At 46.7% G+C, this 144179-nt stretch overlaps 1 protein-coding gene across 1 annotated transcript; it reads left to right on the plus strand.

Moving 5' to 3' along the window:
• The first annotated feature begins 2053 nt into the window (after positions 1-2053).
• Positions 2054-84309, plus strand: LOC126531930 (uncharacterized). The gene is made up of 8 exons (XM_055070683.2): positions 2054-2240; positions 15086-15189; positions 22265-22467; positions 25249-25417; positions 37691-37966; positions 59577-59721; positions 79027-79296; positions 84140-84309. The coding sequence occupies exons 1-8, from the start codon at positions 2084-2086 to the stop codon at positions 84265-84267; spliced, it is 1452 nt and encodes a 483-aa protein (XP_054926658.2). The 5' UTR covers positions 2054-2083; the 3' UTR covers positions 84268-84309.
• Positions 84310-144179: the final 59870 nt, after the last annotated feature.

Here is a 144179-nt window from a genome sequence, read left to right on the forward strand (position 1 = left end):
GTCCATGTAGCCCCGGTGCTGCAAACTTCTGACGTTTCGCTGGAGCACCGGTCAGGTTCTAGAGGGAGTTTCATCATCATCATCAGCAGCCTGGTTATGCCCACTGCCGGGCAAAGGCCTCTCCTATACTTCTCCAACTACCCCGGTCATGTACTAATTGTGGCCATGTTGTCCCTGCAAACTTCTTAATCTCATCCGCCCACAGCTGTGTCTTACCAGTACTCACGTACGGGGCAGAAACCTGGAGGCTTACAAAAAGGGTTCTACTTAAGTTGAGGAAGACGCAACGAGCTATGGAAAGAAGAATCATTGGTATAACGTTAAGGGATAAGAAAAGACCAGATTGGGTGAGGGAACAAACGCGAGTTAATGATATCTTAGTTGAAATCAAGAAAAAGAAATGGGCATGGGCAGGACACGTAATGAGGAGGGAAGATAACCGATGGTCATTAAGAGTTACGGAATGGATTCTAAGGGAAGGAAAGCGTAACAGAGGGCGGCAGAAAGTTAGAGGGAGTTTGTGGGGAATCAATTTTGTGTAGCCTGTCTTGTGTGTGACCGCTTGTGGTTGTCGGGTCACCTCACAATTACTGCAGTTCGGGAGGTCGACCAACGCACGATCGCCTTCGCTACCGCTACGTTGAGGCAGTGTGTGCCCTCTAAGCGTGGGGAGGAGAGTGTCTGTGCTACGTGCCGGAATTCCTTAGCAAAAGGTGTCGTGCCGCGTTTGGCAACAATGCACGCGTACGGATACCCCCCCCATTGCCCCAACATCCTCCGAGGTTCAAGATCGTGGAGGAGCTGCGCTTCGCCTTCCATTTATGTGCGTACGACGTCTGAGGCACTGCAATGGACAGTTCGCCGTTAAGGGCCGCACATACACAGCTTCGCTGGTCATCCACCTTCACAGAGTGGAATGGCACTGCATATTTTTATGCGTGCGTGTCGGCCTACCTGGGCATAGCCTGAAACAATCTTGAAGGGGTAGGAATGTATGTAGAGAAAGCGATATTGTTGCATTTCTTTTTTTTTTTCTCCGTTGATAAAGCGCACGTTATTTCACCGTATGTCACGTGGACAGCAAGTGCGCAGTGGCATTATTGAGTGGTTAGGAATGAGTTTGGGAGTTTAACGGTTCAGGCTGTTGTAGTGGTTTGCAATCTTTCTCTGCATAGTCATGATCGAAACAGGCTCATCGTGCTGGATTCGGCTGCAGCAGTGCCAAAGTCATTAAGTTATGCGCACGAGGGTAATGAAAGAAATGACGTTGAATGGGGTAATGGCGCTCCATAATTGATTCCGCCAATCGATTACAAAATACGCTCGGGATCGTGCTTGGTAAAGGTAACCCGCCGCCATGGGATCTTGTTAAGGGAGAAAGTAATTCCCGGTGGGTGTGGCTTCTCGACTTGTGGCGCTAGGGAGGACCAGGGACTGATAATTGATTTCACTGGCGTGTGGTAACTGGCGGCTGCCGGCAGCAGGTAACTTAAAGTGCTTGCGTGGTTGGACGAAATATTGTGTCACTCCCGTTGGGACAGGAACGAAGCAAGCGCGGTTAGAGGTTGTGAGCAAACATTTTCTCTGCTTGTGGATATCTAACCCCTCTGAAGGGTGCGGAAAGTGACACAAAAGTGTTAGACCGAGCCTTTTCAAAAACCGGTGCTCGGAAAGAGAAGCGTCTAGGCGCAGCCCCTCCAGGCGCTGTTAGTGAAATAAACTATTTCCTCTAACAGACGTCGGCTCTTCCATCGCGCGGCCATCGTGCACTTGAGACATCGAGGGGCACTGTATCGGACGACCACCTCTCAACACCACATCTTTAAGTCCAGTATCTCATGCCAACTTTGTTCATTTCCACTGGACGCTTGTCGTCTGATTAACGAACCCTCTCGCATTCTCGATGATTAAAGTTTACATATCCCTTGTTTACAGTATACTAAGAATTTTATGCTGGTCTCGGCTTCATGAAATGAGAGCCGGTTCCCTTCAAGTTTATGTATGGTAGACGTTTATTAGAATTGTTCTTTTTTCGCAGGTGGAGGGTGCTGTACAAACCACGAGGGGCGACTTATTGGCGTTGATGGAGAGTTATGCCGCTGGCTTCCAGCGGCACGGTGTTGGTCCGGGGGACCGTGTGTGCACTCACTTGAAGAACAGCGTGGAAAATCTCGCTGCCATGTACGGTTGTATCTTCGCCGGGGCTACATTGGTATTTGCGAAGACTTCTCTCACAGAAAGTAAGTAGATCATTTCGCATTAAAAATCTACCGCTAAAAGAATAAAATTTAAAGTTATATTATCTCTTCTTCAAATATCAAAAGGTAAAATAACGATCTGTTGCCTGCAGATTATTGTTTTGTTACCGCAAGCTTGTGGGATCACGATATTCTGTTTATTTGTGAAACTGGTGAAAGCTTTTCTCAGCAAAAACGTGCAAGTCATTCGGGGCTGCAAAGATCTACCACTACAGCTAACTTGTAATATTGATTGCAAAATCAATTTTCAGGTGCCCTGTGCATTCCCTTGCGGTTACTACAGGAATGTGCTGTAGACTCTGTGTTCAAGCTTAAACCATGCACAATCTGCTGACGGGCCCGCCGCGGCGGCTTAGCGGCAATGGGGCTGCGCTGCTAAGCACGAGATCGCGGAATCAAATCCCGGCCGTGGCGGCCGCATTTCGGTCGAGGCGAAATGCGAGAACACCGGTGTCACGTGACTGGGAGCACGTTAAGATCCCCTGGTAGTCAAAATTATTCCGGAGTCGCTTACTATGGCTAAAGTTCCTAGATCGGCTTTTGCCAAGTAGCGACAAGTCCCTACTCTCCTGCCCCGGTTTCCCTTCCGGCTCGCGTCGGCCGCCATGTTCTTTCGAATGCGGTCCGGCGGCGAGATTGTAGGCGCAGTATATACATGAACAGTACTCATTTGCAGTCGTGGCTTTGCTGTGAGAGGCGCTAAAGAAACGTGGCAAGTGAGTTAGGCGTTGACAAGCAGAGAAACGTGCCAGTAGCACGTTCCAGCTGTTATTTACGTGTTTTTGGTCGCAGGCGGTGCGAGAGTGAAACTGCGTAGTCATAGGGCGGCTGCCTAGTTTGCGAGAGAACAGTGCACGCGCGCATTTTTGTATATGCAAAGCGTTACTGCAGATGTTTCGATCAGTCGCCCCTACGGGGTACAATTCAGAACTGTGCCTGCAGCTTTGCATGAGAAGTGTGTTATTGCAGAAACTTGCAACGGTCACTCGCCCATGGCACAATTCAGAACTCATCATCATCACTTATTGTCCCTTAAGGACGCCTTTCAGTGTATTACATAAGGGGGGTGGGGGCAACAGCATCAAGAAACACTATGCTCATTATTATGCAATGCTTGACTCATTTGTACAAAGGTAAACAAAACTTAGTATACATGCTAGTAGACGATGGGCAAGAAAAAATGTGCCTGAAACAACTGTGGCTGAAAACTGAAGTGCAAGCAGTGCAGTCTTATTTTCGTACTTATTAAACAGCGTGCACAACTCTTCCCTGTCCTTGCTCACCATGCTCAGTCCCTCGCCTTGCCTTCTTTTCCCTATCCCTCTTAATTTTGCCGGCCGCAGCTTGTGTACGAAAAACCTTATATATCAACTTCCGCGGCCGGCAGCGTCTTTTGCTTTCGTTTTGTACTGTAATAAAACCACTACCGAATCTCTTATATGTTGCTGTTTATATATGCAACAATAGCTGTTTAAACATTCAAGAATAGCTTAAGGAAGGGATTTTGAGTAGGATATAGCACTGCGCGGTTACGTGTCACTGGCGCTCAGTAACCAACCACAATCGCAAAACCAAATTTGCCGTTCGTTATCAAATCTGGTTAGCGCTAATCAGACTGATGCTGGGCTTTTTGAAACATGCATTGCGCACGCAGTTGTGCTATCTGCGCCTTTATTATGCATAAATCATTATCTCGAGGCTAACAATGAAACATTGCAGCAGCAGACAACAAGAAGCATCCGAAAGGTGCACTGACTTCCAGCAAACAGCGACAAACCTACAGATGTCACCTTCGCTGAAGATATGTAGCCGACACAACTGCACACGCAAGATACAAGCGCGTTGACGCCGTCGAGCTCATGAATGAATTATGGGGTTTAACGTGCCAAAACCACTTTCTGATTATGAGGCACGCCGCAGTGGAGGACTCCGGAAATTTCGACTACCTGGGGCTCTTTAACGTGCACCTAAATCTAAGGACATGGGTTTTTTCGCATTTCGCCCCCATCGAAATGCGGCCGCCGCGGCCGGGATTCGAACCCGCGACCTCGTGGACGCCGTCGAACTCAGCAGCTGGACTGGCCTAGGAAGAAAGTGGCGGTCTGAAGCACCTACCAGCCTGAATTGGCCGCTGTCCAAAGAAGTGCTTCAGTGGCGCCATAACCGTTTTCGGTAATTAGCTTTTAAAGCTCATAAAGGGACTTTAACTACGGCATGCCTCGTACTGAAGCTGTCGTTTTAGCACGTTAAACCCCAGAACTCAATGGGTTGACTTTTTTGCAAGGAAGTCCTTACGGAAGACCGGTTCGTAGAGTGAATAGCTAGATAGTCGCCATGTTCGAAATATTGTTTCCTAGTAGTTACGGTCATGGACACAGTAGCGAACTGTCAATGACAAAACGAGCTTTTTATAGGGTGAACCGGACCTCACAAAAACAGGCTACAGGCAAAGTACAATGATAGCGCGAAGCAGAGTCGGCGATTGTAGAAAATTTTATCTGCGGCACAAGCACGTTGGCTTTTGTACGCGAGTCGTCGAAAGTTCCAGAGTAATCGCTGGTGCCCGCGTGTCTTCCAGAAAGTACTACGCAATTCCTGTCTCACCTACAATGAGATTACACGTAGTTCGGTAACAAGAGACAACCGACAGAACCATCGATAACATTCGAGAAAAATCGCTTCTAATTATCTTATTTTTGTTTTGTTGACGTCATCACGCGTCACCACGGGAAGTTTGAAAAGTTTAAGGTCATACGCCACGTGGTAGCCCTCACACGAACTAAACCCTCGTGTCCAGAAAACCTGGTAAGTGGGTTTTAGGCAGGTGTCATAGCCTGGAGGACGCGGCAACCTTTGTTAGCCGGCCGGCTTGTTTGGCGCCAAAGCGGGCGCCTTTTTGCCTTGCATTGCGCGTCTCGTTCTGGACGCAGGTTTTGTCCGCGTTCCACTTTCTGTGAAGGGTAACCCAGCAGTTGGACTCGGCGTCCACTTTGGAGATTTGCTCGTCCTCTACTATTGCCTCGTAAAACATGGCCGAATGTTCTAGAACCTTCTTTGGGTTCGGCCAAAGGGGCGGCCGCGCCTTCCCAGCTTCCCGTACTACGGCGGAACCGATGTCGTGCTAAGCCAAAATAGGCTTAACCTTCGGTGTCGGAGAAAGGACCAACAAAAAAAGGTTTCAGTGGGTCTACCATTATAAATGCGGTATCGAACTGCTCCTTGTAACTTCCTGGAGTCGTTCCAGTAGAAATTGGAAGGAAAAAGTACATTGGACCAAGTAGGACAACTTTGGTTGGCGGAGCTGATCCAGACACATCCGCACGCCAATCCGCTACCCAGTGGGACCTCGGCGTTGAGAAGGGTCTTCTGAAAGAACGGCAGTATAGATTTCAATGCGATTAGCATCCATTGCGTAATTTGGCGTCTCGAGCCTATCTATTTATACTGAGGTTAGCATTATTTGCCTACTTCAGCTATTTCGAACCTATATATTTCTCTAGCCTCCTACACCGAACCAATGGGCCAAGTTGTGTACCAACTTGTGGCATTAGGTGTGTTGTGGTGCTACGGTCGCACACATTTCATCATCGTCATTCCTGCTTCGGCATCTCTTTCACGTCGTACCTTAATCATCAAGCCTTCTAACCCGACAGAGTGACCCAGGTTTCCTGATATATTGCGGCAATATGTATGCGTGTACTCCTGATGCCATCGTGGTCGTTCCATCGTAGTCATATTCCAGCTTTGTCATCCGACTCTATTCTTGTCATCGTTGTCATAGAGTTGTATTTTGTTCCTGCACCACCGTCACGATCACGTGGTCGTTACTTCATAGTCCTCATTCAAGATTCGTGATTTGGTTGTTGTCATGTTGTTATGCCGCCTTCTACTCCCACCTAGTGGTGCTTGTCTAACAGCTTGCGCCACTACGCATGTTCTCGTTGTGGTGATAGCCTCGATGTTGTTACATCATTGTTTTTTAAGCCTTTTCAGCTGACTATCGTCGCGCCGTCATTTTCACGCCATCTTCGTCATCCAGTGATCGTGCATTGGTCGTCACACCAAGGTCGCAATTTGGGAAGGTTTTTCCATTGCAGTCACTCCAGTTTTTGTCATCTGACTCTCAACAAGCCATCATCGTCAGGGCATCATCCTCACACAGTCATCGCCACACTAGTCATTATGCAGTCGCCCTCACATCGGCGGTTTGCCGCCGTCGTCGCTTCAGCAGCATCAGTCAATTGTCTTCATACTACCTTTGTCGTTTCATTGACATCAATCTTTCCATTGGTTAGCAATCATACTGTCGTCATTCAATTGTGATTATGTGGTCGTGATCATACCGTAGTCGTGAGACAGTAGCTATTATACATCGATTGTAAGGGCCACATCTTCAAGCCATTGAGTTTATATCATCGTCATCAGTCTAGCTTCGTCAAACCACTCTAGCCCCGCCGTCATTTTCACGCCATGGTCGTCACAAGAGCCTTATGATACAGCCATTGCCACGCCATTTTCATACTACGTTCGTCGTAATCCTGTTGTGCTAATGCTGTTGCCATTCACTCATCATGGTGTGGTCCCCATAGAGTCATCCTTATGCCTTCGTTGTTCCACCGTCGTCAGGCTGCCTTCGCGATCATTCTCCCATCGTCATTCAACAATTAGCCATCCAAATCTCGTTGTGCCATTGTCGTCATACCATTTGCACCATTCGCCATCGTTTCGCTATCGTTTACTATGGCCATCATTTCGATATTGGCTTCTCACTGCTCTCTTCGTCGATCGGTTGATGTCATTCCTTATTTGTGATTTTATCTTAAACATGCTGTCGTCTTGTAATTGTGAATATGCCGCCATTGTCATGCTAACTTCGTCATTACGTCACCGTCAGAAATTCGCTATCATGCATCCCTTTTCTTAAAATAAATTACGTGCCATTTCGATTACGCAATCGCCGTCATACCAGTTTCCTCGTCTGGTTACCATACCATCGCCGTCACGCCATCCTCGTCACACACTCGTGCACATCTCATTGCTCTAACGTCTTCGCCGTCACACTGTCGTCTTCATACCATCGCCATCACAAAAACATTCAAATCTTACTGTGATCATGCCGTTTCATCGATGTCATTCCATATTCAACATTCTACCATCATAATTGTGTCGGCGTCATGTAGTTCTAGCCAGTGACATAGTAAAATGAGGTGATATGAGAGTATTCTACTATAGGCGAAGCACCGCATGTTACAAAATTACTTATTTTATATAGCCGTTACTTCAAGAATACGGTGTGTCGCTACGTTTTTGAATTCTAATCAGGATACCGTCGACAGTCATAGCGAGATCAGTTCTGCCGTAATATCATCTATATAGCATCATACGGCCTAACTAGCGGCCCAAGTGCCCTGCCATCTACGGTGACTACAAATGTTTTCGTGGTCGTTGCATCTTCGGCATTCCAGATTCGTCACCCAAGTCTGGTCATTCCTTCATCACCGCGTTTAGGTCAACCCGTTCGCTCAAGCTATATAATAGCACATGACAATAGCAAAGCGCTTGTGGTCGTTCTGCCATCATGGCCTTTACATCATTGTCATTCCAGCTTCATTATTCATTTTCGTCATGCCATATTCGCGACACACTAACTCTTCAGACATTCGTCTTTATACCATTGTTGTGCTATCGTCCTTCTCATTCCATCATCGTAACTCCAGACCCGTCATCAGATTGTTGTCACGACATTGTCATACCATCATTACCAAATAGTCATCGTCATGCCATAGTCGTCATACCCACGTCATCATCCCACTGTATCTTCGCCGTTGTCGCGCATGCGATCGTCGTCATTGCATCGTCGTCTACAGTGGTCGTCATGCATTCATTGCCATACCTTTCTTGTGATGTCGTCGTGGTCTTTGCATCAGCGTAACTCTAAATTTGTTGCGTCACTCTCAGCATGCAGTCATCGTTACTCTGTCGTCTTTTCATCGTCATCACTATGCAGACATCTTTGTATTGTCTTCCTGGCATCATCGTCTTCGTGCTTTCGTCGTTCCACAACCATCATCATTTCTGCATTTTACCTCAATTATGACATCGCGATGCATGCGATGGCCTGCCATCGTGGTCGTTCTATTATCGTCATTATAGGTTCTTCATACCGTTGTCCTCAACGTCATCGTCACGCCTTCTTCTTCACAGAGGCGTCCTCATATACTTGTCGTCATTCTATTGCCTTCATGCCTTCAACGTTGTCACTATTTACTGATTATACTATCGGGATCATTTAGGGATTATCACCTCAATTTCGTCATGCCCTGATGGTCGTGGCCCCTTCACGGTTTCATCAACGCATCTCCTTCTTGGCGGTTTTATTATCGTCACTATCTCGTTCTCATGCAGCCGTCGTTATGCCTACATGCTCATCGTGACCTCGGCAAGCAATGTCAAGCAAAGTGGGCCAATGCTAGAGGCAGTCAATGTCGCATGCAGCCGAAACAAGGATTCCTCAGAATAAACCTGACAAATTGTCAATAAAGTTTTTCTGTCTTCAGCACCTTAGCGTGCCGTTATATTGCCTGACTGTTAATATTGTTACGCAGGAAGACGCAGCCGAAAAGCTATGTACAAGTATATTTACAAGAAAATACGCTGCGCTTGGCCAAGAGGCAACAGCCCGCGCTAGCTACTAATCGTCGTCGTCGTCTTCTTACTGCTCGGCTCTTCGTCATTGGAACTACTATCCCGTAACACTACCCCCGCCGGCAAAAGCGCCGTCCCGGAGCGACTAAAGGCTGGAGTCTGAAGCAGTGTAGTAGGTCTTGAGCCTACTGAGGTGCACGACATCACTAGAGGCCAGAGTCGATGACGAGGTTGAGCTCACAGGAGCAATTTCGTACGTCACAGGCGTCACCTGGCGCAGCACGCGGTAGGGCCCTGCGTATCGCGAAAGAAGTTTTTCTGAAAGTCCGACGTGACGAGAGGGCGACCACAGGAGCCCGAGTGCACCAGGCGAAAACTGTACATCACGGTGGCGGGCATTGTACCGACGCTGCTGCGTGGTTTGCGAGTCCGTCAGTCGAGCACGGGCACGCTGGCGTGCATGGTCGGCGAGGGCAATGGCGTCGCGCGCATACTCGGTTGTTGAGATCGCAGCAGGAGGAAGTACCGTGTCAAGGGGCAAGGTCGGTTCGCAACCGTAGAGTAGATAAAATGGAGAAAATCCAGCGGCGTCGTGCCGAGAAGAATTATAAGCAAATGTGACGTAAGTAAGGGCAACGTCCCAGTCGTGGTGGTCTTTCGAAACGTACTTGGACAGCATGTCGGTAAGAGTATGGTTTATCCGCTGTCAGGCCATTGGTTTGAGGATGGTATAAGGTAGTCAGCTTGTGTTGAATAGAGCAGGAACGCACAATGTCGGCGATAACTTTCGAGAGGAAGTTACGACCACGGTCAGTAAGCAGCTGTCGCGGGGCGCCATGCACTAAGATAATGTCACGCAAGAGAAAGTCCGCGACGTCAGTGGCGCAACTGGTAGGGAGAGCCCGCGTGATAGCGTATCGGGTGGCGTAATCAGTTGCGACGGCTACCCATTTGTTCCCAGAGGATGACGTGGGAAAGGGACCGAGGAGGTCTAATCCAACACGCAAGAACGGTTCCACAGGGACGGTGATCGGCTGGAGATGACCGGAAGGTAGCACCTGAGGTGTTTTCCGACGATGGCAGGGATCACAGGCAGCAACTTAGCGTCGGACGGAGCGAGCGAGACCAGGCCAACAGAAGCGGCGGCGGACGCGGTCGTACGTGCGGGTTAACCCAAGATGTCCTGCAGTGGGTGCGTCATGCATCTCAAAGAGCACAGTCTGTCGTAGATGTTTTGGCACGACAAGAAGAAGATCAGGGCCATCAGGGAGGGAGTTCCTTCGGTACAGAATGCCGCCGTGTAGGACATACCGGCGAACGGATGCGTCGGTAGGTGTATAGCGCAGACGCTCGATGAGTACTCGTAGCGATAGGTCTCGGTACTGCTCATCGGCGATGTTAGCGAAGGCAGACACAGAGAAAATGCCGTTGGCGGTACTACTGTCGGCGTTGTCAGGCTGGTCTACCGGGTAGCGAGACAGGCAGTCAGCGTCCTTGTGTAGTCGGCCAGATTTGTAGGTGACAGAGAACGAATATTCTTAGAGGCGTAAGGCCCAGCGACCAAGTCTTCCTGTAGGGTCTTTCAATGAGTATAACGAGCAAAGCGCGTTATGGTCTGTGACAACGGAAAAGGGTCGGCCATGTAAGTATGGGCGGAATTTCGCAACCGCCCAAACTAGGGCCAGACACTCACGCTCAGTGATGGAATAGCTGCGCTCCGCGGGCGAGAGGAGCCTGCTGGCCTAAGCGATAACAGGGTCGTGGCCACGCTGGCGTTGTGCCAGTACTGCGCCAATTCCGTGACCGCTGGCATCAGTAGGGACTTCGTTAGGCGCAGAATTATCGAAATGGGCCAGAACGGGAGGCGTTGTGAGATGGTCGATTAGAACAGAGAATGCAGAGGCCTCGTTATCGCCCCACTGGAAAGGGGCGTCTTTTTTCAAAAGCTCGGTTAGTGGTCGTGCTATGGCCGCGAAATTTTAACACGAAACGGCGGAAGTACGAGCAAAGGCCGGTGAAGCTGCGCACATCCTTGACACACTTTGGAACAGGGAAGTGCGTAACAACATGAATCTTGCCTGGGTCCGGTTGCACTCCGTTCGCGTCAACGAGATGTCCATGGACGGTAATCTGGCGACGGCCGAATTGGCACTTCGATGCGTTGAGTTGCAGACCGGCTCGCCGAAAAACGTCCAGGACTGCTGAGAGGCGCTCGAGGTGCGTAGCGAATGTTCGGGAGAATACTATAACCTGGTCCAAGTAGCACAGGCACGTGGACCATTTGAAACCATGAAGAAGGGAGTCCATCATGCGTTCAAAAGTGGCAGGAGCATTACATAGACCGAACAGCATCACTTTGAATTGATAAAGACCGTCGAGTGTTACAAAGGCAGTCTTCTCGCGGTCGAGATCGTACACGGCAATCTGCCAATAGCCGGAGCGAAGGTCAATAGAGTAGAAATAGCGAGCACCGTGGAGGCAGTCAAGGGCGTCATCAATTTGAGGTAGGGGATACACGTCCTTTTTGATAACCCTGTTAAGGTGCCGATAATCCACGCAAAACCACCGTGAGCCATTCTTCTTTTTTTTTTACCAGCACAACAGGTGACGCCCATGGACTACGTGACGGTTCAATAATGTTCTTGGCAAGCATTTTGCGAACTTCAGTGTGAATAACTTGACGCTCAGCCGGTGATGCTCGATACGGGCGGCGATGAATAGGAGGGGCATCGCCTGTATTCATGCGATGTTTGACAGCTGTTGTTTGGGACAAAGGACGATCGTTAAAGTCAAAAATATCTTGGTAGGAAATGAGAACGCGGTAGAGCGCACGAGCGTGCTCGGAAGGCATGTCGGGTGCAATCATTTTTTGTAAGTTGGCGATGGTACAAGTTGCCGACTGCGACGGTAGAGAAGGATCGGCTGAATTGTCATCTACTGAAATCGATGCTACAGAGTGATCCTCGAATGAGCAAAGTTGGGCCAGAGACATCCCGCGTGCGTGGCAGCACTTGTGTCGTCATGCCAAAATATACCACTGGCAGGCAGACGCAATTCGCCGTAATAGATGAAACTGTGTGAGGTACTGTGATCCCGTGTGTACGGAGGACGTCTTACATAGGAGCCGGGATGTAGTGACCGTCGGGGACTGGTGGGGATGACACGAAGTCAACGTAAGTCAGTGCCGAAGGTGGCAAGCGAACGAAGTCGATGGAACTGAGGCGTGTAGGGTGTTGTTCAGCGGGATCCAGAACAGGCAGGGCGAGGCGTAGAGTACTGGCAGAGCAATCGATGAGAGCAGAATGTGCGGAGAGGAAGTCTAAGCCGAGGATGATGTCGTGGGGACAGTGAGCGATGACTGTGAATAGCACGATTGTTGAGCGATCGGCGAAGGAGACGCGGGCGGCACACATACCAATTACGGGGGCTGTTCCGCCATCGGCGACACGGACAACAGGTGTCGTGGCGGCCGTGATAATTTTCTTGAGCCGGTTACGAAGGTCAGCGCTCATTACAGACAAATGCGCCCCAGTGTATATGAGTGCAGGCACAGAAACACCGTCGACTTGCACGTCAAGAAGGTTCAGATGAGTGGGCAACGTCAGTAGTGGATTTGGCAGCGTAGGGAGCAATGCAGCGTCACCTCGAGGCGCTGCAGCGTCTTGTTTTCCGGCTGGGAGCGGCGTCCGAAGGGAGTCGGCGAATAGGAGCGACGGGGCTGGGGAGAGCGAGACTGTCGTCGTTGGGGCGAAGGCGAACGAGAATAGGAGCGGTTCGGTGCAGGAGAATCAGCGGTGGCGTTATCGGAGCGTGCGGCATAGGGACGAGAAGGGCCACCTGGGGGGCGAGAGTAGGCAGTATAAGTAGGCCGGGTCGGGGAACTCCAGTGACTGCGACAGTGCCGAGAAATGTGCCCGATTCGATGGCAGTGGAAACAAATGGGCTTGTCGTCAGCAGTGCGCCATTCAGATGGGTTGCGGGAACGTGGTGGGTAAGAAGATGCGGGACGGGGCGGAATCGAAGAAGCCGGGCGGGTATCAGGACGATGGGCCGAGCAGATGGTGTGAAGATCCATGTTTTCGAACTCTTGGCGGACAACTGCCTGGATCAGTGAGACCGTGACTGCAGATGTGTTGGTGGGACTGGAGTCGAAGGCAGCCGGATAGGCGGCCTCGATCTCACGCCGGACAATCCTGGTAACATCGCCAGTGCTGTTGGGACGAGGAGCATCGGCACAGGAAGATGTCGCTGGGGTGTTGGGCAGACGGGCAAAATGCTGGTCAATACGTCGGCTTTTAGCGAGTTCCAGGCGGCGGCACTCTTCTATAAGTGCATCCACCGTCGCCACGTTGTTAAATACGAGCAAGTTGAAGGCGTCATCGGCAATGCCTTTGAGGATGTTGGCGACCTTGTCGGACTCAGTCATGTGTGCGTCAACGTTGCGGCACAGAGCCAAGACGTCCTGAATATACGTGACGTAGGGCTCCGTTGACGTCTGCACACGACCGGAAAGCGCCTTCTGCGCGGCAAGTTGGTGACCGTAGGGGTTGCCGAACAAGTCTCGAAGCTGTGCCTTAAGTGAATCCCAACTGGTGAGCTCATCTTCGTGCGTACGATACCAAACTCTAGGTGTGCCACCGAGGTAAAAGACTACGTTGGCGAGCATAATAGTAGGGTCCCACCGGTTATTGCGGCTGACGCGTTCATACAGGCTGATCCAGTCATCGACGTCTTCCCCATCTTTGCCCGAGAATACGCCAGGATCACGGGGAGCGGGGAGAGTGATGTAGGTCGTTGAGGTGGCAGCAGGTGTCGGAGCCGGCGGAGTCGGGTTGTCGTCGCCGGGAGCCATGAAGGAAGGCTCGACGTACCGTCCACTGCGAAGCTCCGTGACGAGGTACAGGGAACGTCCACCTCCACCAGATATGTTACGTAGGAAGACGCAGTTGAAAAGCTATGTACAAGTATATTTACAAGAAAATACGCTGCGCTTGGCCAAGAGGAAACAGCCCGCGCTAGCTACGAATCGTCGTCGTCGTCTTCTTACTGCTCGGCTCGTCGTCATTGGAAATACTATCCCGTAGCAATATTATTACCATCGACAGTCACCGTGGCGTGTGTTCTGCCACTACACTTTTCTTCGCAGAGGCTCGTTAACTGTTTTGTAACCCGCCGTGGCTGCTCGGTGGCTGTGGTGTTGGGCTGGCAAGCACGTAGTCGCGGGATAGAATCCCGGCCACGGCGGCTGCATTTCGACGGGGGCGAAATGCGAAAGCACACGTGTATATAGTTTAGGTGCACGTTAAAGAACCCCAGGTGGTCGAAATTTCCGGAGTCCTCCATTACGGCTGCCTCATAATCAGGAAGTGGTTTTGGCACCTGAAACACCATAATTTGATTAACTCTTCTATAGTTTAAAGAACGAACACCAGCTGGTTGCGGCAACAGAGAATGTGGTGTTTTCGCCAAATATATCCCTGCAGAAATAACACATTGGTTTGGGGTAGCCTCGCTAATGCGTTTATATTAAGCTATTGGTTTTTTGGATGTTGACAGTCCTGCAATTGTAGTCACAGTTGCGATACGGCTGCTGCAATCGCAGCTCACAATGTGGCGGATTCAACGGATAAGACATTATTCCGGGTCATCCCCTGTCTAGATTACAGCGAATGTGCTAACTCTTAGCGTTACTGAAACTACGGACACCATAATATCTTATGGCACAATGTTGCCATTACAGTAGGAAGATATTATTTTGATTGTTCATTGACAATAGAGAATTCTTTCGCAAAATGTTATCTCATCTGAAGCAGCCATGAATCCTTTTCATATGTGAAGAGACTAGCCAATATGAAATCGTCTTTAAAATACTTACAGCGTGAAGTAATAGAAAAATTTACAAATCGCACCAATCAACAACCAATTCCCAGCTATTCTTTTCTTTTTTGACACTGAAGCTGCATGCTTCCTGGTCTATGGTTGTTGGTCAAATATGTCGTAAAATATAGGCAACGCCACCATAAACCGTTGTTTGCTGAGGCTTTGGTTTGGTTTGGTGCCTGTCGATATAGCACAACCCACTACGGGGGATTGGCCATGAATCGGGTGGCAGTGGGTCAGCAAGGGTCTCGCACATACTTCTTCATTTCGGTTCATTTCTTGGGATCTATTCTTTTGCGCAGAGGAACTACGTGGTCAGATCATTGACAGCGACAGCACGCACGTTCTCACAGACGCTGAATTGACTGAAAAAGTGAAGAAGGCAACTTCGAACCTCGAACTTAAGGTATGTGGAAAGCAGACACATAATGCGGGAACAGTGTAAGAACAAGTCTTTCTTAGAGAGTTACCACCACTTCTCTGTATGTATGTATGTATGTATATATATATATATATATATATATATATATATATATATATATATATATTTATACATGTATATATATGACATGTGTTACGTTAAGGTTCACGTTATCAATGATAGTTGTAGCGTTAAGGGATAAGAAAAGAGCATATTTGGTGAGGGAACAAACGCGAATTAATGACATCTTAGTTGAAATCAAGAAAAAGAAATGGGCATGGACAGGACATGTAATGAGGAGGGAAGCTAACCGGTGTTCATTAAGGGTTACGGACTGGATTCCAAGGGAAGGGAAGCGTAGCAGGGGGCGGCATAAAGTTAGGTGGGTGGATGTGGATAAGAAGTTTGCAGGGACAACATGGCCACAATTAGTACTTGACCGGGGTAGTTGGAGAAGTATGGGATAGGTCTTTGCCCTGCAGTGGGCGTAACCAGGCTGATGATATATATATATATATATATATATATATATATATATATATATATATATATATATATATATATATATATATATAATAGTTTTTTTTAATTTACACTAAACTGCACGCCCATGCGGCCTCCAAGAGGTGCGCTAGAATTACAAAATATAATCACACATGCATTCAATGGCAGCAAACAAAACTCTGACATCCTTGTCGCAAAATTAACAGATCAAAAATTGATCACATCAGTTGAGACAGTGCTGTTTAAAAAAGATAATGGTAGGGCGTTTCATTCTTCAATACTACGAGCAAAAAACGAAACTTTAGTGCATTAGTTCTTGTTTCAAAGGGAGTTAAGGATCGAGAGTGGTGATGTCTGGTTTGTCTTTTGGTTAATGGTCGGGCATACGGAGCAGGGCGGATCGATAGTTTCTTACTTTTGAGTATAAAAGAAATTTATTATTAGAATTCTCCGCCGCAGTTGTAATTTCTCTGTACCATGATCGTGCATGATAGTTGTTGGAGAGTCAGTTATAGGGTAATTGGAGAAAATAAACCGGATTGCTTTCCGCTGAATCGTTTTAAGTGCATCAACAGTGTATTCATTATGTGGATCCCAGACGGTGCATGCGTATTCTATTTTCGTCCTAGTGAGTGATTTGTATGCATGAATTTTAGCTTCTGTGGACACTTCTTTTAGCTTATGATGAACAATAAAGAGTTTGCACAATGATGCTGCACATGTATTTGAGACATGAGAATTCGGAACTTGGGTTGTTATTGTCACACCGAAATAGTCATATTCATTTACTTCAACTGATGAGGATGAGTAGGAAGACTATAGGGAAACGCCCACCTACGCCTTCTTTTGGTCATCTGCGTATATACTTTCTCTTCTTCAATCAGCTTCATATCCCATTCTTCACGCCATGAATAAATGGTACGAAGGTTTGTAAAGGATGGTAACTACACACACTCTCTCTCACACACACACACATATAATATATATATATATATATCTATATATATCAAGAGACATTACAGTTCAATGGATCAAACACCCCGATAGCAGAGCACCGCAGCGAGAGGACACAGAGCCTCGGTAACACAGGCACAAGGCTTCCAACCACTCGTCGTCGTCGTCTTTTTCGAAGCAGTGCCTGCTGCTCGTTCTTCTCCAGTACAATTGCCTCCACGGAGAAGAGCCGTCTCGGCGACCTACGGGCAAGATAGCACAGGGGGATCAAAGTACGGCTTGAGCCGCTGAACGTGCACGATTTGGCGCCCTCGACGGCGTTTATCGGAAGGCGGCTCAAAGGGTTCTACCAAATAGTTCAAAGGAGACGTTTGACTGACGACACGGTAGGCACCCTGATACTTGTACACAAGCTTGGGTGAAAGTCCAGGGCTGGTAGCGGGAACCCAAAGCCAGACTAGTGAGTCAGGGGCATAGGGTGCCGGAGAAGAGGTAATATCCCAAAGGTGCTTCTGTCGCTGCTGATCATCAGAAGTAAATTTGCGGGCGAGCTTTCGGCACTCTTCCGCGTGTGCTGCAGCCTCGCACAGGGTAGTAGCCTCTGTTGGGTCAGGGCGATACGGAAGGATGGGGACCACTTTGCAGGAAGGCTCGCGTCCGTAAAGAAGAAAGAACGGGCGAAATCCTGTAATGGTTTGTGTGGCGGTATTATAAGCGTACGTCACGAAGGGTAGAATTCGGTGCCAATTTGTTTGGTCAGATGCCACGTACGTGGCTTACATATCGCCAAGAGTGCGGTTAAAGCGCTCAGTCATGCCATTAGTTTGCGGGTGGTATGCAGTAGTGGTACTGTGAATTACGCTGCATTCCTTGAGCAGGGCTTCTGTAACATCAGATAGCAAGACGCGGCCTCTGTCGCTCAGCAACTCTCGGGGGGCTCCATGGTAAAGTATCATGTTACGCAGAAGGAACCAGGGAACATCCCGCGCAGATGCGTTGGGCAGAGGCGAAGTTTCGGCGTAGCGTGTGATATGGTCTATCGCCACTATCAGCCAGCGGTCGCCATCTGAAGTAGTCGAAAGGGGCCCATAAAAATCAACTCCTACCCGGTCAAAGGCCCGTCCTGGACAAGGCACTTGTTGCGGTGGAGCAGGTAAAGGCATGGGGGGTATTCTTGAGGCGTTGGAAAGGGAGGCAGGAGTGGACATATTGACGGATTCGCAGGCGTGCGTATGTTTTTAGTACTCCTGAATGTGCGCATTGCGGGTCATCGTGAAACGCTGCAATTATGTCGGATCGTAGATGCCCACGAACCACGAGTAACCATTTGCGCCCGTCTGAGAGGTAGTTACGGCGGTATAGGAGCCCGTCACGAACAGCAAATTGGTGTGCTTGGCGACGCAATGTACGGCCACTAGAAGGCGCTGGTTGGTCTGACAGAAAAGCCAGCATAGCAAGAATCCACGGATCCTTCTGCTGCTCCGAAAACACATCCGCGGAGGTGAGGGAGGACTCGCATATTTGTACTTTCTGATGACTGGGCTGGCCTGACACTGGGGAGCGAGACAAGGCATCCGCGTCCGAATGTTTATGGCCAGAGCGGTACAGCACTCGAATATCATACACTTGGAGGCGAAGCGCCCATCGAGCGAGGCGGCCTGAAGGTTCTCTCAAGGACGACAGCAAGCAGAGTGCATGGTGGTCCGTGATGACCTCGAACGGGCGGCCGTAGAGGTAAGGACGAAACTTAGTTATGGCCCAACTGATAGCCAGGCATTCTTTTTCTGTAACGGAATAGTCTGCTTCCGCTTTCGTGAGTGCGCGGCTAGCGAAGGCCACAAGGTATTCATCGAAGCCAGTCTTTCGTTGTGCACGAACAGCGCCAATGCCGACGCCACTGGCATCCGTGTGTATTTCTGCCGGTGCGCTTAGGTCAAAATGTAGGAGTATGGGAGGTGAGGTTAGAAGACGACGCAGCCTCGTAATTGCGGTATCGCAAACTGGCGGCCAGGCCAAGAGGTCGTGGTTACCCACGAGAAGCTGCGTCAAAGGTGCTATTATGGTGGTGAAGTTGCGGATGAAACGACGAAAATAGGAGCATAATCCGATGAAACTGCGGAGTTCTTTTGTGGTCTTTGGTCGTGGGAATTCGGCAACGGCTTGGAGTTTGCTTGGATCTGGGAGCACGCCATATTTGGAAACAATGTGACCAAGGATGACTAGCTGCCGGGCGGCGAAGCGACACTTCTTTAAGTTTAGCTGGAGTCCAGCATCGGCAAGACAAGTGAGCACGCGTTTGAGTAGGAACAGGTGAGAAGAAAAGTCCGGGGAAAAGATGACGATGTCATCGAGATAACAAAGGCATGCCTGCCATTTGAGGCCCTGGAGGATATTATCCATCATTGTTTCAAACGTTGCAGACGCATTACAGAGGCCAAAGGGCATCACGGTAAATTCATATGAGCCGTCAGGCGTAACAAATGCTGTTTTCGGGCGATCTGCCTCAGCCACCGGGACCTGTCAATAATCGAATAGTAAGGCTAAGGACGAAAAGAATTCAGCGCCTTGGAGGCAGTCCAGTGCGTCGTCGATACGGGGAAGAGGATAGACATCTTTCCGGGTTATCTTGTTTAGTCGTCGGTAGTACAGACAAAAACGAAAAGTTCCATCCTTCTTTTTGACTATCACTACCGCAGAAGCCCAGGGACTGTGTGACGGCTGTATCATGCCGCGTCGAAGCATGTCTCCTATGTGCTCATCGAGGACACGGCGCTCCGTCGCGGACACACGCTATGGACGTTGGCGTAGAGGGGCGGGGCTGCCGATGTGGATGTGATGAACGACTGTGGAGGTACGTCCTAGACATTGTTTTTGGTGGTCGAAAGAAGTTCCAAATTGGTTAAGGAGGTCGACGATCTGCGTGCGCTGACTCGGATTGAGGTTAGTCTCAATAAATGGAGCAAACGTTCGGTCACATGCAGGTGCAGGCCCAGAGACAGGGAGAGCAATGGCGTCGACATGAAGAGTAGTCGAGTCATCAGGCACATCGTACACAGAGCTCGTGTCGAATTCATCAGCAAAACCGAGGCACTCGCCACGATGTAAGCTTGATGGACACGAAAACGAATTCGAAACGTAAAGTACGCTGGAGCCCTGGCAAAAGGGAAGGAGGGCAAAGGGAAGCAAGAAGGGATGACGGCGTGCAGCAAGTTGAGATGGCGTGAAAAGAACTGTGGAATCGGAGAAAGCAGCACAGGAAATGGGCAATCACGGACACTGGTCGGCAATCACGGACACTGCAGCACCCGTGTCGACAAGAGCGTGAACGGTGACACCTTTCGCAAAAACTTCAATGATGTTCATAGGGAATAAACGAAGGCTTGAGCAGTTCCAAGAGATCGCAGTTCTTGCCTCCGGAACTGCGGCATTTAGTTCTCCTCAAGAGCTGGAGGGCAGCGGACGATAGGGGAGAGGGAACGTCAACGGGGAGATGGAGACCGACGAGTGTTTAAGCTTCGGGGAACAGGAGATGAAGGAACGAAGTGCGGAGCTGGTGGCGAATAGCAGGATTGTGAGTCAGGAGCATTCCCTTGAAATCTCGTAGTATCGGGACTGACCAACCCCGGCGGCGGCAGAACCGTACCACGTGGCCAGCAAAACCACATGCAAAGCAGATCGGCCGGTTGTCTTGGGTACGCCACGGATTATCAACAGGGGGCCTAGGTAGCAGTGCACAGTTCTGGGCTGGGCGTAGGGGCTGTGGAGGCGCGCAGAAGCCGCTTCTGGGCAAGGAATTCGTAGCAGGAGAAGGTGAGGCATAGAAGCTGCTTGTGGGGGTCTAGTGCGCAACTTCAGGTGGTGGTCTTGGCCTGGAGGCGACAAGAGCGTACATGAGCGGAACCGGCGCTGAAGGTGGCTGATTACAAGAGGTAGCGCGTCGCTGACTTGTTCATGGATGACGCGTCGAAGTTCCGGGGGCAAAGAGGACTCAGGCGACTAGGTAGCAGGCAGCAATGACAGTTGTCGCGCGACTTCTTCGCGAACGAGTTGCTTGATTTGGTCGAGGAACGAAGAGTGGGCGGGAGCAGCACTAGAACTGTCGGCTAAAGACTAAATCGTGTCGTCGGGCGCGGCAGCTCGGCGCGTAGTAAGGCGTTGTTTGCGGAGCTCATCGTAGCTCTGGCACAGTGTAATGACCTCGTCAATCGTTTGAGGATTTTTCGCCAAGGGCATTTGGAAGGCGTCATCCTCTATGCCCTTTATAACATTCTTGATCTTTTCAGAATCGGGCATGGCGTGATTAATGCCCCAGCAAAGGTCAACTACGTCCACAATGTAGCTGGTGAAGCTATCACCCTTTTGCTGAGCGCGACCACGCAAGCGTTGTTCTGCTCGAAGCTTGCGCACAGCAGGGCGACCGAAGACTTCTGTGAAAGAATGGGTAAATGCATGCTGTCCATGTGGAGAGGTAGGATTCATGATTCCGGAACCAGACATTAGCGACTCCAGAAAGATTGAAGATGACGTTAGTCAGTTTAGCTTTGTCATCTGATTTGTTATGCGCACTCACGCGATCGTACAACGAGAGCCAATCCTCGACGTCATGGTCATCGTTGCCGCTGAAGACCGGAGGAACTCGTTGGCGTAGAGCATCGGAGCAGACTGCAGGCGATGCCATGGGAGGATCGGGCTGCGCGGCGTCCTCAGGCATGACCGAAACCGTAGGGAGCGTACGGCTGCGGAGTTCCAGTTTTGGGAAGGGCATTATAGTTCAATGGATAAAGAGGCGCTATAGTTCAATGGATAAAACGCTCAGATAGCCGAGCACCGCGGCGAGAGGACACACAGCTTCGGTAAAACAGGCACAAGGCTTCCGACCAATCGTCATCGTCGTCTTTTTCGAAGTGGTGCCTGCTGCTCGTTCTTCTCCAGTACCATATATATATACATATATATATATATATATATATATATATATATATATATATATATATATATATATATACAGGGTATCCCACATATCTTGAGCCAAAGTTTCAAAAATGAAAGGCACTCCGCATACGAGTTGAACAGAATGCATAATGTTGGCACTGGCGTAGGGTTACTCAGGCTATTTATTACTTTCCCGTTAACTAACGAATTAGTTATATTTATTTATTCAACTGTCTAAGTATTGGCTGCGCAACCCAAGTGTGATACGCAAAGCTGTTGAGCACCTTGAGGAACCTCTCAATAAATTGTTTCCGATACGATATATCTAATGTGGTTCTTTCTTCCGCATTCCAAAAAAATCCCTCTAAATATGAAAAGAAAACACAAGATGGGGTGCCTGCGCACTGTTATTGTGCTGCTGTCAAGCGTGCGATAAATGAACAAGGTCGGCGGCAGCGAGACTGGCCCGCGACAGGGCGTTACGGCTGGTGTAGGTATCGGGGCATGCGGCTCTTATCGCTAGACAGGCAAATGCATGCTGCTGGTCCAGCGTTGCCAATTCGATGAAGCGTCTGAGACCTTGCCCATGCATTCTTCCCTGATACTTATGCAATCACAGTCATTTGCAGTAATCTATCGAATGAGTAATTAAAACATGTAATTTATGCAGGTCTTATTCGCAATGGACTGTGTAAGCGGATTTGTTTCTACGGCTTCCTTCAAAGACTTGGACAAATCAGCCTTCAGAGGGTGTCCTATTGAAGATCCTCGTCAAGCGGTCATAGTCGTCGTCTACACGTCGGGCACCACGGGACTTCCGAAGGGAGTGGAGCACACGCACTACAGCTTCGTCGCAAACTACTTCATTTCTAAGTGCGCAGGTCTAGTGTCATAAGGGTTAAGGTTCTGGACGTTGCATGTGCGCGGCCGGCGATTGTATCGTTGCTGATAAAGTGCCGAGACGCCGTGCGTAAACATTGGTGTAGGAAGCATCTGGGCAGATAGACTAACGCATAATTTTTTTTTATTTGACAAAGCTTATGCGCATTTGTTATGCGGCACCCGCCACAGCAAAGTGCGCTAGCAATGGGCCGGCCTAACTCTGCCGCAGTATTCGTAGAAAGTGACGACGCATGAAACCAATGTGTGTATAGAAGAACTTGTTGTTGGGCGAGTTTCTGCATATTTGCAAACATTTTTAGAACAGCGTGTTCAAACGACCACCGAGAGAGCACAGAGGTATAGGCGCCTGTCCTTGTGTGCTCTCTGTGGGGCCACTTGTTCGCGCAGTTAAAAAACCGTTTGCAAATCAGTGCAAGTAAGGTCTAGTGGCAGCCCGCAGGAATGGTTCACATTGTGGTATAGCCTTTTTTTCGACGTGGGACTGACATAAAAAACAACAGTTACAGCCGTGCTTTGTTCGCTCTACGAAGAGTAATGGGCGCACTAACGGAAAGTGCCTAAGTCGTTGGTATTAGTGGGCGACTTTAGCCTGGCCCAGTGGACGATTGTAAAAGCTGCAGACCGTTTGGTTTTAGATCGGCAGGCGGCGAAGACCTTACTGCTCGTGTTGGGGACAGGCCCGGGCTATCATGTCTAATTTGTCGTTGTTTGATACGGCTAACAAATGGAAAGGAATGAGCCTAAAGAGGCGGTAAATTCGCACGCAGAAATACCGCTCTCGTCAAGTGGAGGGTGTGTCTATAGTGCAATTCTTGATGGGAGCGCCTGATTGGAGAAACGAAAGGTGGTGCTGCAAGAGAAACTTTGTTCTCGCAGAAGGTACCCATGATTTCGGAAAGGGTTACAGAGTGGTCGAAAACTGTGCGAAAAACTGGAGATAAGAAATTGTCGCCGTCTAGAACTTAAGGTGTCATAGCGAAAGCAGGAGTAGTATATAACTATCAGGATGTGGGGTACAAGAGAGAGAGATAATTTAATTGAAAGAAGGCAGAGAGGTCAGCCTCAGCTAAGGCCGTCTAGCCTGCTACTCTGCACAGGGGGAGGGGAAACGGAGACATAAAGGTGTGACGAGGGATGATGATGGCATAGAAAGAGGGATGCGCAACGGTGAAAGCAAGTATAACACTCTGATGATAAACATTTACAAATCTCATCCATGAAGCCACTATCAGGTTCCGTATCAAGTCTGTAGTCATAAAGTCAAGTGAACTTCAAAATAAAGGCGCTAGGACGAAGCTGGTGCGTGGGCCTCTCCTGCGTGATCAGCAGAAGCGCCAAACAAAAGCTTGATAGCATATAAAGAGCTGCGATAAGCGGCTCCAGCACGACGAGCACGGGGGACAAACTCTAGAAATCATAGCCGGCATGTTACATCGGAGACGTCAGCATCAATTCTAAGTGCAACCTGTAGGACACTGGTTGAGCACGCAAATAAAAGAGGGACGTGATAGTTGGCTACGCTTATATGGACGGTGGACAAAAACAAGAACTGCAGATGGTCTTCTGTCGATAGCACGTAGTGTGTGTTGTGCAGCCGGTGTAGGAGTTTTTGGGAGCTGATACCGCACATCAGCCCTCTTTACTCAGGCATAAATTGGGGTGTCCGCGAGTACCGTCAGCATTTCCATGAACGTTGAATCAGTCAAGTTAGGTAAGTTCAGTGAAGAGGAGATGAGCAGCCGTGTCCCTCACCTCCGGGAGCTGTATTTCGTAGTTGCACGAAAAGTAGCGGCGACGAAAGAACGTGGACAAGGACCTCGGGTTAGCGGCGAAGGAGACCGGCTTCTTTGCGATGATGCCGAATAGTTGGCTGCAGGGTAGTGGTTGCTGCAAGAGGGTGCATGTATTTCGGTTCAGGACGGCAACAAAAGTTATTAGATCTGTTTTGTTCACGAGGGTCAGTTTTTGAGCTCAAATGGGATGGTAACAGCCAGCTGCTGTGGCATTGGCACGCAATGTTACCAACACGAGAGTATAGGACACTTATAGGTCGGACGACAGCCGCTCGCCAGGAGTACGTAATGTGTTAACGGACTCGGAGTGTTCTTTGCATTGCATTCAAATACCGCTTTGCTATAGCTTCGCGTTTCATAAATCCCAAACATGCGTTCTATGTGCACAATTTTACCTCTTCCCCCGAGGGAGCCTTGCTTGTGTAGACAGTGTTGGCAAACTCTGAACTCCTACAAAAACAACATTGACATTCTCTTTGCTAGGAGGGCCAAGAAAGGCCAAGGTTCGATCTCGTCTGACTAACCGTTTTGTGATGTGACCCTTTATGTTGCTAGATGACACTCCTTATTTGGACAAACGCAGCCCGTTCTCATTTTTGATATATCAATTGGGTAATTTGGCGCGTAACAGCAGTATGCCATGAGATTTGGTGCGAAGGTACAGCAACCGGGAAGTTATTGCTGGAAAGTTGTATTTGTTTGCTAGCACTGTGATTTGTTTGCTGCTAAGTTGATCCTCCAAGGACGCGTGCCTTGGAATATCGGCTAGCATTGAGGAGTAAGGGAGCATGTTATGTGATTAGTAGGCAACATTGGTAGAGTCAAGCATATAAGGTCGAACGAGACTGTGTACCAAGGACGTCAAAAGAGCAAGCCTTGAATCATCTTCACATATATATATATTAAATTAGCGAGAATGTGCCGGAAAACTTAAGATACCAAACTTTCTTGCTTTCAGACCATGCACTTTATCCGACGAAAGAGATACTGTGCTCACTTTAGCCCCCATCACCCACCTATCTGGGTTGCTACTTCGTTTGATGCCCGTACTCGATGGATCAGTCGGTGTCCTGACGCAGCCAGGCCTCAACTCGCAGGAGATAGTTAAGCTTGTCAAGGAGCACAACGTAAGTACTTTGTCATGTGAAAAAAATATTCTTTAATCAACCTAAATAAAGTCACAGTTTAGCACGCAAGGCGAAGCACGGATTGCGATGGCACATTAGTAGACAGCTATACAAAGCAAGGATAGTAGTTTGATCGACCGCATCAACTTGTAAACATTCGCTGACACACTAAATTAACAAACATGGTGTCAAATCGAACAGGCAACCATGCTCACTTCTCATTCGATGATCACGGACACTCGCTGACAAAATGCTATCGTAAGGAAGCGCGACAGCAACAGCGAGCGAAGTGACCTTCGTGCTTCAATCGCTTCAGCGCAAACTGAGCGGCGAGAACGTAGCACACGCAAAGCTACGCGTCGTCGGCCCACCTAGACTCTGCCCCCAAAGAAAATCGCTTTCAAGATAGATCCTGCATGACTGTTTGTTGCTACCAAAGTACAGCGCCCTCCGCCCCTGCCTCCCTTGACGAAAGACGGCGCGCTTCCTCCCCAAATTCTTTCCTTGACTGCGCGAGAATGAGCCGCGATCGTTCACTCACCCTCACGCGCTTTCACTCGCACGTACAGCACATGGCGAGCGGCGACGTTTTGATTGCCTTTGGACTTTGTATGGAACGTCATGTGCACGGCGACGGGAAACATGTGCCTGGAGTGTCCATATGATTGCTATCGCAATAATAGAATGCGCGCATGCACCTGCCCTACTTTCCCAATAGTGCCAAGAATTTAAATATTAATTGCTTAAGCTATCTCTTTCACGCGATAAAAACCAGGCGAATGTAGCATTTTGGCCATCTCATATTGATGCATAAATGAATTAGCTGAAGGACAGCCTGCTTTTGTATTTACATCCTAAAGTAGTCGGTCGACGAGAGTTATTAACAGTAAAAATAAGCTTCCTCTGAAAGGAAGTAAAAGATATGGAGTAACACGCTGGCATGCTTGGACATTCTTCAGAGGACATGTAAAGCCAAATAAGTACTGTTAAATTGCAAACGTTTAAAATCTAATAAAATACACTGGGTCATACAACCAACATATGAAACAGGACCTCACGGTTATATCACAGAAAAGAAAAACGGTGTATGTTTCCGGAAAGAAAATTGGCTGGAATTTCCAATCGTGCTCGCTGATGACATAAGCAAGCATCAGCGCGAAAAAAGTCATAACGTGACTACTTTTCGAAGATGTTAAAACGCTGCAAACATCCACAACCTGCTTAATTACACCCAGTCTAGATGCAAAGCTACCTCTGGAAATTCCTAATGTTAAAAAAAATTCATTTCCTCAAATGTAAGGCGAACAAAAAAAGGCCTTCTATCGAGAAAAATGAGCGAAAATATGTCGAGATGTTGCACTTGTGCAAATCTACCATTATCAGGCAATCTTCAATTTCATCTCGTTCAACCGCAACCCAGTTCACATACTAAGCTAAATAGGCATGTCGCAACAAGCTGGTGTCTCAACTTGTTCTGAGCGGCGCCTCAAACGCTTAAGGCCTCCTTCGCGCTTGCTTGTGTGGTCACCGTAGTCTAGGACCTTCCCACTTCGCTTTGTCTCCTTAAAAAAAGCAACATCGTTCACTTCGTACCATCGATATTTTTGCAGTTAGAAGCGTCTATCAGTTGCGGCGAATACGCACCCCCAAATTCAAGCCTACCCCCAAGTTCTGTCCCGGGTTCTTTTTTTCTATAGAAGAGTGACCGTGACCGTCATCCACCATGTTTCTCTTTCTTTCCCGCTTACTCTTTCGTAGCGCCGAGTGGCTGAACAGAGGAATTTACCTGAGACGGACCTCTCTCTCTTCCTAAAATTTTGTTTTCTGCATCTGTATCTGACGACCAAAATTCGATGTAGGGTATTGTGGATTAGATTTGCCAGCATGAGCTGGCGCTCCGTTGTGTATCTATCTTCGCGGCCATCATAACAGCTCTGCTGTCACACTTATTATTTCTCTGTTGTTGCGGAGCTTTAAAGTACTTACAACGTTATGATGCTCCTTATGTTCACAAAGAAACTGATTCTACGACAAGTATTCTTTTATAATAAAAACATCTTCACCTGAAATATAAATTTTCGTAAACAGCGTTCAACAGCATTCCTTCGCAGACTGAAGCTTTCCTTCGGTTAATGCATAAACTGCACACATCATCGGCCTCTTTATGCTAAGGTTCTAGGTACACAAGTGAGAGAAACCGTCATCAATACATGCAACGGGTCTCTAGATTCAATGCATCTTGCTTTTGTTCCAGCGGTGTTCTGAATGGATTAAAAAGACTGAGAGAAAGTAGTGCGACAATCTCATGATTGTCACACTTAATGTAGAGGCGTTTCAATGCACAAGATCATGAGAAGTCATAACCTGTGCGCTCTTCTTTTGCGAAACATCACAAGATAAGGAAATTACATGTGAGTTTGAGCAGTTTTCTACTCAACAAGGGCTGTTTAAGAGTTGCTCTTCAGGTTTAGCGGACTTTAGCTCACAAAAGCACGTTAACTTGCGCAAATATTTTGCCATTATAGAGGAATATTCTTTCGCTGCACCATACTGTTAAAAATTGCCTGTGACAGCGCAGTTCTATCCCTTGAGCATAATTACTCGATGAGGCGGCTGTTACTTCTAGGAGAAATCCAGATCCCTAATTAGTGCCTAATAAAAAGATACTTAATAACCTAATTACAATAATTAACTCTATAAATAATTATTGATGGCACGTATTTAAATCTACTAATTCTAGCTAGAGAGTTTGAAAGAGATACTGACTTCGGACGAATTCTGATGATGAGACCTGTTTCAAAATGCGTGCTGCCAAACTTCCATCGGAATCATTGTTGTTCGACTTACTGTTAAACGAACACCCTGCTTTATACATCGCAGCACAAAATTACCTGGGACACGAGTAGATTTATTCAAACAGTTTGAAAATTAATGTCTCGACACTGGTGTAGCCCTGAGAATTCGTTCTTAGCGGAAGGCCTTGCGATCTTACCAGCTATATTTTGTAGATTGAAATAAGTGCCATAAAGTACTTAATCATAAGTAAATTTGTGAAATAAAATTTATTCCAATTAGCATTTTTATTTCCCTTAGTACTTACGGCCGCCTAATCGTGTATTTTAATCCAAGGTAAGAATTGCGCTATGTGCCACGGGAAATTTTCAAAACATTCGTTCAGAAATATATAAGAGATGGCATGTCGTAGCTGGTGAGAGAACGTTCACCGATTATCACTCATTCCTACGTACGCAGTTTAGCTGCATGCAAGCAGTAGGTTATATTGACAGTGTCTTTATACGGAGCATGCAATCTAAGAACGTCAGAACCCCCTCTGAAGATACACCTGAAAGATTACAAATTCAGGTCAATCGTTTAGTCGCAGAGCGCTTAAAAAGTTCCAATGAACCACGGCAGCAATTATACGAAGGAGGGCGCTTTCTGCAGAAGATAATTTCATTGTGGCAGCAGAGAAGTTCTCTTCTCCTATATTGATGTGGTCGTCGTGGTGCCGTCGTCTCGTGACCACCATCGCTTATGCGTCGCTTCTGCATGTCAGGCAATCAATTTTCGTTCAAATTAGCCACATTGCAACGAAACACAAATTGTTTGCCTTGCCCGTCGAAAGCAAAATCATCTGCAATTGGAGCTGCCACGAGCCCTGCGTATCGCGCGGCATTCGTGCTTCACAGTTTAGGCATTTCTTTGCGCTGCGCTGAATGGGAAATGGGCGACGTCGGCGCCTGCATTTCGGCGGCCTCAGCAGGCGGTGTCATTTCGAACTAAGGGGTCGTCGGCGCTTTGATGACGGCATAAAACTTTATAGCACGCTGAGCGCCGGCTGCTGTAGCAGTGCTTCTCGTAAAGCCGGATAATTCGCCAAGGTCTGCCAGCTTCTGCAGAAACATTTCTGAGAATAGCACACAGCCGGCGGAACAGAGATCAAACTTATACATGCTAGCATAGTTTTGCGATGTCAAAACCCATACTATTTGTTTCTTTTGATTCTCTGCTCTGGCACGCATGTTTGCCGCGGTCATAACTTTCTTACGACGATGAAAAAGGCTCCGGCATTGGTATTACCAACATTCATAGACATGCTGATATTAATGCGTTAGCATTCTTTGGGTACATCACACACTTTCCGTGGGCCACCTGTCTATGTGTCCATGTATCTAACCGGTTTCCTGCCTCCCTGGGATCACGAGTAGTGTGGTCAAATTGTTACCGCATGGGGCAGCTGTAGTGACGGAACACGGTTAGAAACAAACCACCTGGTCAAATTGTGTCAAAAAGATGTGCCAGTGTGTACACAGGTGCCCATTTTGTGTGTTCGGCTAGAGAGGGAACAATCCACCGCGTTCGCAGGCACCGGCATGCCATGCTCCTTGTCTAGGAGGCAACGTGCAGGCTTGTCGGCAGTGGCTAGAGCACTGTACGGGCCGGATTTTTCGGCCCGGGCCCGGCGCGGGCCCGCTTTATGAAGCCCGAGCCCAGCCAAGACCAGTGATATCAAGTCCGGGCCCTGCTTCAGCGTCAAAGCAGCATTTTGCGGCGAATACGACATTGCAGCACCACCTCGAGGTGCCGCATTGCCTAGTTTTTCTGCTGGAATGGTCCTGAGTAGGTCGGCGACGGCAAGCGATGAAGCTGGGGCGGACGTGGCTGGCGACGTTGAGGCGAGGGCGAGCGGGCATAGCGGCGAGTCGAGGTAGTGGTGTCGGAAGGGTTGTAGAAGCAACGGGGTGAGGAAATTCGGGGCGAACTTGAACTCAGGAAGGTGTTTCGAGGAGGGGATGGTCAGCGGCTCCGGCAGTGATGGGAAACGTGACCGATTCGGCCGCAGCAGAAACAAATCGGCCTGTCTTCAGGTGCACGTGAGTCCGATGAATACCTGGTATTGTAGGGATAACAAACACTGTGAGGTATACTGCGATAAGACGAAGGCATAAGCAGAGTGGGTGTCAGGGCAACTCAAGGAGTAGGTGCTGGGACGACCCATAATAACGATTTCCTGGCGAACCACGGACTGGACCAGCGATATCGTCACAGCAGAGTTTTGCCAAGACGTCTGTTGAGGCGAGGCAGGAAACGCTGCTTCGAGTTCGCGGCGTACAATTCGGGTCACGTTTTCGCTTGGTGGAGGCAAGCTAGATTGGTCGGTGGGTCTGTACAGGAAAAGGTCGCTGCCGTATTTCGAAGCCGTGTAAACTGATTGTATATGCGGCGACTCTTCGCCTGCTCGAAACGGCGGCATTCCTTTACGATGGCGTCGACAGTCGATAAATTTCTAAAGACCAGAAGGCTGAATGCGCCGTCCGCGATGCCTTTGATTATGTGCCCAACCTTGTCCGCCTCTGGAATGGACATGTAGATTTTACGACAGAGGGCTAGGAATTCCTGAATGTAGGAGACATACAACTCAGTATCAGTTTGGGCACGCGTGGCGAGTTCTTTCTTGGCGGCTGGTTGTCGACCGGTGGGATTGCCAAACACGTCGGACAGCTTTTCTTTGAACAAGTCCCAGCTGGTTAGCTCTTCTTCATGCCACTTCAAAACCACGTTCGCGGTGTTCCGTTGTGGTGAAACACGACATTGGCCAGCATTATCGTCGGATTAGACTTGCTCACCTTGCTGACGCGCTCATACATCTTCAACCATTCTTCTACGTCAGCAACATCGAGGCCGGTCAACATGCCGAGGTTTTGTGGCTGAGATAGAGCAACGTACATTTTGGCGGGCGTGCGGGGTTCGTGTCTTCGCAACGGAGCTCTGCAGCGGACGTCTCACCCATCCTGGGACCGTGCTTCCATTGGAGTGCACCGCGTGTGCAGCTGCAATGCCGCCTACGCATACCCAGCACCTCCACCAAAATGTCACGGGTATAAAACAATATATACGATGTATTTTCACAATGCGTATATAAACAGCAGCCGACAATCCCGAGAGGCTGTCGCCACCTCCTCGTCTTCACCATCGACAACCTTGTCCTCGTTTTCCACCGTAACAATATTGTGGATTCGGCACGTAATACCAAGGAAAGAAATAAAATGTGGTACATGTACATGTAGTACATGAAAATTCATTCCGACAAAAATATAGTGAAAACAAAACATAGCAACAATATTTATTTAAAAGGAGGGTACAACTAAAATGGAAAAACATAGAAGCGAACCCGGGACATTTTCTTGGGTGCTAATTTCTACACTCGCGTTGGAATCATTACTTATACAATTTTTTAAAAGAGGCTCTTTAATAATAATTTCTTGCATCCAGACAAAAAAGCTTTTTCATATCATCATCATCATCATCATCAGCCTGGTTACGCCCACTGCAGTGCAAAGGCCTCTCCCATACTTCTCCAACAACCCTGGTCATGTAATAATTGTGGCCATGTCGTCTCCGCAAACTTCTTAATCTCATCCGCCCACGTAACTTTCTGCCGCCACCTGCTGCGCTTCCTTCCTTTGGAATCCAGTCCGTAACCCTTAATGACCACCGGTTAACTTCCCTCCTCACTACATGTACTGCCCATGCCCATTTCTTTTTCTTTGATTTCAACTAAGATGTCATCACCTCGCGTTGGTTCCCTCACTCAATCTTCTCTTTTCTTATCCCTTAATGTTACACATATCATTCTTCTTTCCATAGCTCGTTGCGTCGTCCTCAATTTAAGTAGAACCCTTTTCGTAAGCCTCCAGGTTTCTGCCCCGTAGGTGAGTACTGGTAAGACAAAGCTATTTTACACTTTTCTCTTGAGGGATAATGGCAACCTGCTGTTCATGATCTGAGAATGCCTGCCAAGCGCACCCCAGCCCATTCTTATTCTTCTGATTGTTTGGGTCTCATGATTCGGATCCGCTGTCACTACCTGTCCTAAATAGATGTATTCCCTTACCACTTCCAGTATCTCGCTACCTATTGTAAACTGTTGTTCTCTTCCGAGACTGTCAAACATTACTTTAGTTTTCTGCAGATTAATTTTTAGACCCACTCTTCAGCTTTGCCTCTCCAGATCAGTGAGCATGCATTGCAATTGGTCCCCTGAGTTACTAAGCAAGGCAATATCATCAGCGAATCGCAAGTCGCTAAGATATTCTCCATTAACTTTTAACCCAATTCTTCCCAATCCAGGTCTCTGAATACCTCCTGTAAACAAGCTGTGAATAGCATTGGAGAGATCGTATCTCCCTCCATGACACTTTTCTTTATTGGGATTTAATCCTTTCTTTATGGAGGACTACGGTGGCTGTGGAGCCGCTATGGATATTTTTCAGTATTTTTACATACGGCTCGTCCACACCCTGATTCCGTAATGCCTCCATGACTGCTGAGGTTTCGACAGAATCAAACGCTGTCTCGTAATCAATGAAAGCTATATATAAGGGTTGGTTATATTCCGCACATTTCTCTATCACCGGATTGATATTGTGAATATGGTGTATTGTTGAGTAGCCTTTACGGAATCCTGCCTGGTCCTTTGCTTGACAGAAGTCTAAGTCGTTCCTGATATTATTTGAGATTACCTTAGTAAATAGTTTATAGGCAACTGACAGTAAGCTGATCGGTCTATAATGTTTTAAGTCCTTGGCGTCCCCTTTCTTATGGATTATGATTATGTTAGCGTTCTTCCAAGATTCCGGTACGCTCGAGGTCATGAAGCATTGCGTATACAGGGTGGCCAGTTTCTCTAGAACGATCTGCCCACTATCCTTCTAGAAATTTGCTGTTACCTGATCTTCCCCAGCAGTCTTCCCACTTTGCATAACTCCCAAGGCTTTCTTTACTTCTTCCGGCATTACCTGTGAGATTTCGATTTCCTCTAGACTATTCTCTCTTCCGTTATCGCCGTGGGTGCCACTGGTACTGGTACTGTATAAATCTCTATGGAACTCCTCAGCCAGTTGAACTGTCTCATACATATTAGTAATGATATTGCCGCCTTTGTCTCTTAACGCACACATCTGATTCTTGCCAATTCCTAGTTTCTTCTTCACTGCTTTTAGGCTTCATCCATTCCTGAGAGCATGTTCAATTCTATCCATATTATACTTCCTTGTTTCCGCTGTCTTACGTTTGTTGATTAACTTTGAAAGTTCTGGCAGTTCTATTGTCTCTGTAGGGTTAGAGACTTTCATACATTGGCGTTTCTTGATCAGATCTTTCGTCTCCTGCGATAGCTTACTGGTATCCGGTCTAACGGAGTTACCACCGACTTCTAATGAACACTCTTTAATGATGTCCACAAGATTGTCGTTCATTACTTCAACACTGAGGTCCTCTACCTGAGTTAGAACCGAATACCTGTTCTGTAGCTTTATCTTGAATTCTTCTATTTTACCTCTTACCGCTAACTCATTGATCGGCTTCTTATGTACCAGTTCCTTCCGTTCCCACCTCCGGTCTAGGCTAATTCGAGTTCTTACCATCCTATGGTCACTGCGGCGCACCTTGCTGAGCGCGTCCACATCTTGTATGGTGCCACACTCAAGGTATGTTTATGAAATTTTATCGACACGCGGATTTTCTTTCTTTTTTTTTAATCCGGTCGAAAATTGCGCCGCACCGGGATTCGAACTACGGACCTCTTGCACGCGAGGCGGGTGTTCTACCTCTACGCCACCGCTGCCCTCGTTTTCTTCTGTTTTCCTGATGGCCTTCATTTTCCATATATCATAATTTTTTTAGGTATTTCATCAGCAAAAGCAGATGCAATATGAATGGTTCATATTCTAACGTCCACACCGGAAACGTAATGGCCACGTACAATATGAGTATATAATTAACCTGTCCCGCACCATACTTGATGCTATTCCAGATAAAAGGTTTCTCCCTTTTTAATGAGATAAAGAAAGACAATACGCTTAAAATAACACCCAGTGACACAAACGCACCGCACACGATAACGATGCCACAGAAATAAGAGTCTGAAAGGGCCAGCAAAAGCCAAACATATTCATGTTCTTGTTCAAAAACAGCAGGTTGTCCAGGGTATTTATTTTTATTTGAAGAAATTCTAGCGTCCTCGACATGAGCTTGCATACTTTCGGTGAGTCTGTCGAAGCAGCAGTAACGTGCTTCTTGAGTTTTATGTACTACATCAATACAAGGGGCAGCGTTACAACGTTGTCCTGCTCAAGCTTCGCGATGGCCTCCTTGAAGCGCTCCAAAAGTTCGACGACCTCCATCAACGAGGCCTTACTGACGTCTTCCAAGAGTAGATTGCCATTTTAATCGAGGAGGTTCTCTAACGCATCGTACTGAATTAGCACGAACTTGATCATGGCGAGCGTCAAATTGCACCGCTAGCATACCTCCTGGCACATACCGCGTGGTAGATGGCTCGTCAGTCGGCTCTCTTTTAAAAAAAGTCACGACAGCCTTCACGTTTTGTAGTTGTTCCAAAAGGCCGGGTAGTTCCTGAGTGAGGTATCCGTACGAACGCGTTCAGAATAACGGTGTTCATAACGTGAGCACAGCAGTTCATTCGGGCATACGGATGCGGCACGTTAATAATGTTGGCACCCTGGTCTGTCACGAGCAACACATTGCTTAACATGCCTTCATCAATCCTCAACTTCGCGCTCCTTCATACAATCCCATTTACGGTTGTTCCCTCCCATTTTTCTCTCAGGGGAAGTCGCTAGTGAACAAAACAAGGCTCCTCAGTTCCCATTTCACACTCACGTAATGCGCCGTTGCCGTGATATAGGCCACTTTCTTGTAGTCGTCGGTACAGATGTCAAGGGTCATCGAGCAGCGACCTTCCTTCATCGCTGACTCGACTTCAGGCATCACCGTTTCTCGGAGTTCGTTTGCAACTTCGGACACCCTGCGAGACACCGTCGTAGGGTACGGAATCATGGTCTTCGCGGATATGCTCCCCTACTTGACACTGATAGCAATCAGTTCGTCGGCAACTTTTAGGAATCCCTTGTCGCAAACAGCGTCAAATGGCCGCATATCTTCTGCGAACCACTTGACGCAAGCAGTCGTCAGATTCCCCTTAACTATAGATGAAACCTGGGGTTGCTTCTCGGTGAAGAACGAAGTAATGGCAGTGGTATCATCTGCAGCGTTGCACTTGTGGCGGTTCATGTGCGACGTTCTGTCTTCCCGCTATCATATGCGAAGAAACCTTTGCATCTTTCGCACTGCACATACCCTACTGGTGATAGGGGGTGCACGTCAACAACTTTCAGGATAGGTTTACAAAACCTGGATTTTCTTAACTTGCTTGTAGACAAGCTTTATCTTCCCGGCAGAGAGCTGATCTCTTAGTACAGCTGCATTCATGGTGTCACATATACAGGAGACAAATTATGAACTATATAACGCCCGTAACCAACACAATAAAAGCATCAGCGCACTCTGACAAGCTACGTGTGAACAGCCAAAGCCTTTTTTCCCTCTCTTTTTCAGTAGATAGCGACGTTGGTCCTACGTTACGCACGACGCAGTTCCTCGCAGGAGGTTCCTTATGGGTGGGCCATGCTCTGCGTATCGCCCGCCTAGCCGGCTGTCGCCTCGCAAAAGAAGCCATCTCTTAGGCGCTTCTTCTTTCACGCTACTCTTATTTCTGCTCACGTGTGAGGAGTTAGCAAAATCTCCCAGTGGTCGCTGCAAGGCGGCAAGGCCTTCATTTCCCTGATGGTGCAAATTACACGCGCTTGCAGCTAGGGATAGTTCAGGTGTGCGCCTCGAGCAAGACAGTTCCGAACTTACGATGTCTATGACAAGGAATGTCCCTTTAGTTCTCTCACTGCCCAGGCAAAAAAAATAATATGATGCTTTGAAGGATGTTTAAAGCTTACACACACCTTAACATCAGCCCTTCGACCAGAAGGATAGTCATATACAGGGTGCTTCAGTTAACATGGGCCAAACTGCAAAAAATATGCAGGTGCTTCGTAGCTCGACAGAACCAAGGTAATGCTGTTTGCCGTAGCTTGTAGACAGTCACGATATTTTCCCCAATCCGCCTAATTCGATAACTTGTCCTAATTATTTAATCTACCTCTCAATTATCATAATTAGATGAAAAGTGTCAATGAGAAAGTCGTAGAGAAGCATTAGAAATGCCCAATACAGCGTTCTGTTGCTGAATACGTGCTACATATAAGTGTTTTTCCGGGCGTGAGGCAAGCTCGCGAATACACGCAAAATTGTCGCGCGACTGGCCACTCGAGGCACTTTGCGTGTATTCGCGGGCTTCTTTCACGTTCGAAAAAAACATTTTTCAAGGTCGCGCCCAGCGCGGACCCGCCGAAGAAGGCATCGGACGGCCCGGACCGGCCCGCGGTCCGGGTGGGACCGGGCTTTCAGGTCGGCCCTGGCCCGTGCAGTGCTCTAGGCAGTGCAACTAGTTGGCGCAGCGTGCCCAGAAACAAGCACGAGGCGGGACCCGGTTGACGTATGACGCGTTTCTGAGCGTTAGAACGCACCGGCGCGCCGTGAATTTTGGAGGCCGTGCGCAGGCTTCGCTGAGGTGGCGCTAGATGGCCCCGAGTGTCCTCGGCAATCCCGATAGGGGATTCCCGCTGCATTAAATTCCTCATACATACCTCGTTTGCATGGTGGCAATGTGTTGTGTCGCTATATTGATTCTACGCTAAGGAATTACCGCCGGCAGTCATCAGGAGATGAGTTCTGCTGGCATTGAGGCTCCACCATTGGTCTCTACAAGCTTGGCAGATATGCTGACATTTATTTTTCGATGATTCTTAGAGAAAAATAAAGGCGCAAGTCCTAACTGCAAGTCGTCCACCACCATTCATAATATGAATCTGCATCATACGGTATACATAAAGCTAAGGTGAGACTTGCGAGTTTTCTGCGGCAAATTAATAGCACGCGTTGCTAGAATAATGTTTTTCTACCTCGTTGTTCGTATCTACCTTGCACATAGTCAGCGATCTTTATGAGTTTCCGAAGATATTAAAAACATAAGGACCACCATTCAACGTGGTGGAACATTTAGTATACCATTCCAAAACCACGATTGCTAGTGATTCGTATTCTTGAAAAAATAACACTTTATTTCCTTTGGGGTCTTATTTTATCTAAACCTTAAGTTATTTCCTTGCACTGCAAATTCAGTGGTCTTCGGTTTCAAGCATAGTGTTCAAATGGCAAACACTCCACAGATAAATCACCGATTCGTTACTACAAGTTATGTCTTCGTGTTTCTAGTATCAGTCTAGATAAATAAGGCCCTGCAACAAATTGCGTGCCATTCCCTCACCTTCTGTCGTCACCGTGCACTTTTTCCTACAGATCAGTTCCATGTTTATATTCTCAACACGACTTCACGCTCTGATAGAGGAGATGCTGCGTACTGGAGAGCGGCTCAAGTGCATTCGTCGCATTCGAGTTGCTGGCGGCGCACTTCGGCAGGCAACGTATGACGCAGCTTTCGAAGCCTGCCCTAACCTCGAGTGCATGATCATCTCGTACGCAATGACGGAGAGCGGCGGCATCATCTGCTCACCTTCCATGCGGGGTGCCAAAGGAACCGACATAGGATTTCCCGCCGTGATGGTTGAAATCAAGGTATTTTGACATATTTTTGCGCTGCACTCTATAACATGAACGAAACTTACTGCCACTTGTCTAGACGAAATGAAGTGAGAATTTCATACGTTTGAAAAGGTGGCCCATGGAATGACGTTGTAAAGGAACACAATGCTTTGCTTTACCTTGGCAGGTTTGAGATTTTTAAACGAAGCTTACCTATTCTTATTTATCTTCGGTTTGGCATAAAATGATCGTCTGTCGCACCGATTAGATATCGGCCTGGCTGGGGTAGTTGGTTTCTCTCCTCGACTCGTCGGCGCATACTGAAACTAAATAATGAATACACGAACCAAATGATGGCTTTACATTATCGCCACTTTGTAGAGATGCTGAAGAAAGCCGCAGCAAACTGTCTGGTTGGTTAATGGCTATGGTTTCGGACTGCTAAGTGCGAGGTAGCGCGATCGCATTCTAGCAACGGCGGTCGCATTCTTATGGGGGCGAAATGCGAAAACACCGGCATACTTAGATTCAGGCGCACGTTAAAGAACTCAAGGTTGCCCAAATTTCACGAGTCCCCCTCCGACGGCGTGCGTCAAAATCGGATCGCAGTTCTGGCACGCAAAACACCATAAGATTTTTGAACCTGTGAATGACGAAACTTAGTTTTTCTGGGCATATTTGGGCCCCTAGAAGCAAGTGACATTTAATGCACAACGATAGCGGCGAACACAGTCACCGATCGTCAAAACTTTGATCTGCGGGTACGGCAGGTTAAAGACGCCGGCTTTTATACACGACTCTGCGAACGTTCCAACGTAATCACTGGCCCCAGCTGCCTTCCAAAAAGCGCATACAGTCCGAGAGCACGAAACTCAGCGAGAAATACACCACAACTAGAACCAACGATTACATCAGAGTAAGTACCAAATCATCCATGCGTGTCTTGGGCTGAGCGATAACCTTAAGTTAGGGGCTAAAATACAGTCCCAGGAAAAATTATCGATAAGTATACGTGACAGTATGGGTCCCCTTGTTCAGAAGGGTGATGATCTACTGATTAAGCTACCTGCGCATGCGTAAAACAATACACGCTTACCATCGTCATTGAGCAACCTTGTGCTATGAGAGACTTATTGCATAAGTTGTGTGCATTATGAAACACAAAATGCGAAAAGTGAGCGAATTCTAGTTTTAGTCGGCTACATTTGGGCCTCCGTTGCCTTGCCTTGTGCAAGGGTAGCAGTCTAGGGCGCGCGAGCTTCGACCGACCTCCTATACCTTCTTTTAAATAACTTGTCTCTCAGTGGGAGAAACCACGTTGCAGTAGAGTGGTCTTGTATGGTGAGGGTTTCTTTGTAGGGTTGAAAGGCTGAAAATTGTGTAGAGTTAGCGCTCACTCGGCCGCCTTGGGAGATGCTTTCGTTGCCGCCATGCGCTACCAATCACTTATGAATATGCCGAGTTTTATCTTGCCGGCTCACTATGACTTCGGCCAGACAATTTCCAGCACTGCCTGTTCGTATGTGCGAATCAGCATTATTTTTAGGGTTATATGAGGTAGTTATGTCTAAAGGTTGACTTCAGACTTGTAATGATCCTGTCGCACTTAAACTGCAATCATCCAGTACGCACCGAGCAATCACAAAGCGCGTTCTTATCTAATATCCCATCTACATCCACTTGGAGGCCCTTTATGTATACATGTTACACTTGTCAGATATTGAACCTTAAGTGCTGTACTAATTGAGATGAGGCTGAGTGACGTCTCGTATGCACGTGGTTCAATTGCTTTTCAAAGGCAGATCCAGAAAAGTACCACCATTTTAGCTTTCATACCATTAGATTGACGGTAAAGTGAAAAAAAAAATCATCCATGTTGCCTATGAAGGAATGTTAAATGGTACTTGATTTATTCTTTTCCGCGTTGAGCAGCAAAGGCTCCTCTGACTCAAAGTCGTTCATTAGAGACTAAGCAGCCACCGCCTAAACTCAAGTCTCGGCGACTACATTAAAATTTGTGCCTTAATACTGAAGCAAGTACCCTTTACCATATGTACATGGAAAACAGTATTTTCAAGACGTAATAGCCATTTTATTTGCGCATCGGGAAGAAAATGCTATTGTAGCCAATGAGAACTGAGTAATCTAAGATATGAAATGAAAAAGAAACACTCAGTTTGAGCTTAAATTTGTCGAAGGGTCCTAAGCAACGTCTCACGTATGTGCGAACAGTCCACTTCGTCCCCTTAAATATCGATGGAATGGTGGATCCATAAGGAGAGCGTTCTTCCTCCACCACATTCCGTGAAATTTCACTTTACTTTCAGATTAAATTGTTTAACATACGTACAAGTATCTTTGCCATACAGATACTTTCCCGTCATCACATGTATGAGCTAAGAGCATGGACAACTATGCGGGAGGAGTACGTGCCGTAGGGCATTTCAACAGCAATCAGTGCTAGCGTGGCAGATGTCACGCTACCCTAACGAAAGCTGTATTTAGAAGCGGCTCTTGGATATAAACGCGTTATAGGAAAAGAGGTCAGTGTAGAATGTACAAGAAGTGCACAAAAGTAGACGTTCGAAAAATGTTAATGAAAAAGAAACAGTGCTGGGATGGACCAAACGATTTTGTGACAGTGGTTATTATGCCGACTGGAAAACAAATTCAACAAGCTATAGCTAAGTTTTTTTAAATATCTACAGCGCTTTTTTCTCGAATGTTCTGCTGCCATGAAGATTAAAAAATCTGGGTGTGGCGCATCGGTAGCACCTGTGATAGCATCGTTGAAGACGCGCGAAGAAGTGCCCAGAGCTCACTGGTGCTCTGGGCCTGTCGTTGTTATGCAATTCTTTTTACGTTTTCGTCATTTACGTGAGACTCACTTCATGAAAGATGAGCCAGACGAAGTACCCACGACCACCTGAACAAGGTCAGTCGTCTGCTTCATCGTTAACTTTAGGACGACGTGCCTTTCGAAGCTCGGAGCAGCTCGATTCCTGGGAGAGCTCAACGCCAGAAGCCATGGACTCTGACAGCAGTGCGCCGTAGTCATGAGCCGCCACATGAAAAAGATGCGCCGTATATCGACTGAGATGGCTTCATCGAATCAGAGTGAGCAGGAATCCTTTATGGTTCCTTACGTGCAGCTCTCGACGTCACGCAGCATGAACTCCCTCACCAGGCAGTTTTTAACGGAATATATTCAAAGTGTGGGTCTGGACAAATCAACGAGATCAGGATCAACGCTCGCAAAAAAAATCCTCACAATAGATGTCAAAAACTCCGCAATACTGGAGAAGTGAAAAACCATTCCACAGTTAAGCGCAATCCCGGTCCGCTCCTTTATTACTTATGGGAAGGAGACAACGATTGGTGTGATTTCCGACTTGGAGCTCGATATCAAGCATGCACACCTCAAGAGTCTTTTGAGGTCATCGGTCCACATTCTAGAGATTCACCGCTTGGGGGAACTCCCGATGTGATCATCATCATCATCATCATCATCATCATCAGCCTGACTACGCCCACTGCAGGGCAAAGGCCTCTCCCATACTTCTCCAATTACCCTGGTCATGTGCTAATTGTGGCCATGTTGTCCCTACAAACTACTTAATCTCATACGCCCACCTAACTTTTTGCCACCCAATTCTACGCTTCCCTTCTCTTGGAATCCAGTCCGTAACCCTTAATGAACATCGGTTATCTTCCCTACACATTTTATGTCCTACCCATGCCCATTTCTCTTTCTTCATTTCAACTAAGATGTCGATAACTCGCATTTGTTCCCTCACCCAATCTGCTCTTTTCATATCCCTTCACGTTACACCCATCATTATTCTTTCCATAGCTCGATGCGTCGTCCTCAATTTAAGTACAACCCTTTTCGTAAGCCTCCGGGTTTCTGCCCCGTAGGTGAGTACTCGTAAGACACAGCTGCCATAAACTTTTCTTTTGAGGGATAATGGCAACCTGCTGTTCATGATGTGAGAATGCCTGCCAAACACACCCCAGCGTATTCTTATTCTTCTGATTATTTCATTCTCATGATCCGTATCCCCGGTCACTACCTGCCCTAAGTAGATGTATTCCTTTACCACTTCCAGTGCCTCGCTACCTATCGTAAATTGCTGTTCTTTTCGGAGCCTGTTAAACAATACTTTAGTTTTCTGCAGAATAATTTTTAGACCCACCGTTCTGCTTTGCCTCTCCAGGTCAGTGAGCATGCATTGCAATTTGTCCCCTCAGTTACTAAGGAAGGCAATATGAACTGCGGATCGCAAGTTACTAAGGTATTCTCCATTAATTCTTATCCCCAATTCTTCCTAATGCAGGTCTCTGAATACCTCCTGTAAGCACGCTGTGAATAGCATTGGAGAGATCGTATCTCCCTGCCTGTCGCCTTTCTTTATTGGGATTTTGTTGCTTTCTTTATGGAGGACTACGGTGGCTGTGGAGCCGCTATATATACATATATTTTTCCGTATTTTCACGAACGGCTATCTACACCCTGATTCCGTAATGCCTGCTTGACTGCTGAGGTTTCGACTGAGTCAAACGCTTTCTCGTAATCAATGAAAGCTATATATAAGGGTTGGTTATATTCCGCACATTTCTCTGTCGCCTGATTGATAGTGTGAATGTGGTATATTGTTAAGTAGCATTACCGAAATCCTGCCTTGTCCTATGGTTGACAGGAGTCTAAGGTGTTCCTGATTCGATGTGCGATTACCTTAGCAAATACTTTGTACGACACGGACAGTAAGCTGATTGGTCCATAATTTTTCAAGTCTTTGGCGTCTCCTTTTTTATGTATAATATTATTTTGGCGCACTTGCAAGATTCCGGTACGCTCAAGGTCACGAAGCATTGCGTATACAGGGTGGCCAGTTTTTCGAGAACAATCTGCCCACCATCCTTCAACATCTCTGCTGTTACCTGATCTTCGACAACTGCCTTCCCCTCTGCATAGCTCCCGAGGCTTTCTTTACTTCTTCCGGCGTTACTTGTGGGATGTCAAGTTCTGCAGCCTATTCCCTCTTCCATTATTGTCATGGGTGGCAATGATACTGTATAAATCTCTATAGAACTCCTCAGCCACTTGAACTATCTCATCCATATTAGTAATGAGATTACCGGCTTTGTTTCTTAACACATGCATCTGATTCTTGCCTATTCTTAGTTTCTTGTTCGCTGTTTTTAGGCTTCCTTCATTCCTGAGAGCATGTTCAATTCAATCCATGTTATACTTCCTTATGTCAGCTTTCCTACGCCTGTTGATTAGCTTGGAAAGTTCTGCCAGTTCTATTTAGATGAAGGGTTAGAGGCTTTCATACATCGGCGTTTCTTCATCAGATCTTTCGTCTCCTGAGATAGCTTGCTTGTTTCCTGTCTAACGAAGTTACCACCGACTCCTATTGCATACTCCTTAATGATGACCATAGGATTGTCGTTCATTGCTGCAATACTAAGGTCCTCTTCCTGAGTTAAAGCCGAATGCCTGTTCTGTAGGTTGATCCGGAATTTCTCTATTTTCCTTCTTACTGCTAACTCACTGATCGACTTCTTATGTACCAATTTACTCCTTTGCCTCTTCAAGTCTAGCGTAATTCTAATTCGTACCATCCTATGGTCACTGCAGCACACCTTGCCGAGCACGTCCACATCTTGTATGATGCCAATGTTAGCACTGAGTATGAAGTCCATTTCATTTCTAGTCTCGCTATTCGAGCTCCTCCATGTCCACTTTCAGCTATGGCGCTTGCGGAAGAAATTATTCATTATCCGCATATTATTCCGTTCTGCAAACTCTACTAATAACTTTTTCCTGCCATTCCTAGACCCTATGCCATATTCCCCCACTGATTTGTCTCCAGCCTGCTTCTCGCGTACCCTGGCATTGACGTCGCCCATCAGTATAGTGTATCTTGTTTTGACTTTACCCATGGTCGATTACACGTCTTCATAGAAGTTTTCGACTTCCAGGTCATCATGACTGGATGTAGGGACGTAGATCTGCACGACGTCAAATTTGTACCTCTTCATTAGTTTGACAACAAGCCCTGCCACCCTCTCGTTAATGCGATAAAACTCCTGTATATTACCAGAATATCCTCATTAATCAGGAATCCGACTCCTAGTTCTCGTCTCTCCGCTAAGCCCCGGTATCACAGGACGTGCCCGCTTTAGCACTGTATATGCTTTTTTTGTCCTCCCAGCCTCACCGAGCCGTATTGTATCCCATTTACTGCCCGCTAATTCCTCCAATAGCACTTCTAGACTCGCCTCACTAGATGAAGTTCTAGCGTTAAATGTTGCCAGGTTCCGATTCCAATGGCGGCCTGTGCGGACCCAGGGATTCTTAGCACCCTCTGCGGCGTCATAGGTCTGACCGCCGCCGTGGTCAGTTCCTTCGCAGGTGCTGGGGATTGAGGGGCGGGGTTTGTTTGTTGTATTCATATAATAGGTTGCTGCCAAGTGCTGCACGAGGGTGGTCAATCCTGCTCTGGTGAGGGAGCGCGTTACCGGTTGTGGTTACGGGGATGTGCTGGTCACTACCGATGTATCATGTTAATATTTTCTTCTTCGACATTACCAGTGTCGGCCAAAGTGGGCTACGTGATACACCACGTACAACCATTCTTTCCGAGGCCTATTCAGTGCCGGAAATGTCTAAAGATATGACTTGTGAGAGCTGTTTGTAGAAGTAAAGCCACCTGCTCGCGTTGCGGCTCAGAGCATAATACCACCGACTGTGATGCGTCTTCATTTAAATGTCCCATCTGTACTGGCTCTCACGAAGCGACTTTGAAGGAATGCCTAAAGATGAATCAAGAAGTTCGAAGTCTTCGAAAAATGGCAAGCGACCAATCTTCACGCAAAGAGGCTGCTCAGTCTGTTCGCCAAAGTGACCGGCGCTCGCGAAAGAAGCGCCACAAAGCCATTTCAGACAGAACTACATAGCGGGGCACAGGCACTACAACCACCTCTGCCGGTGTATGCATCGAGGATGGTAACAGCGCCTACTGCTAATTCAAGATAGATGACAGCACGTGGCACACATTCACCTCTAACGGCTGATACATACACGGAATTTCCTTTGCTGCCCTCTGGGCCCACGGCCATGCGAGCGGGCCCTATTTCTCCACTGCGCCATGAAGCCAAGAACGATGGGGACAATGAAACCGGTGGCAGTATGGGCAAGCAAGGAGATGGGCACAATGAGAAGTACAGCGTACAGGAAATGCTGAAGCACCTGGTGGAGTCAATGTACGTGATACTCGGTAGTCTCCAGAATTCGGCCGCTGAAACTGCCTTGCAGATGCTTGCCGTACTGGAGCCGTTTATCGCAGCTCTTAACATGCTATAAAGCATTTGTTTGTCGCTTGGGCTGCTCAAGCAGGGGGGGTCCACACGCTAGCTTCGTCCTAGCGCCTTTAAGTTCACTTGGATTGGTGACTATTGACTAAATAGGGAACCAGATAGTGGCTACATGAATGACCTTTCTGAATGTTTATTATCAGAATGTCTAACTTGCTTTCACCGTTGCGCATCCCTATTTCTATGTCATCATCCCTCATCACACCTTTATATCCTTGTTCCCACTCCCCCTGCGCAGAGCACCAGGCTAGAGCGCGTTAACTCAGGCTGACTTCACTGCCTTCATTCAAATAAATTATCTCTCTCCCGGTTCCTTTCGCCGACTCATTCTTTCTTTTTTGATTTATTTTTTGTTTCCATTTGCAGCACTTTCTCTGACATGGCGAATGCCTTTTCGCCAGGTTGACCTGATGGATTCAACGAGAGCAAGCAGCAGGTCCTCTCGCGCGCTTATTGCACCTTCGGGCTATGTGGATAAGCAGCTTAATTTCACCGTTTACACAATGCTTATTCAGCTGTTGTTACATGTGCTCTGTAGCCTAAGTAAGAATGGTGCAATAGACTCAAACGCGTGACCTAATGGTCCGATGCGTGTAGCTGACCGTCACCAGTGAGATCACCATGCTTCCTGTATTCTTGTCACATTTAGGGGGCAAAAAGGGTTGTCGCCACGTGAGGCAAACAGCTGCAGGCAAAAATTCACAGTTTTGCCCGAAAGGCAAATCATCGACTCCGATAGACAATTAGCAGCCAGCTATTCAATGTAAGGATAATTGCTTTATCCTCCGTTTATCTTGTGTGCATTCGCATATTAAGTAAATCAACAAGCATGGCTCATGGGCGCACAAGCGCTCATGAATAGATCTCGCTCGATGAACCCGGAGACGAACCTTCGTACTGCCTCTAGCTTCAGCGGGAACTAAGGTGCGAAACTACTGCGCACACGAAAGTATCAGCACTCGTTACACCACCCTTCGCAGCGACTGGCGGCTGCGCGGGATACGTCGCAGTCGCCCGAGTAAAACCACTCCTCCCCCTTTTTCCCCCTGTGGTCTGTACGCAATGTAATATCGTGCGCTTCCTCGCTGTTTTTCCCACTTGAGCGCGTGAGATTTAGCCGCCATCGTCGGGACTGCCTCGAAGGCTTTCGCTCGCAAATAGAGCATACGGCTTCCTCTGACGATGTTATCGCCCTTGGCCTTTATACATTATATCAGGAAGACGGCGACAGTGTACGTCCGCCTGTAGTGGCCATATAATTGCTATGACAATTAGGGAAATGAGAGCAAACTATAATTATTGAATTGGCAAGCAACCCAGTTAACGAACGCAGCATCCTGCATTGAAACACAATCCTAACGAAAAGGGCCACTTGCGATCATTTCTATATTTGTATTAACAGCATCATCATCAGGAGCAGCAGCCTGGTTACGCCCACTGCAGGGCAAAGGCCTCTCCCATACTTCACCAACTACCCCAGTCATGCACTAATTGTGGCCATGCTGTCCCTGCAAACTACTTAGTCTCATCCGCCCAACCAACTTTTTGCAGCCCCCTGCTATGCTTCCCTTCCCTTGGAATCCAGTCGAGATAGAAGACGGCGGAGGGAGCGAGCGGACGCTTCTCACCTGGGTTCCGTGTTTTTTCTTTGAACTGCCGGATTTTTGAGTCGCACCTTAATGAAAGTGCATCGACAGTAAAAGTGCATGAACTTGTGTGGACCACCGGGAACCCAAATTCCGAGGTAGTGGACTGCTTTTTCCGAACAGCGTTCGCCGCTGGGCCTAACGTAGACTTCGGCCTTGGCCGGGGGAGCGGTAGGCCCAGCCCGAGCCTCGGTGAAGCCGCCAGCGGAACATCGAACCATCGGTGATTACGCAAGTGAGCATTGACCTAAGATGATTACCGCTATGCGTGTAGAGATGGACGGCATCGAAATTTCGCCGGACCAGTGCACAAGATCGCAAGACTGGAAAACTGCCGGTGAGAGAGTCAGGCACAAAGGCATGGGCAAGATAGGCCTAAATCCCGTACTTCGAACGAGCCAAGATGGCGCCAAGGCCACGGCTGATGTCAACAACCGGAGTAACAACCTCGGCGGTGGCGCCACTGGCAGCGATACACGTCACTCAAGGGCGAAACGCATAAAGAATAGCAAATTATTGAAAGGCGCGCGCATGCCAAACTTGCCGCGCGGCGACATAAAAATCGAGTTACGACCGCGAGGCAGGCTCCACGTGAGTGACGTGACTCGTGTTGAACTAAGTCGTGCGATTGCGGCAGCGGCACAGATCCCCGCCAATGAAGCAAGTGAAGACGTCGTGTGCCCCAACCTACAGCAAAACATCGTAGTGGTGAGCACCTCCAAGAGAGAGCACGCCGACCGATACGCTACAGTAGGAAGGATCGACATACGCGGCACGGCGCACCAAATAAGTACCTACGAAACGGCCCCCCACGGCACGGTGAAGGGCGTCATAAGGGGCATCCCGCTCGAGGATACGACCCAGGAGATTCAGGACAATGTTGTGCACAAGAATAACCCAACGGCCCTACAGGCACACCGAATCGGTAAGACCCGATCAGTCGTCATTGCTTTCGAAGGGCACAAAGTACCCAATTACGTGAGATACGGTAATCTTCTCACGGAGTGCACATTGCACAGAAATCAAATCGACGTATGCTATGCGTGCGGAAGAGTGGGCCACAGAGTGGACGTGTGCCTGGATCCTTCGAAAACAATCTACCGAGGGTGCGGAATCTCCAACCCCGCCGAAGACCACAGATGTGTCCCGAAGTGTTGCCTGTGCGGAGGCAAACACCTGACCGCGGACAAGGCCTGCAAAGCCCGTTTCAAGACGCCCTACGTCGTCCGCCGGCGACGCTGGGAACGGCCCTGAGCAGAGGAAGAAGACGCCGGGAGAAGAAACCGAGACAAGAGAGGTCCTGCAGGCGGACCCCGGAGTAGCGCCTCCAAACAACGGGGCCGGTCACACACGCCAGACCACAGCAGCAATAACAGTGGCGGCGGAAACAGCCGCCGGAGTCGCTCCCGCTCGAAGACACCATCCGGTGGCAGCAACGGCGGCGGCAACCGCCGCTCGCGCTCCCGGACCATTTCGAGATCCAGGGCCAGTTCAAGGTCCCGGAGCGAGTCAACCGGACGCCGAGGAATCGCCGAGAAAAAGGTGGGCTGGACCAACAGGCCTCCCGTCGCTCGAACCAGCGACACCGAGTTCCCACCGCTCAGCCCCTCTCAACCCCTTAACTCGCAAGCGAGTCCGCAAAAGGATAATAGCGAAGTGTTAGATCTTAAGAGGATCATAGAGCGCCAAAATGCTCAGATTCAGGAGCAGAACGCCCAAATACGGGCGCTTATGAACAAGATCGAAGCGTTGGCGAATAACGGCATTTCGGCAAATGCTAGCCCCGAAAACAACATCATGGCGGCAAACAACGCCGCAGGCTTGCGCAGGTTGCCGCGGAGGGACCCCCCTTCGCCCTGCCTAGGGCGCGTGGCGGGAGAGGCTGGGGTTACGCAACGTGCATCAAGTAATCTAGAGGCGATGGACGCCGAAATGAGCCCCGCGAGCGGAGAGGAAGCGACGACCGTAGAGACCGCAACCACGGCAACGACACAGATCTCGCGAGAAGGAGAGCTGACGGCCATTTTGGCTGCAATTTCCCAAATTAATGGAAGGCTAAGCAAAATGGACGCCCGACTCGAGGCTGTCGAGGGTCAGCCTCAGATGCGATCGGTGAACCACAAGCGCCTAGCGCCAAAAGTAGCCTCAACAACGGTGACGAACTGCTTCACGTCCCTGAAAAAGGAGCGGTCCGAAAAAATCAAAGGCGCGATCGCGAAAAGGCGCAATCGACTCGAGACGTCTGGAAAGGATGATGCAGAAGCCAAGTAAGAAGCACAAGAAAACCGGGGGGTATACCACCGTAATTTACCAATGGAACTGCCGCGGGATTCGCAACAAAGAAGCGGAACTATTATTACACATTGACGGGCAAGAAAACAAGCCCGATGTAATTGCTTTACAAGAAACAAACGGGAAAGCAAGACTCCCGGGGTACGTCACTTACACGGACCCCACGGAGGGAGGAACGGCGGTGCTCGTCCGCAGCAACGTGGCGGCAACTCAACATGTCACGGCGCAGGGTGGGTGCGAGCACACGCTGGTCGAAATTCATGCGAGAGAAATAGCTCGGGCAATTTATTTGTAATGAGCGCGTACTGCCGGCCGTCACAACGGCAGTACGAATTTGACCGCATCGTGAGCCAGGCGAAAGGGTTGGCGGGGACCAGACCGCTCCTGATCCTCGGCGACTTTAACGCCCCTCACACAACGTGGGGCTATATGTTTCAGTCCAAGAGAGGAAAAGCATTGGCCAAAGCAATGGAGGATCACGAGATGGCCCTCCTGAACGAGCCGGACGTAACCACCAGAAGAGGCAACAGTGCCGCGAGGGACACCACGCCATACCTGTCGAGGTTATTAGGCACGCTAGACGTCTCCTGGAGAAGCGAAGAAGTGGACCTGGGGTCTGACCACAGCGTGATCGGCATCACGATCCGAGGCTCCCGATATCGGGCTGTGCTGGGGACGGCGCGGATCACGGATTGGGACAAGATGAGAAAGTTTACCCAAGAACATGAAGAGGCGTCCGAGGAAGAATCGGGACAAGCTGAAACACAAAGGACCTACACCGAATGGGTGAGGAGGGACCAGAAGAAGGCCCTCGATAAATTTACCCAAGAAATCGCAACGACGTCGCAGACACCGTACGTGGACGCCAGACTGACCCACATGTGGGCGGGCCGACACTCGTTAACCGCGGCGGTGGAAACGTCAGAGACACAACAGAAAGCTGGCCAAGCGCATAGCAGTCTTGAACAAACAGATCGCCGAGCACGCGGCCAAACTATGTACAGAAAATTGGCTGAAGACCTGCGATGGCCTGCAGGGCAAGCTCTCGACGTGGAAGACGTGGTGTCTCTTGAGCCATCTGATCGACCCGCTGAGTAGCAAAACTGCGACCAATCGCAACCTCACCAAAGTATTGAACACGTACAAGAGAGACGGCCTCAGGCTCCTGGAAGACCTGAAGGCCAAGTACTTAAAGACAGAAGGGCCAGTACCCGGTGCCCGAGAGGTACAAAGGACCCGACAACGAAGAACTGGACCGCCCGTTTACCATGACGGAACTGTGGACAGCGAGAGATAACAGTAACAAGAGAAGTGCACCTGGCAGGGACGCCATAACTTACAAATTACTCGGTACCATGAGCGGTACAGCGGCGAGCGGCCTCCTAGAGCACATTAGCGAAGCCTGGGAGAGCTCGCAGTTGCCGAAGGAGTGGAAGGACGCCGAGGTCCGCTTCATTCCAAAGCCCGGCATGGCCCTCACGATAGATAACATGCGGCCCATCTCTCTCACATCCTGCGTGGGGAAAGTGATGGAGCGCATGGTCCTTCGCCGGCTGCAGAAGCACCTCGAAGAAACGGATCAGATGCCAGAGACGATGTACGGCTTCAGGCAACATCTCAGCACCCAAGACGTGATGATCGAACTTTACGAACTGGTCGTCAAGCCGGCAACGAGGCACGCGCCGCGCGGGATACTCGCTCTCGACCTGAAGGGAGCGTTTGACAACGTGTCCCACGCGAGCGTGTTGCAGAATCTAAACAAAACCCGGTGTGGCCGAAAGACATTTGGCTACATAAAATATTTTCTGTCAAACCGAACGAGGACCATCAGGATAGGGGAGGAGAAGTCGGACCCTGTCCAACTCGGCGATAGGGGCACCCCTCAGGGATCGGTCTTGTCGCCCCTGCTCTTCAATCTGGCCCTGCTACCCCTGCCCGATCTACTCAAGCAAATTGAAGGCGTGGACCCCGCGTTCTACGCCGACGATATTACGCTGTGGATGGCCCGAGCCGGATCCGATGCCTGGATGGAGGAAGTCTTACAGCGGGGGGCAACGACCATGCACGAGTACGCAAAGTCGTGTGGACTGAGCTGCGCTCCCGAGAAATCAGAGCTGCTCATGATCCAACCGGGAAAATCGAAGAAGGAGCTGCCGCCGAACGTGATTATCACCATCGCCGGAACTACCATCAAGCCAACACAGCAGATTAGGATTCTCGGCCTGCTATTTCAGAGCGACGGGAAGGCACAGGCCGCCATCACAAAGATCAAGACTTCAACCGAACAGATACTTGGTATGATTCGGAGGGTATCTAATAGAAACCGAGGCCTTAAAGAGGACGATGCCATGCGCCTGGCACGCGCGTTCGCCGTGTCGCGGGTTACCTACTCCGCACCGTATCTCCAGTTGACGAAGGCGAATAGGAACACCCTAAACGCGATGCTTCGTAAGGCAACAAAACAAGCACTGGGCATGCCCATTTACTCGTCCACTCAAAAACTGCTAGACATGGGCGGCCACAACACGGTGGAGGAGCTCATCGAAGCCCACCTCTCTAATCAGAGAATCCGGCTCAGTCACACGGAACACGGACGAGCCGTCCTACGCAAAATAGGGTGGCAGATCGAGCCAGTACCCATAAAGATGGCCCTTACGGAAGACTGGAAAACAATCATTCAGACAAAACCCCTTCCCCGGAACATGACGCCGGGCAAGGACGACGAGAGGCGCACCGCGCGAGCTAAAGCCCTAGCCCGAAAGCTGGAAGAGAACCCTAGGGTCCTCTACGCGGACGCCTCGCTCCGAAAACACAGTGACCGTGCAGCGGTGGTGGTTACATCAAAAGACAGGCTGATCGTCAGCGCGTCCCTGAAGACAACAGACGCCGCAGTTGCCGAAGAAGCGGCCGTGGCCCTCGCACTCGCACAGCCGAGCGTGGACACCGTAGTCACCGAGTCAAAGACGGCCTACAGAAGCTTTAAGTAGAACTCTTTTGGTAAGCCTTCAGGTCACTGCCCCATACGTGAGTACTGGAAAGACACAGCTTTTATACACTTTTCCCTTGATTGATAATGGCAACCTTCTGTTCATGATCTCAGAATGCCTGCCAAACGCACTCCACCCCATTCTTATTCTTGTGATTATTTCAGTCTCATGATCCGGATCAGCGGTCAATACCTGCCCTAAGTATATGTATTCCCTTGACACTTTCAGTGCCTCGCTGCCTATGGTAAACTGCTGTTCTCTTCCGAGACTGTTAAACATTAAGTTAGTTTTCTGCAGATTAATTTTTAGACCCACCATTTTGCTTTGCCTCTCCAGGTCAGTGCGGATACATTGCAATATGTCCCCTGAGTTACTAAGCAAGGCAATATCATCAGCGAGTCAGAAGTTAATAAGGTATCCTCCATTAACCCTTATCCCCAATTCTTCCCAATCTAGGTCTCTGAATACCTCCTGTAAACACGCTGTGAATAGCATTGAAGATGTCGTATCTCCCTCCGTGGCGCCTTTCCTCTTTCGGATTTTTTGTTGCTTTCTTTATGGAGGACTACAGCGGCTGTGGAGCCACTATGGATGTATGTCAGTATTTTTACATACGGCTCGTATACACCCTGATTCCCTAATGCCACCATGACTGCTGAGGTTTCATATGAATCAAACATTTTCTCGTAATCAATGAAAGCTATATATAAGGGTGGGTTATATTCCGCACATCTCTATCACCTTATTCACAGTGTGAATATGGTCTATTGCTGAGTAGCCTTTACGGAATCCTGCTTGGTCCTTTGGTTGACAGAAGTCTAAGGTGTTCCTGATTCTATTTGCGATTACCTTAGTAAATACTTTGTAGACAACGGACAGTAAGCTGATCGGTCTATAATTTTGCAAGTCTTTGGCGTGCCCTTTCTTATGAATAAGGATTATGTTAGCGTTCTTCCAAGATTCCGGTACGCTCAAGGTCATGAGGCATTCCGTATACAGGGTGGCCAGTTTTTCTAGAACAATCTGCCCGCCTTCCTACAACAAATCTGGCGTTACCTGATCCTCGCAAGCTGCCTTCCGCCTTTGCATAGCTCAAAAGGCTTTCTTTACTTCTTCCGGCGTGACTTGTAGGATTTCAAAGTTCTCTAGACTATTCTCTCTTCTATTATCATCGTGGGTGCCACTGGTACTGTATAGATCTCTATAGAACTCCTCAGCCACTTGAACTATCTCGCCCTTATGATTAATGATACTGCCGGCTTTGTCTCTTAGCGCATATATCTTATTGTTGCCTAATCCCAGTTTCTTCTTTACTGCTTTTAGGCGTCCTCCGTTCCTGAAATTATGTTCAAGTCTACCCATATTATACTTCCTTATGTCAGCTGTCTTACGCTTGTTGATTAACTCGGAAAGTTCGTTCAGTTCTAGTATTACAACTTAAAGCTATATGAAAGTTTTTGTATTAACAACTGACTCCAAACTGTTCATGCTTCGGCAGCGTAATTTTTGTCGATTTCGGGTTTCTATAAACCTATTCTTCTTCGCTTTACCTATAGTCTCCTCTAACATTTCGTCTATGGCGTATCGAACAGCACTGCATGTTTCAGTAAAAATGCAAGCAACAGCCCCGTTGGCACTGATTGCCGTTAAAGTAAGCTATTGCACGAATATTCTCCATCACGTCTACGCAGAGCACTATTTATACAGAAATAACTTCTTCATTTACACGATACGTAGATGCTGTGGACAGCGTGACACTGGACGAAAGATGGAAACACACGACTGAGACAAGCGCTGAATTCAAACTGGGAAGTGTGACTCAGACATTGAAGTCTTTGCTTGCCCCCATTGCGCCGTTTGGTTCTTTATCCGCTGTTTAACACTATACATCATCCTGGACTACCAACGTGCCCGCTTTCACACCTTGCATTAATCTATTAGTGTATATACAGTCACGGGCGGAAATGGTTTGAAACTCATGCATATATATGGCGTCTGATACGATCTCGCGACTAACGCTACAAGTGTTTAAGTATTTAGTATTGGTCTGCGTAGCGGTATGATTGAAGTAGTCCCCCGAAGATGGCACGAAGAACCGCCAAAGGCGACTCGAAGAGCGCTCAACGTAGCAAACTGCTCAGAGAACAGTTGCGCTTCTCCTCTTTGGTTAGCTTATAGATAGAACTTTCGGTTTCAGCATCTTCGTTATTGCGAAATGCTGCAACACGGACGCAATTGCACTAATCGTTTATGCGGATCGGTAGCTTGTGCACTTGTACCAGTCGCCTATTTTGAACAAACGCAACTTCACGTACAATATATCGCGTGATTTAGCCCCCAATCAAATGCATTTTTATTGCCGGTAAAGCGCGCATCTACATACTCAGTTTGATGTTATGGCGTTGGTCTTGCTGTAGTTGTGTGGCCCAGTCTAGGCGAGTATGGCAAAGCGCTGGACTATTTCACACGGCGCTGCATCGGCCGATGACCGGAAACGAAGGACGCGGGTGGGTTCCGCGAAGAGGGGACGTGGCAGGCACCCACGCGTGCAAAGAAATCGGCTTAGTGGTCGCGCCGTAGGGGAGCCGTCAAGTCTGCACCCTCGCTCGGAACAAAAGGCAAGACGGTCCGAGCTGAATGGGAGCGTTCGGGGAAGCATAGTTACGGAAAGTCATAGTTTCTAAATAAATACAATAGAGGGAAATGTGGCGCTAATGTCTGCGGGGGCTCTCCTGAGCGTTTCCTCAACCTACATGAGAATGATGGGAAGTACAGTCTTCGGATTGACTTCATCTTTAGGCTAGTTGCGTTTGCTTAAGGCGCAGTACACGAAGTTATACTCAAATATTCTCGCGTAAAATGTAATTTTATTGCAGTAGTATATTATATAATGCACAACACATTACATAGAGTTTGTATGACTGAGATTGAAGCACGGTTTACCACCAGGCCACACCAGGGTATGCATTCTTCGGCAATACTGTTCCCGATTTAGCGCCAGAGAATATTTCTTTATTTATGTTTACAACAGCAATAACAGACGTGCATGTACTTATATAAAAATACTGATCAAGTATTTATGGAAATAAACATTTTGCAGGGGGAGGAAGTCTTGCGCTTTGAGAGGAATGGTACAAATGTCGTCTGCTACAACGCCTGCTCGCTGCCAACGCGAGACGTTTCTATCAGACGACAGGCACTTGCGAGCTTTCTCGCTTTTTCTAAAGGCTGCGTCGGCTGTCACGATGGCTGAACGTCTTCAAATATATTAAGCACATCTGCTGAAGTGCTAACTAGGACGCTTGTGGCCTTCTTCGGGTATGCTTCATTATATTTTATATTGATGTAGCGCTTCTGAAGCGTGCCTCAGCAGCTATTATGGCATGGCTTTGCACTTACTCATTTTGCGCTAGCAGACTACAGACAGCAAGAAATCAGCGTACCTTTCCTACCACAAGTAAGTTTGTGTTCACAAATGTCCTGAAAGATACATTTCAATGAGCACAGAAACGAGCAATTTGTAGTGAAGCCATTAATCAAATTGGAATGTCAAGCCACTAGAAGTACAGCTGTCCATGTCTTGTATCAGTGATGCCTTTTTTTTGCTCTTTTAAAGTTTCATAAAGCACGCAACGCTACAATTCCAACCTAACACATTTAACAAACCAAGGTCAAAACGGTCTAAACACGTTCTTTCAAGGTTTACGATGCCGTAATTTTCTTGTCAGGGCTTAGACCCCACAACGTGACACAAACGTCGACTCAGCCGCTGGCCCAGTTCGCTATCGCAACTTCGAGCAACAGAACTAAAGGCAGAGACCATTTCGTCGCACTCTCCTACTACGGGTAACAGCAATCGCACTTGGAGCGAAACCGAACCAGTCAAAAATACCTGTAGAATATTTCACCAGTCAACAGAATACCAATCCATCACCGGTACTTCCTCATCATTCATATGATGGTTGAGCGATGGCAGCGTAAATTTCGCTGTATTTATAGTGATATGAAACTCCATGTGGAAAGTGGATGACGCCCCACGTGCCCATCCGGTTTGGATGTCATTATTTCGCATTTGCGCGCGACTTCTTGGAATGCCATGTGAAAACGGCGGTATTTTTACGACCACTTAGGCGGCTTCGGCCGATGAATGCTTTTGTGTGCGATCGCCACTGAGTACCATTTACGGTATTTGGAGCTTTCATACGAACTGGCCCACATGTGCACCGGGGACAAAGTTATCTTAGAACTGGCAGGGTAGCCAACTGTCCGGCAGACATGCAGTCGATAATAACTGATTTCATGGAAACATTCTCGCAGCTTTCGGGGCAGCCAGTTGCAGAAGAAAAGGGGAGCACATCAAGGCGGATACTCGGAGCCTAAATTAGGGGAGAGGGATATGACACGTGCCTTTGAGCAAGCCTATGCCCTTGCGTGTTGTAAAGTGCGCCGCTGTTTGCACCAATGCCGTGTGCGTCACAAAGGTGCTGCTTTTGATCGCAATGGTGTTAACCCGCAAGTGTGATTGGCTTGATTGTGACTCCGCTGTGCAGCTGAGGGTGTAAAATGTTATATTTTGGTTGTGTGGAGAGAGCGGAGGTGTGTACTTTGATCCGGTAATATGCCTTGGCGTTTGCTTAAAGCGTCTGTTTAAAAGACAACGGCTCTTCCTTCGTGCTGCCACCGTGCACTCGAGTAATGGAGGGGTGACGACTTCGGACCTTAAACAGCTTCTCTCATTAACAAGTGTTGAAGCTAGCCGAGGATAATGGGAAATGAAATTAACTAACATGAGTGGGTTGCGGCACACGTTGCCGCATAGATGAGCTTACCGATCTGCGCGGGTTAGACCAGGTGCGAAAGGGAAAGCTTGGGGGCTTTTGCTCCCCATATATCTGTATTTGCCTGTGCAGTACGGAGAAGTTTCTGTGCACATGTTGTATGCCTTTGTCCCTAGACCTGCCGGCATTGCGGAGTGCGGTCTAGTTTGTTTCGCTCCGAACCTAACTGCCGGCACGGTGAAGCAGGTGAAGCAGTGGGCAGTGACGCCTGATTTGGTGATCGCTGTGTGTAAAGGTACGTTGGACGTACGCTATTTCCAGAAGGTAAAGGTATGTCGGACAGACTTTATCGCGTCTGCGGCGCTCGCGTTGAGTTAGGCCAGATTATAACTTTGTCGCGCCTTACCGCGCTCTGCCTTCATAAAAACAAATATCACTGTGTCCACCCTGTCTTTCCGTGGCTGCACCTCTGATTCACGCTGCAGTCGCAGCGGGATCTGCACCGGCGACATTAGCGTTGCCTGGGTTAATGCGACCTCAAGCGGTGCCACCTCCTACGTCGCCTCCAATTCCGCCTCGCAGCCCCGTCCAAAACTATTGGCGCAAACGCGACAACCGGCCCAAATGTGTTCTCGTGGTTTCGCTGGCCATGCGGTGCGCTTCGGCTATCGTCGTATACCACCTGCAAGCCCTGTTCTCGCATCGCCTGGATATGGCTATTCCCACGATGCTACCGATCATGCCATATGCATCCCAAACCACAGTTTTCACCGTCTCCTCGATGTCCTGTCGGCACCGATCGTTCTCCGTCACGGCGCCGTCGCCCGCTTTCCTGCTTACGTCGTCGCTAGTCACAGAGCGAGGAAAACTAGTTACTGCAGTTCCGCAGACACGACCTGCAAGCTTCGCGACTTCTAGAGCGCCTGTAGAGTCGCCATGCAATTTCTTCGACAGTTTGGTCGAAGGAACCACCGAAACTGCGCTTATTGATACTAGGGATGCAGTTTCTGTCATAAATGAAAACCTTTGTCGCAACCTCCACAAGGTCACAACGCCGTTGTCTGGTATGTTTCTATGCATCACGACTGAGTAGCGTATAGCACCGCTTGCTCAATTTACCGTAAAGGTGGTCATTGACGGCATTGACTACGTTGTTAAATTGTTAGTGCTGTCTTCATGTTCACATGACATCATTCTCAGCTGGGAATTCTTTTCTCACCATCGCGTCTTCATCGATTATGCGGGGACTGAAGTAGAGTTTTTGCATCTTGCCGATGCCCTGCTACCTGGCCCTTCTCCCAATAAAGCCGTCAAGCTCCCCGTTCTATCCGATACGGACATACCACCCGAAATCTCGGTTCTTGGACCGGTCCCCTGATCCACCGCGCAAGACGATATATCACTTTTAGTACCGTCACCTATTATTTCACGTCGAAAGGCTGTGCCTCTCCCGTTTCCTGTTTGCTATGGATTATCCGCTATGATTTTGTGTAGCCTGTTTCAGTACGCTGTAACCATACTGCGCGGAGAATCACTAGGTCGTGTTAAGCCCCTTCACCCGCTCCACATTATCAATGCTTCACACGACACGGCCTGTTGTCAAACGTCAGATAACGTGGCCACGAAAGGATAATTCACGATTGGTAGTAAGACTCTCCTGTGCATTCTACAATACACTTGTCTAGGCCAAATGTTCCCAGGTAATCTGATCACGAGGAAGAACTTTATAGAAGAATCAACACCCCAGTCATCTTACAGCTTTCTTTGAATAGAAAAGTGTACAGTGATTGTTTTGTACTGTTGATAACATATGGGGCGGAAACTTGGAGGATAAGAAACCCTCAAGAAAGGTTCAGGGACGTTCAAAGAATGATATAACGCAAAAAAGCTCGCAGTACATTACCCTAGCACAGTGGATGACAGCCACGTAGATTAGAGACAAAGGAGGTGTAGCCAAAATTCTTATGTATGATGAATAAAAGAAAAGTATTCAGCTATAATGCTATTAATGCTATAAGGCTATAATAAGGCTACAGATCCGGTCTGAAGAAAAGGGAAGTGCGCTTGAGTGCGGGAGAGAATCATTGGCAGAGAATCAGTGATGCTTGCAGAGTGACAAGTATGCATGTTTATGGCAACGGGTTTTCAAGCGAAAACTCTGCTCGACAGAACTGCACATTTTCCTTCGGGTTCAGATTGCCAACAGCCCGCGGCACTGGGTACTGCACACTCTATATTGAGAGCGCAGTGCAGAAGCTGCGGAGACGGTGGCCGGTTGCTGGGAGACCGCCCACATCCTTTACCTGGTCCTTGTTCTCATGTTCGTTAAGCAAATTCATGAAAGAGGAGATGTTGGTGAACAGGGTAGCGCAGCATTTGTTGGAGCGGATATATTTCTGTCACTTTAAGCTTTCGGCACGATAGAAGACCGTGCTCTCGTTTGTGCTTACAATGGAAACGCATGTATATGCATACACACAACACACCTGCGATCTCCTGAAATAATTAATAGAATACCGCCATATCGATACAGACAAACACAATCTGACATACGCAGGTTGTAGATCCTCTGACTCGAATGAAACTGGGCCCGAACGAGACCGGCGAGATTTGCTTCCGTATCCCGACAGTGATGCGCGGCTATTACAAGCGACCCGAAGAAACGGCCGAGTTCTTCGAAGAAGATGGCTGGTGCAAATCAGGTGAGTGGCAACAGGATGTTTCATCAGTAATGCTTGCGAGAGCGGGTTGGCGTCACGAGCACTCAAAGAGCCAGCAGGGTGAATCGATTTCCAACCATGAATAAATGCCAGCGGACATCTATTATATGTAACTACGACCTCTCTAATAAATGTTCCAGTGCTATGTATTGTTATTTTCATTACTTATGTGGCTTTTGGCTCTTATTCTAAAATGTGTTTTTTCAGATGAAGTAACTTTTTGTTTGGCAGAAACGCAGCTAAAACTATATTGCACCAAAACTTCACGTCCAGTATCCTCATGAACAACTTAAGGCCACAGACGACTTAAAATAGAAATGTTCTATAAAAGATAATCAGCTGGCGATGGCCAATCACGAACAGAGCTTATGTTCAGATGTTCAGCCATTTTAGAGTTTTCTGAATGAAAATATGCTTGTGGTATTTCTCAGCGCCTCAATCATTGCCTATATACTATCAAGGGTATTTTTCTGTAGGACATAAAACATTAGATTTATTAGCCGATGGTTTTGTTGATATCGTATTGGCAAAGCTTTGCGTGGCACCACGAATTTGGAAACGATGACACCTACATCGCAAACTAGTGACCCATTGATAAACTCAGTCGCTGCGCGACGCTAGGCTTCACAACTAATTATTTGCATCAAGTATGAATGTATGAAATTCAGATTTTAAAGCAAGTCTGCTCAGCGCGGTCGTGTACTCCAGCAGTGATTATTGTATAACTGGTTCAACTCGGATGCGCGAAGATGAGTCGAGGGCTAAAAAGTGGTTCAGAAATTGGGCTATATGAAGATCAACACCTTAAATAAGTGTCGTATCTTTTAGTTAGTGTAGAATACGATACCATAACATTCACGGAAAGCTGTTGAAACCTTCAGCAGATAGTCACAGTCCGCAGAGTGATTGAATGGAACCGAGAAGTGGCTCGCTGCCAACACAATGTCTGAATGAAAAGTTAAGCGATCCACTCAACACAAAATAATGTGCGCGAAAGTACGGTTGTGGGGATACCATAACATGAAATTATGGGGTCAAGCAAAAGTCATTGATCATACCACCAGGGGTATGCCGCTACGTGGTGCGGACGTGTTTAACTAAATAATTTTTGGAGGGGATCAAAACAACCATGCATGTTTCAATACCGGGGGTTTCTACGAAGACCTAAAACAGTTTTTAGAGGATTGCCGGCGGCCGATAGCACGCGCCCTCGAAGAGGCAGGGATTTCTTGTCGACAAATTATAATGCGCAGTCGACTAATTGAGACACTTCATCAATTATGTATTTAACTAATTCTCTTATAGCACGGCTAGCGATTTACAAATTCCAGTAGGGTGGCTTACAAGGCCGATCCACTTCAAATGAATTCTAACGATGGCGTCACTTTCGAGATATTAATTGCCGAACTTTTCGGAGAAATGGATTCGCGGTCTAGCTACGTTTGTACTTCAATGAATAAAATGACGAATTATTAAGAAAATAAGTGCAACGACAATGCATTCATACGGCAAATCTTAAGGCGCATATCTCGAAAATGCGGTCAATTACACCATTCTTTCCAAATGCATATGCCTTGCAATCTATCCGGCTAGAACTTGTAAATTGATATACCCTTAATAAGGTAATTAGTAAAAACGTGTAGTGAAGTTTTGTTGATTTCTCCATTATATTTTAATTTTCCATCCAAGTAATGTCCACCTCTTCGGGTAGAATAACTCAATGACTAAAATGGTGCTATCTGCTACAAGCAATTTTTAAGAAAATTTGTATTCTTAGAAACATGCGGTACCTGCTCCACAATAACGATGCCCACCTGTGGCTCAGCCAAATGACACATTGCACACACTGCGGACGCAGAGGCAGGCAGGCCTGCGTGGCTGGCTGGTTAGCTTGGCTTGGTTTAGTTTCGCTTAGTTTGACTGGCTGGCTCGCTCACTGACTTCGCTGGCTTGACACCCACCTTCGGTTGGCTTGGACGGCTGGCAGCTTCGTGTGGCGTTTTTAGGAGGCTGGCTAGCATGCCGGCATGTGGACACTGGCTGAACATATTTTTTTAAGTTCAGCTGTGACAGCGTTGTTATGGTTTTACAGGTTCAAATCCTTTTGCACATATGCACAAGTCTAAACTACCAAATTACCAAATATAAACCGACATGTGGTGAAATCAAATTTACATAGAAGAAAGCGTAAGATTAGCACCACTTTGAAGATCATCCTCACCACTATCAGCCTAGTTTACGTATAGTGTAGGCTAGAGGCATTTACTATCGATGTTCAATTACCCCTGCCTTGCATCAGCGGACCCCGTTATGCACCTGCGAATTTCCTAATGTCATCGCACCTCTTATACATCTTCCATACTCGAGTGCGTTTCGCTCCTGTAGGTGCCGATTACGAACCTATTGAATATCTGCCCTGCACCTTGCTGAGCCTGCCTGAAGGATGTGGGGTAGGGAGCGACGTATTATGCAAGTGTCCACTTCAGGCAACACTGACTGGCTGGAGCTATAGGAGCGTTAAGGAGACAGTCTGGAGGCGCCTGTCGAACGCCTCTGGTCAGGCATGTGCACTATTGCTTATCAAATCAGTCTACTCGGAAGATCATTTCTATTGCCCTTCACGGCGTGAGGAAAGCGTTGACGTCAAAATTTCCGCTGATTACTCTGTAGTGTCCCTATAAGGTTCTATTGCAGTTGGGCAAGACAGAATGACATCTCATGAGGAAGTACACCACCCTTGTGCTTTCAAGGAAGTATTGGCCTGCCTCGTTCCCCGGCGTACCTCAGCCCGCCCAATCAGCGCTTCCACAGCGGCCAAAATGGACACGTGCAACATATGCCCTTCCCCCCTTACCTTGTTCCTCCAGGTCAATTTCATGGTTGTAATCTCAACTATAATATCGGAAATCCCGGGTTTCTATCTAGTTCACGCCACAGTACTCTTATTTTTAAATCCCACCTTCGTACCCTCCCTCATTGCGCGGCCCTTAGCATCTTTTGAAGCCTATTTTGTACACTCCATGTTTGTGCCTCGTATTTTAGTACTGGTTGAATACAATGACTGTGTAATGCATAATGACTGCAAGCTGGCGGTCATTATTTTGCAGCGCCTGTCATATCAACTCCAAGATTTCTTATTGTTCTGCTAATTTTCTACCCATGATAAGGTCTCGTGTGAGTGACTGGTCTAGATAAATCTGCCCTTGCGTAAATTCTAGATGCTGGAGGCCAATGTCATATTCTCGTTCATTTTGCCAGGCTATTGCGCATTACCCTTGTCTTCTGTTTAATAATTTTGAACCTTACACTTCCGCTTTCTCAGTTAACGTCATCAATCCTATTTCGCCAGTCATCGGCAGCATTGCTGAACAGTACAATGTCATTAGGAAACCGACGTTTGCTGAGTTGTTCCCCGTTGATCTTCGCAACAATGTGCTCTATGATAACAGCTGGAATACTTCCAATAGGGTGTGAGTATTATAGCACAAATTGTGTCTGCTTGCCGACCACACTCCTTAGTCTGCACTTTGCACTTTTTCTTTAATGTAGCTGCAATATCTGTGTAGGTGTATGGCCCGACATCCATAGGCGCTTTAAGTACCTACGATACTACGGAATCCCTTCATGGCTGCTGGTATATATGCAGTGTGAAACGCCTTTTCATAACCTCCGCAAGCATTATAGAAAGTCCGCTTATACTCAGCAGATTTATTATTTGGACAGCAATTATATGGACACTCCAGGCCCATTTTTGCCGTCGGCGTCACCGTGAGGTTTCGTATAAAGTCCAAGGGCGATAAAACCGACGCCGCGTGCGAGGCACGGGGGTGTGGTGAGGGAGGGGGGCGGGGGCAGTTCGTCTTCGGCGGCTAGTGCTTTCGGCGCGGCCGTGCGGGCGCCGTATTTTGAAAGCGATCTGCGATGTTTGTATATAGAGTGCTCACAGTGGCGGCAACTTCGTAGGCGCAGTGCTTTCGACGTTTAGTTCGCGTTGAAGATATATATATATATATATATATATATATATATATATATATATATATATATATATATATATATATATATATCAAAACGTTTATCTAAAAGAAAAAAAATGCAGAAAGCGAGTGGGTGGAGCCCCTAGTCCAGGGCCCCACTGGCTTGGGCGGTCCGCCGTGCCTGGTCGAGGAGCGCCAGTTGCATCTCCCGATCCTCGCTGGCGAGCCAAGTCTCCCACTGCTCCCTTCCGGAAAGTTTGCCGGCCATTTTTGGTGTATTAATTTTGGGTGGCCTGTTCTGGCAGTCCCACGTAATGTGGGCGAGATTTGGCTGGCCTCCGCACCACGGAGAGCGAACGCTGTACAGCGTTGGGTGAATGGCATTTTTCAAAGAAAGGTTTGGAAATGTGTGCGTCTGTATTCGGCGCCATTCATAAGAGTCCTGCCTGCATAGGTCAGGGTGTGGTGGACTGTACTTTCTTCGCTCGCGGCGCTGGTGCTCAAGGATGTCTCGTGGTAAAAAGGGGTTTTCGTCAGAGTGGTCGACCGCTCGGTTGACAAAAGCCCGAACTGCGCCGTCCGCTCTCTCATTGCCCTCGAGTCCTGCGTGACCCGGGCACCAGATGATCATGTGTTTCTGCGTTAGGTTGGATCCTAATAGGTCAGTGGTGCTGTGTGGTAGCCTCCCGGTGAGGAATAGTCTACATGCGACTTGGGAATCTGTAAGAGTTATCGACGATTGTCCCAGAGCGTCCTTAGTTTTAATAGCTAGTGCGATGGCTGAAGCTTCTGCGGTATTCGCAGATGCAACTCTAGCCGTGGCGCAAGTCACAAGCCCTTGATTTGCGGCCGCTCCTACCACTGCGAGGGCGTATTTGGAAGCACCAAATCGGGCGACATCTGTGTAGACTGTATCCGGGTTTCCACCGAATTGCTGCATTAACTTTCGAGCTCGAGCACTTCTACGTCCCCGGTGGTATTTTGGACTCATGTTCTTAGGGATTGGGGCTACTATGATCCTTTCACGAAGGACTCTGGGCAGAGATTCGAGTTCTTCTCCCGCATACTGTGGACGAGTAGGGTAACCCACGCGGCAAAGTAATTTTCTGCCAGAGGAGGTCAAGCTAAGTCGCTCCCGTTGAGATATGAGCGTCGCTGCCCGTAGCTCCTCGTAGTTATTGTGAATCCCGAGGGCCAGCAAGCGTTCAGTAGAGGTTCCCTGTGGTAGGCCGAGAGCCGCTTTGTACGACGTTCTAATCAACGCATCTAGGGCCTTTAGTTCTGTTTTCGTGGGGTCCTGGAAAGGGAAGCTATATGTGAGACGACTTAGCACAAAAGCCTGAACGAGCCGGATCGTCTCTGTTTCCTTGAAACCTTTTCGGTGATAAGTTACTCTACGGATCATACGGGAGATCTGTTTCACCGTAGTCCTAAGGGTTTTAATGGTGTGGTCTATTCGTTTGTTGCTTTGCAGCCACAGTCCGAGGACTCGCATTTCCTGGACCTCCTTTATCTGGCTGTCTCCTAGAAAGAGGTTCACCGGCTCGTGAGTTTGACGGCCTCGACCTCGTATCCTGACAAATTCTGATTTATCGGGAGCGCAGCTCATTCCACTGCTGCGAGCGAAGGTTTCAACAACGGTCGCTGCTTCTTGCAGGATTTCTTCTTTTTGTCCTAACGAGCCGCTGGTTGCCCATAGGGTAATATCGTCTGCATATATCGCGTACCCTAGCCCAGGTATGACGTCGAGTGTTTTGGCTAAGCGTCTCATGCCGATATTGAAAAGCAGGGGGGAGAGTATCGCCCCTTGCGGTGTACCTCTATTGGGCATGGGAAAAGGGTCTGAGCGCGTAGTGCCAATGCCTATTGTCGCGATGCGAGAGGTCAGGAAAGAGCGGGCGTAATCATAGATTCTTTGTCCACAACCGATGTCACTTACCTCAGATAAGATAAGTTCATGTGAAATAGTGTCGAATGCACTTTTTAAATCAAGAGCCAGGACGAGATGTTCCGCACCAACCGCGGTGTTGCATAGAACTTCTTCGCGAAGTAGCAGGAAAACATCTTGTGTCGACAAATGTTGGCGAAAGCCGAATATGTTAATGGGAAATAGGTTGCGGTCTTCAATGTAAGACGTGAGACGTGTGTGGATCACCTTCTCAAATAATTTGCCAAGACAGGAGGTTAGTGATATCGGCCTGAGATTTTGTAGATCATGCACGATGGTCAAGTCGATCGCTGCTGTTGCCGTGATTTGCCACTCCAGCATCTCGACAACGAGTTTCTGCGCTCACAGTGCGACATGTGTTATGTTTACCTGGACGCGCGTACACCGCGCATAGTAATTAAAACGCGGTGGCGGGCTAGTTCGTTTGAATGAATCCGTAATAGAATGGGCAAGCACGACTGAACAAGGACGCAGAAACAGGCGTACAGAGACAGCGCTGTCTCTGTCTGTGTTTCTTTATACGTCCTCGTTCAGTCGCGCTTACATATACCATTGTTAATTTAGTTAGTAAGCGAATGTTTACAAGTATATACAGCCGATGAAATTCGTATACCTATATCTACTGATTTGCTATCCCTATCGGTGCTTCGCCTTTCGGGCTAAACTGCGCCTTAATGAATACTTCATTGACGACACGAATGCCATACATTGATGAAGTCTCATTGCAAAATCTATCCATTTTCCTTCTTTGATTGAACTGATGTGCTGCTCGGATTTTATTGGACAAAAATTTTCATGAATATTTGGTATGAGACATTGCGTATAAAATAACGCCAATTTTTACAGTACAATATTCCTGTCCTCTATTTGTAATCGACTCTTATTCCATATTCCTTGCTGCTTTCCTCTGGAAGAAATTTTCAATTCCCTTCTCTCTTCATCCTTAATGGGACAAGGAACTATTGTGTCCTTTTAGTTATATCAATCCTATACCGACCAGGTTTACTTGCTTGCCCTGGCTACTTAAGGGTGTTATATGAATTTCATCTGGCGTCTCTAATATGTCATCAAAGTTACTAGTGACTTGCCTTGATTATCGCTCTTACAGCTCGTTACAGATTCTTGTTTCCAATACCCAGTTTCCTTCTCACTGATCTAGTGCTGCGTAAATTCTTTAATGCGTGCGCAATATTTAGGCTGCTCAAAATTTGAAGGTAAGTTATTTTCTTCGTTATCACCTTTGACAACTGAGCTAATTTTATCGCGTCAGTAGGTGGCGCAGCATGTCCAATGGGACGCGAGAGTGAAGATACTGGCTGCGTACACGGCTTAGCTAAGACGCGTTCCGCCGTTCACACTAAGGCATGGTGCTATGTTTCTTGAATGGTAATTGCATTAACGTCGAAATTCTTAGTAAGATCGGTACCGGCGGAATTTTATTAGGTTTTGTGTCGCTTCGGAAAGCTCGAGTATTTCTTGTCTTGGGGCCTTACCTCCTACTTCAATTGCGGACTGGGAAATTAGGTTAGCTAATGCATATTTTATAATGTACATTCCAACTTCAACCTGCTGTTTCACAGCCTTATATTTGCTTCTAGCACTAGCACAAACTGCCATTGCTTTAACTTATACGTCCTGAAAGTGCGCTAACACCTTGTCGTTCCAGCTGCCAGTTTCACAAAAGCGTGGGCTGGTCAGTTAAAGTCATCTAACAGCAACTCGAATAAATTCTTGCAGCGTTGTGGGAATTATATGTGAAAAACAGCATAGGCATTGAGAGTTCGGCCACTCAGACGTGACTGCGCTACAACACTATATAAATTTCGCGATTTCCTCATGTTTCCTGCAGTCAGTAACAAAAACTCAATCCTTTAGATCGGTAGTTACCTACCTCGGTCATTACCAATACCCATCACGATTTCTTAGTCATCTAACGTCGTTTTTTCAAACTTTTTCATTTCAACGGTCGGTACTGTGGTTTATACTCCATGATATGAAAATCGTCCAACGTAAAAAAAAAAACTTCTGAATTTTGAACACAAGAACAAACACACCAGGCTCACGTGAATTTCACACATGTTTCGTATATTGAGGACTGAATTCCTTCAGACGTTAATAAAATATTCTAGGTCGCGTTGTGTGCATGCATTGCTGCTTAATATTGTACTGGCACGAAATTTTGCCAGTAGCATTTCCTCATCTAGCAGCCAGACGTAGCATCATACTTTAGGCGCTTATGTTCGTCTTATAGAAAAAAACTTCGCATTCCTAAGCAATGACTGCCCCATGCAGCTCGAATATTCTATACATTTCGTATGACACATCAAGTTTGTGGTGCGTCTAGCAACATGTACAAAATTAGTCTTTGCCCGTAGGCCACGCAGAACTGCTAATAAGCATAGCATTCTGTCTGTGCCAGCATGGTAACCCACCCGCCGGTTGTATATTTGCATTAAGTGAAATGTGGTAAAATTGCACGGGCCTGGAAAAAAGTCATCGACATCCTAAACTTCAAAAACGCAGCACACACCACATAGTGCGATGGCCTACGCTCCAGCAATTGCATAGCTGTGCATACACTTCTCACATACGAGGCTGGAGGCACGAACATCGAGACACCCTCTAGTGCAGCATCATTTTTTTACATTGATATATTTGAGAATGCTCATTAGCATATTTTGGTTGATGCCATGCGGCAACCACAACAAGCTTAGAATCTTTCAATGCTAATGATTATTTGACTCATGCAAGGCTCAGTTCATGTTTCAGGTCATTTTAGGCATCTTAAATGCGAAAAAAAATTCTAGTGTCCCATGGTAGGCAGCACACTTTTCTAATTCGCATGCGTCCCGTCGGAGAGCTAGAATTTGACTAAAAATGGCGGTGTATCCCTCTTTGAGAAATGATAGGCAACTTTATTGTTTTTATCTTTTATCGTGTACGTAGCGCGCAATTGTTGATTAAATGTTTCATATAATGTTATTGTGATAGACGGCATCTAACCAGCGACACCTACTCAACGACCCAAGTTGGCACCAAAGAGCTTCACTGAAGACCGCCAACTTCAATTGCTGCTCCTGAAATCAGCGTAGTTACAGCTTTATTGAATATATCTATGTTGCCTTCCTCTTACTGTTCTAAAGCTGCATGTTTGCGAGCGGCAACCTGAATTATTATGCTTTTAGCTTTATTGTGTGTAGATTGGCCTGTTATTTCTCGACTGATTTTGCTCTTTCTCCTCCCAAATTGAGAGAAATCCTAGACTTCACTAAACTGTGGTTACCGCCCTTTACGCTACCTAACACTCCTTTATCCTGCACTATGCTGGAGTCAGCAGACAGTACGAAATCTATTTGATTTCTCATTTCTCCATTTTGGCTGTTCCAGGTCCATTTTCTGTTACTGTGCTTCCTGAAGAAGATATTCACTATGCGGAGCTTATTCGCTTCCGTAAAATGTAAGATCTCTTCTCCAGTGCTCCCAGAATCGATGACGTCGTTGCCAATTGCTTGTTCCCCGGGCTGCGTTTTCCTAAATGTTGCATTTATTTCGCCCAGCACTACCGTATCCTGAGTTTGTACATTTTTAATCGCTAATTAAACGTCGGCATAAAACTTTTATTTTTTCATCATCATAACAGGAGGTTGGCTCGTAGGCTTCTACTATCATTATTCCATATGGGCTAATCAGTGTTTTGCGATTGTTACCTTCTCATTAATGCTGAAGGATTTATTAGTTACCCGCTACATTCTTGTAGCAGAGGACATGGTCGGTAATCAGCACCGTATAAGCCTCACCAGTTCTTCTAACCTCAGTAAGGCCAATAATATCCAAGGCTACGCCTGGCATTGAGCCCACCTGAGGTAGCCTCAATCGCGAATACTCGCGAGTTCAACGTTGTCAGGCTCACCTTCCAGGGGCAGCCTCTCCTGATCGATAGATTTTTAGCGCCCTCTACCACACCGCAGGTTCGACCGGCTCCTTGGTTAGGTGCTCTGCAGCCGCCGTGGGCTGAGCGCGATCGGTTAATTACAGGAGTCATGAAGAAGCCAGTCGCCGGATACAGCACAAGGGAGGCCAATTCCTGCTGTCCTGGGGGACTCCCTTTAAGCGACTCCCCTGCTATTATTGGTGCCATCTTCTTCGATCGCACACTGACGGGACATTGTTACGTGGACGATATCCTTGGAGTGGTGGATCAGTTCCGCCTCTTCGGTATCAGCAAGATGGGGCGCCAGCACACAGTAATTGCCAAGCACAAAACAGGCTGTATGAGACTTTTCATGAGCAGTGTATTGGAATGCATGGGTCAGTAAGTTTGCCAGCTAGGTCACCTGATCTCTCTGCACTCGATTTCCGTGTTTGCATGATCAACATGACGACGTCAGATGAGCTTAATGCAGGGGTAACGAATGTCTGCCGCGTTCCAGCGTCGGTCATCAAGAAAGCGATTGCACATGTTACAAAGCAGACTCAGACTCAGCACTGTGTAGCGGCAGAAGGGTACCGACTCGAACAAGCCATCTAGGCGGCGGCTGGTATTCAACAGGGCTTACGAATGCACATATCATACGCGTACACTAAAATCTGATGTCTTTGTTTTCTTTTGTGCAGACGGCCCGATTGCCAATATGACACATTTGGAAGCGGTAGAATTTCCTTTCTTGAACGCATTGGTTTTGCCCTTTCTCTACACATTGGTCACTTCCCGGTCTGTTTTATAGCTGTCATTCTTTTTGGCACGAACCTTTCTTCTGCAGCACGTATACACTTTCATGAGAAATAAAACCGTCACTTTGATTTGTCTTTCGTCCGAAGCAAGTTTCTGCCGCAAAAGATAGTAGCGCGCGTACTCTTTCGGATGCGGTGTGAGCAGGGCCGCGGTTTTGAAACATTCTACTCCCATTACATTGCTTTTCGCGTTTCGTCCGTAGTCAGAGTGGCGCTTTGGCCGGGTTATCAAGGGGCTTTTATTATCGATGTGATCAGTCGGCCTTGATAGAAGTATAATGTGTGTGACGGTGAAATCATAGGAAGCAATCGCTGCGAAGCCCCGCAACCTCGTGTTAGTACGTCTTCCATACCATTATCAAGGTGATGCGCTGTGTCCGAGTTCGCGACAGGCAAAGCAGGTGCTTTCAATCAGCTTTTTTAATGTCGCTCCTTTGTGATACGGGAGGCAGCGCAGTCACGTGGTATTTTTATATTTCGTAGGGTTGCTTTACCAGCAGGAAAAAAAATTGTATGCCATTAAAACGCAGCCTCAAATTTGGTAGTAAGATGTAATTTTGCGTACCTACAAAAGCCTTATTGACACTTTGATACCTAGGACAGTACTTCTCGTGGTTTATGGTTCCAATGCCTAGTTAAACCTCAGTAACGATAAAATTACTGGCAGCTACTCCACTGTACTGGAAACAGTATGTACTAGGTCTTCTTAGCGTAACGCAATTGCTCATTTATGAAATACTGGTGTACTGGTGGGGTTATGAAATACTGGTGTAATACCCTGTATACAGAGTCACACTCAAACACGGGATTACAGTTGAACTTTCATTTTGCCAAGTGCTAGCGGAGCCAAAACGGGAAAGAACAGCAAACAAAATGCAGTAAAGCTCGCTAGTAAATCATGTCTTTAATGAATATACATTAGGAGTGCTCACTGCTATCTGCGCATTCAAGGCAGCCCAATTCGTTGTCTGTGTCTATGGCATGGATTCGAGTGGGCAACACACCACACACACACACACACACACGCACGCACGCACGCACACACACACACACACACACACACACACACACATATATATATATATATATATATATATATATATATATATATATATGTATAAATGTGTGTGTGTGTGTGTGTGTGTGTATGTAGTATATAGGGAAAATAAGAACGTCGGGAGAATGTCGGAAACTCCTCTGTGATGCGTATGCGTAAGCATTGTGCCACTTGCTCAACTGAATGGCAGTCGCCTTCACTATAATGTCATGCCACTTGATACAAACCTTCAAAAGTCTTATCGCTGCTCACTAACATTGTCAGACTTTCCTCCAACCGATATAAGTCCTTATCCCTCGTTAGCAAACTGTCCATCCGCATAGGACGATTATCAACCAGGATGAGACCGATACAACGTCTCATCACTCCTTATGATCCTTATGAACTCGTTCATTGGTTATCTGCTTGTGTTTCGCGACGGGACGCTCATGAGCCCTCCGAGATTGGTAGCATTTTGGTCGGTGAATGAACGAACGCCCTATCGGTAGGCGCATCGCGAGACCACCGTAACGCATCAGGATTTGGCATGTTTCGAAATTTTCCTGATTGATACACATATCCAATTGACCTCTACACTTGGTCGTACAGATGGCCATCATGAAATAATTCAATAAAGCCTTGATAAAAAATGTTCTTGGACACCTGTTCTGCACTGCCGTTACAAAATGCATAGATCCATCTCGTGCAAGCGCGCGTGTTTATGAAGTGGGTCAGACACTCGGCTTGTGAGCGTGGGGTTGTAGGTGCAAATAACTGCACCAACGCGTTTTCTTTAGAAATAATTTTGTTTTATACATTATTTCTTTATAGTGATTCGTCTTACATCATGGACGGACGGACAGGATTCCTTAATGGGTAGCCACAGAAATCAATTTAAAGAAAAATGGCTCCAATGAAAGCGGTGAAACTAGTTGTCCAGTAAAGTTATGTTATCATCTGATCGGATGGACCAGTGTGACATAGCCCTTAACTGGGTCCTGCAGAGCGTAGAGCAAGACGCCGTTGTGTATTTTGATGTTGCTCTTTCACTCATCGCTCAATGTACTCCCGCTCCGCTTCAAGCATCCTAACTTTGCTTGGCGTGCTTTGGACAGGAATCTAGCCTGAGAGAGACGTCGTTGTACGTATTGTTGCGACTTGCTCTAGCGTTTAGGCCACGGAGGTTTCAGGCACGAGCATGTGTACGTTCAGAAGAAGATGGCAATAAAATGATTTATTTTACCCTTTTACCGTGGTTGCAGATGTGGAAGCTCTCTACATGTCTGAGCAGACATCAAGACACGTGAGGAGGACACATATCTGCTGACAGCAGGACACACACTGCACCAAATGTGTCCGCTTTTAAAGCAGTTTGTTTCCCAAGGTGACTAGACTATGGAATCTGATAACTCTCTCTCTCGTACTCTTCCAACCGTCCAATCTATCGCAAGATCCCTCACTTGACGTCGAACCGTTCCGCCGGACTCCGCCTCCAATGTTTCCCTATCGTGCCCGAATGCGAGCAACCACTTGTCAATCTAGGAACCTGATGTCGACGTCGTACCCATGGTAGCCCTCGACGTTGGCCCCTTTCATCAATTCTTGTGCTCTCCGTGAAGGTCCGCTTGTGGGGGTCAGGTTTAGGTAGAGTGGTTTTTGCGGTAGTTACCACCTCCACTGAGTGCGGGGGTTGTCACCTCAAAGTGACCTTCTTTGTTTTCACGTGACAGTCGATGTCGGGCCCCGTCATTGTTTAGGCTGGTTGCCTTATGGGAAGCGTCCAAGCAATGCTCATCGCCTTTATGAGAGGTAACAACATCGAAGTTGCGGTTCATATTGCCGCTCATCGTGTTCACGCTGCTCCTGTAGAGTCCTAACTGTACATAGTCTTTCGATGGCGCTGACAGAGTACAAAAAATCAATTGCTAAGCTGTTCTGCTGTTACAAACGAAATTGCAGTTATGTCACTCCCTGCTGGATATGTTATAATTACCGCTTCCCGTCAACTGTAGTTTATGCAACCTGAATATTTACCAGGAAATGCTTGCGGCGTACGGTATGCGCGCAGTTGAGCATTCTGGTTCATTTTTTCGCTTCCGCAGCGCCGGCGCCTCAGCTTCTGCAGATTAGCGGAGGCGAGTGTCATCTGTTGGTGGGGCAAGGAACTCCATGGCGGGTGCCTCCCACTGCGATTGGTTGACTTTTTGCCCACAAACGCTTCAAATGCAATTGAACGGCAGAGTTATAGAGCTTCGCTGTAATAACGCGGCACTGCTGACATACGCCAATGGGAACTGACGCTTGCAACGTTTAACACCCGAACATTCTCGAGTGAAGCTAGCCAAGCAGAACTTTTTGATGAACTATAAGGCATTCTTTGTGATATCATTAGCCTTAGTGAGGTTAGAGGAATTGATGAGGGTTACATAGAGCTGACAAATGGACACGTCTTCTGCTATAGAGGACTTACAGAGACGAAGCAGTACGGATTTGTACGGGTTCGTAGTACGGTAAGTTGTTGGTGTGTTAAATCGGAATCGAAATGCATTACCTTTTAAAGTTAAGCGTCTCATTTATCATGCTCTCTTCCATTCACACATCAGTTACTGTTCACTTATATGGGGTCACTACAACGCAAAATATTCAAATACTGGAAATACTTCAAAAGAAAGCGTTTCGGGCGATAGCGAACGTTTCTTTTTTCCAACATACGCAACAGCTTTTCCGACAAAACAGAATAATCAGAGCTCGTGAAATATATAAATTGAAAACATTACTAAGCTATAAAATGCTATGCTGGGAAAGCTCGATTCATTCCTAACCCTGGCAACTTTACAAGAAAATAGAAGCATATATTTATATCGTCGCCAGCCACCATGGCAGATCCCTTTCTCACGTACTAATTATGGCTGTCAACGCCTTAAATGTACATTACCTTCCCTACTTAACTATTTCAACCAACAATATGTTGATGCGTTATCTCTTAACAAAACTTAAATATTGGATTTATTCTTATAGATGTGTATTGTTAACTGCTCTAACAGTTCCGCAGAACTTATCATATACTGTCGTTGTGTCTATACGTTCACACTTGTAACTATTATTCCTAGAATCCAGGTTTCCGCTGCAGTGATTGTGCCTGGACCACGTGAGAGTGTTTGCGTTGTAAACTGGATGCTGCAAAGGGCGCCTTCGGGTTTATAAAATTCGAGGATGTAATGGCGCCCTGGGCTGCGTTGCCGGGGTGTCTGTCGCGAAAGCAGCAGACTGTATGAAGATTTTCTTTTTCTATCTGTTAACACAGATGCATATATGTATTTACAAGTATGTAAAATAATTTCTCAAAAAATAACGTTTCCTGGTGGAAGTAACTTGTGTTTATTGGACACTTCTATGACATTTGTTGTATATATATATTGCTTTTGCATTCTTGTGATATACGATATTGCGTGTGTTAAATAATAATATGGAAGATTACAGATTGTGCTTTTATACTTACACAACTCTACTATAACTAGTTTCTATAACATGAAAGTATCTACATGTATTTGTATTTAAAATACTGTTATACGCACACTTTACGCGTGATTGTATTGCTACACCAGCCGCTACTCTGCCTGTCTGGGAGACCGGAGCTTTGTCAAGCCGAAGAAATTTCGGCTTTTTTTTTTCGGCTCTCCCTTTTTCACCTTGTATCCAGTGGTGAAAATAAAAATCATTATGATGATGATGATGATTAGGATTGCTTATCCAAAAGAACACAGTGGGCAACAGTGACGAATTCTACGGCATTAACGAGGGACTATCAGTAGTCGTAATAATCCTGAATTAGACATAAAGACTAAAGGTAGTACAAGCCTACGCTCCAACCTTCAGCCAAGATAATGAATACCACAGTTTTATGTTTAATTAGCGATGCGCAAAGTGCAAACTCAGTGTACTTTAGTCATGGCGACTTCATTGCAAAAGTGGGCTAAATCAGGCTGGTGAAGAAGCAATTATCAACTGCGGTGTCAATTCTAGGAACAATTGAGTAGAGATGTTGATAAAATTCGAGGAAAGCAATAAGCTGCGAATAATGTATACCTTCTACAGGAAGCTATGAACAAAAAGTGGACCTGTAAAAGTCCTAATGGAGATCAAGAAATGAAATTGATATCATTCTTTCTGCGGATCGCAGCATAGTGCAGGATGTAGTAGTGTGAAATGCAGCGAAGCACAATGATCATAGGTTAGGGGAGGCCTAGGGTTTACCTCCATTTGAAGAGAAAGAATAGTGAATTTAGTCAGAAAGTAACAGGCCAACCTAGACGCAGTAAGGGTAAAAGAAGACCAATTCAGGTTCGAACTTGCAGACAAATTTGCAGCCTTAGAACAAAAAGATGAAGACGATATAGAGGTAATGAATGAAGCCATAACAAGGGTGACGTCAGAAGTAATTGCAGTGGGAGGTAAAGCACCAAGGCAACGATACGTAAGCTTTCGCAAGTAACAAAGGACATAATAAAGAAACGAGAAAGAATGGAAGGGTCCAACTGAAGAGATCAGAGAGAATTCGCGGAAGTGTCAAAACTGATCGACAAGGAAAAAATATGGAATATTCTAAATTATAACGTGAGAAAGACGCAGGAAGTAGTAAAAAAGAGGGCGAAGCATGAAATCAATGAGAAAGAATGTAGGTATAGGAAAAGCCGAGATGTATGCACTGAAAGATAAACAGGGTATATCAACAGCAATCTCGAAGATATAATAAAAGCAGCGGCATAATTCTATACTGACCTGTACATTGCCAAGAGGAGCCACGGTACCTCCATTCGAAGTAGTAATGAAGAGGTTACAGAGGGTTCTTCCTTAACCAACAATAAAGTTAGAAGGTCCTTGCAAGACATGAAACGGGCTAATGAGGTGGAAAAAGACGGAATACAAGTCCATTTAATCAAAGATGGAGGAGACATACTGCATGGAAAATGGCGGCCCTTTATATGAACTGTCTATCGACTTGAAGTGCCCCAGAGAACTGGAAGAATCGCCACATTACACTAATCCGCAAAAAGCGAGACGTCACACAAGTGAAAAATTATAGGCCCGTTAGCTTACTTCGAGTAATAAAAAGATGTTCACCATGATGATCTCCAAAACAACAAGGGTAGCATTGGACTTCAGTCAGCCAAGGGAACAGGGTGGTTTTAGAAAGGGGTACTCTACAATTGATCACATCCATGTCATCAATGATGTAATAGATAAACCGGCGGAGTACGATGAGCCTCTCTATATGGCTCAATTCATTACGAAAATGCATTTGATTCTGTAGAGATACAAGCAGTCATAGAGGCATTACGCAATCAAGGAGTACAGAGCGCTTACGTGAATATCTTGCAAAGCATCTATAGAGATTCCACAGCTGACCCAATTCTCCACATGTAGGAAGATACCTATAAAGAAAGGGATCAAACTAGGAGATTCAATGTCTCCAGTGCTATTCACTGCATCCTTGGGAGAAGTATTCAAGCTATTAAATTGGGAAGGCTAGGATATAGGAGTACGCATCAACGGCGAATATCTCAGCAACCTTCGATTTGCGGATAACATTGTCGTGCTCAGCAACACTGGGGGTGACTTACAACAAATGATTGAGGACCTAAACAGAAAGAGTATAAGAGTGGGGTTAATATAATAAAGGTTATTTGCAGAAGACAAAGATAATGATGAATAGCCGGGCAAGAGAACCAGAGTTCACTATCGCTAGTCAGCCTCTAGAATCTGTGAAGGAGTAGGTTCATCTTGTTGAATTACTCACAGGGAAATCTGATCATGAGAAAGAAATTTACACAAGAACAAAACTGGGTTGGAGCCCATACGGCAGACATTGTAAGATCCTGACTGGAGTTTGCCATTATCATTGAAAAGAAATGTGTGCAATCAATGCATTCTACCAATGCTAACATAGGGGCACGAACTTGGAAACACGCGAAGAAGCTTGAAAACAAATCGAGAACCGCGCAAAGAGCGATGATTAAAAAAAATGTTAGCCTTAACGTTAAGAGACAGGAAGAGAGAGGTGTGGATTAGAGCGCAAACGGTGATAGCCGTTTGACATGAAGAGAAAAAATCCAGCTTGGCAGGTTATGTAATGCGTAGGCTAGATAACCGGTGGACCATTAGGGTTAGGGAATGGGTGCCAAGAGAAGGGAAGTGCAGTCGAGGATGGCAGAAGAATAGGTGGAGTGATGAAATTAAAAAATTCGCAAATGCCAGTGGGAATTGGTTGGCTCAGGACAGGAGTAATTGCAGATTGCAGGGAGAGGCTTTCGTCCTGCAGTGGACATAAAATAAAATTATGAGGATGATGATGGAAATGACGGTGATGATGATGAACTAAGTCTAGGCAATAAGAGAAGATTCACATAGTTGGGCGAACATTAGCAATGGTAAATCAGCGTGAAAGACATGAACTAAAAGACGGCTTCGGACGGACACAGATCCTCCCTGTGTTTTTCTCACTGCTTGAACTGTCATAATGCCCAAACCTGCCATGCTGTGACACCTTGGCAGGAGGTACATTGCACTGAAGAAACGAGAATTTTTTTCAGCATCTCGTAGATAGGATGTCAAACACGAGTAATTCTCTTGAAGTCATAAGTGCGGCGGTTAAGGGAGACCTATATGAGAAATTTACGACAAGCTTAGCAGGCACATTTTGTTCTGCAAAAATAGACTTTCGCATCGAAAACAGGTTCTATGCAATTATATCTTTATTGTTTCTTCAGTCTTCACTATATCACTATAGCAGACGGAATAATGCTCGCCTGCACAAAGCAATCTTGATGCATCGCCCAGATATATTTCCCAATGTTGTGAACAAGGGCGGAAAAAATTATCCGGTGATTAACACACTCGCTTTTTTTAAGTTTGGGTGCAGCTCTATACGTGCTATCATTTCGCGATAGATTGAGGCAAAGGATTTGAAAGAGGCATGTAGCAGAGGCAGTAATCTTCGAAAAGCTGATCTGCCGGTAAAGCGCGTCGGCTTTTATACGTGGCTTGTCGAAGTCTTCACTCTAATTGCTGGTGCCCCGTGGCTTCCAGAATGTACAGCACAATTCCGGTCTCTGATAGAATCAAATTACAAAACAATCGGAAACTATGGCCATCGAAACATGCGCGTACGAGACCAATCAAGCAAACCGAACAGGCGCGATGGAGAGCTATCGCTAAGAGACGATAGTAGGAAACGAGTTGTCCGGGTGAAATTAGATGTGAGTACGCATCGAGTGGTCGGGCGGGTCCGCATGACCCATTTTCCCGAACGCACGTCACTGAATGGGCCGCTCGCTTTGGTCTCTGCCTTTCGTGGCTTGCGCCTTTCATATGTCGTTGCGCTCTCACTCTTTCACCTTTCCCTGTGGTCGTCGCTCCGTTACGCCGCCGACGCCAACGTTCGCAGAAGGAAATGGCGCCTAAATGCTGCGAAAGGATAACTTTTTATGAGGGAGCGTTTTTTTTTTACTTACGTTCACTTAGTGTCATCTCACACATCAGAATTCTCGTAGGTCTGTCCAAAAGTGTCGCGCACATTGTTAAATTATTTTTTCCAGGAGACGCTGGCTACTATGACGAAGAGGGACGCTTTCATTTCGTCCAGAGGATGAAGGAGTTAATCAAGTGCATGGACAACCAGGTTGTTCCGGCTGAACTCGAGCAACTGCTTCTGCAGGAGCACTCGGCAGACATTGCCGAAGTTGCAGTGGTCGGAATACCGCACGCTCAGTACGGCGAAGCACCAGTTGCTGCTGTAGTGCTAAAGGAAAAGCCCATGACCTGTTGCACTACAGAGCTGACGGATAAAATTAGAAGAACCATCGCAGGTACGGCTATGCATCTGCGCCCATTATGAGCAGTATGTAATTAATAATTATTTGCGATAGTGTAGGATTACAAGCGGTTTCGGCAGCTGAGACGGAGAACATTTCTAAAGAGACACCTTCTTAGGGATGAAAATAGTGCAATGTCTTCAGAAAGTGCCTAAATCTACGCCACACCTACGTGCCAACAATCGAGCTTTCACCTCAAATATTGGCAGAATGGCGGATCTGGCTTCGTGAGCGAGTTGGTAATGACTGTTGACGTGAGCAGCGCAACAAAAAGCACAGAATACGGGGCTTCAACTTCATATAGAGCTGCTTCACATGAACGCATATGTTCCAGTCATCACATGTGCAAACTACGAACCCGTACAAACAAAATGGGGCGACACGTGCCTTGCTTGAGTCACGTCATTTTCAGCTTACTTGTATTTCGAATATATTGACAGGTGAACTCGTTTATCTTTTACGGGTGAGCGCTTTTAATGCTATACTTAAAAATCGAAATATCGCTCAGCGGAGGACGCGTCTACATGTATCGGAAGTTTCTAGAATATCATCGATGCATCTATCCGCATGTCTGTTGTCGCCGAACCTTCTGTAATCTGATTGCATGTATGCGCGATGCGAATGGTGTAGAACTTTGTGGAAGGCACGCGGGTCCCAACGGTTAATCTGGAATATTCGACGACTGATGTATAAAAGCCGGCGCGCTTAACCCGCTGATCCGATTTTTGACGATTGCCGAGTGTGTTTGCCGCTATCGTTGTTCTTTGGGTGTAGCCTGCTTTTGAGGGCACAAGTTCCACAATAAAACGTTGGTTTCTATAATCAGAGTTTGGCTGCCTTTTTCACCGTCCCTACTACGTGACGATATTGTACTTATGGCGCATTTCGAGATATTGCTTTGTTGTGCCATGCAACGACTAACTTTACCATCTTCGCTGACCAGGCTCCATTGTCAAAATTTCCAGGTCTAGCTGTTCCCTTTATTTATGACGTGGACGGCGTCGCCTGCACTCGAATAACAAATGACGCAGTTTTTCTTTTAGCTCTGTCCTGTCCTGTATGTTTGCCTCCTATCCTAGATTAGGAGACGTTCTCTCCTCGGCGACAACCGTGAAGCATTTCTAGCTAACCGTTTGTAACCAAATTTTTCATAAGCTAAGTGTATTTTGGAAAATAGGTATTTAGTTTCTTAGTTATAAAATTTTATTATCTTAAGGTTACTGCACAATTACATGAAACATTCATTTGAAGTTGCAGTTACGGAAACAAGAGGTTTAGTTTCATTACCATCATCATTGTCTTTATCAGCCTATTTACGTCCACAGCAGGACGAAGGTTTCTCCCTGTGATCTCCAATTACTCCGGTCCTGCGCCAACCGATTCCATCGTGCACCTGCAAATGTCCTAATTTCGTCATCCCACCTTCTCTTCTGCCGTCTTCGACTGCGCTTCGCTTCTCTTGGCACCCATTCTGTATTTCTAATGACACACAGGTTATCCATCCTATGCATTACATGGCCTGCTGAGCTCTATTTTTCCCTCTTAATGCAAACTATAATATCGGCTATCCCAGTTTGCTCTCAGGTCCACCCCGCTCTGTTCCTCTCTCTTAACTTTACGCCTAATATTTTTGTTCCGTTGCTCTTTGCACCGTCCTTGTTATCTAGTTTCCTTATGAACCTCCACGTTTCTGCCCACATGTAAGCACCGGTAGAATGCAGTGATTGTACACCTCCCTTTTCTGCAGTAGTGGAAAGCTGTTAGGATCTGGCAATGCCTGCAGTATGCACCCCAACCAATTTATTTCTCTGTATATTTATTTTTGTATTTATTTTTCTGTAAATTTCCTTCTTATGATCAGGGTGGCATGCCAGTAAAGGAACTAGACAAGCGTACTTTTTTGAGACTGTAGAGGCTGAATAGCGATCGTTAACTCTCTTTCCCTTGCCAGGCATTATGTTTGTCTTCTGCACAATAATCTCGAACCCAACTCTTGCACTTTCTTTTAAAGTCCTCAATGATTTGTTGTAATTCTTTCCTTGTTTTGCTGTATAGAACAATGTCATCTGAATATCGAAGCTTGCTGAGATATTTGCTATTGATCCTCACTCCTAAGCCCCCCCCAGTTTAGCCTTCCTAACCTTACCAGCTAAGTTTTTCAGTTCTTGGGTTTTACGTGCCAAGAGCACGATATGGTTATGAGGCATACCGTAGTTAGGGACTCCGGTATAGTTTTTACAATTAGGGTTTTTATTGTGCATCTATATCGGAGTACATGCAAATGCATTTCCATTTAGCCACCTTCAAGATAAGGCTACCGAGGCAGGGTGAAACCCACGACATCCATCCAGCTCAGCCACGCACCGCCATAGCAACTTAGCTACCTCAGTGGTAATCTTAGGTTTAACCATACGCAGTATGACACACGATGTGCGTATACGATGAAACAGCTATTTCGATCACAATTTTATGTGGTATATTCCTCCTTGACCAGTGCAGTTTCTTGAGCACTTGTGCGATCTTAAACATACAAATTTCACATAATTAAATAATAAAATGACTGTCGTGTTTTCTTTTGCTGGAGAATTATCAGATAGTTTGTACCTTGTAGGTTGCACAAATATGAAGTCATTTACAGTTGTGGTGTGTCTCACAACACGTAAGAGGCGGCCTCAGCTCTGGCCCAACTCCGAGGCCGCCTATTCAAATATACGTAGAACGCACAAATGGTTGTCTGGAAAAATTCCCTTAGCCAATATTGATCAAATTTATTGCGCTTGAGAGCTAAAGTTAGATTCTACTGGCTCTTTGAATTTAAATCTTATTTTATGATCTGTATATATTTACAAAAAATTCCAAAGATCGCTAAGATTGAAAAAGTGCAAGCAGAAAGTTTACGAATTAGTAACGCTGCACGAAGAAGAGGTATCGCAATTCTCTAAACTGCATGAACTAGATCACTGAAAGCGGGCAAATAACAATGTTTACATGGGTTTAGCAGCAGTTCGACTCACATATATTGATACCATTACTAGGCACGTAAAATACATCAATTATGTCAGCTTCGGATGCACCATCAGATGCAATTGACAGAATTGTGCTACCTGTTTTCATTCATGAGTTGGAGATATAAACTAGAGTTTCGTTTTCTGGACATTTGTGACATTCAGAAATTTTAGTAGAATCAATTATAGTACAAATAAAGAACATCCTTCCTTCAGTTACTACAGTTTTACTTTTTGTTTTAAATACATATGCTTCAAATATATGGTGCTGTGTTAGCCAAAATAAAAGGCGATTTATTCTTTTCCATGCATTTGCCTAGGTAATACAGCTGTCTTAACTAGCTTGCTACGTAACTAATCTAGTGCGTTCGCCTCCAAAGCTTGTAATTCAGCTTACGCTTCGAGAGCAGTTTTGCGATGCTCTGCTTTTGTTTTCTCCAATACCCTCACTTCATGAATTGAATCTTGTAGGAATATAACACATCATAATCAGCTACGCTGGTGGTACAAGGACCACACTCACACAGTTGCCAGAGCACCTCCAAAGAATGTCTGCAGACAAACCTGGTGTTATGCAGGCAATCGACACATGCTCCTTCAACGACAATCCAACTTACCGCACCAAGATGTATCACCTCGTATTTAGGCACATTCTACGGGCGACCTCCTGCATGTGCTACCCCGTGCAGATGGTTGGGTAGCAGGGGCCCCCGACAGCATTAATGTCCTTACTAGACTCGTGCAAATACACACGTAAATAGAGCCATTTCTCTTTGCTGAGGAGCTACAGTGGGAGATCCACTCAGCTGTCCAAACTTCTGAGCTTCCCTCGTTTACCCATAGCATTGGCAGGAGCTGTGGTTGCTGATGGCCCAAATTTTCTTTTGTACAATGCTGATAGAGATTTTGATGCTCCCAAGCTCAAATTCAGCTCAGTCACTATATAAACAAAGCAAAAGCTGCTACCGTTAATAGGGAAAATAAATTTGCAATAAAATTAAGACGAGTCATTCACTCTCGCAATATTTATCTTAATGCTGAACAGCAATATTTCGGCAGATCAAAGTGCTTATTAACGATTTGAATCTCATCAAGGAATTTACGATTTTTGTGTATGCCAGTAAATTGGTGGTATACACTTCTGTTACTAACTTGGCGCATTTTGTCAGCTTGGTGTATATGTCTAGCACTGTCGAAGGTCCTGACGAGAACTAGCTTTAACTCATCAGGCTCTTTGCCGCTTTCGGCGGCGTGAGCGACTAGCGGGGCTTTCAGATTGACCATTTCAGCCCTTTATACCTGCATGAAAATTGTTTATAATGATTTCCAAAATCAAATGGTGCTCTTTGTAGAGAAATGTTCGAATCTTGGGGTGTGTGACGCGCACCTTCATATGTACCAGCACCTATCTTGGTTCGCATGGTGCTGAAGAATGCAGTGCCTTATTAGCTACCTTGCAGTATATCATGTTTTTTTCTAAAAGTTTCGGTCCAGGTGGGGAGCCTCGCTGACTAGCTCAGATCTCCTGGACCAACATTGGGCCCTCCAGAAAGCGCGGGGGGGCCACCGAAAGACAGGGTATCTCTGTTGCTCCCGGCTCGGCCTAGACCCACGACATCGATTTTCGGGATGTTCAATAAAGTGGTCACACACGCACAGGAGTCTACAAACATTGCACTGCTTTTAAAAAGGCCGACGACTATCAATAAATCTACAATCGAAGTGATAGAAAATCATAGTACGTTATGAACATTGAAGGTACTGCACTATGTCGTGCCCATATTCTATTACTATGCTCTTTTTTTATGAAATTTACTGTTCTTGTTTTCCAGAAAAGTTGGCTGTCCACAAGCAACTTTACGGGGGTGTCTTCTTCCTGGACTTGTTGCCCAAGACTGAAACGGGAAAAATAAACAGAACAGCACTCGTGGAACAGTGTGCTGCTAAACAATGTTTGTAATGAATAAATAAGCTTTCACGGTATGAACACCGGTTCCCCTTTCATTGACTGTTTTCTGAAAGGACCCCAACACGAAGTAGGATCATGATTCTTGACCCATCACTATTTCTCAGATTGATGGTGTGAACGTTTTAACGGCTGCTAACTTATTAGTATGCAGATATTGTTGATGCAAAAATTTTGACGACATATTTGACGACAGTTTCGAGTATAGAAAGACTATTTACAATATATACACAAGCAAAGCCAGTGTAGGCACAGACAGAGGATTTGCTGCAGTAGTAGGTAATGTAGCAACACCTCCTAGTGCTGCGTTTCTTAGTTTTCCAAACGTGTGCGGCCAAAAGTCACAGGGGACGAAAGGAGAAGTGGCTGCGGCGAACGCTAAGATCGGCGACGTGTTTGCGGTGACCGAGACTGGTGTCCGCGCGTCGATGGTGAGCGACTGTATCACGTATTCCTAGAAGAGTTGTTGGCGCTGTTAGACTTGGTGGTGGGCGAAACATTGCAGGCAGTTCCAACAAAACTGCTCAGCTTGGTCGGCGTGCGAGGTGTTGAAGGCCACCAGTTGTGACAGTATCTGGTGACGTGACCAATGCGGCGACAGGTGAAACATATTGGCCTGTGCTCTTCAGTTCTCCACTAAGTCCGGTTGGGATAACGCAGAGAGAAGCATCGGGTTGGAGCGAAAATAGCGGAAGGGCATTCGTTGGCTCTGGGGTTGACGACAGCCCAAACAGTATGTCAACCAATGTTTTCAAGCTCCTGGCGAACGATGGCTTGTACAAGAGGAACTGAAAAAAGGGTAGCATCAGGGCTACGCGAACAGAAAGCTACGGGCGTCACCACATCGAGTTCACATCGAACAATACGCACCACCTCCTGTGATGGCGACGCGAGCTGCTGTGCGGGATGGTTTTCACACGTCGACGTTGAGGCAGTATTGGGAAGTGTGGCGAATGGTTGCAACACTCGTCGACTTTTGGCCTCCTTGAATCGTCGGCACCCTTTGATGATAGCATCAACTGTCGACATGCTTTTGCACATGAACAGAATACAGGCGTCGTCAGCAATGCCATTTACGCGTGTGCAACCTTCTCAGCTTCTGTCATGTCGCGATCGGCCTTACGTGAGGGATTGGGCGCGGGAGGCCAGTTCCGGCTTTGGGGCAATTTCAAGGCCGGCTGGTTTGCCAAACAACTCTGTCAACTTCTATTTGCATTAGTCCCAGCTGGTTAGCTCGTCTTCGTGGTTTTCGTATCATACCTTTGCCGTGCCTCTTAGGTAGAACAATAGGTTAGGTAGCATAAGCGTACGGTCCCATCTTTTGATTCCACTCATGCGTTCGCATGTCGCCACCCACTCCTCAATATCGGTGGCATCGGTCCCGCAGAAAGTTCAGGGTCCTTGGGTTGCACAAACACAACTGAAGGGGACAGTGACGTAGCTGGTGACGGTGACGTAAAGTGGGCAACGACGTTGATCCCACGTCCTCCGTTTATTTATTGTGGCGACGGTGATGTGACATCCATTGCGGAGCTCCGTTTCCAGCCGCGGTACCCCGCACCTCGGCCAATATGTTACGGTGATGTTGGGAGTATGGAAAGACTGTATTTACAATATATCACAGAGTCAGCATAGGTAAAGACGGCTGACCAACATCGACACGGAGAGGTGCAGCCAGCGTATCGCGATCTTCTCCCTTCGCATATTTTATCCTTCCGTAACAATATCGGAATAAAAAATACTTCTGACACTTTCGTTGTACAAATTTGCGGCGAGCGGATTAGACCGAATCCAACTGGTACAATAATTATGCCTGAAAAACACACAACCTTCCTCAGAAAGATGCTGAATATGTGTTGGCGGCAGCAGGCATTCGTCGTTCTTTTCCAAACAAAAATCACTTTATTTTTCGAATCTGTCTGTCATGAATAATGCAGATCCAAGCCTTAACGGCATTTCATTACCTGTACATTACCGGCTGTTGCCGCGGTATATCGATGGCGGAGTATTTCCAAAAGAAAATCAAGAAATTTTCACAATTTCACGATCGTCGAGGTGAACTCCGCGTCTAACTTGCCTGTGAAAGCAGTTTCGCAAGAAGTACAGTGAACGCTTCCAACTTACTGTGGATATGTAAACTACGCAAAGATTGGAAGTTACGCCACAGCGTTTGGCATCACAACATGACGACGACAGTGCCTCCAGGATGATAATTGTTATAGCGACACTTCAGAGGGAATGCTGCACTAAACGTTGCACGAAAATGAATGTTGAAAGGATGTCGCACATGCCCCATGAGTGAACGAATGTTTCACCGTGCAACAAGTGTGCTTCAAGCTCCTACTCTCCGCTGTAACTTTCATCAAAAGACAAAAAAGTTAAACATAACCCATCTTATGATGCCTCTCGACAGTAATGCGTGTTTAGAATTGAATCAATGGAGCAACACAACGTATTGCTACCAACGAAACAAGTCATGTGTGAAACACGTACTGCAGCGAAATTCCGCACTCGCGATTCCATAGCTGCATACGACGGCATGTAGCATCACGACTGCAAAGCCTGCGCATGGGCTTCAAGATGCATGGCGCGCCGCGGCGTGCGAACGCTTTCAAACGCGTCATGAGTCAAAAGGACTCCTCTCTCGTGCTTCGACGACGGCGACGACTGCGATGATGAAAAAGATGATGATGATCCATTTCGAAACGGGGCGGTGAAATATAGCCACCTCACCTGCTAGATTTAATCAGGTGTGCTGTACATGTTTTTTTTCCTAGCATTTTTGTTTAAATCCCATTATTCTTTCTTTTTCTTTATTCAACATCTACCTTGCACCGCTAGCCATGATTGAAGGGATCCGGTCGTATCAATCTCTTCCCTGTTTTTGTTTTTCACAAGTACTCTAAACGTCTCTTGCTTATCTCGAATGCTGACTGTTTGATTCTTCCGTCGAGCCGAAGCTTCAAGACCTCTTTGGAAAACCCTTTGGCAGTCAGCTGACAGCAAAGAAGGAGCTACCGACCTGTGCCCAGACGTCAACAGAATGTTACGTGGCATACATTCAAGATGTCCTCGCGCTCTGTCATAAAGCTGACAGACATGAACGAGACCGAGAAGATTGGCCACATAGTGAAGGGCACAGCAGATGACACATGCAACCTGCTTATCTGCAAGAGCTATGACTTGGGGGACGCGATCACCAAAGAGTGCCGAAATTTTGAACTTAAGAAGAGTCACCGCATTACGCAGCAATTCAACAGGCTACCAAATAAAGTGTCGGCTTCTTCGTGTGAGGAACAGCCACGTGGACTACCTCTGTTTGGACAAGAAAGCTTGACGCGTTTAATTCTTCGCGAGTTCGAAGCCATGTTACCCGCCGTTCCTCGTCAGTAATGCCCAGACAAGGCATGCTCTGTCTCGCATATACAGACACGAGATAGCAAATTGTCAGACACGAGATAGCAAATTTAGGCTTCCCGTATCTCTGCCGTATTCGCAATTCCGCTGTTAGTCAGAACCGGCACCGCCTAACCACTGCTTCCCCGTTTGCAGTGGTTCCAACTTGCCATAGTAACCCGCCCGACTGGAGAACGAGGTGATAGGCCAATTGGTTTCAATTGATCGCGTGTTGCACATATCGCTCGTCATTGCTGGAGTTGTTGGTCATCACCCCCTAGGGGGAGCTTCTGGTCCTACGTTTCGAGATCAAGGTGCTCCCCGTTTGTCTGTGCGTCCTTCATCTACGAATAACGACAACTTACCTTTCACCTGATCCACCCGGCCACATTCGCCGATAAGTCGATAAGTCGCCGATAGGCCCGCTGCTCCGCTTCCCCCGCCTTTGTGCCGCAGGAAGACTTGACGGGGCATCTCCCGGTGGTGACGCTACATCAACGACCCCGCCTGGAAATAGTCTGATATTATGCGTTGACGTGGATGTAATCCCAGTCCAGTCCCTCGTCGACACTGGTCTCCAAATGCCTCTAATGAGTACACGCAGAGTAGATGTTCCCAACGGCAGTACGCCACCGGTCGTCGGCATGTGTACAGCACGAGTAATGATTGCCGGCCATCAAGCAACCGTCTTATTTATTCTGTTGTAGCACTGTCAGCATGACATAATTTTGGGGCTGGACTTCCTTTCGAACTATTCTGCCCTTATAGACTGCGCTGCAGGTGTCGTGCAGTTGGAGATTCCTTCTGACAGCTACGTTGTTTCTGATGCACATCATCTGTCCCTGTGTTCTACCGAAATCGCCCGATGGCCACCTCAAGCCGCTACTGCTGTACCTTTTAACGCTCCATCACATGTTGCTGATGGTGACTACACCGTTTATCCGCTTGTCGACGTAATTCACCAGCATGGCGTCGCCATCCGAAGTATCGTTGTCACCAATGCAAATAACTCTACTTGGCCTCCCGTTCTCAACATTGAGTCTGTTACCAATGTTCTTCCCGGTAACATGACAGTGGTCTGTCTGACACCTGTGCACGAGCACCAAATATCTCCACTCGCGCCCACTAGCCTCTGTCAGCCCTATCATCACGTGTTCCCGTTCCGCTTCGTCACCCTACCACAACGTCGATAAAATGATAACTACCGACCTCTCTCCAGCTCAACTGAAGAGCTTAGGCGCATTCTGTTTAGTTACCACGATATTTTTTTTTTCGATCACCCCCCGCTCGGCCAGACAGCCGTAGGCACTCATTGGGTTCACACCCTTGACGCACGTACCGCCCATCGCCACCCCTAACACGTGTCTGCAGCAAAGCGCAGCATCCTTCAAGGCGAAGTCGCGAAGTTGCTGAAGAAGAACATCATCAAGCCTTCCGCTAGCCCATGGGTCTCACCAGTTGTCCTAGTCGAGAAAAAAACACGAAATCTGGATATCTTGTGTTGATTATCGCCATCTGGACAATATCAACAGAAAGGACGTATGTTCATTGCCTCGTGGCGATGATGCACTGGACTGTTTGCACGGGGCGAAATATGTTTCATCGAATGAGCTTCACTCGGCTATTGGCAGATCGCTGGTAATAAGAAGGATTGCGAGAACACAGCCTTTATTACACCTGATGGGCATTTTCAAATCAAAGTCATGCCCTCCGGGCTTTGCAGTACCCCAGCGACGTTCGCGATAATGATGGGCTCTCTTCTCTGAGACTTAAAGTGGATCGTATGTGTCTTTGTTAACACGGCACCGTAATTGTTTTTTTCTTTGCTCCAGCCCTTGAAATTCACATTGAGAGTTTCGCCACTGTACTTCTTGTGTTTAGTGTTGCGAAACTTCAGCTCATCTCATCGAAGTGTCACATCGATCCTCCCGTTATCAGGCACTTTGTAAACGCCAACAGAATTCAACCTGACCCGACTAAAGTTCGAGCCATGCAAGACTTTCCTGTGCGGTGCTCAGTTAAGGACATTCGCAGCTTCACAGGTTTATGCTCGTACTTTCCGCACTCCGTTTAAAATTTTGGTGACATTGCTCGCCCTCTCACCAACATTTTAAAGCACGACATCGCTTTCGCGTGGGGCAGCGGCAAACCAAAGCCTTCAGAAGTCTCATCAGACTCTTAACGAGCTCCACGATTGTAGCCCATTTTGACCCTTCAGCCTTTACTGAAAACTGTACAGATGCTAGTGGTCACAACATTGGCGCTTTTCTTGCCCAAATTCAGCGTGGACAAGAGTGCGTTATCGCTTACGCAAGCCGTGATTCGTCCGCGGCCCAGCGCAAGTATTCTATCAAGGAAGGAGAGAGCCCTGCACTGGTTTGGGTGATAGCAAAGTTTCGCATTTACCTATTTATTTCTTCGACTTTTCCGCGTAATTACCGACCACCAAGCACTCTGCTGGCCCTCCTCGTTGAAGGGCCCTCCAGGGCCTCTCGGGTGTTGGGAATTGCGCATGCAAAAGAACACTTTCTCTCTAGTTTCTATCGAAATCGGAGGCGAGTATTACCCCCGCCTCAGACTAAACTGAACAGAGTTGAGTCTGTTACTTAGACGCGACTACAAACAGAAACTTACACGAGTCCCGTGCAACTAAAATCTTTCTACCCCGATATATACGACAGCGATGTGTGCAAGCTATGCAAGTCTGTTAGAGCCACCCTTCAACACATGTTGTGGGGATGTGAAATATACCAAAATAAAATGGCAGTCTCCCCATAAAATCTACGGGCTTGGTGGTCGGCCGCGCTGCTCAGCTCAGAACTGCAAGACCAACTTTGGGCCGTCCAGCGAGCCAAGGAAGTCGCACGGGAGCAGCAGCTCCCAGTGGCCATCTAGGCGGCCCCAGGCCCGGGCCTCCCAATCGCCGGATTCCAAATAAACTTATCACATCATCTAGTGTATAAATCCGGCCGCTTACATCAGAATGCCGAATGCTTGTCCCGCCACCCTTTTGACCCACCGAAGCGACAGACCTCGACTCCGACACTAGCGTTATGTCCATCTCAGGCTTCCTTAACATTGGCGATGAACAGCGCCGGGGTGCCTTTCGGCTAACCCTCATGGATCGGTTAAGCTCGCCAGTTCCTGATCCTTGCCTTCGCCTCGTCTGTATTTACGACGGAGTCTCTACAAATGCAACTTGCGCCCGGATGGTGCTGGCCTACTGCTGGCCGTACCGGGGAACTTTCAACCCACCGTGCTTCAACAACTCCAAGACTCCACCGCTCCACCGCCCAGCATCTCGATGTTACTCGCACCTTAGACCGAATCCAGCGCCGTTCCTTCTCGCCCGACCTCTACCATTTTGTGCGCCAGTATGTGACTACTTGCAACAGTGCCAACACCAGAAGCCGTTGCCAATGACCCCAGCTGGGCTTTTACAACCCATCGATATTCACGCTGAGACATGCTTTCGCGTGGGACTCGACCTATTAGGCCTTTTTTTCTTTCTCAACAAATGGGGGTGGTTCCTCCGAATCAGGCCAGGTGCTTCGCCATTACGGGAGCTCTGCTGACGTGCCGCTGATGTCGCAGATTTCCACCTACACAACGGCATCCTGCACCACAGTGCTTCATGTGAGTTCCTCACGGGTCGCGGACGTAAATTCTTGTCAAAGGTCATTGATGATATCCTCCACCTATGCTCGGCTGAGCATCAAACAGCCACCGCTTACCATCCACAGACTAACGGCCTCACAGAGTAACTGAAGAGAACGCTTACCGACATGCTAGCTGTCTACGTTTCTGTAGACCACCAGGACTGGGACGTTGCTCTGCTATATGTCACCTTTGTGCACAATTCGTCCTGGCATGTGAGTGCAGGTTACTCACCGCTTTATCTACTGCTTGGCCGTGATGCCGTTTTGCCCCTGGACATTGTACTTTCACAAGTGACACAGTCGCACGCCGGTTATGCGCGCGATACAATTTCTATGGCGGTACAGGCCCACCAGATGGCCTGCGCTCGCGTCGCTGATTCCCGTGCTTCCAAGAAGTCTCGTTACGATGAGCACCATAGAGACGTGCAATATTTACCTGGCTGCCTTGTGCTGCTGTGGTCAACATCTCGACCTGCGGGCCTATCCGAAAAGCTTCTGTTGCGATATTCAGGTGTCTACAGAATCCTGCGACAGCTTTCGGATGTGACATACGCGATTCCTAACGAAGTGCCAGGCGCGTCGTCCGTACAGCCAAGAACTGATGTTGTTTATGTCTCCCGTTTAAAGCCCTACATGCGTGTCTTTGCTGGGCCATAATTGCTTGCGCCGGGTTGGAGATCAAACTCCGCCGGCGTAGGTCGTGATGCAGAACAAGACGTGCAGGCAAGAGATGATGACAAAGCATTGTTGTTGCTGGGGCGCTTCGGCCGCCATGTTTCAGTGTGAGCTGGTGCCTTCAGCATTCGCCTTGCACAAATAGCATTCGTGCTTGTTTCCGCCTCGCCTCCATATGTACATATTGCCACATACTGAGTGATTCAAGGTGGTCCGACGGTGGGTTTCTAACCCTGTTTCCTGAGCACAGCAGGCCGATGGCCTACCCATTCGTCCACAGACGTATATTCACACATGCGCGCACACCTACATACAAATGCATCCTTCCATCATCCAAACACACATAGGGACACGTGGACTTGTTTGTCTTTATCGGGCGACACGTTTCACCCACTAACAAATGTTATCGCACAGCGCAGGACACGCCTGCATGTATAGGAAGTTCCTTGAACGTTATCGATTGTTCCATCCGCTGTCTGTCACCAAACCTTGCGTAATCTGGTTTCATGTATGCGCAACGCGAATACCGTACAAATTTGTCGAAGACACACGGGTCCCAGCTATTAGTCTTGAACATTTGACGACTGATGTATAAAAGCCGATGCGCTTCACCCACTGATGAAATTTTCGACGATCGCCGACTCTGTTCGCTGCCATCGTTGTGCTTTAAGTGTAGCCTGTTTTTGTTGGCACATGTTTGCCCAATAAAAGTTATTTTTCTCTTTCACAGTATTCCTACTGTGTTTTTTACATAAAAATACATGCATGCATAATACGAAGTTACATAGTCTCAAAAAGTATGGGAAGTACACAAGAATGCTAACGCATCAATATGCACACCTCATTGCGTCTCACGCACAAAACAAATTTCCAGTTAATCGTCATTCATACTGACAAAAGTCAGAATGAGCAGTGCTAAGTCTAACTCATTCTTACTTGAGACTGATACAGCCTGACTCACTCAGCCTCCATATTCCCAGAAATCAGACCAACCTAGGCTCCCTCAATTTAAAGCTCGCGAAGATTGTAATCTTGCAGGATCACTCAGGAACACGTGCTCACGATCTCGTACGTCCTCGGACTTGCACAAAATCAGACTCATACTTGTGAAATTAATGTCTGCCACCGATGCAACTTATAAAACCACCGACTTGCCCTTCCTCAGCATATTAAAAATAAAATTCCGGGGTTTAACGTGTCCATAAGTACGATATTACTATGAGGCACGCCGCTGGCATGTACTTGAACGGTGCTTCTTTTACTGTGCAAACCATATGTCGCTTACATAGAGGTAGTGTTTACAGAATCCAGCAGGTCGCCTTGCTCGCCATATATGAACGTTACAAAAATATCATTTTACCGTCGAACATCGCACTTGTGTACAAAACAAAGCTTCTGATCCACTCTCACGTGCGCCTTTGCCAGAGCATTTTTTTTTTTCCCGGCAGCCACCTTCTCTCGTTGCTGCTGTTGACACAGACACGCGATGCTTTACCTTGGCCAGCAGGAAGCGCCTCATTGATGGATGGATGGATGGATGTTACGAGCATCTCTTTTGGAATGGGCCGGTGGGTTGCGAAACAAAGCTCTTGCTTTTATACTGTCTAATGTCAAACCTAGGTTAAAAAAAGAAAAAAAAAAACACGATGAATTTCCACAAACTTTTCTGACCCCCTATTGTGAACTTTGCTTTTGTACGTCTCCGTTTTTTGTCGTTTCCCTATTTTTCTTCGACCAATCTTCTTATAGCCCCTTAATAATCTCTATTCTGGACATCTTTACTTTTCCCCTGCTCTCGCTCAACCCAAGGACTTCAAGGAGGCCAGTGGCGCCTTGACCGACCGCTGGGCAGATGTCTTCACATTATAATAAAACATGCTCCATCGTTTCCCTAGCATTACCGCAGCAAGCACATTATTATTCTTCCTTCTTATATCTCGCTTTTGGGTGCGTGGTCTGATGCATCATCATCATCATCATCATCATCATCAGCCTGGTTACGCCCACTGCAGGGCAAAGGCCTCTCCCATACTTCTCCAATTGCCCCGGTCATGTACTAATTGTGGCCATGTTGACCCTCCAAACTTCCTAATCTCATCTGCCCACCTAACTTTCTGTCGCCCCCTGCTACGCTTCCCTTCCCTCGGAATCCAGTCCGTAACCCTTAATGACCATCGGTTATCTTCCCTCCTCATTACATGTCCTGCCCATGCCCATTTCTTTTTCTTGATTTCAACTAAGATGTCATTAACGCGCGTTTGTTCCCTCACCCAATCTGCTCTTTTCTTATCCCTTAATGTTACACCTATCATTCTTCTTTCCATAGCCCGTTGCGTCGTCCTCAATTTAAGTAGAACCCTTTTCGTAAGCCTCCAGGTTTCTGCCCCGTACGTGAGTACTGGTAAGACACAGCTGTTATAAACTTTTCTCTTGAGGGATAATGGCAACCTGCTGTTCATGATCTCAGAATGCCTGCCAAACGCACCCCAGCCCATTCTTATTCTTCTGATTATTTCACTCTCATGATCCGGATCAGCAGTCACTACCTGTCCTAAGTAGATGTATTCCCTTACCACTTCAAGTGCCTCGCTACCTATCGTAAACTGCTGTTCCCTTCCGAGACAGTTAAACATTACTTTAGTTTTCTGCAGATTAATTTTCAGTCCCACCCTTCTGCTCTGCCTCTCCAGGTCAGTGAGCATGCATTGCAGTTGGTCCCCTGAGTTACTAAGCAAGGCAATATCATCAGCGAAGCGCAAGTTACTAAGGTATTCTCCATTTACTCTTATCCCCAATTCTTCCCAATCCAGGTCTCTGAATACCTCCTGTAAACATGCTGTGAATAGCATTGGAGAGATCGTATCTCCCTGCCTGACGCCTTTCTTTATAGGGATTTTGTTGCTTTCTTTATGGAGGACTACAGTGGCTGTGGAGCCGCTATAGATATCTTTCAGTATTTTTACGTACGGCTCGTCTACACCCTGATTCCGCAGTGCCTCCATGACTGCTGAGGTTTCGACTGAATCAAATGCTTTCTCATAATCAACGAAAGCTACATATAGTGGTTGGTTATATTCCGCACATTTCTCTATCACCTGATTGATAGTGTGAATATGATCTATTGTTGAGTAGCCTTTACGGAATCCTGCCTGGTCCTTTGATTGACGGAAGTCTAAGGTGTTCCTGATTCTATTTGCAATTACCTTAGTAAATACTCTGTAGGCAACGGACAGTAAGCTGATCGGTCTATAATTTTTCAAGTCTTTGGCGTCCCCTTTCTTATGGATTAGGATTATGTTAGCGTTCTTCCAAGATTCCGGTACGCTCGAGGTCATGAGGCATTGTGTATACAGGGTGGCCAGTTTTTCTAGAACAATCTGCCCACCGTCCTTCAACAAATCTGCTGTTACCTGATCCTCCCCAGCTGCCTTCCCCCTTTGCATAGCTCCCAAGGCTTTCCTTACTTCTTCCGTCGTTACTTGTGGGATTTCGAATTCCTCTAGACTATTCTCTCTGCTATTATCATCGTGGGTTCCACTCGTACTGTATAAATCTCTATAGAACTCCTCAGCCACCTGAACTATCTCATCCATATTAGTAATGATATTGCCGGCTTTGTCTCTTAACGCATACATCTGATTCTTGCCAATTCCTAGTTTCTTCTTCTCTGCTTTTAGGCTTCCTCCGTTCCTGAGAGCTTGTTCAATTCTATCCATATTATACTTCCTTATGTCAGCTGTCTTACGCTTGTTGATTAACTTCGAAAGTTCTGCCAGTTCTATTCTGGCTGTAGGGTTAGAGGCTTTCATACATTGGCGTTTCTTGATCAGATCTTTCGTCTCCTGCGACAGCTTACTGGTATCCTGTCTAACAGAGTTACCGCCGACTTCTATTGCACATTCCTTAATGATGCCCACAAGATTGTCGTTCATTGCTTCAACACTAATTTCCTCTTCCTGAGTTAAAGCCGAATACCTGTTCTGTAGCTTGATCTGGAAGTCCTCTATTTTCCCTCTTACCGCTAACTCATTGATCGGCTTCTTATGTACCAGTTTCTTCCGTTCCCTCCTCAAGTCTAGGCTAATTCGAGTTCTTACCATCCTGTGGTCACTGCAGCGCACCTTACCGAGCACGTCCACATCTTGTATGATGCCAGGGTTAGCGCAGAGTATGAAGTCTATTTCATTTCTAGTCTCGCCGTTCGGGCTCCTCCACGTCCACTTTCGGCTATCCCGCTTGCGGAAGAAGGTATTCATTATCCGCATATTATTCTGTTCCGCGAACTCTACTAGTAACTCTCCCCTGCTATTCCTAGTGCCTATGCCGTATTCCCCCACTGCCTTGTCTCCAGCCTGCTTCTTGCCTACTTTGGCATTGAAATCGCCCATCAGTATAGTGTATTTTGTTTTCACTCTACCCATCGCCGATTCCACGTCTTCATAGAAGCTTTCGACTTCCTGATGCATCCTCGTCTCGTAATGACCTTCCCTTTGAGTTACCATAAATTGTTTCTTTCCTGGTTTCGTTTTTCCCCCTTAAATTGTTACTCATGGCAAGTTTCTTTTCCATTGCCGTCACCCGTGACATTATTTTAGCCTCTCGCACTTCCCGCTTGACGTTCTTTGTTGCCGTGTTGCCCACCCTACAGGCCGCATACTTGCTGGTAAGCTTTCTAGTTCTTTTTCGCCACTGCGAATCAATGTTTTTCCCGTACAATACCTCAACAATCTCCCAACCCATCTACTTTCTTCCATACTCCTCAGTCGTTCTTAATAATCAATTTTAGTGTGAGCTTCCCTCACTCCAAAACTATTCCAGCCCACATTACCACAGACCGCTTCATTTGTAGTCTTCCCGTGAGCTCCCAGCGCGAGGCGCCCCGCTGACTTTTGGTTCCCATCGAATCCTGCTTGTACCCCTGATGTTAAGGAAACAACCGCATTTCGAAAAGTAAATGCTGGAACCATTACACCGTTCCACAAACCTCGGAGCACCTCATTCCTATTGTATCCCCATAGCGCTATATGCTTTTATATGGCTGCATTTCTCTTCCCCATTAATGTTTTTGTTTTTTCCCGTGTTTCCGTATATCTCGCCAAATTCTCGCCTTCCTGTCCCCAGATATTGGCCAGACGTTGCAAATTACTTTGCTTGTTACCTAGCAACACAATGTCGGCCGCATAAATAAACCTGAAAGATCTTGCTCAACCAGTGGCGTAGCCGGGGGGGGGGGAGCTTATGGGGCTTCAGCCCCCCCGGATATTTTTTCGTGCTCCGATGCACCGACAACCAAAACAACCAACGGCGCCGGAAATCGTTCTGAATTTTCTCTAGAATGTACTTTTCGCACCCGAAAATACATTTTGGCGCGAAGATGGCGAACTCGGGCTGGATTTCGTGGCAATGCCCACACTGTAAACGGAAATCACTCCGAGGTGGGAGTATACTGCTTGTCCTCTAGCGACCCCCCCGGTTCGGAGTTTATTATGCTCCGTATGATCGGAGTAGAATTTTTACTCCGTACGAGCGGAATTTTTGCGTGGAATTATGGAGTTCTTTTTTCTGTCTTTTCTTTATTTTTTGCTTTGCAATTGACGGAGTTTTTTCGAGGTGCAACGGGAGTACAAAAAGAGGCATCGGGTGAGTTTGCGCGTACATGTTTACATGCAGAGGCTGCTGGTCAAATTTCGAAATATGCACACGAGACCGCGTCAAATTCGACGAAACAAGTCAATGAAATCACATATATCATGACATACATAACCATTTCAGAAACGCCCAATGCAGAAATTTGAAAGACATCCCACGTACACGCGATACTCAAGAAGCAACGGTGCCAGTATATATAGCCACGATACTGTGTGCCTCGAAACCACCTAGGCAGCAGCTGTGCTGTTTTTAGAATTACGACTCACATGCTCGTTCATACGAGATCTGCCTCTCTGAAATTAACAGAATACCTTAATCAACACAAAACTGTTAATTCAAAATAGTGAGAGAAAAAAGTTAATGGTGTAATTTTTCAAAATTATCATGCCATTCTGTGAGTGCTGAAGCGACTTCGCACACTGCCGGCGTTCGCGGCCAAAAAGTAGTGCGTTAGTTACAGTAAGCAAGAAAAATGTAAGTGCATGTGCTGCATAGCAAAATTAAATTTTTGCGATATAGTGGTAGCGTAGCAAGAAATTATTACGTGTGAGCATGACCCGCAGCAGCCGACGTAACACCGAAAAATGCGCAGTCATACATTTTATACACCGCACTACTTGCTCTGCCTCCAAGCAATCTGTCTCGGTTGCGAAAAGGAGCTACATCGCTGATCTGTCGAGTGAATCCCTAAACTCGGAGCCAGCAGGCATGCGTCTAAATCAGTGTCTCGGATATAGCATAATGTTAATGCAATATCGGAAGCAACGACGTGACCAAAACCTATATGCGCGATAACAATTCCATTCACATCGCTCAATAAGAAGCTTTATTTTCAGCACGCATATATACTTATGTCCTACCGTTTTTCTTCGGGCGAGGATATCCATTCACAGGTACATAAAAACAGTTGCCTGCACTCCGGTCATTCTCACTGGCAACACAGCACCACAACAAACTTGGGTTACGCCATTCATGCGCGACTAGCACGGATGTCGTCGCTCGAACAGTGGCTGCTGTTGCCATTGCTACGCGGTCCTTTCAAACACTATATACACTGGACGTTGTTAGCATGTACTCAAAAGGACATAGAAGTCGCATTTCACGTACTGAAGAACACAAGACAGGGTGACGCAGCACGAAAACACAGCTAGAACGTGAGCCGACATCACGAGCAAGTGAGCAGCTTCGAGGTATACCTAAGCCTTTTTCCGCACTTGAAAACGTGGCTCTTGCAATCATCGTTGTCAGCAAAGTGATCACAGCTAATGTACTTGAAGCTGAGATACAGTGAGTTTCAGGCATGCCTATAACACTTTCTGGAAGGAAATACGAGAAACAAATTGACGAAACGCTGTCACGGAACGACACTTCACAGACGTAAACAAACTGTCAGCCATGAGCACTGCCCGCTCCACCGAACGCACCCGGTCGCTGGCGAGGCGCACAGCCTCATGGGAAGCGCCACGTAACCAACCTGTATCGGCGGAGGGGAGTTTTTTAAAGCTCCCTGTCGGAGTTTCACGGGAGAACAAGATCTTTAAGCGGAGTAAAATTGCGTCATGTCGCCTTAATACTCCCGCAGCTAGCCAGCGGAGTGAAACGAGGGAATGGCGCTGTTTTGCTCCCATACATCGGAGTAAATAATTGAGGAGGGGAGGTTTTAGGGCACATCACCGCTTAAAAGCTCCCAGGTGGGTTTATTTTCGTTTACAGTGCATGTACTTGGAGTCACATAACGCAAAGATCCCCATATGAGCACAAAGTTTCAAGGACACTTTGATAGCGAGTGGGCTCGTCGCGGCATCTCGCAGAGGCCGAGGAATCTACGGAGCGCATGGATTTCAATTCAGAAACTTTATAGGTATAAAGGTCATATAAAGTATTGATGCGAAAGGTGCATTGACATTTCCAAAGTCGTGCTTTACATTTTCAATTCCGGATCTTTGTGGGTTTAATGTTCTTATAAACATTTGATGCCAAAGCTGCATTGACATTTCTAAAGTCGTACATAGGACCACACAACGAAACAAGCCAAATCAATACACCATCACACAAGTTGACAAAGCACGCAGCGAGGTCCGATGAGAGGAATCGTTGTGATTGTTCATTTGTGCCATCAACTGACAGAAAACAATATCAACATCTCTTTCACCTGCGCCAAAGCATCCATGTCAATGCACTAAAACCAGCAAAGGTAACTGCGTTTTATTTATTTTGTGTACTTCGAATTTTATTCGCGAGGACATATTGAGCCTCTAGAATTTTTTTTTGTTCTCGCCACCCCCGGGCTACCAGAGCCAGCTAGAGATCATGCGTTTTTCACGTGTTGCCCTGACAACTGCGGTGCGCGTTCGTTTTTCTCTGGCCGAGCGATTTTGGCCTCGCAGAGTTTTAGACGCTTTCTGGCTAGCAGACGAGAAAAAGAAGCAATGGTCGCTCGCGGTCACTATTGTGGGGACTCGACAGATTGAAACGCGTTCGCTTGAGGTTATTACCTTCGTTTCGATGTTATCGCAACGTCTACGGATAGTCTTATCACGCCAGTGTATGATAACGAGCAGCATGCATACGGTTCTCTGTGGACTAATCGTCTCACGTTTTCTTGGATATTAATTAGGTAGCTACATTAGGTACCCCAAGTAGGCATTCGATTGTGGTAAACCCCCCCCCCACACACACACACACACATACAAAGAGATTGTTGCGGCGCAGCGAATTGCCACATGCTTAAAGTTCGATTTTGTAACTACTTTAGGGAAAAGTAATGAACCATGGGACTCTTCACTTGCCGGATGCTCTTACTATATCTTTGCGATAGCATTTAGGTGGACACTCAAGGCGCATTCCTGTCGTTGCATTCATGTTCCGTATGAAGTTTGAGGGCGATAACAGCGTCAACGCGCGCCGCATGCTGTATGCGGGAGTGAAAGCGTAGCGGGGGGGCTGGGAGAGAGCCGACGATGGTGGGTCAGTCTTGGGTGCGCAACGGAGAAAAGCTGGAAGAAAGTGCGCCGCCTACCATCGCGCGCGATGCATCCGGGGAGTGGAGGGAGGCGGGGGGGGGGGGGGCACTTAGGATTCTGTGATCTGTGAATCTGTGATTGCGCAACATGTTTATTGCCTTGTTTAACGCATTATGGAGGGTGGTGTGGCTAATTTTAGCCATAGTTTAAAGATACGCCGATGCACTTTAAGAGGATGCGACCAAATGCTTGTTGCTCGCTTTTGTATGCACTGTGTAGCTATTTTTGTATTTTCGGTAATTCGTTAGATTCAGTCCAAACCTCAGCAGTCATGAAGGCATTGCAGAATCAGGGTGTAGACGAGCCGTACGTAAAAATACTGAAAGACATTTATAGCGGCTCCACAGCCACTGTAGTCCTCCATAAAGAAAGCAACAAAATCCCTATAAAGAAAGGCGTCAGGCAGGGAGGTATTCAGAGACCTGGATTCGGAAGAATTGGGGATAAGAGTAAATGGAGAATTATATAATTAGTCCAAATTAATTCACTAACTGCTGAAGCAACGAAGCTAGGAAAAAAATCCAATTAGAAAGTTACAGAGCGGTATGCGAAACGTTCAAATAAACAGTTTCTGTCTTTCTATCTATTAAGTATTAGTGTCTTTCAGCTCACTGCGGAATCCCGCGAAATACTAGAAACACAACGTGACATACGAGCTTGTGCGTCGTGATTGCACTGCTCCCAAGCTTTCCGCGCACAAACAGCCATAGGTGCACTAGCTGCCACTTAAAAAGTGACAGAGCAGCGACGCAAGCGTTGGCTGTTCGGTTTAAGTTAGCAACCGTTATCTCCTGCCCTGCGTAAAGCGACTGGCGGACGTGGTGCTAGTGGTAGGTGGTAATTCCAGACAACAATAAACATATATCGTGCATCGGCTGCTAAAGCGCGAGAAATTTCGTGATACCTTTTTCCAACGAGGAAAAGGCAAACATGATCCTTGCCCTAGTAGCTGCAGGCAGACAGAGACGGCAGGCTGCAAGAATATTTCGACGCTGGCACCCGGGTACGCGGCTGAGCCCGATGACAATATGCAACACCTACGAGTCGCTGAAGCAAACCGGCAGCTTCACAAGAAAGAGGCAGAGAGCTTCAGTCATAAATAATGAGGCTCGCTCCAACGTATTGTCTTCGATGGCGGCTAATCCACATGCTAGCACGCGCAGCGTGAGCGCACAGCTCGGTGTGTCCAACTCAACTGCCTGGATGATTTTTAAAACAGCTGGACCGCACACTTATCACCTGCAGTTGCATCAATGCCTGGAGTCAAGGGATCTTTAAAAGCGACTCGACTGTGCGAATTGGATTTTGATTCAGGAGGAGCAGGATTCTGACTTTCTCACCAAGGTATCCGGACTGACGAGGTGAACTTTTCCTGAAATTGCTACGTAATTGTTCAGAACGCCCGCTATAGAAGTGAGCAAAATCCCCACTGGATAGGAAGATCTTGCCACCAATATCTGTGGTCTTTTAACGTTTGGTGCGGAATATATGACAGCGCAGTCATTGACCCAGTGTTTTTAACAATACTCTGACCGGCAAGAGGTATGTCAGTTCCTCAAAGGGCAGGTTGAAGACTTCTGCTGCAACATACCACTTGCCCAGCTTGACGCAATATTGTGTCAGCACTACGGGGCCGCAGCCCACAGCTGCAGTCTAGCACGAGCAAGCCTTGATGTTACCTTCCCAGGGCAATGGATAGCGAGAAATGGGCCTGTGCTGTGGCCGGCAATGTCACCCGACCTCAACCGTCTTGACTTTTTCTTCTGGGGCTATATTAAGAATCAAGTAGACACGACGGAAGCCACGACTCCAGAAGCCTTGCAGGAGAAGGTAACTGAAGTCTGCCACCACATTTCACCCATGGTGCTCAAGGAAGCGACAGCAAGCCTTCTCAGAAGATCCCGGTGTTGTATCGCTGCAGAAGGTGACCTCTTCGAGCGCTTTCTGTGAAAGTGCATGAAAAATAAACGTAAACTCAGTGAATGGCTGGCTCTTGTCATTAATGATACTCTTATTCCACCATTTTCAGCCTTCTGAAAACTGAGTTTTTTTTAATTAGTGGTGTTCAGTTTGCTTACAGCTATCGCGAAATGACGGACCTGCTGCTTCCGGCAGCACGAGCGATAACCGTTCCGTCAGCCTATCGCAATAACGAACTTTCGCGAGGGGAGCACATCGCTGGCGTAAATGGCACAGCCAACGCCCACGTGTTGCCCTGTCGCCTTTTAAGTGGTAGCGCGCCTATGACTGTTCGTGCGCAGTACGTTGGGGAGCAGTGCAATCACGACGTGGGAGCGGGCATGTCACGTATATTGTATTTCGTGGGCATCCTCAGTAAGCTGAAATACACTAATACTTAACACATACATAGAAAGACAGAAACTGTTTATTCGGACGTTTTGCAAACTACTCTGCACATGTCTAAATGGATTTTTTTCCTATCTTCGTTACTTCAGAAGTTGGTTTAATAATCTAGACTAAATATCTACTTAAGTAAAATACAAAATATAGCGTGACACACTGCGTACAAAACTGAGCAACATGCACTTGGTCGCGTCGACATAGTGTGCATTGTCATATTTTTAAACTCTGGCTAAAATTAGCTCAAACACCCTGTATAAAGTGACTGCTGCTTAGATACGTATATTTTTTGGTTACTTATAAGTATATTTAAATACCTTATTGCAAGGTTTTGTGAATACATGCAGTGAAGTTTGGTTCCAGAGATAGTTTTTTTTTGCTTTTTATCAAACTTTATCTTCGGATTTGTGTATTCCATTCTAATTCGAATTTCTAATGTACATTTTGCGGAACTGCTGCTTTTTATATGTGATCTCTGTTGCGACTACGATTACGGTGCAATTACAATACGCAACATGTGACAGATGCTCCTGCTCAGTACATCGGAACGAAGGTCAGCGTCACTGATATTTTTTTCTGGCTGTTGAATATGTACAAAAATGTAAGCAAGGCTTTCGAATGACAAAGTATCATTAACATATTTGTCCTCAACTTGTTCATTTCACCGCCTTTACATTTATAATATCAGCGGCATGCACTGCTTTGCTGATTTCGCACTCATATAGTTCTAAAGTTCGAGTGATATATTCTTTCTTAATAAATAGACGAACATCATGGAAGCATTGATATCACTTATTTCTGGCCCAATTTTTAGGACATAATAATATATTCTTTTATGAAAAAATAGATATTTTACTTGTCTTGACAGTGCGTAGCGTTCAAAAATTTGCTTGCAGCATCTTCGGCAATGGCAATGCAGCTATTATTAATGTATTTGATCCCTGGACAAATTCTGTGTGGAGGCCAAGCTCCAACGTGAGCCCCCCCCCCCCCCCCCCTCCCGCCCCCACCCGAACAAAATTTCTGGCTACACCACTGTGCTCTACTAGTGTACCCGCCTCTTTGTATGATATACTAAACCCGATATTACTTCCCTCTAGCGTGCTCTCCATCCTCACCATGTACATCATAAGGAGCAGTGAGGATAAAGGACACCCCGGACTTAGTCGCTTGCTGATATCAACTTTCTCTTCGCATGTCATTCATTCCCATTCAACGCAAACTTTACTTTCTAAGTAACTATCTATCAAAGGCTGTAGACAATTTAAGCATTCCCCTTACAGAATATCCCACAAAATGTTCCGGTCTACGTTGTCATCCGCTCCTGTAACGTCCAAAAAGGACACATTTAACGTTCTGCTTCCTACTCTTCACATTTCAATGTGCTGAGTAAGAACAAAATGGTTATCATCCAAACGCCTGCCTATTCTGATGCCATTCTGATGTTTTCCCAAAATGCGATTATTCTCGGCCCATGAGAGCAGCGTTAATTTAATTGCCTGCATTGTTAGACGGTATATTGCCGATGTAATGGTCAACGGGAATGGCATTGATTCAAGTGAATTTTTCTCCCCCTTGCCTTTATAAATTAAGTTGATTATACTTTGTCGCCAACTATCTCGTACTCGTCTATATCTTAAAGTTTTTTTCTAGTGCTTTCACCACAGCTTCCTTACATTTCGGTCCTAGTTCATTAATTACACTAACGGGAACCTTGTCTAACCCTGAGGCGGTGCGCTTAGGAATTTTCTCTTCGGTGTTCATTCAGTTGAAATTTGTCAGCACCAGCTCCTTTTCCATCTGGTTCTGATTCATGCTCTCTTTTCCTTTAAATACAACCTTGTCATTGCCTTGGAAAGATTCGGCTGTTATTTTTAGGATGTAATTTATAGCAGCTTCCCCTTCCAGTTTGTTTCCATCTTCGTCTGGATATGTTGTTGTTGTTGTTGACTTCCTGCCTAATAATTTTACGTGGTTCTAAAATATTCTAGGTGCGGCTTTCTTCTTCTCACATATTTCTGACAATCAACGTTCACTTTGACTTTTTATCTTTCTTTGTACCAGTATTTGAACCATAGGCTTTTTCTCCCGGCATATTTCCCATTTACGGGCTACTTCAGAAGGTGCCTACCGCACAGGTAGGCACCTTCTTTGCCTACCTGTGCGGTCGGGATGCATTCTGTCGTTGGGCGATCGCTTATCGTATGTCCCCGTTCCACCAGCTTCGCGGTTTCTTTTTTCCTTTCCAACGAACATGTTGTTTCTCTTTCCGTATTTCTCTCGTTATTGCACGTAGAAGCTCATTATATTCCCCTACTTTGCTTGGCCATATGCCTAGTTCTTCTTCGACTGTAGTGAGTGTATTTGTTATTTGTTCGGCGTTCAACCTTGGATTGTCCCTTTTGCACTCCTTGCTCCCTTTCCCAAAATGATGTGTTTATGGTCACTCCCTATGCTGTACCTTTCCGCGTCAATGACCATCTCTCTAAACTTATCATGAATTCCTTCTGTCATCAGACAGTAAGCAATAGTCCATTCCCGGTTGCCCACTTCCACGTGATCTGCCGTTCACTCTTAGCCCTGTATTCATGATAACAGGGTTATGTCGCTCACAAAGGTCTAGCATTGACTTCCCGTTGTTTTCGGTATAGCCATCTAAATCCTGTATGTGGGCATTTATGTCACCTAATAGGATGATTTGGGCATCATTCTCCGAACCCTTAATATCAGTACTTACGCATTCAATGAACTGTTTATTATTTTGTGCGCAATAATTTTCGGTCCACAAATACGCAACGCCCAGCCAAGTTTCTTTCCCCCTAATTGTACCTGATAACCAAAGATGGTCTTGACATTTTGAATTTATTCTTTTCCATTTGGCTCCCTTATGGATGAACATTCCGACTCCCTCTCCCTTTCTTTCCGACTTAGTTCTGTTGCATCCTTCCCAAACACAATTCTCAATCCCTGGCGGCTCTTCCGCGTCTCTGAGACGTGTTTCTGTAACCGCATAGACCCCTACTTTTTCTCTATATAACTGCTCCTCAGTCTCTGCCCACTTTTCCTTTCTTCTTCCAACCTGAATGTTTATGGATCCTATTGCATGGCGAGCTCTCTTTCTTGATTTCCTCCTTTTCTGTTATTGACAGCAACGCTATTCTGAGGTTCTGTTAGCGGACCTTCATTACTAGCTACTCTGGCCTCCTGAGCGCTTTCCTACCAAAGCAATATTCCGTAGAGCAAAGCACACGCAGTAAAATCACTAATATCTTGGAGGCGCAATGTAAAGACGGCATCTGGCGGCGTGTCCTTGAACACCTAGGTGATTCTAGGTCACAAGCGTCTAGCATTGGGGAGTTCGATTCTTATATGCTCCCTGACAGTGACCTTCTACTTAGCTAAATGCCTCTATTCGCTAGCTTATTCTTTTCAAGACGTCACCTTGTACCGTAGAAACGTCCCTCTGATGTGACTGATGTATTAAATGTTATTCTCGAGCATACAATATAAACAGTTATGCGCAACACCATGATGCCTTGGCAGCCGGCCACCATGGCGTGCAATACAGGTATTACTAGGCTGATGAATTTGGATTGGCATATACCTATTTTTACGTCCTTACGTTGCCACATATTATCTTACCAGAGCTTGAAAAGCTCTCCATCTGACCTGACTGTCTTCTTCAGTCTCCTGAAATGCTATACGAGTTCTTTTATAGTTCTAATTATCAAATCAGTCGGTCCTTTTCCTCTGTTTATTCTCGGAAAGTGTGTGTCTGTCGCCTTGGTTACCAAAAAACGCCCAACGGTAAGCTACCACTCAAGCCTTCCTGGCTAGCTGAACAACTGATGTCACAGGCTTTCTCCAACACCGCGTTCATGTTCACTATTGCGATCCTAGAGTACTCTTCGCTCACTTAGCTCACTGCTTTCTCTCCACTGTCATCGCTGAAAACACTCGCTTGTTCTAGACACAACCTAACATGAAACGACTTTAATCATATATCAATTACATGCTAGCTGAGATGATGTCAATGTTCATTTCGGCTTATCACCCGGGTAAGAAGGTGACCCTGTGTCTGGCGATATTAGACAACCTCGTTCTACAACGCCGCTTGTTATTCATCACAATTTTTTATTTTATAACAGGAGTATAGTGTATTTCGTCTAAATGTCCTTTCTCCTCCAGATGGGACTTCTGAGAAAAGTAGATGTCCGTGGTGATGTGCCCTGACTGATCACACACGCGAACTCAATCGTACCCGCTTATGCGCTTAACAGCAGGACCAGAAATTTTTTATGTGGCAACCATGACTCGATAGCCTGCTCATCAACGGAACCGGTTGTGCTTGTCAGTTGACCTAGTTGCGCTGTGCATCTACGTTCATGTCGTGAGCCTGGGGCCTTATTTATGTACTTGACCCTTACATCGAACCACTACAGTGCATAACTACCTTGTGTTTTTGTCGCTTAGCACCGCTCTATCGCCAACAAAGATAACGATTCCTTAGATAAGCCTTTAGATATTGCAAAACAAAGATAAAGATTCGGCTTTCAAGTATACAAACGCATGCGCACTGCTGGACCCGGCAACGCGTCTGTTATACCTTCTTCATCGGTTTTTTTCACCTGTGTAAATAACTACTGTGTAACTTAGAGATTACCGAATGCTTTACTTATTCGTGGTTCTTCCAGAAGCCTCTTCTCAAAGCAGTAATGACTTTTTCAATATAATGAAGCAATAACCTACAGCTCATACACAATAAACTTACAACGTAATAATAAAACCTTCCAAAATGTATATATTATAATGTGATCACAAACAGTAACGTTGGCGGCCGGTAAATTGCTGCCTTTAGCATGTCAATTATAATGATTTACCTAAAGGCTTATAATAAACGCATTATGCTCAATTTTGTTGCCTGAATTCCAAAATGTATCAAATGCACAAAATAGGAGCGTGCTTTGTCCTTACTTCAACCAGACTTTCCTTTGTCACGCTTGTGATGTTACAGTTCGCAGATTCATTCATTACGAGAGCAGAAACCGTGGAATACGTGGTAGACATGGAATATATAGTTCAAGCTGGAACATTCTGTAGAGAATCTTGTTGGGCTTGCTGCCTCATTGCTTTTGTATTTGTAAGTTTTCTTAAATTTTTTTTCTATGCCATAGCAGGCCTCCTCGCTGTAAAACAAATGTGCAAACTACTTTGGAAGAATAGAAAGACACGATATTTTTAGTTCCACCTTGGCCACAGTCATCTGCAGTGTAATGCTAATATATTGCACGGAGAGCAGGCAACATCCAAAAGAAAAGAAACGAAAGCCGCGTTTCATTTGTGTAATAAACTCGAATAAACTGCGATGCCCGTTCTGAGGCTAAAAACCTCGAAATAAATATCCCTTTAGATTCGCGTAAATACGCTAATATATTATTGCGATTTAAGCAAGGCGTCCAGTTGCATGACTGCCTTTTTGGGACTACCTGTTCAAGATGACGTAAGCGTTTAATTCTGCGTTTAGTTCGGAGAAAGTAAGTCCAAGTTATGCTTCTTTGCGTCACAATAATGGACATGCTCAGGCAAGTAGCTAAAGCATTTCATTTGAGGGGGCCCGAGTATTCCGTGTACATTACCTGAGACAATGATAGCAAGAATAGAACATAATTAAACGAATAGAATTCGAAGACAAGCTCACTTATTAGTACAGTGTAGTGAAAAAGAAACACCTTCGCAGTGTAACTGCGGAGGATGCAAATAATTAACAGGCTGAAAAAACAGCCTTGCATATCTGTACTAAACTGGAGAAACAATTGGCGTCTCGGCAAAAGGGTAAGCTTACTCCAGAAGGCAGGAAACCTAATGGCCCAGTCGACCAAATTGGCTATCGCAGTAATGAAAGCGCGCAATCTACGCGATGACACCATGGCGACATGCGACAGTAAGCCAAGAATTACATATTTTTTTAACTGTGGATTTACTTATATGGCCAAAAATTGTGCTCAGTAATGGAGTAGCTTTATTCTAAGTGCAGAAAAGCGGCTGCTTTGCCCACGGTAAAGTTGATTTAAACGGCTTCAATCCCATGGTCGTTCCTTCACCTCAGACTACCGCGGTATCTGAATAATTAAAAGAAGTTACAACTGATAGTGAATTGAGGAGGCATAAGAACGGTAAGGAGGCAGAAGGTTCAGAAGGCCTGATGTAAGTAAAATCACTTTTTGAGGAGCATGGTCAGGTGGCGCTAGGTCACGACATCTTTCGAAAATCTCCCAAAATATGAACAGAGGAGGAAAACAAGTCTGCAGTAACTCAACTGAAGTTCTCTAAGTATGCGTAAGCATACCCCAAAATTTCATGTTAATGCACCCCGAAATTTCAAGCTGCCACACCCTCCAATTTTAAATTTCCGATTCAACGACCCCAAAATTTCAAGTTGGCCCATCGACAAATTTAAACTGGCCCACACATAAATTTGAAGTTGGCCCACCACCAAATTTAAGTTGACCCACGCTCAAATAACAGTTAGCCCATCCCTTATTTCAAGTTAGCCTACCCCCAAAGCTCGGTTAGCCCACACCAAATCTCAACTTCACCAACCCCCAAATTTCAAGTTGAACCGCAGCCAATTTACGTTGGCCGAACCCCAAATTTTAAGTTGGCTTACACCCAAATTTCTCTTAGCCAACCTCCTCGACATTTCTCTTGGTCCACTCCAAATTTTAAGCTGGCCCAGTCAAAAAATTTAGTTGAAGCACGCCTACTTTATGCTTTCCCATGCATTTTCTATGGAGCTTGGGTATCCCTAAGGATATGCATAAATGTGATCATGTGGGTATTCTCTCCTAACATGTTTTGTTTCAGTTGTTCCTTATCGCTTATGATGCTTTCAGTCATCTATGTTCACATTTAAATGTCTTAACACAACAAGCGAAGCATTTTTGTGCAGCTATTAGGCAATACACATTTCCCGTGTCTTATATTGCTACGGTACACGCCAAAGAATGCGTAATAATTAAAATGCGGGTATCTTGGAAAAGGTTCAAACCAATGGAAACGTCAGTATAGCATTAATATAAATATGAAAGAATACTTCAATTCAAAAAACCACAACGTTCACAAAGTGGCCAAATTTGGGGACAAATTTGGGGCTGTAGGACTAGCACAGCTGATACCTGATGGTGCGAAATAAGGCGACAATTGTGGGCAAGTAAAGAGAGGTCCAGTAGGTCTTGTCGCCTACTCCAGCGCCCCGCGAACTGTCGGGCAACTGCACATATCAGCGAGGTGCAAGTCGTCAGTCGTTACAGGGTGAGTCTGGTCTGAAATTTGGAACGCGGACTATTATATACAATGGACACTACCGTGTCATCTTTCGACGGCTGGTACCGATTCCAGCTCAATGAGGATGTGAACAAATTGTCTCATGTGCCGACTATCAACGTCCTCGAACTTCCAACACTCCTTGAGCGTCGCACAACCCTTAACACAGGTGGGAGGAGTTGTGCGCGAGGCTTTTGCGTGTGTTGGCAGCCATTTTAGCATTGTATATCTGCTAGTCTTCATTGCGGCAATATTATAAAGGCGGAACGGCAACATGGTAGACAATATGCAGAACAGACAAATCACGGATGTATAAATGCGCAATAATTTTAAATAGCGGTGTTCCTTCACACACGCGGATAACCGTGACAGTACAGTACTTTCACAACCAACTTGAAGTACTGTACACAGTCAAAACTCTATTTAACGAAGGGATGGCACGCTCGAAATATCTTGTTAAGTCAGGAAGTTCGGAAAATCGAGAAAGGGATGTTTCGGTCCTTCAACATCCAACATTATAACGTAGCGACATCAAAAATGCAGCGCGGCACCGTATTTGCCACACACCCATGACTGCGCATGTAAAACATACGCGAGGGCGGCCCAACCGCGCCCTCTCTAGCGCTGTCTGGTACATAAGAACGCAAGCGGCTGCGGAGTCCGTTCTTCTATGCATGGGCGCGGCGTACAACCTCATAAAAATACAGCCATGGCTGTGAATAGGGTGCCTAGATGTCTTAACGCGATAGCGCTAGAGTGCACGCTCTAAGAAAAACCCGTCTACGTCAAAATTAGTATGAAATGGTAGTTTCCTTATTCATTTATTTCTGGAAAAGCTCCAGGAAATAGAGTTTAATGCAAGCTGGATTCGTTAATTCGGTGTCAGACAACATTCAACATTAGAGTACTTGCCAATGGATGTAAATTTCTTCCTTAGATGGCGAACTTCATAAAATCGGGTTTCATTATATCGAGTTTTATCTGTATGTCATGCCCAAATGTGTACCTGGCCCTGTGGCTAGTAAATGGGACGTGGTATTGCAAGCAGCTTGGGCCACAGCGTGCTAACGGACGCCGGCACAAAGACAGTTTGCACAATTGTGTAGAGCCTTTTGCCTCAAGGTGCAAAACCAACTTATCCATGTATCCACGTAACAGTTATGCACACCTAGATTTGCAGCTGGTGCGAAGGCCTATGAGTGGGGATAGCAAAGTCGCTGCGGAAATTCGGCGCACTTTAGAGGGAGCCTGAAACAATTTTGACGATATTGTACAAACGAACCGAGTCGTTAGAGTAGGTCCTTCTGATAATTAATTCACGCATCTAAGTACACCGCGTAAGGCGTGTAATTTATTATGAGGTTTCAAAAATATACATCGCTGGTAGGGGTAGCGATGCTAGGGGCGGCTGAATTTTTACCCAGCCCTACCAATTTGACTTAAATTGTCCTAATCATGTTAGTAGGGCGAGCTATCCGATTGGCTGCCTTGGGCAGGTCATCGATAATTTTTCGAACTTTATGGTGAACAAATGTTGCTCGTAATAGTTAGAATTTTACTTAACTTGTTTCTATAAAAAGTAACAAAAAGTGAATTCACAAGAACAATTTCTCAGTACATTTAAACACTTCCAGAACACAGCAAGTGTCGTCTGCTTGTGTTAAAACGCGCTCCGTCTTGACGAGAGCTCGGCGGTCAGTGTCAGTCTGTTTTTTTCTTGAGCACCATGAATAGCCTTTGTTGCTTTGTAGGCTGCAAACATAGCGACTAGCAATATGTCAAGCTGCGACATCCTGTCCCTCTGCAATGCAGCAGACGAGCGGATTGGCTGCAGGGCACCGCACTATCGGTATCCGAACAGCCCCAGGATTTGCACGTTTGCGGCCGTAACTTTACACCGGAAGATACACCGAACACAAAGGTGTTTCGCGGGTCTGGTACCCGGGTAAACGCAAGCGCATGGAATATATGCCTGGCCGTCCTACCGTGCCGTTTCCGGGGATGAGCAGAAGCGCAAACCTGAATGGTCTGCGTGGTGCAGCCATCTGGTGGCACAGAGCTCAACCAAACACAGTAGCAGCAAAGAAGTGTATTCTTCTTTGCTGTTGGTGTAAACTTTTCGCAGGAGCGTGACTATTAACGTATTGTATTTGTAAATGTTAAAATGCTTTACGCTTGGTTAGAGCAATCTTAGTTCTTCGCTTGGGTGCTTAAGCTCTGCGCCACTAGATGGCTGGACCGTGCAGACCGATGAGGCTGCTCACGTACGTCTACGCTAAAGTTTCATCAGCTTGAGTTTATGCAGCAACCCATTCGTCGAAACGCCCAGCTCGCCTGTCGTTACCGGAATACCTGACACATTCGGCGCTGCGACAGCATGCTCGCAACGCACGCTGGTTTGATAGCTCTCGATTGTAGTTGACTGCCAAGCAGCTGGCGGAGGGGCTTCGCGCGCTCGCTCCTGTACAACCGCAAGTAGACGACAAAATTTACCATCATGACGAAGAGCCAGTGAATGGGGACGCAGCCGGCGTATTTTGCTTCCCGCGGATGATTCAACACGCGAGAGAGAAAAAAAAAGAGGGAGAGGAATACGGCACAACTGCCCCCGGACGCGTATTTAGAATTGCTCGTAGATACAGTGGGGCGTGCCACTTTTCACGGAGCTCGACGTTTCTGCGCAGGCGCGAGTAAGAGCGGGCGCGAGAGAGAAAATCTGGGGGCTTTTGCTCCTTGAATATATGACTCAGCCTAGGCACTACGGAGGTTTCTTCGAGCGCGTTGTATTCGTTTGTCGCCTAGACATGCCGGCATTGCGGAGTTCCGTCGAGTTGGTTTATACGCTCCGCCGCTGGCTGCCCGCGCGGTGAAGCAGTGGGCGCGGACGCCGCTTGGTGATCGCTGTGTCTGAAGGGACAATATTCTGAATGGTGTTTTATAAGTTGGGGGTTGCTTTTTTCGTCGCGACGATAGATAGGATTTTTTACAAGCACTGCTCCAGGAGGGCACATGTAACCGGCAAACGGAGGCCTCAGGAGAGCACCTGAGGTTATATTAAAGCAGGCGGCGCAGGATCTCCGGGGCACCCAAGCGGTAGCGGGGGGATCAAAGCTGGAAGCCGGGCGGCCCGTGGGTTGGGGCCGCAGAGGCCGAAGCGTGCCTGGGGGTGTTCGCATAAAACATTGGCTGTCCGCGATAGCGGACAGCCGATCTTATACTCCCCTAGCACGCGCAGGCCTCTGCGAGCCCCAGCCCATGGACCAGTCCGGCTTCTAGCTTTGATATCCCCGTTGCCGCTTTGGTGTCCTGGAGGCACCGCCAATAATGCGAAATAATGACACGTTGTTTTCATTAGTAAAAACATGATCGATTAAATATGATTGCGTCGAGCCGCCGACATGCGATGCTAAGTTCAGCACAACCGCGCCCCGCGACTTCTGCCGGCACGCCTAGGGACAAGCGCATACACCGCGCGCCAAGAAACTCCTCCGTAGTACCTAGGTAGACTCGTATCTTCAAGGAGAAAAACTCCCCACATTTCCTCTCTCAACCCGCCCTCACTCGCGCATGCGCGCATACGTCCGTCGTCTCCGCACGTTCCACGCCCCGCTGTACCTACGAGCAGTTGCAAATACGCCCCCCGGACGCCCTTGCGCACTGCCATGAGGTCACGTGGTGCCTGCGCGGCTCTTCCCATAACTGCCGCCAACCCCTATTAAGCAGCTGACGCGCGCACGCGGTTTCTACCGACGGCTTCCCGCACGCGCGTTTTGTTTGAGGGCGCGGATGCTGGATGCCCTGTTGCGGCGTCACCTGTTTCATACGTGCTGCTAGTGGATCAATAATACTTGCAGAACCGAGAAGTGCCTTCCGCGTTGTTTGTGTTTTTAGGGGAAAGCATTAGAAATCTATTCGTTTCTATGACCAACGTGGTTCCGACTGGCATGGCGGGCATCAGGACATTCACGTGCGAGCTGGACGCCAGTTCAAACTGCCCAACGAGCGTCAAGTGACTCTGTGTTGACTTCTGCACGGCCGAAGACGTGTACGAGTGGATCTCCAGCTAGAGTCAGACTGCCAATACGACATGGATTGTCGACTGGGAAGAATATGCTGAATGAAAGTGAATGTTTTATTTTCTTGAAAGTGAACTAAGGGAATTTCCTTGATAGTTCGAATATTCAACCAGCTAGCATGTCAGGCCACGCAAATGTCGCATGGGCACCTGCCGTACACGTAAGCATAATATACAGAACTTTAGAAGCAGCATGCTAAACCCTAGGCTGGCAACGCTATTTCGCTTACGTAAGCCATTTGTGATCGCCATTTTAAAGGAACATTGGCTGGAAAATGTTCCTATGCTGATACCATTGCGTTATCGATCCCATTTGCCGATTTTTATAGAAACCACGCTTTAATGCTGATTACTGTAATGAACTCGGGAATTTCATTTTGGTATCGCACGTGGGAGGCTGACGGTCGAGCCGTGCCAGCTGATAACGTGGGACAAGTTTTACTCTTCCTATTCACGTTCCGCAGCATTCACTATTAGATAAGGATGATTATTCCCCAGTGGTCTTCTAGCTGCATGGAATTCTTATCAATTTTAAGCACACGTTTTCCTTTTTCAGTCACATTGGGGCCCGCGATGGCCAAATTATAATCGCGCTACTACTAGTAAATTCTTCGCCCTGCTAAGTGCGTAGCAGTGCCGTGCACTGTACTCGTCTGAGTGACGTCGTCTAGCGTGATAGGCTCGTTTCCGTCGTCAATTCCCGAATCCTAGATATAGTGGCACAGCGTGAAATTTATTAAACCCCGAAACTTAAAAAAAATAACAGATTCCTCTCAGTGTTACTGGATGGATGGATGGAAGGTAGGAGCGTTGCCTTTGAAACGGGGTGAGGGTAGTTGCCACCATGCTAAGCTTCTTATTTTTGTTTAACTGTGTTGTAAATAATTAAAATTCGCCATTTTCTTTAAATACGTCTTCCTACAGTTTTAACCTTATGCCACCTCTCTGCTTTTGAGCCACCAATCCTCCAATCGCTTTTTGCTAATTTCCACCGCATATTTATTTGCATGACAATTGTTATCTCTGAACCCTTGGGCTTCAGGAAGCGTGACTGTGCCCGCATCGACGTCGGGATGAATACCATCACACTTATTATGAGGGGTTGTATTGTTTCTACAAATTTACCACACACAGTACATTTCTTCTTCGTTACATTTCTTTTTATAGCTCCGCGTTCTAAGACATGCTGACCTGGCTTCAAAGAGTAGAGCACTGCCTCTTGAGTTATCATAAAACGCTTCCTTCCTGATCTGCTGTTTCCATTATCGATATATAATTCAACAATTTGCTTCTTTTCCTTTGATTTTATCCAATTTTTACCTTCCGCGTAGTTTTTAACCTGTCGTTTAGTGTTCTGTCTTTCTCCGTTCTCGTGTCTGGCATACTTACTGACTAGCTTCCTAGTTTTTTTCCGCCATTGTGAGTCAACGCTCGTTCTGTATAGGTATTTAAATACCTTAGCTGCCCACCTGTTATCATCGAATTTCCTCAGCTGTTTTTTGTATAGGATTTTACTCTGAGGTTCCCGTGCTTCGAACGATGCCCAGCCCATACACCTCTGTACTTCCCGTGGCCACCTAGTGTTAATCTTCCAACAGCTCTCTGATTTATTTCGAGTCTCGACTGAACTTCTGCCCTTAAGCACGGGACCGCATCCCCGAAAGTAAGCCCCGGCACTATTACTCCCTTCCAAATACCTCTCAGTACCTCATACCTGTTGTACCCCCACAATGCACTCTTCACGGCATCTCTTCGCCCTTTTTTTATGAGAAACTGTTCATGCTTTTCCGCGTACATCTGCCCTTTGTTTATCCGAACCCGAGGTATTTGTATTCGGCCACTCGGGGTATTTCATTGCCTTGTATTGTAAGCTCCTGATTAGTTGTATCGTTGAAAAAACATCCCATCGGACTTAGCTGCACTAAAACTGAAACCTAGACTGTCCCCTTCGTCTCCACAGTAATAAACCAGAGTTTGCAAATCTGCCTGGCTACCTGCTAACAGTACAATATCGTCTGCATGCATTAAACCCGGTAGTCGTTGCTCAACCACCTTCCCGCCTAATCTGTACGATAGATTATACCCTAGATTGCTTCCTTGTGGCCTTCTTTCCATATTTATCATATAAAGCATGAACAGCAGCGGTGATAGAGGACAACATTGCCTTAATCATTTTTGTACCTCGACAGTTGTGATACTCTTCATTCCTTCCCATGTTATTTCAACATTACTTTCTCGATATATTTCCTGTAGAAAATCAATTACCTCATGACCGATACCTTCATCCCAGTTTCTCCCAGTTTCTGAACGCGCCTCTGTTATGTACCTCGACAACACATCGTTTCTTCATTCGCCGTTATTGTGGATTCGAGCATACTTGCCGCCCGCAGAAACTGCACCATTCACGCACGTGGTACGGTGGCATCCTTTCTTTGTCGACGCGAACGCAGTAACAGTCATCCGAATCGCGGCGCCAGTTAATGTACGAGGAACGGCGTGGACGAAGGGCGCATCAGCGTTTGTGAGTTGCTGAGTAGTTGAAATCCTGAAAAACTTATGGCATTAAATTCACAGCTGGCGTTTGGAGTGGCACGAAGGAACACGAGTGGAAGCCACATACGCGAAATTCAACACAAGTAAATCGCTAATTAGCGTGGAGTAATGCATTCGTCAAACCGGAATATACACCACTCACGCGGCACGTAACGTAAAGGGCACTTTTGAAGAGTTGCATTCATCACACGCCAGAAGTAGGGAAAAGAGCTTCCGTAAATGAAAATTTATGCTGCTGCTATCACGACTTTTTGCCTGAAAGGCGCCATCGAAAGATACCCGAGGTTCGCGGCGCGCCCCGACGTCCGCAAACCACGCGCGCGCGACAGCTGCTCAGTAGGCCGTTGCCGGCAGTTGTGGGTAGAGCCGCGCACGCCAAACGTCACCTCATGGCGAGAACCAATAGTGCGCTAGGGCGTCTGGCAGGACTTGCGGCGTTCTCCTCGCCCTCCCTTTTTCTCTTTCGTGTTCGGAATCATCTGCGGAAAGCAAAATACGCAGCCGCAATCACTCGGCGAACGAATTGAGAAAATGCATGGCTATGGAAGAGGACAATTTGTAATCTTCCATAGCTCTCTTATTATGAGACGCTTCACACAAATTCTGGTACGAATGATTAACTTTAGTTGTACCCTACTTGTCTACAAAATTTGTCCGAACCGTCTCAGAGGCCCTTTAAGGAAACCGATAGGTCAAAAGCAAAAGCTTTCCACGACGGCGTCTCTCGTCGACGCTGCGCGATGTTCGGACGCTAATGCTTGCCAACTGAAGAAAAGCTGCCGCAAAGTGCTTCCGGCGATTACTCTAGCGTTTGCTCCGCAGCATAAAAAACAAAAAAACCATGGCTGCCTTTCGGGAAGCCTTTCAAAAGCCCAGAAGGAATCATTGCTCATCGCGACGGAAGGCACTTAGTGCGATGCGTAATTTCTAGCCAACGAGCGGCTAACCTTTATCAAGAACACTGATAAAGCCGCCGGGACGAGCTTTGTGGTGAAGTTTGGTGCGGAGAGATATATTTCAATTATTTTATTTCTGTTTTACTGAAGACATCACTACTTCAGTGTGGGAACTTTGAAAAGTTTAGGATCACTAACGCCACGCAGTGGCACTTACACGTACTAAACCCTGCTGTCAAGGAGAGCTGGATACACTCGCCTTCGTGCATAGCGTTCGCCACCGGCATTTCGCGGTAAACATTAGGGTTACATAAGCTGCAGTCGCCGGCAAGCAGTCAGGGATCTTTTAAAGTCATGGCGTTCCACTCTCAAAGGCGAAGCTTAAGCGCCCTCCAATTTTTTTTTAAATTTCTAATGACGCCAGGAAACCGAGCCTGATGTCACCAACACTCAGAAATGTAATCGGGAGTGCGCACACTGTTCTGGCACACATTGTGTGAAACACCCTTGTGCTTACATGTTACGTGCCAAAACCACTTTCTGATTTTGAGGCACGCCGAAGTGGAGGACTCCGGAAATTTCGACCACCTGAGGTTCTTTACCGTGCACCTAAATCTAAGTACACGGTTGTTTTCGCATTTTGCACCCATCGAAATGCGGCCGCCGTGGCCGGGATTCGATCTCATGACCTCGTGCTCAGCAGCCCAGCACCACAGCCACTGAGCAACCACGGCTTCCGCAGCCACAGCAACCATGTCCAAGCTTATACGCTTGCTTCACAAGAAGCCTACTGCATCATCAATATGCCTGCTGTTTTTAACTGCACGAAACAAAAGTATTAAACCAATATAAATTTTCGTGACATCATTTTATAATTTGAGCGTTCATATTAGTAACCTCTAGGTATGGAGCAATTTCAGACGTCGTGTGCGTAATTAACGAAGCTACGTTAATTAAGTGTTAAATTAATTGTCGTATGCGGCTCAAGAAAATTAGGGGAGCTCGTCCTCGAGGTTATCGAGCTGAGCGAAGATATGTTGAATAAACATGCTTCTGTAAGAGCTATGCGAAGAAATATTTTTCAATTAAACGAAATTGTGAAGCGGAACTGACGCATAAAAAGAACGTCTGTAAAGTCACCCTTACCGCACCTAGCCTTTTGTAATGTTGTCATCATCAGTATTGCTCCGTGAGCGTGTTCCTTGTGGCCAGTGCGCTTTCGATTTTTATTAACGCTGTCTATTCGAAGGCAAGTAGTTTAAAATTTAATGTCAATATAGCAGACAACGTGTGCCACCGAAAGCTTGCTTTGTCGCAGAAGCGATGCATGGCCCAATGATGGTACAGATTTAGCGCCTAGATGGCATCAAGACAATGAGCTTCCGCCGAGCGAAGGAAGATAACGAAGGTAAACAGCTCGATAACTATTCACAGAGCTGTGTAGATGATGATGGCGCCTTCATACAAAATCTGTGGCGGTGATCTTGACGTCTAATGGGCTTTTTTTGTTGGTTTCACATTCAGAAAGAGATAATGCAATAAATGTGGTGTCAGTTGTTGTTGTCCCGCATATTTAAATGTGGGTTTCTGTAAACTACATCCCATTCGTCCCCGAGAGTAGGCGTAAGCAGGGAAATGTGCACTCGCTCGCTAAAACACACACAACGACACACACGCCACGCACGCATGAACACACACATGTGCCCACAGATATCCACACACAGAGAGATACAACATATGTTCTACCGTATACATATTTACACAGGCCCACGCACGCACACACGCACAAAAAAGTTACAGAGGCACTGAAGTCTCCTCGCGTGCATTGAATGTGAAAGAATTCTGGCTATCTCGATTATATCGACGTCCATACACTCTTAAAAAAAGTCTGCAGCCGTTGGGGCTTATCTTGTCCCTCTACAATAATCGTCGTCTAACTTGCCCACCTTTGCTTTCTTGCCATCTGGTTGGAGACTGCGGCACTAAAGCCTACGTGGCGTTAAAAAATAATAGAAAGCGGCATCAAGCCGCCGCTAGCACTGCGCGCAACGGTAGTTGCGACCGATTAAACTACTCTACAACGGCTTCCAGCGCATCCACAGTGATATGCCTGGATTTTTAAAGCTACCGCGTAAATTTGCCCGAATGTGTTACAAAAACAATGCTTTGGGGAACTGTGTTATGCCATGTACAGGCAGTCGAGATAGGCATCAAGCGAAAGCTGAGTCCCCGGACTACATACCCTATAGCGGGTACGATAGTTGTAGCAGTTTTGTCACAACGACCGTTTCTGTCTCAAAAATCGACTACAACGTTTCATCATTTCTATAGGCTTCCATTGCGGAATCTTTAACCACTGTGAGAGCAAAATTGTAACTTTCCACAGCATAATCTCTGCAGTTGTCTCGTGTGGATTGCCTTCTAGTACATGTCTGTCACCTGCATTTTTCTATAATGGACCTTCACTTTTAATCGTTGGCGAAAAACCCTCTCGTCCAATTGAAACGCACATGATTCGAATGGCGGCCGCTTGGGCGCTAGTTGGTACGTGTCCGGGAAAGCTGAATATCTTTCGGTCCACAGCACTCAGCGAAACGGCTCCCAAACGCATTAACGTCGGGGCACATGGAGGCGCCGATGATACTGCCCCGGGAACCAGACCTACCCACGGATCACAGCACGAAGATGCTTCCTCACTCGTCGGAGACACACCCGTGGATGTCTACACAGTCGTTGGCTGAATTCGTGGGCGTTCACAACGCGCTCAGGGACCATCATCATCGTCAAAGACGTACCCGCACTCGAAAGCCACGTGACACACCGTAAGAAACGCGCAAAAGACCAGGTGCGGATGGCACAAATTTTTCATGAATCTTTCAACGCTTCCGCAGTAATACGGCTGGGTTTTTAAAGATAGTGCGTAAATTTGTGTGGCTGTGTTACAAAACAAAAAAAAACGCTTTCGACAACAGTGTTACGCCACGGCCAGAGAGTCGAGATAGGCATGAATGGAAAGCCTAATCTCTGGACTAAATACGCTATAGCGGCTATTACGATACGTGCCCCAGTTTTGTCACAACGACCGTTTTTGTCTCAAAAACCGACAACAAATTTTCATCTTGTCCACAGGCTTCCGTTGCTGAATCTTTAACCGCTCTGGGAGCAAAATAGTAACTTTCCTCGGCATAATTACTGCATTTGTCTGGCGCGGATTGTCATCTATAGTCGGATACAACTTTAGAAAAAAGGGGGCGTTCACTCCTCCGAGGCGGATGCACACGAACATCCACCAATGGGCGCGCACTCTGGACCGACGTCATGCGCCGGACGGCCGGTGACCCCGCCGTCGGAGAAGATGGCCGCCCGGGCTTCGAACTGGGCCAAGTCACGTCAGCTGTGCGCGTCAACGGCTCGTCAGTGAATTCCCGCACTGTTTATGATTGTCTATCATGCCGGAAATATTACTGCGAGCTTACGATGCGGCATTTGTGCCGCGTGCGTTTATTCCAAGCCGTGATCCGGCGAAGAAACATTGCAGCGAGCATCGCTGACGCTGCACTAAGCTTTGCCTAAAAACAGGGTCCCACGGCGACCGCTGCAAACACACATCCTACCTGTTTTTTCCATGTCTGTTTTATTTCGCTCCCGAGTGAAGTTACGACGAGAAAAGTTTGCCAAAGTCTGGTGCCTACTGTCAGCGGCGGGTGTGTTCGCGTACTGTGTCGCTGCGTTTCTCGTCGGACGGGGTGAAGTGATGCAGCAAAACCATTCTCAGGAGAAACGGGAAAGGCGTGCGCGCCTGAAACAAACCTACGAGCCTCTCAACAGAAAATATTTGCAAAAGAAGCCTCCATAGCAAAGATCTGTCGCCGTCAACTTAGCGTGAACGATCGTTTTCAGCAGTAAGATGGCCTAGCGTCTAACGGCGGTGCTCGTGCGTTGTGTGGCACCGTCGATTGATTGCTTTCCACCAGTGCTTACCGCGCGCGCAAGCTGTAGAATGCGTGCTGTGACACAGTCACGCATAAGTTGTGTCGCCCGCGCTCGATGTGGTTTTCCACAACATAGCTTCGCGCTGCTTTTCGATTCTTGTGATATGTTGCAACTAAAAATTCCCAAGACAGTGTTAAGAGAACGGTTAAAAAAAAAACATACGAGAAGGTAGGCACAGCAGCTTGTGAACCCGCTCCTATAGTACCTCTACCCAGGTCTGTTTGTAAATGTGTGTATGTTTTCTTGCGTTTGTCATTTTTTTTTTATTTCCCACATTTCTTTATATTTTAGTTTTTCTTAGTTTTCGCGTTTGTGCGCCTGATTCCATGCATGTTTACGCATACTCTTATTTCTGTCCTTTTATTTTATATTAGCATTTGTTTTTGCTAGTTTGCTTTCAGCAAAGTCTTTACACATTTTCATTAACGAATCTCATTCAAAACTAACTCCTGTACACTGCAGGGCTGGCCTCTTCCATCTCATTAAAACCTTTCTCACTGGTCTACCTCGCCTTCTCAATCTGCCTACTCGCTGTGTTTTCTGTCCTTGCTTCTTGTGTTGTTGCCTCAATGTGATTAACCAACTTGCTCAAAAGAAATTTTGATCGCCTATGAAAACAGAAAGGTTTAGAGATACGTTTTCTTAAAAGCGTCATGTGGGTTGCACAGGAACCTTGCCTCTTACCTCTGTTCATGTTTATGCATCAGTACATGTGGCAGCTCGCCAGAAGTGCACATGAAAGGCAGCATATTGCGAAGCAACATGTTTCTATGCTGTTGCGTTTTTCATGCATTCAGTCTTAGTAAACAGACGGTTTCGCTGCCCATCACGTATGATGGTAAGAGTTTTCAACACGAATAAAATTGTGCAGTGGAGAGTCATTTCCCGCCTGACGCTTTCATCGTTGCAAAGACATCTTTCAGTGAATGGAGCCCCGCGAAGCAGTGCACTGAGAGCTTTTGCAACTTTCACCATATATTACTTCACAAATGTCATTGTCTGAACCTGGCTGTCCATCACTATGCCGATGGCTTGTGAATTAAATAATTGCCTCAATAAAGCACATTTAACTTCACTCAGCATTTTTAGTACAAACAATGCTAGCATAGATATTCAGGTTGAATAATTGTGCTTACATTGGTGTTACTTGCCCGGTCAGATAAACAAATACAACAATGGCTGTGGCATGACTGTGATTTGACGTGCAGACTGCTAATGGTGCCTTTCAAGCGTGCCCTCGACTACTGCTATTAATAGTTACCCGAATGAGTATTTCGGGCCTAACTAAGCTAATGATGTTTGATAATTGTTCTTATTCGCAAAACTTGCCTGGGCCAGGTAACCAAAATTAGCAATGTCACCACATGAATGTGTTTTTGCATGCAAGCTGCCAACAGTGGCTGTCATTTTCGCGTTGATTGCTGCCGTTTCACCAACAGTGGTGACAGCTTGACTGCGCTTTGACGTGCAGACTGCTAATGGTGCCTTTCAAGCGTGCCCTCGACTACTGCTATGAATAGTTACCCGAATGAGTATTTTGGGCCTAACTAAGCTAATGATGTTTGATAATTGTTCTTATTTGCAAAATTTGCCTGGGCCAGGTAACCAAAATAAGCAATGCCACCACATGAATGTGTTTTTGCGTGCAAGCTGCCAACAGTGGCTGTCATTTTCGCGTTGATTGCTGCTGTTTCACCAACAGTGCCGACAGCTTGACTGCGCTTTGACGTGCAGACTGCTAATGGTGCCTTTCAAGCGTGCCCTCGACTACTGCTATTAATAGTTACCCGAATGAGTATTTTGGGCCTAACTAAGCTAATGATGTGTGATAATTGTTCTTATTCGCAAAACTTGCCTGGGCCAGGTAACCAAAATAAGCAATGCCACCACATGAATGTGTTTTTGCATTCAAGCTGCCAACAGTGGCTGTCATTTTCGCGTTGATTGCTGCTGTGTAACCAACAGTGGCGACAGCTTGACTGCGCTTTGACGTGCAGACTGCTAATGGTGCCTTTCAAGCGTGCCCTCGACTACTGCTATGAATAGTTACCCGAATGAGTATTTTGGGCCTAACTAAGCTAATGATGTTTGATAATTGTTCTTATTTGCAAAATTTGCCTGGGCCAGGTAACCAAAATAAGCAATGCCACCACATGAATGTGTTTTTGCGTGCAAGCTGCCAACAGTGGCTGTCATTTTCGCGTTGATTGCTGCTGTTCCACTAACAGTGGCGACAGCTTGACTGCGCTTTGACGTGCAGACTGCTAATGGTGCCTTTCAAGCGTGCCCTCGACTACTGCTATTATTAGTTACCCGAATGAGTATTTTGGGCCTAACTAAGCTAATGATGTTTGATAATTGTTCATATTCGCAAAACTTGCCTGGGCCAGGTAACCAAAATAAGCAATGCCACCACATGAATGTATATTTGCATGCAAGCTGCCAACAGTGGCGGTCATTTTCGCGTTGATTGCTGCTGTGTAACCAACAGTGGCGACAGCTTGACTGCGCTTTGACGTGCAGACTGCTAATGGTGCCTTTCAAGCGTGCCCTCGACTACTGCTATTAATAGTTACCCGAATGAGTATTTTGGGCCTAACTAAGCTAATGGTGTTCGATAATTGTTCTTATTTGCCAAACTTGCCTGGGCCAGGTAACCAAAATAAGCAATGCCACCACATGAATGTGTTTTTGCCTGCGAGCTGCCAACAGTGGATGTCATTTTCGCGTTGATTGCTGCTGTGTAACCAACAGTGGCGACAGCTTGACTGCGCTTTGACGTGCAGACTGCTAATGGTGCCTTTCAAGCGTGCCCTCGACTACTGCTATTAATAGTTACCCGAATGAGTATTTTGGGCCTAACTAAGCTAATGGTGTTCGATAATTGTTCTTATTTGCCAAACTTGCCTGGGCCAGGTAACCAAAATAAGCAATGCCACCACATGAATGTGTTTTTGCCTGCGAGCTGCCAACAGTGGCTGTCATTTTCGCGTTGATTGCTGCGGTTTCACCAACAGTGGCGACAGCTTGACCGCGCTTTGACGTGCAGACTGCTAATGGTTCCTTTCAAGCGTGCCCTCGACTACTGCTATTATTAGTTACCCGAATGAGTATTTTGGGCCTAACTAAGCTAATGACGTTTGATAATTGTTCTTATTCGCAAAACTTGCCTGGGCCAGGTAACCAAAATAAGCAATGCCACCACATGAATGTGTTTTGCGTACAAGCTGCCAACAGTGGCTGTCATTTTCGCGTTGATTGCTGCTGTGTAACCAACAGTGGCGACAGCTTGACTGCGCTTTGACGTGCAGACTGCTAATGGTGCCTTTCAAGCGTGCCCTCGACTACTGCTATTATTAGTTACCCGAATGAGTATTTTGGGCCTAACTAAGCTAATGATGTTTGATAATTGTTCATATTCGCAAAACTTGCCTGGGCCAGGTAACCAAAATAAGCAATGCCACCACATGAATGTATATTTGCATGCAAGCTGCCAACAGTGGCGGTCATTTTCGCGTTGATTGCTGCTGTGTAACCAACAGTGGCGACAGCTTGACTGCGCTTTGACGTGCAGACTGCTAATGGTGCCTTTCAAGCGTGCCCTCGACTACTGCTATTAATAGTTACCCGAATGAGTATTTTGGGCCTAACTAAGCTAATGGTGTTCGATAATTGTTCTTATTTGCCAAACTTGCCTGGGCCAGGTAACCAAAATAAGCAATGCCACCACATGAATGTGTTTTTGCCTGCGAGCTGCCAACAGTGGATGTCATTTTCGCGTTGATTGCTGCTGTGTAACCAACAGTGGCGACAGCTTGACTGCGCTTTGACGTGCAGACTGCTAATGGTGCCTTTCAAGCGTGCCCTCGACTACTGCTATTAATAGTTACCCGAATGAGTATTTTGGGCCTAACTAAGCTAATGGTGTTCGATAATTGTTCTTATTTGCCAAACTTGCCTGGGCCAGGTAACCAAAATAAGCAATGCCACCACATGAATGTGTTTTTGCCTGCGAGCTGCCAACAGTGGCTGTCATTTTCGCGTTGATTGCTGCGGTTTCACCAACAGTGGCGACAGCTTGACCGCGCTTTGACGTGCAGACTGCTAATGGTTCCTTTCAAGCGTGCCCTCGACTACTGCTATTATTAGTTACCCGAATGAGTATTTTGGGCCTAACTAAGCTAATGACGTTTGATAATTGTTCTTATTCGCAAAACTTGCCTGGGCCAGGTAACCAAAATAAGCAATGCCACCACATGAATGTGTTTTGCGTACAAGCTGCCAACAGTGGCTGTCATTTTCGCGTTGATTGCTGCTGTTTCACCAACAGTGGCGACAGCTTGACTGCGCTTTGCGTGCAGACTGCTAATGGTGCCTTTCAAGCGTGCCCTCAACTGCTGCTATTAATAGCTACCCAAATTAGTTTTCTGGGCCTAACTAAGCTAATGATGTTTGATAATTGTTCTTATTCGCAAAACTTGCCTCGGCCAGGTAACCAAAATAAGCAATGCCACCACATGAATGTATTTTTGCATTCAAGCTGCCAACAGTGGCTGTCATTTTCGCGTTGATTGCTGCTGTGTAACCAACAGTGGCGACAGCTTGACTGCGCTTTGACGTGCCGACTGCTAATGGTGCCTTTCAAGCGTGCCCTCGACTACTGCTATGAATAGTTACCCGAATGAGTATTTTGGGCCTAACTAAGCTAATGATGTTTGATAATTGTTCTTATTTGCAAAATTTGCCAGGGCCAGGTAACCAAAATAAGCAATGCCATCACATGAATGTGTTTTTGCGTGCAAGCTGCCAACAGTGGCTGTCATTTTCGCGTTGATTGCTGCTGTTTCACCAACAGTGCCGACAGCTTGACTGCGCTTTGACGTGCAGACTGCTAATGGTGCCTTTCAAGCGTGCCCTCGACTACTGCTATTAATAGTTACCCGAATGAGTATTTTGGGCCTAACTCAGCTAATGATGTGTGATAATTGTTCTTATTCGCAAAACTTGCCTGGGCCAGGTAACCAAAATAAGCAATGCCACCACATGAATGTGTTTTTGCCTGCGAGCTGCCAACAGTGGCTGTCATTTTCGCGTTGATTGCTGCTGTTCCACCAACAGTGGCGACAGCTTGACTGCGCTTTGACGTGCAGACTGCTAATGGTGCCTTTGAAGCGTGCCCTCGACTACTGCTATTATTAGTTACCCGAATGAGTATTTTGGGCCTAACTAAGCTAATGATGTTTGATAATTGTTCATATTCGCAAAACTTGCCTGGGCCAGGTAACCAAAATAAGCAATGCCACCACATGAATGTATATTTGCATGCAAGCTGCCAACAGTGGCGGTCATTTTCGCGTTGATTGCTGCTGTGTAACCAACAGTGGCGACAGCTTGACTGCGCTTTGACGTGCAGACTGCTAATGGTGCCTTTCAAGCGTGCCCTCGACTACTGCTATTAATAGTTACCCGAATGAGTATTTTGGGCCTAACTAAGCTAATGGTGTTCGATAATTGTTCTTATTTGCCAAACTTGCCTGGGCCAGGTAACCAAAGTAAGCAATGCCACCACATGAATGTGTTTTTGCCTGCGAGCTGCCAACAGTGGATGTCATTTTCGCGTTGATTGCTGCTGTGTAACCAACAGTGGCGACAGCTTGACTGCGCTTTGACGTGCAGACTGCTAATGGTGCCTTTCAAGCGTGCCCTCGACTACTGCTATTAATAGTTACCCGAATGAGTATTTTGGGCCTAACTAAGCTAATGGTGTTCGATAATTGTTCTTATTTGCCAAACTTGCCTGGGCCAGGTAACCAAAATAAGCAATGCCACCACATGAATGTGTTTTTGCCTGCGAGCTGCCAACAGTGGCTGTCATTTTCGCGTTGATTGCTGCGGTTTCACCAACAGTGGCGACAGCTTGACCGCGCTTTGACGTGCAGACTGCTAATGGTTCCTTTCAAGCGTGCCCTCGACTACTGCTATTATTAGTTACCCGAATGAGTATTTTGGGCCTAACTAAGCTAATGACGTTTGATAATTGTTCTTATTCGCAAAACTTGCCTGGGCCAGGTAACCAAAATAAGCAATGCCACCACATGAATGTGTTTTTGCGTACAAGCTGCCAACAGTGGCTGTCATTTTCGCGTTGATTGCTGCTGTTTCACCAACAGTGGCGACAGCTTGACTGCGCTTTGCGTGCAGACTGCTAATGGTGCCTTTCAAGCGTGCCCTCAACTGCTGCTATTAATAGCTACACAAATAAGTTTTCTGGGCCTAACTAAGCTAATGATGTTTGATAATTGTTCTTATTCGCAAAACTTGCCTGGGCCAGGTAACCAAAATAAGCAATGCCACCACATGAATGTGTTTTTGCGTACAAGCTGCCAACAGTGGCTGTCATTTTCGCGTTGATTGCTGCTGTTACACCAACAGTGGCGACAGCTTGACTGCGCTTTGCGTGCAGACTGCTAATGGTGCCTTTCAAGCGTGCCCTCAACTGCTGCTATTAATAGCTACCCAAATTAGTTTTCTGGGCCTAACTAAGCTAATGATGTTTGATAATTGTTCTTATTCGCAAAACTTGCCTGGGCCAGGTAACCAAAATAAGCAATGCCACCACATGAATGTGTTTTTGCGTACAAGCTGCCAACAGTGGCTGTCATTTTCGCGTTGATTGCTGCTGTTTCACCAACAGTGGCGACAGCTTGACTGCGCTTTGCGTGCAGACTGCTAATGGTGCCTTTCAAGCGTGCCCTCAACTGCTGCTATTAATAGCTACACAAATAAGTTTTCTGGGCCTAACTAAGCTAATGATGTTTGATAATTGTTCTTATTCGCAAAACTTGCCTGGGCCAGGTAACCAAAATAAGCAATGCCACCACATGAATGTGTTTTTGCGTACAAGCTGCCAACAGTGGCTGTCATTTTCGCGTTGATTGCTGCTGTTACACCAACAGTGGCGACAGCTTGACTGCGCTTTGCGTGCAGACTGCTAATGGTGCCTTTCAAGCGTGCCCTCAACTGCTGCTATTAATAGCTACCCAAATTAGTTTTCTGGGCCTAACTAAGCTAATGATGTTTGATAATTGTTCTTATTCGCAAAACTTGCCTCGGCCAGGTAACCAAAATAAGCAATGCCACCACATGAATGTATTTTTGCATGCAAGCTGCCAACAGTGGCTGTCATTTTCGCGTTGATTGCTGCTGTGTAACCAACAGTGGCGACAGCTTGACTGCGCTTTGACGTGCCGACTGCTAATGGTGCCTTTCAAGCGTGCCCTCGACTACTGCTATTATTAGCTACCCAAATTAGTTTTCTGGGCCTAACTAAGCTAATGATGTTTGATAATTGTTCTTATTCGCAAAACTTGCCTGGGCCAGGTAACCAAAATGAGCAATGCCACCACATGAATGTGTTTTTGCGTACAAGCTGCCAACAGTGGCTGTCATTTTCGCGTTGATTGCTGCTGTTACACCAACAGTGGCGACAGCTTGACTGCGCTTTGCGTGCAGACTGCTAATGGTGCCTTTCAAGCGTGCCCTCAACTGCTGCTATTAATAGCTACCCAAATTAGTTTTCTGGGCCTAACTAAGCTAATGATGTTTGATAATTGTTCTTATTCGCAAAACTTGCCTGGGCCAGGTAACCAAAATAAGCAATGCCACCACATGAATGTGTATTTGCGTACAAGCTGCCAACAGTGGCTGTCATTTTCGCGTTGATTGCTGCTGTTTCACCAACAGTGGCGACAGCTTGACTGCGCTTTGCGTGCAGACTGCTAATGGTGCCTTTCAAGCGTGCCCTCAACTGCTGCTATTAATAGCTACACAAATAAGTTTTCTGGGCCTAACTAAGCTAATGATGTTTGATAATTGTTCTTATTCGCAAAACTTGCCTGGGCCAGGTAACCAAAATAAGCAATGCCACCACATGAATGTGTTTTTGCGTACAAGCTGCCAACTGTGGCTGTCATTTTCGCGTTGATTGCTGCTGTTTCACCAACAGTGGCGACAGCTTGACTGCGCTTTGCGTGCAGACTGCTAATGGTGCCTTTCAAGCGTGCCCTCAACTGCTGCTATTATTAGCTACCCAAATTAGTTTTCTGGGCCTAACTAAGCTAATGATGTTTGATGATTGTTCTTATTCGCAAAACTTGCCTGGGCCAGGTAACCAAAATAAGCAATGCCACCACATGAATGTATTTTTGCATGCAAGCTGCCAACAGTGGCTGTCATTTTCGCGTTGATTGCTGCTGTGTAACCAACAGTGGCGACAGCTTGACTGCGCTTTGACGTGCAGACTGCTAATGGTGCCTTTCAAGCGTGCCCTCGACCACTGCTATTAATAGCTACCCAAATTAGTTTTCTGGGCCTAACTAAGCTAATGATGTTTGATAATTGTTCTTATTCGCAAAACTTGCCTGGGCCGGGTAACCAAAATAAGCAATGCGACCACATGAATGTGTTTTTGCGTACAAGCTGCCAACAGTGGCTGTCATTTTCGCGTTGATTGCTGCTGTTACACCAACAGCGGCGACAGCTTGACTGCGCTTTGACGTGCAGACTGCTAATGGTGCTTTTCAAGCGTGCCCTCAACTGCTGCTATTAATAGCTACCTAAATTAGTTTTCTGGGCCTAACTAAGCTAATGATGTTTGATAATTGTTCTTATTCGCAAAACTTGCCTGGGCCAGGTAACCAAAATAAGCAATGCCGCCACATGAATGTGTTTTTGCGTACAAGCTGCCAACAGTGGCTGTCATTTTCGCGTTGATTGCTGCTGTTTCACCAACAGGGGCGACAGCTTGACTGCGCTTTGCGTGCAGACTGCTAATGGTGCCTTTCAAGCGTGCCCTCAACTGCTGCTATTAATAGCTACCCAAATTAGTTTTCTGGGCCTAACTAAGCTAATGATGTTTGATAATTGTTCTTATTCGCAAAACTTGCCTGGGCCAGGTAACCAAAATAAGCAATGCCACCACATGAATGTATTTTTGCATGCAAGCTGCCAACAGTGGCTGTCATTTTCGCGTTGATTGCTGCTGTTTCACCAACAGTGGCGACAGCTTGACTGCGCTTTGCGTGCAGACTGCTAATGGTGCCTTTCAAGCGTGCCCTCAACTGCTGCTATTAATAGCTACCCAAATTAGTTTTCTGGGCCTAACTAAGCTAATGATGTTTGATAATTGTTCTTATTCGCAAAACTTGCCTGGGCCAGGTAACCAAAATAAGCAATGCCACCACATGAATGTATTTTTGCATGCAAGCTGCCAACAGTGGCTGTCATTTTCGCGTTGATTGCTGCTGTGTAACCAACAGTGGCGACAGCTTGACTGCGCTTTGACGTGCAGACTGCTAATGGTGCCTTTCAAGCGTGCCCTCGACTACTGCTATTAATAGCTACCCAAATTAGTTTTCTGGGCCTAACTAAGCTAATGATGTTTGATAATTGTTCTTATTCGCAAAACTTGCCTGGGCCAGGTAACCAAAATAAGCAATGCCACCACATGAATGTGTTTTTGCGTACAAGCTGCCAACAGTGGCTGTCATTTTCGCGTTGATTGCTGCTGTTTCACCAACAGTGGCTACAGCTTGACTGCGCTTTGCGTGCAGACTGCTAATGGTGCCTTTCAAGCGTGCCCTCAACTGCTGCTATTAATAGCTACCCAAATTAGTTTTCTGGGCCTAACTAAGCTAATGATGTTTGATAATTGTTCTTATTCGCAAAACTTGCCTGGGCCAGGTAACCAAAATAAGCAATGCCACCACATGAATGTATTTTTGCATGCAAGCTGCCAACAGTGGCTGTCATTTTCGCGTTGATTGCTGCTGTGTAACCAACAGTGGCGACAGCTTGACTGCGCTTTGACGTGCAGACTGCTAATGGTGCCTTTCAAGCGCGCCCTCGACTACTGCTATTAATAGTTACCCGAATGAGTATTTTGGGCCTAACTAAGCTAATGGTGTTCGATAATTGTTCTTATTTGCCAAACTTGCCTGGGCCAGGTAACCAAAATAAGCAATGCCACCACATGAATGTGTTTTTGGCTGCGAGCTGCCAACAGTGGCTGTCATTTTCGCGTTGATTGCTGCGGTTTCACCAACAGTGGCGACAGCTTGACCGCGCTTTGACGTGCAGACTGCTAATGGTTCCTTTCAAGCGTGCCCTCGACTACTGCTATTATTAGTTACCCGAATGTGTATTTTGGGCCTAACTAAGCTAATGACGTTTGATAATTGTTCTTATTCGCAAAACTTGCCTGGGCCAGGTAACCAAAATAAGCAATGCCACCACATGAATGTGTTTTTGCGTACAAGCTGCCAACAGTGGCTGTCATTTTCGCGTTGATTGCTGCTGTTTCACCAACAGTGGCGACAGCTTGACTGCGCTTTGCGTGCAGACTGCTAATGGTGCCTTTCAAGCGTGCCCTCAAATGCTGCTATTAATAGCTACCCAAATTAGTTTTCTGGGCCTAACTAAGCTAATGATGTTTGATAATTGTTCTTATTCGCAAAACTTGCCTCGGCCAGGTAACCAAAATAAGCAATGCCACCACATGAATGTATTTTTGCATGCAAGCTGCCAACAGTGGCTGTCATTTTCGCGTTGATTGCTGCTGTGTAACCAACAGTGGCGACAGCTTGACTGCGCTTTGACGTGCCGACTGCTAATGGTGCCTTTCAAGCGTGCCCTCGACTACTGCTATTATTAGCTACCCAAATTAGTTTTCTGGGCCTAACTAAGCTAATGATGTTTGATAATTGTTCTTATTCGCAAAACTTGCCTGGGCCAGGTAACCAAAATGAGCAATGCCACCACATGAATGTGTTTTTGCGTACAAGCTGCCAACTGTGGCTGTCATTTTCGCGTTGATTGCTGCTGTTTCATCAACAGTGGCGACAGCTTGACTGCGCTTTGCGTGCAGACTGCTAATGGTGCCTTTCAAGCGTGCCCTCAACTGCTGCTATTAATAGCTACCCAAATTAGTTTTCTGGGCCTAACTAAGCTAATGATGTTTGATGATTGTTCTTATTCGCAAAACTTGCCTGGGCCAGGTAACCAAAATTAGCAATGTCACCACATGAATGTGTTTTTGCATGCAAGCTGCCAACAGTGGCTGTCATTTTCGCGTTGATTGCTGCCGTTTCACCAACAGTGGTGACAGCTTGACTGCGCTTTGACGTGCAGACTGCTAATGGTGCCTTTCAAGCGTGCCCTCGACTACTGCTATGAATAGTTACCCGAATGAGTATTTTGGGCCTAACTAAGCTAATGATGTTTGATAATTGTTCTTATTTGCAAAATTTGCCAGGGCCAGGTAACCAAAATAAGCAATGCCATCACATGAATGTGTTTTTGCGTGCAAGCTGCCAACAGTGGCTGTAATTTTCGCGTTGATTGCTGCTGTTTCACCAACAGTGCCGACAGCTTGACTGCGCTTTGACGTGCAGACTGCTAATGGTGCCTTTCAAGCGTGCCCTCGACTACTGCTATTAATAGTTACCCGAATGAGTATTTTGGGCCTAACTAAGCTAATGATGTGTGATAATTGTTCTTATTCGCAAAACTTGCCTGGGCCAGGTAACCAAAATAAGCAATGCCACCACATGAATGTGTTTTTGCCTGCGAGCTGCCAACAGTGGCTGTCATTTTCGCGTTGATTGCTGCTGTGTAACCAACAGTGGCGACAGCTTGACTGCGCTTTGACGTGCAGACTGCTAATGGTGCCTTTGAAGCGTGCCCTCGACTACTGCTATTATTAGTTACCCGAATGAGTATTTTGGGCCTAACTAAGCTAATGATGTTTGATAATTGTTCATATTCGCAAAACTTGCCTGGGCCAGGTAACCAAAATAAGCAATGCCACCACATGAATGTATATTTGCATGCAAGCTGCCAACAGTGGCGGTCATTTTCGCGTTGATTGCTGCTGTGTAACCAACAGTGGCGACAGCTTGACTGCGCTTTGACGTGCAGACTGCTAATGGTGCCTTTCAAGCGTGCCCTCGACTACTGCTATTAATAGTTACCCGAATGAGTATTTTGGGCCTAACTAAGCTAATGGTGTTCGATAATTGTTCTTATTTGCCAAACTTGCCTGGGCCAGGTAACCAAAGTAAGCAATGCCACCACATGAATGTGTTTTTGCCTGCGAGCTGCCAACAGTGGATGTCATTTTCGCGTTGATTGCTGCTGTGTAACCAACAGTGGCGACAGCTTGACTGCGCTTTGACGTGCAGACTGCTAATGGTGCCTTTCAAGCGTGCCCTCGACTACTGCTATTAATAGTTACCCGAATGAGTATTTTGGGCCTAACTAAGCTAATGGTGTTCGATAATTGTTCTTATTTGCCAAACTTGCCTGGGCCAGGTAACCAAAATAAGCAATGCCACCACATGAATGTGTTTTTGCCTGCGAGCTGCCAACAGTCGCTGTCATTTTCGCGTTGATTGCTGCGGTTTCACCAACAGTGGCGACAGCTTGACCGCGCTTTGACGTGCAGACTGCTAATGGTTCCTTTCAAGCGTGCCCTCGACTACTGCTATTATTAGTTACCCGAATGAGTATTTTGGGCCTAACTAAGCTAATGACGTTTGATAATTGTTCTTATTCGCAAAACTTGCCTGGGCCAGGTAACCAAAATAAGCAATGCCACCACATGAATGTGTTTTTGCGTACAAGCTGCCAACAGTGGCTGTCATTTTCGCGTTGATTGCTGCTGTTTCACCAACAGTGGCGACAGCTTGACTGCGCTTTGCGTGCAGACTGCTAATGGTGCCTTTCAAGCGTGCCCTCAACTGCTGCTATTAATAGCTACACAAATAAGTTTTCTGGGCCTAACTAAGCTAATGATGTTTGATAATTGTTCTTATTCGCAAAACTTGCCTGGGCCAGGTAACCAAAATAAGCAATGCCACCACATGAATGTGTTTTTGCGTACAAGCTGCCAACAGTGGCTGTCATTTTCGCGTTGATTGCTGCTGTTACACCAACAGTGGCGACAGCTTGACTGCGCTTTGCGTGCAGACTGCTAATGGTGCCTTTCAAGCGTGCCCTCAACTGCTGCTATTAATAGCTACCCAAATTAGTTTTCTGGGCCTAACTAAGCTAATGATGTTTGATAATTGTTCTTATTCGCAAAACTTGCCTGGGCCAGGTAACCAAAATAAGCAATGCCACCACATGAATGTATTTTTGCATGCAAGCTGCCAACAGTGGCTGTCATTTTCGCGTTGATTGCTGCTGTGTAACCAACAGTGGCGACAGCTTGACTGCGCTTTGACGTGCAGACTGCTAATGGTGCCTTTCAAGCGTGCCCTCGACTACTGCTATTAATAGCTACCCAAATTAGTTTTCTGGGCCTAACTAAGCTAATGATGTTTGATAATTGTTCTTATTCGCAAAACTTGCCTGGGCCAGGTAACCAAAATAAGCAATGCCACCACATGAATGTGTTTTTGCGTACAAGCTGCCAACAGTGGCTGTCATTTTCGCGTTGATTGCTGCTGTTTCACCAACAGTGGCGACAGCTTGACTGCGCTTTGCGTGCAGACTGCTAATGGTGCCTTTCAAGCGTGCCCTCAACTGCTGCTATTAATAGCTACCCAAATTAGTTTTCTGGGCCTAACTAAGCTAATGATGTTTGATAATTGTTCTTATTCGCAAAACTTGCCTGGGCCAGGTAACCAAAATAAGCAATGCCACCACATGAATGTATTTTTGCATGCAAGCTGCCAACAGTGGCTGTCATTTTCGCGTTGATTGCTGCTGTTTCACCAACAGTGGCGACAGCTTGACTGCGCTTTGACGTGCAGACTGCTAATGGTGCCTTTCAAGCGTGCCCTCGACTACTGCTATTAATAGTTACCCGAATGAGTATTTTGGGCCTAACTAAGCTAATGATGTTTGATAATTGTTCTTATTCGCAAAACTTGCCTGGGCCAGGTAACCAAAATAAGCAATGCCACCACATGAATGTGTTTTTGCGTACAAGCTGCCAACAGTGGCTGTCATTTTCGCGTTGATTGCTGCTGTTTCACCAACAGTGGCGACAGCTTGACTGCGCTTTGCGTGCAGACTGCTAATGGTGCCTTTCAAGCGTGCCCTCAACTGCTGCTATTAATAGCTACCCAAATTAGTTTTCTGGGCCTAACTAAGCTAATGATGTTTGATAATTGTTCTTATTCGCAAAACTTGCCTGGGCCAGTAACCAAAATAAGCAATGCCACCACATGAATGTGTTTTTGCGTACAAGCTGCCAACAGTGGCTGTCATTTTCGCGTTGATTGCTGCTGTTTCACCAACAGTGGCGACAGCTTGACTGCGCTTTGCGTGCAGACTGCTAATGGTGCCTTTCAAGCGTGCCCTCAACTGCTGCTAGTAATAGCTACCCAAATAAGTTTTCTGGGCCTAACTAAGCTAATGATGTTTGATAGTTGTTCTCATTCGCAAAACTTGCCTGGGCCAGGTAACCAAAATAAGCAATGCCACCACATGAATGTATTTTTGCATGCAAGCTGCCAACAGTGGCTGTCATTTTCGCGTTGATTGCTGCTGTGTAACCAACAGTGGCGACAGCTTGACTGCGCTTTGACGTGCAGACTGCTAATGGTGCCTTTCAAGCGTGCCCTCGACTACTGCTATTAATAGCTACCCAAATTAGTTTTCTGGGCCTAACTAAGCTAATGATGTTTGATAATTGTTCTTATTCGCAAAACTTGCCTGGGCCAGGTAACCAAAATAAGCAATGCCACCACATGAATGTGTTTTTGCGTACAAGCTGCCAACAGTGGCTGTCATTTTCGCGTTGATTGCTGCTGTTTCACCAACAGTGGCGACAGCTTGACTGCGCTTTGCGTGCAGACTGCTAATGGTGCCTTTCAAGCGTGCCCTCAACTGCTGCTATTAATAGCTACCCAAATTAGTTTTCTGGGCCTAACTAAGCTAATGATGTTTGATAATTGTTCTTATTCGCAAAACTTGCCTGGGCCAGGTAACCAAAATAAGCAATGCCACCACATGAATGTATTTTTGCATGCAAGCTGCCAACAGTGGCTGTCATTTTCGCGTTGATTGCTGCTGTGTAACCAACAGTGGCGACAGCTTGACTGCGCTTTGACGTGCAGACTGCTAATGGTGCCTTTCAAGCGTGCCCTCGACTACTGCTATTAATAGTTACCCGAATGAGTATTTTGGGCCTAACTAAGCTAATGATGTTTGATAATTGTTCTTATTCGCAAAACTTGCCTGGGCCAGGTAACCAAAATAAGCAATGCCACCACATGAATGTATTTTTGCATGCAAGCTGCCAACAGTGGCTGTCATTTTCGCGTTGATTGCTGCTGTGTAACCAACAGTGGCGACAGCTTGACTGCGCTTTGGCGTGCAGACTGCTAATGGTGCCTTTCAAGCGTGCCCTCGACTACTGCTATTAATAGTTACCCGAATGAGTATTTTGGGCCTAACTAAGCTAATGATGTTTGATAATTGTTCTTATTCGCAAAACTTGCCTGGGCCAGGTAACCAAAATAGGCAATGCCACCACATGAATGTGTTTTTGCGTACAAGCTGCCAACAGTGGCTGTCATTTTCGCGTTGATTGCTGCTGTGTAACCAACAGTGGCGACAGCTTGACTGCGCTTTGACGTGCAGACTGCTAATGGTGCCTTTCAAGCGTGCCCTCGACTACTGCTATTATTAGTTACCCGAATGAGTATTTTGGGCCTAACTAAGCTAATGACGTTTGATAATTGTTCTTATTCGCAAAACTTGCCTGGGCCAGGTAACCAAAATAAGCAATGCCACCACATGAATGTGTTTTTGCGTACAAGCTGCCAACAGTGGCTGTCATTTTCGCGTTGATTGCTGCTGTTACACCAACAGTGGCGACAGCTTGACTGCGCTTTGCGTGCAGACTGCTAATGGTGCCTTTCAAGCGTGCCCTCAACTGCTGCTATTAATAGCTACCCAAATTAGTTTTCTGGGCCTAACTAAGCTAATGATGTTTGATAATTGTTCTTATTCGCAAAACTTGCCTCGGCCAGGTAACCAAAATAAGCAATGCCACCACATGAATGTATTTTTGCATGCAAGCTGCCAACAGTGGCTGTCATTTTCGCGTTGATTGCTGCTGTGTAACCAACAGTGGCGACAGCTTGACTGCGCTTTGACGTGCCGACTGCTAATGGTGCCTTTCAAGCGTGCCCTCGACTACTGCTATTATTAGCTACCCAAATTAGTTTTCTGGGCCTAACTAAGCTAATGATGTTTGATAATTGTTCTTATTCGCAAAACTTGCCTGGGCCAGGTAACCAAAATGAGCAATGCCACCACATGAATGTGTTTTTGCGTACAAGCTGCCAACTGTGGCTGTCATTTTCGCGTTGATTGCTGCTGTTTCACCAACAGTGGCGACAGCTTGACTGCGCTTTGCGTGCAGACTGCTAATGGTGCCTTTCAAGCGTGCCCTCAACTGCTGCTATTATTAGCTACCCAAATTAGTTTTCTGGGCCTAACTAAGCTAATGATGTTTGATGATTGTTCTTATTCGCAAAACTTGCCTGGGCCAGGTAACCAAAATAAGCAATGCCACCACATGAATGTATTTTTGCATGCAAGCTGCCAACAGTGGCTGTCATTTTCGCGTTGATTGCTGCTGTGTAACCAACAGTGGCGACAGCTTGACTGCGCTTTGACGTGCAGACTGCTAATGGTGCCTTTCAAGCGTGCCCTCGACCACTGCTATTAATAGCTACCCAAATTAGTTTTCTGGGCCTAACTAAGCTAATGATGTTTGATAATTGTTCTTATTCGCAAAACTTGCCTGGGCCAGGTAACCAAAATAAGCAATGCGACCACATGAATGTGTTTTTGCGTACAAGCTGCCAACAGTGGCTGTCATTTTCGCGTTGATTGCTGCTGTTACACCAACAGCGGCGACAGCTTGACTGCGCTTTGACGTGCAGACTGCTAATGGTGCCTTTCAAGCGTGCCCTCAACTGCTGCTATTAATAGCTACCCAAATTAGTTTTCTGGGCCTAACTAAGCTAATGATGTTTGATAATTGTTCTTATTCGCAAAACTTGCCTGGGCCAGGTAACCAAAATAAGCAATGCCGCCACATGAATGTGTTTTTGCGTACAAGCTGCCAACAGTGGCTGTCATTTTCGCGTTGATTGCTGCTGTTTCACCAACAGGGGCGACAGCTTGACTGCGCTTTGCGTGCAGACTGCTAATGGTGCCTTTCAAGCGTGCCCTCAACTGCTGCTATTAATAGCTACCCAAATTAGTTTTCTGGGCCTAACTAAGCTAATGATGTTTGATAATTGTTCTTATTCGCAAAACTTGCCTGGGCCAGGTAACCAAAATAAGCAATGCCACCACATGAATGTGTTTTTGCGTACAAGCTGCCAACAGTGGCTGTCATTTTCGCGTTGATTGCTGCTGTTTCACCAACAGTGGCGACAGCTTGACTGCGCTTTGCGTGCAGACTGCTAATGGTGCCTTTCAAGCGTGCCCTCAACTGCTGCTATTAATAGCTACCCAAATTAGTTTTCTGGGCCTAACTAAGCTAATGATGTTTGATAATTGTTCTTATTCGCAAAACTTGCCTGGGCCAGTAACCAAAATAAGCAATGCCACCACATGAATGTGTTTTTGCGTACAAGCTGCCAACAGTGGCTGTCATTTTCGCGTTGATTGCTGCTGTTTCACCAACAGTGGCGACAGCTTGACTGCGCTTTGCGTGCAGACTGCTAATGGTGCCTTTCAAGCGTGCCCTCAACTGCTGCTAGTAATAGCTACCCAAATTAGTTTTCTGGGCCTAACTAAGCTAATGATGTTTGATAGTTGTTCTCATTCGCAAAACTTGCCTGGGCCAGGTAACCAAAATAAGCAATGCCACCACATGAATGTATTTTTGCATGCAAGCTGCCAACAGTGGCTGTCATTTTCGCGTTGATTGCTGCTGTGTAACCAACAGTGGCGACAGCTTGACTGCGCTTTGACGTGCAGACTGCTAATGGTGCCTTTCAAGCGTGCCCTCGACTACTGCTATTAATAGCTACCCAAATTAGTTTTCTGGGCCTAACTAAGCTAATGATGTTTGATAATTGTTCTTATTCGCAAAACTTGCCTGGGCCAGGTAACCAAAATAAGCAATGCCACCACATGAATGTGTTTTTGCGTACAAGCTGCCAACAGTGGCTGTCATTTTCGCGTTGACTGCTGCTGTTTCACCAACAGTGGCGACAGCTTGACTGCGCTTTGCGTGCAGACTGCTAATGGTGCCTTTCAAGCGTGCCCTCAACTGCTGCTATTAATAGCTACCCAAATTAGTTTTCTGGGCCTAACTAAGCTAATGATGTTTGATAATTGTTCTTATTCGCAAAACTTGCCTGGGCCAGGTAACCAAAATAAGCAATGCCACCACATGAATGTATTTTTGCATGCAAGCTGCCAACAGTGGCTGTCATTTTCGCGTTGATTGCTGCTGTGTAACCAACAGTGGCGACAGCTTGACTGCGCTTTGACGTGCAGACTGCTAATGGTGCCTTTCAAGCGTGCCCTCGACTACTGCTATTAATAGTTACCCGAATGAGTATTTTGGGCCTAACTAAGCTAATGATGTTTGATAATTGTTCTTATTCGCAAAACTTGCCTGGGCCAGGTAACCAAAATAAGCAATGCCACCACATGAATGTATTTTTGCATGCAAGCTGCCAACAGTGGCTGTCATTTTCGCGTTGATTGCTGCTGTGTAACCAACAGTGGCGACAGCTTGACTGCGCTTTGGCGTGCAGACTGCTAATGGTGCCTTTCAAGCGTGCCCTCGACTACTGCTATTAATAGTTACCCGAATGAGTATTTTGGGCCTAACTAAGCTAATGATGTTTGATAATTGTTCTTATTCGCAAAACTTGCCTGGGCCAGGTAACCAAAATAGGCAATGCCACCACATGAATGTGTTTTTGCGTACAAGCTGCCAACAGTGGCTGTCATTTTCGCGTTGATTGCTGCTGTGTAACCAACAGTGGCGACAGCTTGACTGCGCTTTGACGTGCAGACTGCTAATGGTGCCTTTCAAGCGTGCCCTCGACTACTGCTATTATTAGTTACCCGAATGAGTATTTCGGGCCTAACTAAGCTAATGATGTTTGATAATTGTTCTTATTCGCAAAACTTGCCTGGGCCAGGTAACCAAAATAAGCAATGCCACCACATGAATGTGTTTTTGCCTGCGAGCTGCCAACAGTGGCTGTCATTTTCGCGTTGATTGCTGCTGTTTCACCAACAGTGGCGACAGCTTGACTGCGCTTTGACGTGCAGACTGCTAATGGTGCCTTTCAAGCGTGCCCTCGACTACTGCTATTAATAGTTACCCGAATGAGTATTTCGGGCCTAACTAAGCTAATGATGTTTGATAATTGTTATTATTCGCAAAACTTGCCTGGGCCAGGTAACCAATATGAATGCGACCACATGAATGTGCTTTTGCATGCAAACTGCTAGATGTGGCGGTCAATTTCGCATTGACTACTGCTGTTTCACCTGCAATGGCTACGACATGGCTGCGCTTTGAAGTACAGATACTAAAGGTGCCTTTCAAGCGTGCCCCGATGACTGTTATTTCATCACAGGGCCCGTAATGCTGGTAGGTGGCTGCCCAATAGAGTATTTTGGGCCTTCTGACATTGGCATTATTCATCTCACATTATTCATCAGAGCGGGCTGTAAAAAATCAATAGGGGGCAGCACAACTGCATATGCTTTGGCGTGCAGGCTGCTAAGAGTGGCTGTAACTTTCACGTTGGCTACTGCTTTTTCGTGTGAAGCTGGACAGTGGCTACTCGAATGAGCATTGTGGCCCCCACATAGTTATTCAGGGTTAATAACTGTATTTGCATTAAGATTTTCCAGCATTTCAGCACGTTTCCATGCCAAATCTTATATTGAGCACGATTTGTGCAGGACGATGCTTTTTCAGAATTGGGCTTCCATTAAAGGAAATAGTCACCAAATGAACTGCTTACTTATTTGAGAGGTTACGGGAGAATGCTTGGCTGCTGCGAACCCACCAGCAAAATTTTGGTAGCCCTAATAAGGGCTGTTCTTTTTTTAATAAGAAGCTGTTATGCTTCATAGAGTGGCTCAATGCCGGACAGCTCGCAGTCGGAGTCGCTTTCTTCACTGTCATCTTCACCCACTTGGATGATGATGGGTTGAATACGGTCACTTCCAGACGTATCAAGCCTGAACTTTACCTCCAGGTCCATCACGTGGTGAATGTTCTTCCTCCAGTCTTCTGCCGTTACGTGCTTGATTTTTTCTCTCAGGACGTCTTCGACTGTGGACAGCTTGAAGTCTCCGTTGTCCGCAGCGATGCCATTTTTCACCTTTGCCCACACGAGCTCGATAGGACTAAATTCGCAGTGGTACGGTGGCAGCCTGAGTACAATGCATCCAGCCCTTTCAGCTGCATTGTCTACGATGTAGCTCAGAAAGCGTGGCCAGCTCAAGCAGCTGCTTTCTAACCATCGTTTCGCTGTAGGTGATGGTTTTGCTTTTGAGCCACTCCTGTATTTTTTCCTTCTTCCAAGCTGTCATCGGCAATTTCTCCAGACAGCCCCCAGATTCACCAGACAGCCCCTAATGACGAAACAAGGTCAAGAGAGAGGGCCCGGGCGCCTCCGTGGCCCTAACGCCGCTCTCGGTTGCCGGTGCTTCCTCGAACCGCGCTGCGGCGTCAGGCCGATCTGGCGGTCGGTCAGAATGGTGCGCCGGGGAAGTTTTATAGCCCGCATAGGACAAAGGGAACCAACTGCAAGTCACGGGGTCGAAACACAGCCCTCCTTTGGAAACCGTCCCAAACACAGCGGGAGTCGTTCGTGGTGCGGGCGCCGCCGGACAAAGGAGGAGAGGGGGGGTGGGCGGGGCGGGGTTGCATTGCTGCCGGCACGGGGAGGGGCCGAATAGCACTCCGTGACCCGGTGGCCGCTTCAGTCGTGGACGCCGCGCAGCCGCGAGGAAACCCGAGCCGTGCACGTAGTCGTGTGCCCGAAGCAGGCACCATGCGAGGATGAATGCTAGCTCCACGGTAGACACACCATAGCACTGGCTTTCCGTCAAGCAAATCCCAGGGCAGAAACATAACACCATATACGCTTCGAGAAATCGTTAGTGATCTTGACGACCGTCGGTATCTCGTTGCGGCGAAAGAAATCGTGCACACGACCTCGGCGCGCACATGTGATACTTCGTGCTGCGTCTTCGTTTCTCCGCATTTCGTGGGTGCTTTCGCGACGGCGTCGACAGTTTGCCACCCGAAATATGCGAAGCTTTGACCTCCCTCCTCACCTTGAACACTGTGCTTTCGCTGACACCGAGCATCTTGCGTTTGTAATGGTTGTGATAAATGCATTGTTTTATATAAGTACTTGTTCAATATCAACTGATTCATTTGAAGCTCGGAACAGGAGTAGTATATTTGCTGTGTACATGTAAACAAGCGCAAAAGCCATGCAGAGCTGCTCTTTCTACTTTCGAAACTTGCAATGAAGCTAAAGAGCAGACGACGGGCAGCGTTGTGGAAGGCACGGGGTTATTTTTCTGTCGCGATCCGGCATTTGCTGTAGCACATGAGAGCTCTACTAAACCAGTCATCAAAATACAAGAGTCTTTATTTATACCGAGAATTGCGCGTTTCAGAAGCACGATTCTTTGAGAGGGATTATTTTAGTCGCGGAGGCTATCGGACGTCGCGCTTCGGTCATCTCGGCGGGGCCTCCCCTTTTTTCTAAAGTTGTATCCGACTATAGAACCTCTCGGTCACCTGCCTTTTTCTATAGTCAACCTGCACTTTTATATCTTCGCGAACCCTCCCCTCCCCCCCCCCCCCCCTGCTCGTTTGAAACGCGCAACATTCGCGTGGCGGCTGCTTGGGGCGCTAGTTGGCACGTGTCCGGAAAAGCTGGGTATCTTTCGGTCCACATCACTCGGTGAAACGGCTCCCCAACGCATTAACGAACAGCACGGCCCCCAGCAAATGCTGTTCCGCGCAACCGGCCCTCCTAAACCTTTTTTCCACATACTCTGTCCCTCTTCCATACAAATCTGAAATGACCATGCCAGAGCTCGAATTACACCCTTTGCAAACCTTTCTGTTGATGTGTCATAAACTGCATCGCACAACCTAGAGTGACTTGTGATGATGTGTGCATGACAATCCAATCCACAATAGTTATTTGCAATGTTTAGAGGAAGCGTGCGTCAGTCCAAGGAAGCACGCCCACTTGATCCTAATATA

The sequence above is a fragment of the Dermacentor andersoni genome, chromosome 4, assembly GCF_023375885.2.
Source record: "Dermacentor andersoni chromosome 4, qqDerAnde1_hic_scaffold, whole genome shotgun sequence".
In the NCBI taxonomy this organism is placed as follows: Eukaryota; Metazoa; Arthropoda; class Arachnida; order Ixodida; family Ixodidae; genus Dermacentor; species Dermacentor andersoni.

Coding starts and splice junctions, on each gene's coding strand:
- LOC126531930 (XM_055070683.2), top strand. CDS start 2,084: ATGGAGAGTTATGCCGCTGGCTTCCAGCGGCACGGTGTTGGTCCGGGG. Junction 15,190..22,264: donor CTTCGAACCTCGAACTTAAG/GTATGTGGAAAG, acceptor TAATTTATGCAG/GTCTTATTCGCAATGGACTG. Junction 59,722..79,026: donor AGATGGCTGGTGCAAATCAG/GTGAGTGGCAAC, acceptor TATTTTTTCCAG/GAGACGCTGGCTACTATGAC.